Raw genomic sequence first — 144,179 nt, 5'->3', positions numbered from 1 at the left:
TGGTAATGCCATCAATCTCAAGTGCTTATTTAAAAAACAACAACAACTTAAGAAATGTGTCTTCCCTAAAGCAGTAGTCATATCTAGTCCAATTCCCCCTTTTCCGATGTCTCATGTAATTCTTGTTCTTTGTTACATATTCAAAATACGTCAGCTCTTTGTCCCCCAGGCCTTTATGTCTATATTTTTAGTGGACTTACTCAGCGTACCAGTGTTCATTAACATCTTACTTCAGAAGTCTTTCCATGTTTCCATGTGATCTGACAGACGCTGGGCATGGCAATGGGTGCTGCAGCTCCCTATCTCCGAGGAGAGGGCTCTTGAGTTGTATTCCACACTGTAGGATAAGAGAAGGGGGTGCAGTGTGGAAAGTTTAATCCCCTTTCACTGGGTGGTTTACTTCCTGGTAAAAGTGATACCTGAAGACCAGTGTGTTATACAATACTAGGAAGCCACCGGCACTTTATAAGACTATTTGAACATAGTGATTTATTGAGAATTTATACAGAGCAAGTTCATGTAATAACCTGTAATAAAATTGCTTGGCTATACATTTCACTGCTGTGGACCCTTAAGAGGGAAAGATAATTATCCTCCTCTAACTCCTCAAAAGTGAGGCCAGTTCTTATTTATATAGATTTTCCTTTGTCACATGAAGATGTCAGGGAGAAAAAGAGAATCAATAATTTTTTTGTTTTTTTTTTTCTGTGTCAGAACCGGGAAGAAGTTGCAAGTGGGTTTGAAACTCTGTTGGTAACTCTTTATGAACTTTAGAGCAAGTATAAGTATCCAGAAAGAGAAAGTTATGGAAGCTTTGCATTCAGAATTGAGAAGAGTATATGGGGAAGGGCATAAGAAGAGGGCACACCCACCTAGGGGCAGGGAATTGTGTCAGGACTGAAAGTTTTGTGAGGGGTACAGAGGCCCGAGAATGCATAATTACAGTCTCTTTCTTGGAGTTACAGTAAGACTGCAAAAACAAAAACAGCACAGCTTTCTGGGTGTCTATGAGCCTGGGGTAGGTTGGGAGGTTAAGGAAACAGCATGGCATAAGAATCCAAGCCAGAGGCTAGGACCTGAGGGATAAAGTGACAAGTAGAGCCCGGCTGGTATGGCCCAGTGGTTGAACATCAACCCATGAACCAAGAGGTCACTGGTTCAATTCCTGGTCAGGGCACATGCCTGGGTAGCAGGCTCAGTTTCCTTTAGGTGATATGCAGGAAGCAGCTAAACAATGTTCCTATCCTATCCCTCTAAAAAAATCAATAAGAACATTTTAAAAAATGGGTGACAAATGTAGCTGTTCAGTAAATGGAATCCACTGGTTTGGTCAGGAAGCTGGGGGAAAAATCTCACATTAAGTAAAACTTGAGCACTGAACAGAAACAACAGATCTTAGTCCTCCAAGATATTCTGCATCTACTAGAAACTGAGGTTGCTATGGAAACTGTGGACCTCTTTCTGAATTAAATAGGACAGGGGCTGCATGGCTGTTTGCACAAACTCAGGGATGGAGAATGAACTCCTGGAAAAATGTTATATCAATGTAGCTATATTAGGCAGCTCCAGCTGCATTACACTTGATTTGGATGATCCAAAAAACACGTTATCACCAAGATGGGTATTATTTTTATTGTTGTTGTAAGAGCACTTAACATGAGATCTACCCTCTTAACAAATTTTTAAGTGTACAATACAGTATTATTAACTACTAGAGGCCCGGTGCACGAAATTCGTGCACGGGGGGGGGGGGGGTGTCCCTTAGCGCATCCTCTCCAATCTGGGACCCCTCGAGGGATGTCTGACTGCCCGTTTAGGCCTGATCCCTGCCTTCCTGATTGCCCCTAACTTGCTTCTGCCTGCCAGCCTGATCACCCCCTAACCACTCCCCTGACAGCCTGATTGATGCCTTACTGCTCCCCTGCCAGCCTGATTGATGCCTAACTGCTCCCCTGCCAGCCTGTTTGCCCCTAACTGCCCTCCCCTGCAGGCCTGGTCACCCCTAACTGCCCTCCCCTGCAGCCCTGGTCACCCCTAACTGTCCTCCCCTGCAGCCCTGGTCCCTCCCAACTGCCTTTCCCTGCAGGCCTGGTCGCCCCCAACTTCCCTCCTCTGCCGACTTGGTCACCCCAACTGCCCTTCCCTGCAGGCCTGATTGCCCACAACTGCCCTCCCTTGGAGACCTGGTCCCTCCCAACTGCCCTCCCCTGCTGGCCATCTTGTGGTGGCCATCTTGTGTCCACATGGGGGCAGGATCTTTGACCACATGGGGGCTGCCATCTTGTGTGTTGGAGTGATGGTCAATCTGCATATTACTCTTCTATTAGATAAGATAGAGGCCTGGTGCATGGGTGGGGGCTAGCTGGTTTGCCCTGAAGGGTGTCCCAGATCAGGGTGGGGGTTCCCTTGGGGCATGGGGCGACCTGGGCGAGGGGCCTGTGGTGGTTTGCAGGCTGACCACACCCCCTGGCAACCCAAGCAGAGGCCCTGGTATCTGGGGTTTATTTATCTTCTACAATTGAAACTTTGTAGCCTGGAGTGGAGCCAAGCCTTCTGCTTGCTCCGTGGCAGCAGCCATTTCTGTTGGGATTTATGTATCTTCTATAATTGAAACTTTGTAGCCTTAAGCGGAGGCCTGGGCCGGCCAGGGTGTGTGGAAAGCTTGGCTTCCTCCATCACCAGGGGCAACCCTAGCCTCCTGCTCTTTCCAGCTCTGTGGCTGCCACCATTTCTGTTTGGATTTATGTATCTTCTATCATTGAAACTTTGTAGCCTTGAGTGGAGGCCTAGGCCAGCAAAGGCAGGCGGAAAGTTTGGCTTCCTCCATTGTCAGGGAAACCCAAGCCTCCCTCCTGCTCTCTGTGGCCGTAGCAATCTTGGTTGGGTTTATTTACATATTCGCTCCTGACTGGCTGGTGGGCGTGGCTTGTGGGTGTTGTGGAGTGATGGTTAATTTGCATATTACTCTTTTATTAGATAGTATTTAGAATTGTCTTTTCTATTTCTGTGAAAAATGCCATTTTGATAGAAATTGTTTTAGGTAGTATGGACACTTAACAATATTATCTTCTAATCTATAAACACAAGGGTGTATTTTCATTTCTTTGAATTTTCATTAATTTCACTCATCAATGTTATATAGTTTTTGTGTAAAATTTGCCACCTTGGTAAGTTTATTCCTAAATATTTTATTCTTTCTGATGCTATTGTACATGAGATTTTTTAAAAAAATTCTTTTCAGACAATTCATTGTTTGTAGAAACACACTGATATTTGTATGCCAATTTTGTATCCTGCAGCTTTAGTGAATTCATATATTAATTTTATTGGGGGGAGCTGGCCTTTGTGTTTTTTAACATATGAGACTATGTCATCTGCAAACAGAGATCATTTCACTTCCTCCTTTCTAATTTAAATGCCTTGGTGTGTTTTTTTCTTGCCCAATTTTTCTAGCAAACTAAATTCAATAGCACATTAAAAAGGATTGTACACAATGATCAATTGGCATATATCCAGATATGCAAAAATGGTTCAACCTATGAAAATCAATGTGATAAACCACATTAACAGAATGAAAGATAAAAAACACATAATTATCTCTATAGATGCAGAAAAAACATGTGGCAAAGTTCAATACTCTTTAATAATAAAAACTTTCAACCAACCAGGAAAGAAAGATACTTACTTACCTTACCATAATAAAGGCTATATATAAAAAGACCACAGGTGATATCATACTTGACAATAAAAACTTAAAGCTTTTCTTCTAAGACACCCAATTTCACCATTTTTATCCAACATCATATTGAAATCCTACCCAGAACAATTAGGCAAGGAAACGAACAAGTACACCACTTTTGTACCTTAATCATGTCATGGTGGAGGAAACTGTACCTACTGCATTAAAAATATTGCCATATTAACCACTATTTAGAACATTTCTTTTAATTATTTTGTCCAATAATGAGTGTATTAAACTTGCATTTTAAAGCATAGTTCCTAGTGAGTTGATGCATATGGTAAGTACCAATATAGATAAGTAAATTGTGATATGGAAATTGTTTGGCAATTACATTTATACCCATTGTTTTTTTTTTAAATTCATTGAAATAGGGTCCCAGAGATTTTTGTTAAACATGTTAGAAATATATTATTTAAAGTCAGATTGTAACAAAAACATTCTTATGACAATGAACTAACTTATAATTCCCTTACATGGAAATATTATGAAGTTATTGGCAATACAATGAATAGATAGAAAATATATATTCCTCATTAAATAAATATTTTTGCCAAGTTTTATTAGTCTAGGAAATATTATTAAATTCTCCTACATATTAGTCCTGATGTTGTAATATAGTTATATTTCTCCCTTTACTCCAAGCAAAGTACTGCAAAAGATTCTCTGTATTAAATACATATTTTGTATATGTATATTACATATATTTTGTATATGTAATATATATACACTGAGTGACCAGATTATTATGATCTCTGAACACATAATAATCTGGCCACTCAGTGTATATCCTATATAATAAAAGGCTAACATGGAAATTGTCCCCTTGACCAGGAGTTCTACCAGCAGGCAGGCCGGCCAACTGCCCATGTCCCCTCCCCCTGGCCAGGCTGGTCGGACCCCACCCATGCATGAATTCATGCACCGGGCCTCTCTCTCTATATATATATATACACACATACACACACACACACACACACACACACACACACACACACACACACACACACACACACTGAGTGGCCAGATTATTATGTGTTCAGAGATCATAATAATCTGGCCACTCAATATATAGTAAACATTGGTCTCTTTGCTATTAAGTTTTTGCACCACGTGTTTTCCTGAGATTAGCTGTCACTGGCTTCATTGGCACTTTGTCCCAGGAGCAGCTTTTATGCAATAGCCCAAAATCTCTTAAATTAACTATTTAGGAGTCTCAATTGCTGTAAATAACCTATGCATTGTTTCCTTTGAGAGCCCTCCACAATTTTAGCAAAGCTAGTGTGACTAATGACAGAAATATTAAAAGTTCCTTTCTCGACTTTATGATGTGGTTAGAACCGAGATCAATAAAATGTTACACAGATAAGTGAGCCCTTTCTGCATCATGTACTAGTAAAACACAAGCTAGGCTCTCTCATGCATTTTTTATGAGTTTTAGGGCTTGTGATGTTATTGATTCTATTAATAAAGCCTAGAGGTATATAATAGAGATTAAAATTCTGGTAGTTAAATAGAGTATAGTAAACACAGTCCTGAGGGTTTGCTACCACTAGTGGGCAATTTATGGCTTTTCTAATGTAGTTAATCCTTTCTGCCTTTTTCCCCTTGTAAAATTGAGCTAATAACACTCACTGCAGTTTATAGACTGTGCTTTGGGAACTTTGATGAAAGATGTTATTAGATGTATAATATATTTTACAGACACATGGTAATTAATCATTACTTCACATCTTAAGTGGAATCTAAGAAATGATGAGGTTAAGTGATGTGCTGAGAGTAATATTGTAAATTAAGAACAGTGCTTAATGAGTATAAAACTTGCTGGTATAAATCTAAATAGAGTCATAAAAGCCCCCTGGCTATTGTTTTTAGGTAGAGGTTATGACTCCTTTGGTAAGTTTAAAAAAGAATTCCACTCTAATGTAATAAGCAAGAGTATTATAAAATATTTTTCTTCTTAATTTTTTATATTTTATATTCACTGCTATTATATTTGGGCCAAATCTGTAAAATTCTAGAGTCAGAAAAGATAGTTTAACTCTGAGAATGGAGTTAAAATGAAAATGCTATAGGTGCTAATTTGAGCAGTGAATATAATATCTAACTTCAACTTTTCTGGTGAAAGATATTATACATTTTATTTCTTCTTCTCCTTCTTCTTCTTCTTCTTCTTCTTCTTCTTCTTCTTCTTCTTCTTCTTCTTCTTCTTCTTCTTCTTCTTCTTCTTCTTTTCCTGTCCCCTTCAGTCCAGTCCCTTAGTTTCCTTGATGTTCTGGCCCTTACTGCTTTTGTAGAGTCCTGGACCAGTTATTTTCTAGAATGTCCACTCAGGTTAGGTTTGTCTGTTTGCTTATTATTTTTTAATCCTCACCCAAGGATATGCTTCCATTGCTTTTTATTTTTATTTTTTAAAATAATTCTTTATTGTTGAAACATAACATATGTCACCTTTTTCCCCCCGTTGGCCCCATCGAGTGCTCCCCCTCCCCCACCCCAGGCCCTCAGCACCCCATTGACTGTAGCCATGGGCCATGCATGTATGCAGACAAGGTTCTTGGTTGATTACTTCCTACCCACCCACCCATCGCCGCCTTCCCTCCAAAATTCCACACTCTGTTCCATGCTTCCATGTCTTTGGATCCACTCCATTCATCAGTTTATTTTGTTACTTAAATTCCACATATGAGTGAGATCATGTGATACTTGTCTTTCTCTGACTGACTTATTTTACTTAGCATGATACTCTCCAGGTCCCTTTATGCTGTCTCAAAGGGTAAGAGATTCTACTTTTTTACTGCTGCATAGTGTTCCATGGTATAAATGTACCACAGCTTTTTTATCCACTCATCTACTGATGGGCACTTGTGTTGTTTCCAGATCTTAGCTATTGTACATTGTGCTGCTATAAATATAGGGGTGCATACTTCTTTTCTGATGGTGTTTTGTTTTTCTTAGGATATATTCCTAGAAGTGGGATCACTGGGTTAAATAGCAGTTCCATATTTAATTTTTTGAGGAAACTCCATACTGTTTTCCATAATGGCTGCACCAGTCTGCATTGCCACCAGCAGTGTACATCACATAAACTGAAAGACAAAAATCACATGATCATATCAATAGACACAGAAAAATCATTCGACAAAGTCCAATACCCATTTTTGTTAAAAACTCTCAGCAAAGTGGCAGTAGAAGGAGCATATCTCAACATGATAAAGGCTATGTATGACAAACCTACAGCAAAAACTAAAACCATTTTCTCTAAGAATATGAGTAAGACAGGGATGTTCACTTTCACCACTCTTAGTACTGGAAGTCCTAGCCATAGCGATCAGACAAGAAGAAGAAATAAAAGGCATCCAAATTGGAAAAGAGAAAGTAAAACTCTCATTATTCGCAGATGACATGATATTATACATAGAAAACCCTAAAGATTCCACCAAAAAATACTAGATTTAATAAATTAATTTGGGAATGTAGCAGGATACAAAATCACTCAAAAATCGGTGGCTTTTTTATACCAATAATGAATTCTCAGAAAGAGAAACTAAACAAACAATCCTATTTACCATTGCAACAAATAAATTAAGATACTTAGGAATAAACTTAACCACGGAGACAAAATACCTGTACTCAGAAAACTACAGGACATTGAAAAAAGATTTAGAGGAAGATAGAAACAAGTGGAAGAATATACAGTGTTCATGAGTTGGTAAAATCAATATCATTAAAATGTCCATACTACCCAAGGCAATCTACAGATTCAATGCAATCCCTATTAAAATACCAACAACATATTTCACAGATCTAGAACACATACTCCAAAAATGTATATGAAATAAAAAAGACCCCAAATAGCTGCAGCAATCTTGAGAAAGAAAAACAAAGTTGGAGGAATCACATTACTAGATTTCAAGTTATGCTACAAAGCCACCATAATCAAAACAGCCTGGTACTAGCACAAGAACAGGAATATAGACCAATGGAACAGAATAGAGACCCCAGAAATTGACACAAGCCAAACAATAAATTAAATCATGTAATTTTATTTAATCCACACCAGTATCAGCCAATCAGCACACATACACTGAATTTGTAAATCTGCATGGTAATAAGAACAAAAGCTCAATTGCGGAGAAATGCTTTGGAGTATTTTCAAACAGAAAACACAGCCTTATAATAATGGAGAATAGATCTTTCCTAATAAACTTTTATGAGTTTATGCTCCTCAAGGATTTTGTTCTTCTTTTTTTGCTAACCATTACATCTCTACATTCCAGTTACAGAGAGACTTTATTACAGTCAATTCTGGAATCATTTTCATTGTAGATATAATTTATGTCATATGGTTATCTAAAAATATTAATGGAAATAAATATATTTTCAAAGGAATTTGCCTACTTCCTCTTTTAAAAATAAGGGTTCTTTCCAAACTTTCTCATTTCTGAGAATACCAATATTATCCAAGTCACTCAGTATTATCACTTACATTCTTATTTCCTTTATCCAGATATCAAATTCTGTTATTCTTGTTTGAAATGATATTTTCACTGTTGCCTACTATGAACCCCTACCAGGATTACTATAATAACATATCTTAAGGATTATTCTACATTGATATTTTTATTTGAAAGCTAAGGGGAATAAATAAGCTCACATTTATTGAACAATTTGCCATGTCTTAGGCAGTATTCCAAATCCTTTACAATGTAAAACTCATTAAGTTCTCACCTTGACCCTCTGAGTTAAGTATTATTTTAACCTCATTTTCAAGATTGAAAACAAAACAAAACTGAGACATGGGGAACTTAATTTGTCCACGGCTGGGCAGATACAAATAGTAAAGTCAAGATTCAAAATCAGGTAGTCTGTACTGAGAGTTCCCATCAAGCTGCTCACCATATTGCCTGGAAATTTTTATGAGGCACAGGAACTCCATTTGTGTCTTGGAGTGTTTGTATGACCCACCATACTAATTCTAATATGTTCTCACTCTGAGGGATTCATGGGGAACTGGCGGGCACATGTGCTAGAGACAAGGAACCATTTTGCATGAGAGCCTGCATTTCCAACGGAGAAAAGAGGAGGAACAGGTCTAACCATCCTCAGACAGAAACAAGCAGAGTCTTGTTTTTTGAGTCCTGCCTTGTCATCCTTCCCTCAGCCTACCTAGACAATGCCATCAGGTGCTCTGATAGCACCTCTTACATCATGTTATTCTCCCACCCCAAAACCAAAAGTGGCTTTAAATTCCATTTGTAATGCTTACAGGAGCAAGTCTAAACTACTCCATTTGGCACTGAAGATCCTTTTCATTTGATTACATTATATCTATCTAATCTTCCACTTCTTCCAAACACAGATGTCCTAATTCCCAAACCACAGAGTCATTCTTGACTCCTCTCTTTTTCTAACATCTTTTAGCCAATCTGTCCACAAATCCCACTGATTCTAATTTCAGAACATATCCCAAATCCAACCATGTCTCAACTCCTTCACTGCCACCACCCTAGATCAGGTACCAATCACTCCTTGTTTAGACTATTGACAGAGCTGCCTAACTGGTCCAGCTGCTTCTGCCCTTACCTCTCTACAGAATCTTCCAAACAGGGTAATCAAAACATTGCTTTAATATAAATTGCTCCTCTGCTATAATCCCTGCAGTAGCAACTATCACACTGGATAAAAGCCCAAAGGTCAGAGTGTGAAACACCTTACAGAATCTGGCCCCAGCAACCTCTTTGACTTTGTCTCTGTCCACTTTCACACTTGATCACTTTGTACTAGACACATTGATACACAATGTTGTTAGTAGGCATGTATTTAGGGGTAATTTGTGAAAATATAGGATCACTGCCTGGAATATTAAGATAAAATAAGATGGAAAATGAGTTTTATATTAAAACTAGAGACCCAGTGTATGGATTCATGCACAGGTGGGGTCCTTTGGCCTGGCCTGTGGGGATTGGGCTGAAACTGGCTCTCTGACATCCCCCAAAGGTTCCCAGATTGCAAGAGGGTGCAGGCCAGGCAAAGGGTGGCCCAGGCCTCTAGTATGCATATAAGATCTTTGGTTAATCTCTTCCTGCCCTCCCCCTCTGAGATTCATCAGTTTTTTTCCATGTTTCCATGTCTGCATTGAGCATCTGCCCCCCAGTGGTCAGTGTACATCCTAGCTACCAGATGGTTGGCCAGTTGGCCGGTTGGTTAGACTTTTATATATATAAATATTGGTTGAAATTTCGGGGGGTAAAAGCAATCATTATATTTAAAGAAACATAGTGTTTAAATGTACTTCTGTGTTTGGGAAAACAAACAGGGATTAAAGGTTACTTTTAATTTCTCTCATGGGTTTTGAAAAATTCATTTTATCTAGATATAATATGCCACTAATAAAGAACATAACACCAGAGAAGTTAGTCAATGGACATTTTTCTAAAGGGAGAGACCTTATCAAAACAAAAATCTGACCCTAACTTACCTTTTAATATGCTTATCTAGTTTGAATTTTGGTGATTCCTAGTGAAAAGTGAGCCTGATGGGTAGCTTCCTCCTTTTCTCAACTTGAAGTAAAATCTGTTAGAATTAATACAAAAAGTTTTACTTTATCTTCAACTTAAATCTACATTTCAGAAAAGTCTCCATGTTTCTTGAGCATTTAAAAAATTTAATTCCATTTTAATGTTAAACAAACTAGTATAAAACTGAATAAATAAATGTCTTTCTTTAAACTTTCTTTCTATTAAAAATTGGCCTGATTCTTGCAACTGACCAATGGTCCAATATTGAATTCTATAAAATGAAACTACAAAGTATTAAATGATATAATGAGGTATTTTTTTAATTGTGGTAAAATATACATAACACAAATTTTACCACTTTAACCATTTTTAAGTAAAAATTAAATTTATTCATATTGGCGTGCAGAAACAACACTATCCATTGACAAAAGTTTTTTTTTATCATCCCAAACCAAAACTCTGTGCCCCCTAAACAAGTAACTCCACTCTTTTACTTTCTGTCTCTATGAATTTGACTACTCTAGCTACTGCATAAAAGTGGAAACATACGATATTTATCCTTTTGTGTCTGGTTTATTTGACTTAGCACAGTGTTTTCAACGTTCATCCATGTTGTATTATGTATCAAAAGTCATTCCTTTTAAATGCTGAATAATACTCTATTTTATGTATATACCATAGTTTATTTATCCATTCATCTGTTGATAGACATTTAAGTGTTTTCTACCTTTTGGCTATTGTAAGTAAAATGGCATGAATGTTGCTCAAATCTCTGTTTTCAATTCCTTTGTGTATATACCTAGAAGTGGAATTTTTGGATCATATGGTAATTCTCTGTTTAAATTTTTGAGAAACTGCAACAAGGTTTCCTATAACAACTAGACCATTTTACATTCCCATCAGCAATGCACAGTGGTTCCAATTCCCTACATCTTTTCCAATTCTTGTTACTTTTTTATTTTTTATAGGCATTCTAATTGATGTGAGGATAATTTCTTTTAGATCTCAGAATGAGAAAAAAATTTCCAAATATGATATGGAAAAAAACCAGAAGCCATGAAATAATATATTGTTCAACTTGATTACTTAAAAATGAAAATTTTAAAAGTTTCTGTATGGCTGCAATCACCATAAGAAAAAATCAATAAAAACACAAACTAGCCTGGCCAGTGTTGCTCAGTGGTTGAGCATTGACCTATGAACCGAGAGTTCATGGTTTGATTCTGTCAGAGCACATGCCCAGGTTGCAGGCTCTACCCCCAGTTAAGGGGCATGCAGGAGGCAACTGATCAATGATTCTCTCTCATCATTGATATTTCTATCTCTCCCTCTCCCTTCTTCTCTAAAATCAATAAAAATATATTTTTAAAAAGATACTAGAAAATAATTGCAACTTTCAGACAAGAGTTGATTTTCCTAATTTGTAAGAAACTTCAGATAAATAAAAAATAATCAGTAACCAATTGAAAAATGGCCAGAGGGTAAAATTAAAAAGTTAACAGAAGAGAAAATTCAAATAGATCTTAAATATATAAAAAGATAGTGTGAGTTTCTGGTTGCTCATCTTCAAAGTGGCTAATGAAATCTACTGCAGTAAGCTAATCGACAGATTAAATGGTAGGTACTCAGCGTAAAACTTTTATATCTTTTACTTTACAACTAAAGTCTTTAAGAAGTAGAGCAACACAATCTACTTGGGACTGGGACAAAAGAAAAAATAGTTCTTAACTTGGAACTCAGCTAAAAAAATAATTTCTTCATAACCAAGATTTGAGAGGTAACCAACCAATCTAAGGTATTAAAATATAAGCCAGATTGTTGAATTAGATTGTCAGGTTAGCTCTAGTATAGTTGTAACTTACAGAACAGTTGTTCCAAAAAGTCTGACAGGTCTGAGGGGTGTGGAGTAGGGAGACAGGAAGAGATTAGTCAAAGAATTTATATGCATATATGCACAGCCCATGGAAATAGACATTACTGTGGTGAAGGTCTGGTGTAGGGCAAGAGCTGGCTGGAGGGGGGCAAACAGGGGGAAAAGAGGGGACATCTGTAATATATATATATTTTAAAGAATACAGAAAAATTTTTTAATAAAATATTTATCTATGAGAAGAAATAATAAAACTTTTTTATATTAGCAATATAAAATTATGGGAAGAAGAACTATTAAAATTTATTTCAATACCCTCATCATTAGGGATTGAAGTAGAATGAAGATCTCTAAAAATATTCACCCAGCATGAGAAATCTGGCTTTAGTGAATCTTGGAACTGCTTTAGTGTGATTCTAAGAAGTCTCATTAACTTTGAGAATTATTCCTCCTTGAGCAAAACTTCTTGGTAAGAAAAATCTATTTAAATTTCATAAATATTTTGTATGGGAGGCATGTGTTTGTCATGTTTCACACCAGGATATCAGAATGATCAAGAACATTCATGTAGCAGCACTTCTAATCTTGCTCATAAAGCTATTATTAAATGAGTAATTAATACTCATCAAATACACAGAAAAGCAAAGTTAATGAGCTAAAAAATAATTTTTACACTAGATATCAACTTTTTTTATAATTCTAATTGAATGCACTATGCTAAAGCTATTTTTGGTGTTTTTGGGTAGAATAGTGAACAAATATGATGAAGTCCCTGCCATTGAAAAGGCTACATGCTAATAGGAAAAGATCACAAAAATCATGCAATATAAAAGTAAGTAAATGAAATGAAAGAAAGAAGGGTGAAAGGACCTAGAACATGACGATGGGTCTTTCTCTTGTGTAAAGTGGCAGGGAAAGCTCTCACTATGAGGTCATATCTAGTAAGCCATATGAGTATTTGAGGGAAGGATATTCTAGGCAGAAGGAATGGGGAGTGCCAAGGTGCTGCAGTCAGATTATGTGTGAAATGTATGAGAATAATGTGTACGTAGAATAGTGAGCAAGGGGGAAAGTCAATGGAAAGAAAATCAGACAAAAATTTATGTACCTTGCAGTCTATTGTACAAACACTGGGATGAAATGCCATTAGAAAGTTTTATAATGAAGAACTGTATGATCAGATGGGTTTTCAAAATTTTACACTTGTTGCTCTGTGAGAGTAGACATTATGGGCAAGGGTAGGGAGACCAGCTAAGAGGTTCTTCCAATAATTAAGTTGATAGTCTCATTCCATTCATACAATGATTAGGTGTCTGGATAGTTGTTCTTGCTGAAAATAATTGCAGATGCTGAAGAATATTATATAAGAAAGTGTGGCAGAAACTGCTAGATGCATCCTAATATTTACTTCCCTCTTATTCTCTAGTAAGAGAGCATTAGATCAACACATTGATGAAAGATTCTCATACCTCCTCACTTCTCTTATAGTTAGGCATGGCCAAGTGACAAATTTCCTGCTATTAAGTAGGGAATAGAAATGTTATATGAGGACTCCTAGAAATACTCCTTAAAGGGTAGGAGCCACCTTTTCTTTGTACTTTCTTCTCTTCTTGCTCCTCAGAATGCTGACAGGCGATTGGCTCAAGCATACATCTTAGATTGTGAGACTACTCAATTAGAACAGTGGAACAGTGAGATAGAACTCCTGGCCCCTGATGACTATGGAATCTCCTGTACATTCCTAACTTGTTCATAACACTGCTTGTGTATTTCTATTAAACATAGCAGAATTCAAGTCTAACAAACATAGGAGAAAAGGAAACATCGGTTAACAAGTTTGGAGACTTACGCAATAGTCCAAGTGAAAAATGACCAGGTTAAGACATAATGGAATAATAATGAGTATTAAGATTTAGAATATATTTTAAAGTACAATCCAACAGGAATCGTTGATGTATCAAATGTAGATTATATTATAAAAGGATAAATCAAGCATGCATCATATGTTTTGCTTAAATAAAATGAAACAGAATTACTATTTACTGATTTGAGGAAGATTACACGTGGGATAGGATTGTTTTCTTTTTTCTTCTTTTTTTTTTGGGGGGGGGGGTCATGTTGTTTTCTTTTGTTTCAGTTTTGAAGGGCAGACCTAACTGATACTTTATTTTGTATACATTGGCTTTAGATGATATTCTATATTTAAACAAATATGGTACGGGCATGTAATAAATGATATAGCAGTTCATGGGCAAGGACCATGGTGGAGATAAAATTATGGACCTACCAAACATAAATAAGAAGTATAGGTAAAGAAGAGGTAAAAGGAGGATCTGAGGTGTACCAGTGTCTATAAATCCAAAAGATGAGGACTAATTTGCAAAAAAACTCAAAGGAGCAGCCAGTAAGGTGTCTTTGAGACCGGAGGGAATGGGGTAGAGGGTTGTGTTTCAAGAAGAATAGAGTGATCAACTGAGACCAATGCTGCTAATAGATCCAATTAAATACAAATCAAGAATTGACCGTTGGATTTGTCAATGTGAATGATGTGGAGACTTTTGCCAAGAGTTGTTTTCATTGAGTGGTAGGGGGAAAGCCTCAATAGAATGAATTCTAAAAGAATGAGAAGATAGGCATTAGAGTCTCCTGGTATAAACAACTCTATTTGGAACCTTTATTGTAATGAGGAGCAGAGATATGAGGAAATAGCTTTTAAAATTATTTTTCATTTTCTTTTAGACAGGAATACTATAGCACGGTATAGTAGTTGTACATTCATGGAAAATGTTCAATAGAGAGAATTAGTGAAAAGGATGAAACATGAGAGAAACATGTCCTGCCTATGAATGGGTGACAAAGGATGGAATCCAGTGCACCTGTGGAGAGATTAACATTTTTTCAGGAATAAAGATAGCTCATCCAAAGGTTAGAGCAATATTTTATTTTTAGGCTTTCCTATTTGGTTGCTGAAATATTGGGACATTTTCTTCTAATTTCTTCAGTTTTCTCAGATGGTGCCATTAATGGTAATAGCAAGGTCCAGGATATATTCATGGGCGTGGTTACCTGAGGTAGGTTGGAGAAGAGATTAAAAAAAAAACAACCAAAAACTAACAAACAAAAAAGTGACCAGAGTATATCGGAAAGATGATTTATGTAGATATTGCACTCACCAAAAATTAGTGAGCTATACAAATGCCGGAATTTTTAAGGAATAAAGAGAGTGACTAAGAAATCATAGATGACCACAAGAAGAGATAAGTGGCCAAACTACTCATGCACTCTTTAAACTGAACTATCTCAGCTATGTGAATGCACTGGAACCTTGAGACAGTTCTGTTTGATACAGCATCAATTTATTTTCCCTATTTTTATCAAGTGCTCACATTGTCCTAGGCACCAAAGAAGCAAAGGTGAATTAGGATGCAGTCTCTGATACATCAATCTAATAGGGGAGACAAACATGAAAATAAATGGTAATGTAGAGAAAATGCATTCCAGCAATCTGTGAAATATTTGTAATAACAAGAAATTATGATAGTGGTGGATTGTTGAAATGAAAGCCTTCTGGATCATACGCAAGTCATCCCTAGATGTAGTTCAAGAATAGATCGACTTTTCATTGATTTTCTCCTAGTGAGTACTTCATAAAAGTGTACAAAGTAGAGAAGAAGATACAATGATATTTTAGATTAAAACCCTGTCTTTATATTGAATTATATTATGGGAGGTCATATCATAGGTGAGATTTCCTATGATTAGTTTTTTCCCTGACATTTTATTTAGGCAGCCACCTAAGTTATCTTCAGCTTGGGGCAAAGTTGGTTTTTCATGTTACATCAAATTGTCTGAGTCATGTAAGCATTTGTTTAAAATTTAAAGCCAAAGTTTCAGCTAAGAGAAATATCAGGGGAAAACAAAACTAGATACTGAAGACTTTATGCACCAAGTGTTATCTCTCTAAACATATTCACAAGATTTTTTATGAGAACCTAAAACAGGCTTAGTATCAGTGGGACATCTTTCTATATTTGAATCAAATAATAGTACATGTCAAAATGACTCATAATGGTATTTACCTCTTAATAACTATCATACTGTGCTACTGAATAACAAACACAAAAAAATAATTTGCTTTCTTCCTGAGATTATTATTCACCTTTTCTGTTGGAAATTTAATATATTATAGTATATTTAAAGAAATTCAATATTTATTTATGTTTAATTTATAGTAATATTTTGCTTGAGTAATTTTTTGACTAAGCATATAACAATATATGTTAACATTTATTTTATCATATTTAAATTGGGAATAATATTATCCAATGAGGTTACAGAAGATGAAATAATATATATAAAGCTATAAAAATGTTCAATAAATGTTAGCTAACATGCTTACCATTGTCATCAAATTATTATTACAACTACACAGATATATTATTTTAAAACAAAACCCAACTACTAGTAGGGCAAGCACACAATGAAGCTTAGCTGAATTCGCAGAGACAGAGGAGTGACATAAAGGGCTGGAATAGTGTTGAGCTCTAGATCATAATGGGATTAGGCCTAGGAGAACCATCAAAATCCTCTTTTTTATCTTTCTTTTTAATCTCTTCCCATAAGTATAAGTTTTCTCATCTTGGCATAATGGCGTTCTCTGCTTTCCATCTTTAGGGTAGAACCGGGTTGCAACAATCCTCATGGTTACACGTTGTAGTTCCAGCCACATGCCATGACTGACTAGCTGACTCTCAAGGTCATTTCCAAATAGGATAGAAAATGGGAGCAGTCCAACTTGGTTCAGAAATCTTCTCCTGAGCTTGTTGGGATCAAAGAGTTGATACAATTTAGAAATGGCTGCCATCTCACTCTTGTGATGCTTGGAACAGTTTCCAGTGGAAAGAGGATTAGTGTTAGCACTGCAAACAAGACATGTTTTGTCCTATTCTTAGTCCTCAGTTCATATTTGTCTTTTTTCCCATATATCCAAGGATATATCCACAATTTAACTAAATGATGCATACCAACAAACACACTTAACTATTTCATAAATGGAGGAAACCTAACATAAATGTATTTCTTTTCCCAGAGGTATCCCATAGGGCATATATTGGGACTTTTTTAGGAGAGAAACAACTCAAACATTTAAAACTAAAAGGAAAATATACTAAATCATTAATTGGGAAGTCAAAAGGTATCTCTAGATTCAGGCTCAACTAGATTCCAGAATTTGAAAAAATTTCCAATATGTGTATCTCTATGGCCTCTGCTTTTCTCTGTATGTGACCTTGATATTCTGTGCTTCAGGGGGATTTTCTCCCTGTGTCTGGGAGCACTGGGTCACTGTTAGATTCATGGTGTACTGAGCTAGTTTTCTCTCCACTATCCAATTATACAATCCAGAGGAGGACTGTTGTAATTGCTCTTGTTTTAGTCATAGGAACAATTGTTCTATTTAAGAAAAATGGAGTTCTGTCTATTGGCAGGCCAGTATCAGGTGTTTATTTCTGAGGCCTGGAGGAGAGGGACATGATCTATGATTGACAGCCACACTGGAACCTCATGAGTGGGAAGATAATAATTTCATAAAGGTAGAAGTGCTAATAAAATATTGTCTAATCCATTCGTGTATTCCAACCATGGCTGTCCAGCATCCACATTGTGACCAATTATAAATGACTTCACCTAATGTGCTATGTCATCAGATCCCTCTCCCTAGGCAACAAATCAATATCATCTCTAGATGACACATCTGCTGATGTGTACTCTCCCTTGATCAATTCTGGATATGTGGATTTCCATGACAAATTTAACCAGCCTAACACAGTCTGCAATAGGGTTGGCAGGACAAAAAGATAATAGAAGTGAACCTACTGTTTGTGAAAAGGGAAGAAGAAGAAATAATAGTTGTTACTGAACCTTAGCAAAAGTAATATTCCATAGGAAGGAAGGGTAAGGAGCCCCTCCTTGACCATGGACCAAATACTCAGTCACAATCTACCTACTTTTACTCAAAAGACTAGGAGGATTGCCAGAGCCCATTTTCCTCAAAGGCCATGCTGGAGGAAAGATTCCCTCTGTAGGACTGTAATTGCTTAATCTACCCACTTTCTGAAGATATAATGACCTGAGTGTTGAGTTGATGGGTGAGCAATAACAGATTTCTGTTTCCAGGTTTGAGGGTTCTCTGACAATTAAACATCCTAAAGCCCCCACTCTTCTCATTGTTAATTCATTTCTGAAATCTCTACAGTATAATAAGCAGCAGTAGCCATCTTGGATCAACAGCACTGGTGTTTCTCCCAGTAATTGTCCTTAATGCTTTGCTGATTTCTCGAAGCCACTGATGAACGGCTTCCACTGAGCCCTCAGCTGGTGGTGGTGAGGATGAGCCCATCTCTGCCCTATCCTGCTGCATCCCAATAGACAGTGCTTTACACTACCTACTGCCTAGGTAGAGTACTTCCTCTGTCAGTCTAGGTACAATATTAGGAGATTCCATTTGGAAGATGAGTCTATGACTTATGCCATTCATGGGTACCAACCTTATTTTCTCACCTCACTGCTTTTGCTTGTTCTAACTTTTATTTAACCAAATAATTCTTTTGTTTTAAAATTAACAAAGCACTGGGTTTAGGGCTCTCAAGCCATCTCAGATTCATGTTTATTAACAAATCTAAATATTTCCTTTCTGCTTACACATCACTGGATTGAGAATCAAAACTTATCCCCATTCTTGCAGGATCTTATAGGAAGCTGCTAGAAATGCCCAACATTTGCTAACATCCTCATCTTTTTAATAGATCCCCCAAAATTTCACCCGAGGAAGTATAAATTCCTGGATACATCAAACACATACTTCCAACTTCCTATCCAGAGACAGAAATCATTGCTGGACAGACAGTTTCCCATCTCAGGGCTTTGTTCCTACAGTATTTCTTTTCAAGACACCAATTTATATATGAGGACTCTTTGGGGTGCAAAGGACAAAAACCTAATTTAAATCAGATTAAGTTTAAAACGGGACTGGGTTGATAGTTTTATATTTGGTTGTATCCAGGACCCAATCATTTTAGGATTCTCCTCCCTCCCCACCCCCCTTCCACACACACTACTTATGGTTTGTTTTCTCTTATAAACTGGCTTGATTTTCTCCCCCTTCACATTCTTCCATGCAGTTCATGAAGGAGGCTGATACTCCAGCCTCCCTCACCTCAGATTAACTGCCTCAGCGGAAAGATGACTTCTAAATTCTCTAATTGCTTTCTGATGTACTAATATAGTTTTAAACTTTACAAAGTAATTTTCTTTTTTTTAAGATATATTTTTATTGATTCAGAGAGGAAGGGAGAGGGAGAGAATGGTAGAAACATCAGTGATGAGAGAGAATCATTGATCGGCTGCCTCCTGCACACCCCCTACTAGGGATTGAGCCCGAAACCTGGGCATGTGCCCAGACCTGAATTGACTGAACCTGGGACCCCTCCACAGGCCGATGCTCTATCCACTGAGCCAAACCAGATAGGGCTACAACGTAATTTTCTATGTCATTTAGGAATATACATGTATGTAAAGAAAAAAGTATCAGGACAGACATAAGAAAGATAAACACCAAATTGTGGAGAGTAATTACCGCTGTGAGGTCACAGGGGAATGAGCTGTGGTGTTGTACATAGAAACTTCAGCTATATGGGTGATGTTTTTTCTTGGTATATGTTTCCTTATATGTTTTAGTATGGCCAATATATTTTATACTTAAAAAAGGAAAAATAATGTTATTTATATTAAGATTTTGATTGCAGAGATAATCTCTGATAGACCCTATTTGGATAACTTGAGCAGTCTTTTCCCTCACTTTTATTTTTGCATTAAATTGTACAAGGCTAGGGTATATGCTAACCACTGTGGCTGTGGGTAGAATGAGGAGAAACTGTTGCTCTCAGCCCCATCGAATCCAAAAGGAACAAGGAAAATATGGTTTCCATAAATACATACATACATACATAGGTGTAACTCATTCTTTTTCTACTTCATTTTCAATCTGTCCAGGTATGGAATCTCACCACCTTATATACTACCAACTGAAATTATAGCATTAACTATGGCCAATATACCTGGAAAACAATGGTAGGGCGGAAACAAGATGAATCTTAAACACAATAAGTCTTCATCTTTTCCTCGTGCAATGTCATTCAAGGCCACCCCAGGGAGGAGCATGAGAAAGGCTTCTCTGTATGTGTGTATGTGTGTGCATGCTTGCACACATAGGTATGCAAATGCCACTTACTTCTTAGTGGTGCTTGAATTTGGATCTCAGGGTGACCCACGTGGATAACACTCCCCACACTATTTTTCATTACATGTGCGTCATTGTGCCTCAGAACTTCACACTGCCCTAAAACCTCCTGGACTATCATCTTTTGACTTCATTTTGGGGGACTCAATTTGTTAAAAACAAACAAACAAACAAACAAACAAACACACTTCCACAAGACATTGCCTGTTTGGTAATTCTTCAAACCTTATTTTACTAGGAAAGCTCCCTGCAGGTGATTAAAGTGTCATCAGTGCTCAAACATCCCCATTTTTCTCTGAGGATTAACCTCAGCCACAGACCATGGATGGGTAACAATGGGATGAGAAAGGAGCCTTTCTTTCCATGACCACATCCTGCTCCTTCCTCCTGAGAATGTAGTGATGGAATGAGCTTTACAATGAAATGTGGAGATTATCACTGTTGGGAACAAGTGTTTGAAGACTGCTTTCAAGACATGCAGCCAGGTGGTAGTGGTCAAGTTTGATAGATGTACCCCCAATATTTGGATTCTGTGTATTTTTTAATCAGTGCATCAGTCTTATCCACAGTACCTGGTAAAAGTACCTACTGCAGTTCCTGTAATTTATGATTAATTTTTTTTTTGTCTAGACCTCAAATATTTTAAATCATTGACCCAGTTTTTCTTTATATGCTAGAAGCTGAATGCAAAACTGAAGAACATCCTGGGCTAAATTTCAAGGTGCAAAACCACACATTTCCACATATGCTGTCATTTGCTACTATTTCCACTAATGTTTCATCATTAACACATAATTCATCATTAGGTAGGCACTCTGCTTAAGTCTTTTTTTAAAAAAATATATTTTATTGATATTTCACAGAGAGGAAGGGAGAGGGATAGAGAGCTAGAAACATCGATGAGAGAGAAACATCGATCAGCTGCCTCCTGCACACCTCCCACTGAGGATGTGCCCGCAACCAAGGTACATGCCCTTGACCGGAATCAAACCCGGGACCTTTCAGTCCGCAGGCCGACGCTCTATCCACTGAGCCAAACCGGTTTCGGCTCTGCTTAAGTCTTAAGAGTCAACAGATAATAGTATAACCAAATACTTCATTGTGGCATGGTATGGACTATCAACTTCCTCTTCTGGGGTGGGAAAAGTCCTCCTTGAACCTGACCCTTTCTGACTTGTCCGTTCAATATTCTCTGAGGGTGTGTTATTCTTAGTCCTTCACCTGGTTCTAAAGTGGGTAATTTGAGTTCTTTAAAATTCTAAGAGTAACAGAAACCAGCTTGTGTTTATAATTGTGGGATTGGGAAATATGTTATGGAAAGGGTTAAAGAGAATAAAACGGGGCAGAGAAAACTTATTGTGCTTAGCAGATATTTTGCAGAAAGCTTGCAGCCTTGAGCATGAGGTAGCCTACATAACGACTAGACATCTGGCACACGGAGGAGCCAAGGACGGTTTGCAGCCAGCAAGGATTAATAAAAATCTGCCTCCCCCTTCAGTCTCCGAAGACTCCTTTTTGTCTGACTCAGCCCACCTGCATCCAGGTGCCTGAAATAAAAATCTCTTTTGATACATTATGGCCTCATGTCATAGGTGTGTGACCCCGGCCCACTCCGGACCTTTCAGTTATGACCATGGATATACATCTCCCAGAGACCAAGGACAGGACTGCATTTAAATCCACAACAGAATATGGAGTTAGGAAGTAGAAAGCACTTAGGACTCGGTTTCAGCTTTTCTTTCGACTTCACTCTGCCCTGTTGTGTCCTGGTTCTCTTTGCGGACCAGTTTGCGTTACTGTCTACCTGACTACGCATGGCTCCACAGACTCCAGATACATGTGAACGTTGTCTCTAAATTCCAAGAGAAAATCTGATTGGCTTCATTTAAGACAAATACTTTCCCTAGTTCATAGATTGTGCTAGGTGAAAATTTAATTTGGGGGGGCAGTTATTTTGAAACATTAGATAATCTCTGTAGAACACGATCATTGAAGGTGAACCATCAGCATGGAATTCGGCCATTTAGTGAATAATATGGTATTTTGTGTCTTAATTCATCTTAGGACTTGTCTTGGCTTTGATGTTTGAAATAGGTGTACAATGTCTGCAGTAATGATAACCATAGTAATATCAGACTTTTGTACTATAATTGTAGGTTTTCTAAGCTATCCAACATCTCTTTGAGGTTTGTCAGTATTACTATAATTATGCTAGATTTAGGGATATGGATATGGAGATACAAGAATTTAAGAAGCCTTGCTAAGGGGTCATGACAAATCCCAGATATGAATGCAAATCAACTGACTCAACAACTTGGGCTCAGTAAACTTAGGCAATGGTATTGGATTCCAATTTTTGCTCTATCTGGATTTCTATTTTCTTCTCTCATTTCTCATTCCAGATACCCTAATGTCCCAATTGCTTTGCATAATATAATTTTTAAATGAAAAAGAAGTGTGTTCTTTATATAATAACAAATAGAAAACTAATCTATCTGCTGCAACAGTATCCTGTATGTTTTCTACATTTTTTTCTTTGTAAACATTCTCCTTTAATTCCTTTTTTCCAACTAATAATCATATTGATGGTGGATCTTATTTCGCCTATGTTTGTAAACAGAGTTGGAGCTTTAGGGAACATCTGCCTAAATGAAGTGTTGTGAGTTTAAATTAAATTCCTGTTTAATCCCCACTGGGGAAATATAGTTTTGGTTGGAATATGAAGAGCGGCAAAGGCAGAAAAGGATACTGTTCAAAAGTGTGTCTGCTTATGTTTAAATATGAATCATTTCACTCAATAATTAAAGCAGTGATTAAGAGCTAAATTTTAATATTGGAAGTTTGATATTGAGGAATATACAAGTCAGATCTTTGAAGATCATTGTATCTTCCATTTATCCTTTTCAACTCTACATCAACTCTCAATTCTCAGAAGGAAAAGAGGAAATAAATGTCAGTTACAGAAATTGTTAAGTGACAAAAGAGAGACTATGCAAGCATTATTTGCAAGCGTTCAATAGATGATGCTCTAGTTATAATACTCTGTGAGTTCATACACTGTATTCAATTATCATATATTGAGTTCTTATTATACTTTAGGGATACAGTAGTGGACAGAAAGAAACAGATGCATGCTGTCTGGGAACTAGTGTGAGTTCTCTTGGAACTAGAGGAGTTGGCCTTTTGCATAAAAAAAAATCTAAAATTATAATTATGACCATCTTGTTTATAAACCTAGAACTTGTCTAGTCTGAGAAGCCAGAAAGACTTTCCTGTGGAAGGAAGAGTTGCATTTAACCCTGAAGGATGAGTTCATAGTAGATTTTTTTTCTTAAATGCACAAGGGTCTTTATTGCAACACATGACTAGCAGAACAATATAATATGGACATCAAACTCTAATCAGTAGGTGAATGCTGCATACATAATAGAGTATACCTCACAAAGGGACGCTATGCACCCACTAAAAGAATCAATTAGAGCTTTGCCTTTTAACTTAAAGCTATATTGAGTGAGAAATGGGACAAATATATATATATATTTAAAGCACAGGAATAATTCCAGAGAGTGATTTCATCAAGGGGAAAAGAGGGAAAGCAGAGTGAGGAACCGGCTTTTCAGATGAAAGGAGACCAGCATTTTCCAGTTCTCTGAGGAAAATGAGAGCCTGATGAAACAGATGAACTATAAGGAGGATGATGGAGTTAGAGCTCAGAAATGCGGCCAGGGGTGCAGGACAAGGGGAGGAGGAAAGGCCAGGGTAAGCAGAGAAGTAGACAGGCGAGAGACCATGCAAGAACAGGCCAAGCTGAGGACTTTGTTGTTACCATTCAGTAAATGATTTACACCTTTGAGCTACTTGTTCTTTCTCACTTAGCCGTTAAATGCCATCACAGAGCTGATCCTGCAGAGTAGTGAGCATATAGTAGAATCTAAGGCCCCAAACCTGGTGCAAAGGCATCACTCCATAAATCCTAGCTTTTGACTTCATTTATTTCTCCCTTGCATCTCCTGCTTTTCCCATGGAAGGTATAATCTGGTTCTGCAGTTCTCAACTCTCAGACTCATGTCCCTCTATGTTTTTGAGTAACTAAGGTTAAAAAGGTTAATCTCTCCTTATAATAGCAATGAAATAAAATAAAATAAAATTTATTGATAAAATAACCCACACAGGTTTAAAAAAATAATGCTATGCTTAATTGTAATAGAAATTTATAAAAATACTATTTATTTTACTATTTATTATACTATTTAAATATTCACAGACAACTAGACTAGGAAAGATGAAGTCATCAGACTTCAGATGCTCAGGAAAGTAATGAGTTTTATTGGTAACTCTGATGCGGTTCTGTTAGTGCTGTGAGTTACAAAATAAAGAATAATTCTTAGCAAATGTCTAAATTAAGCAAGATACATTGTAATTATATTTCTGGAATTTGGTGGATGTTAAAACTGCTCAAAAATTCTTATATTTGTATATAAAATAGAGAGAAGTTCTAGTCTTAGGCAATTATAATGGATTTTCACCGTCATTACATCTGGTGGGAACTACTATTATTTGCACAAAACATGGGGTAATTTTTGTGCAGGACACATTACAGGACATATGTCATTCCTCCAGGTCCTTGCCCACCAAGTGCCATTAGAAATTAAGAAGTGCCTCAGTCATTTGTAGCATTTTCCAAATGTCTCCTACGGGCTGGCTGGTATCACTTCCACTGACTGGAAGACAAAGCACTGGGGAGGTTACATTATACTGGCAAACCTCAATCACAGCCCGTAAAATAATAAAAGGGAGGTTATATGGTCACATATTTTTGGTAGAGAAGTAGTAAAGAGATCAAGGCTTATGCATTTTAAGGAGCTCATACTAGTCAAAGCTAAACTTAGATGATGCGTGATGGCTATCGTACAGAGAGGCAGAAAGGAACAAGAAAGGAGCCACAGGCTAGAGAACCACTGAGAAGAGATGCGCAAAAGCATGGCATGCAAATAGACATGATATGTCTGGGAGACAGCAATACAGAATTACAGACATCTGTGAATTAGACCTTCCAGAAAAGGCAGTTAAAGTTGGAAGTTTACTGCTACTTTCTCTCTCTTCCTCTCTCTCTTTTTTCTTTTAATTACAGAAGTACAAATTATATCCCAGACCTCTACTGACTTCTGTGAAACCCAGTTCAGGTAATGACCGATTGATTCTGAGGACACCTAGAATGATCACTGTTGATGTGTTTCCACCTGATGCATTCAACATGGAATAACAATGGATGTCTGTAATCCTATATAATAAAAGGCTAATATGCAAATAAACTGAACAGCTGAAAGACTGGTTGCTATGATGCACACTGACCACCAGGGGGCAGACACTCAACACAGGAGCTGCCCCCTGGTGGTCAGAGCGCTCCCATAGCGGGAGTGCCACTCAGCCAGAAGCCCTGAACCGGGTTCATGGCTGGTAAGCACAGCGGTGGTGGCGGGAGCCTCTCCCACCTCCACAGCAGCGCTAAGGATGTCCAAGTCGAACATCCTAGGAGGGTTCCTGGCCTTCCTGAACTGCAAGAGGGCGCAGGCCGGGCTGAAGGGCCCCCTCCCCTCTGAGTGCAAGAATTTCATGCACCGGGCCTCTAGTTTTGTTAATAATATTGGTGATAATGACTCTTACATATTGCCATGATAAAATACCTCTGAAGAGGGCTATTCATCTTCATTCATAAAAATGATAAATAGCTAATGACTTTTCAGAAATTAGGTGACATATTTTTAAAGATATTTAAACTGGACAATATATGTCTCAGTGCACACTGGTAACGAAAGCCTAAGATATATTTAAAATTGAATAATTATAATAATTAGTATTTTATATCAAATATGTTTGTATTAGCATCACTTCACATTCTGTCGAGCCTCCTAATTGCATGATTATGCATTTTAGCAATTGATACTGGCAAGATGTTTTAGTTATTTATGTGTTATAAAAAATGTAAGCAACCTAATATTTTCATGTCTTTGATCTGCAGAAGAGAAAAAGGAGGAAATGGATTCATGAGAGAGTAGGATATGATGAGTTCAGCTTAAAAACAAAGGAACATGGTTTTCTGCTGTTTTATCATTTATTTCTTTCTCTCATTCATTCAAATAATTTGTTATAGTTATCTAATTTTTACAGATACTTACAGATTAAAAAATAATTACAGTACTACACCATAATTTTGAAAGAGTGGAGGAAGCACAAAGTGTAATAATGTTGCCTATCCTTCTAAAGGATTTAGGGATGGGGAAAAAAAAACACACAGAAAAACAATTACTAATCTACGTATCAATCTAATTTGATTTAATTACATTAATTTCCACACTGCTTTTCACAAATACTGTACAACTTTTTGAACTTTAAATTGTATTTAAGTATTTCCATATTTTCACACACATAAACACACACACAGGCACGTCAAGGATTCAGATAAATGAATCCTAGTTATACCTACTATGCTTTATTAATCTTTCCATCCTTTGCCCCAACCAGTGCCTGGAACAATGCCTTTCCTACAGAAAACTTTATGTAACTATTTAAATATGGCAGATATATGAAATGATTGCAATGTTCATTTCAATTATTTTTTCACAGTAGTCTTACATGAAATGGCATAAGACTATTAAACTAATGTTATGATTCGTCCAGCAATAGGTTTTGCCAACACTAACAAGTTTTGCTTCTTCACTTCCCCAAAGTACTTGGGGAAATGTTAGACATGACATTCTTTCTGTATCAATGGCTTTATCTGCCTGGAGGCCATTCTCTTGAAGCACATTAAAATATGAATATTTCAGAGCTCTTGAAGGGACTAGGAGCTTAATCTACAAATAATGATGTTTACTTACAAATAATGATTGAGGCCTTATAACCCAATGAAATAGCTTCTTATATTGTTAAGAATTTTTGAAGGAACATGTTTTTTAAAAGCAATATAAACAATTAGAAAAAAAGTCACAAAGAATATAATTTTTCTTTCCCAATAAACTGTACTTGCTTCTCTCTTCTGTAATTTATGCATCTTGTATTTTTATCTGTATTTTTGTGCATGTATATATTAACCTTTGTATTATTCTATTTCTCAATTAAATTATAATTACTTTGAGGAAGGAAAAAACTCCTGATACTGCTTTTGAATCCCCTGGTGTACTTGAACTCAATATGGGAGATAAATTGAGGTCTTTTGAATGTAATTTAACATGTCCACTATTTTGTTCTTGAACTTCAGACTAAATTTTATAGAATGGAATAAAGAGCCAATGAAGATTGACTTGCTATTTTATCAATAAACTAGAGGCCTGGTGCATGAAAATTCATGCACTGGAGGGGGGGTCCCTCAGCCCAGCCTGGCCCCTCTCACATCCGGGAGCCCTCAGGGGCGGGAGGTGACCCAGTGATCAGGGGAAGGTGACTCCCCATCATACCTCTGCTGCTGCCACTGCCGGCAGCACAACCCTCGGCTGGCCCTGGTTACCTGAGCCTCAGGCAGCCCTGGGCAGCTGGGGGCTGAGGGGACTGAGGGACTCTGGAGGCAGGCGTGCGGAGCGGTTGCACACCTGCTGCCCCGGAGGGGCTGAGAGGACTGGGCGCTACCATTTTGTGGCTGTGGGCACCACCATCTTTGAGGGTGTGGCAGTCAATTAGGATATTTCCTCCTTATTGGCTGTGGGCATTGCCATCTTTGAGGGTGGGGCAGTAATTAGCATATTCCCTCCTTACTGGCTGTAGGTGCAACCATTTTTGAGGGCGGGGCAGTCAATCAGCATATTCCCTCCTTATTGGCTGTGGGCACCACCATCTTTGCGACGCCATGAGGGTCAATTAGCATATTCCCTCTTTATTAGGATACTGCGTTGGGAGCCTCTGAATCATGAGTACAATCTTCTCACTCAACTAGTCAAATTTTAGTATTAATTGTAAAATTCTAATTTTAGTTTCTGTTTTTCAGTATAACCTATGTATTATAAAAATAAATCAGAGTTGAGAATTTTTAAGGTCATTTTTCATATGTAAAGCCCGAGTTTTTTGTCTCCCTGCCTACACCATCTGGACCTTATTCCTTACCCACTATTCTTTCTATTCTAAACTTCCTCTCCACTGTCTTTCTCTGTGTGCCTATATAGAGAGGACCCCAACATCTCAAAATAACCTTTGGCCCTAGCTGGTTTGACTCAGTGGATAGAGCATCAGCCTGCAGACTGAAGGGTCCCAGGTTCGATTCCAGTCAAGGGCACATGCCCAGGTTGTGGGCTTGATCCCCAGTGAGGGGCATGCAGGTGGCAGCTGATTAATGATTCTCATCATTGATCTTTCTTTCTCTCTCTCCTTTTCTCTCTAAAATCAATAAAAATGTATTTTAAAAAAATAACCTTTGACATGACTCTGTTCCTGCCTCTTTCTACCTTTTACACATTTGGCTAGTACACTCTTTCGTTCCCTCCACTGATAACTTTTAGCAATTTGAAACTCGTTATTTCTTATTTCTTTCCCTTTAAGTTTCACATTCACTCTGACCCCAAATGATATTTTTAATCTAATTGGCTCTCAAATTGGTCTCCTCTTTTTCATTTTCATTTCTTCCTCCCTTGTCACCCTTTTCATACCACAGCTGGGCCAAACTGCTCTTCCTGACTTCCTAGAATTTCTACTAAAGGTCACCAACTGTGAAATGAGTCATTATCTCACACCATCAGTAGACAAGTCCATGTTCTTCACCTTGAAATCAGGTCCCTTCACAGTCCCACCCCCAGGATAATTATAGTGGCCGCTTATTGTGCCTTACCATATATCAGGTGCTGTGATAAGGGTTCTACATAAACTATTTCTAATTCATAATTCTCATAACAATCCTAGATCCATCAATAATACTGATCTCACTCTGTCGGTGAGAAAATGACTCTAAACTTTATTCCCAAACTTACCTTCCAAACACAGCATGCCACGCCCATGGCCAAATCTGGCAATTGCTTTGTATAGTCCTGGAATTTTCTCATGTCCAGCCTTTACGCTGTACATTCAGCATCTAGTCAGATGTCAGTCTCAGACTCCTGTCAAGTCTGCTCATCTATCAGGACTCAATTCAAATTCTAGCAGTTCTGTGAAGTCTTGCCAGCATACTCCAATGATCTAAGCAGTTAATCATTTCTTCCTCTTACCTCTGAAAGGACTTGAGTCCTTTCCACTTAAAGTTCCTGACACTGGCTTGTACTAATTAGCTCCTTTTCCTTGTGCAAGTGTTTTCTCTCCTCACCTAACTTGTAGGCTCCTTAATGGGTTTGTCCAATTTATATATTCTTCTATCCCAGTAAGGATAGAAAGCCCTTCCCATAGTGCCTTTAATGAATAGTCCCTCTTCTTTTACATTGTCCTCTCTTTTATTTGCTTTGAATAATTAGCACTGTAGTAGATATCCTTCCTTGTGATTTCCCTTGATTTATGTGTGTATGTATGCATATCAATCAAATTAGAGTCCCCGTGGGCCCATTTTAACTTGCTGAGTCTAAATATTCTTGCTGTTTTTATAAATAAGTGTATATTTATGAGTGCAGCCTCAAAATGCTCATAAATATTGCTCTTTTAAGAAACATCCAGAATTATTTTTGAACACTGAAAAAGCATACCAACAAATAAAGTGCCACGCAGGGAATATACACTGAGTGAGTCATATAATGGCATGTCAAAAATGAAGACCAAAATTACAAAAAAAATATTAAAAGGTGAGACATGGAGATTAGCAGAAACAGAAAAAGAAGTTAAATTTGTAAAAATAATTCTCTATATGCTGTTGAAAAAAAAGAAACCATAGGTCACAGATGCCACAATCTGGGAGCTTAGTTTTATACTGTCCTGAAACTCACTTTTACTTTCTGCCTTTGGCCTTTGCTCTGCTTCGCTATTTAAATATGTAAATTTCATTCTCCTAAATCCCCTCATCAGTCAAGACCTAGTTCAAATCCCAATAGTTTAGTATTCTCCAAGTGTGTTTTATTCAGAACAAAATAGCTATAAAATTAATTTTAACAGTTTTTTGGTAATTTAGAAATCATGCTGGAAGCTTAACATGCCTATTATTACCCTTAGTTCCATTGTTCCCCTAGGAAGCTGCATTTTTAACATTTTCTGCTAATAGTTACATCTTGAAGACTCTATGGTTATACAATTACTAGAAACCCATAACTTATTTACTGAGTTGTAGACCAGGAAATGAAAACAAACAAATTTTGTTAACTTCTGTTTTCATATTAAAACCTAATTAGAAAGTTCCTAATGCCGTAACGTTGCTCCGTAGCTTTGACCTAGAGTGACCTGCTTATCACTCAGGTGTTTCTTTTCAAAAGTGTCTTTTCACCCTGGTCGGTGCGCTCAGTGGTTAGAGCACAGGCCCACAAACCAAAGGGTCCTGGATTTTTTTCCTGGTCAAGGGCAAGCACCTGGGCTGCAAGTTTGATCCCTGGCAATGGTCAGGGCCATGCGAGAAGCAACTGATCATGTCACACCGATGTTTCGCTTTCCCCCTTCCCCCCTGCCACTCTAAAAATCAATGGGAAAAATGTCCTTGGGTAAGGATTAACAAACAAAACAAAACAAAACAAAACAAAACAAAACAAAAAACAGTGTGTTTTCATTCCGAGTCAATAGGGCAGTCCTAAGTTGGAACCAAATCTTTAATGATACTTAAAATTATCCTTTCACATAAAAGGGTAAATGCACAAGCACTCTTCCTTCAACCTTTCCACTTCCTGTCTTTTCCAAGCCTGGAAACTCTGGGGCGGTTGGGTAGGGGTCTGCATTGCTGGCTGCTGATAGGAATGATCAACTGGGGGCTGAACCCGCCCCACTCATGAGGGTGGTGGGACCCTGGCTCTCACCCTGCAGCCCCCTGGGCCTCCCCTCCGTGCATTCCGGAGCCCAGGAAGGGCGGGGAATGGGAGCACAGCCCTGCTCAGCCGGCCCACCCTCTTCCCAGGTGCGCACCTCCGCCCTCCCAGGTCTCTGCTCGCCCGGGACCCGATGCGGGGACTTGTAGTAATTGCTGGGTAGGCTGGAGGGCGGATAGGAAAGAACAGCTTTAGACTTTGCTGGTAGAGGGCTGGGTGTTTGAGTTCAGACAGGTTCCGAGGCACTTTCTGGCTGCACGGAGTTTGGTGTGACATGACTGCGGACTTGTTGTAACTGGTCCCCAGACCCGCCCTCACTCAGCTCGGCACCTCGCCCCGGGGGTGCGGGGCGCGGGGAGGGCCGGACTGAGCCTCGCCGCGCCGACCTGACGCTGGCAGGTAACTCCTTTCCCCTCCCTCGCGCTCCCGCTTCCTGGGCGGCAAACCGGCGGCGGCGGGCGCGGCGGCGCGGCTCCGGGCTGGTGCTCCTGGGGGTAAGTGGGGCTCCCGGCTCCCCTCCAGGTATCGGCGGGCGGGAGGGGCGCGCGGCGGGGGCCCGGGACTGCGCCCACCCTGGGCCGCGGGGAGGGGAAGGGACCTCTCCCTGCGAGAGAGCGCGCGCGCGGGATCGGAAATGGACCAGGGTGCGGAGTCTGTTTCCTGTGCCTTGTCTGTTTTCTTTCCCGTCGTGGACGCGCGAGGGAGTTAGGAAGTTTGAAAAGTGAAGTCTCAGGCGGAGTGGGCTCGGGCTCCTCCGGGGACAGGCGTCGCCCGCCCTGGGCGTGGCGTTTGTTTCCTCTCTGGAGAGTCCGCTGGGGACCCGGAGAGGAAGCGTGGAGAGGGGCTGGGAAGAGCCTCCCGGGAGGAAGAAAGGGTGGAGGTGGAGGTGGAGGTGGAGGTGGAGGTGGGGGTGGGGGTGGGGGTGGGGGTGGAGGTGTGTAGGGGGGTGGGAAGTACCGGGGAAAAGGTGAGGAGCTTAGGCTGCATGGCGGGCGTGGGGTGTTCTTTAGATCTCACTTGAGGAGCAGGACTGGAAAAGGAAAAGGTTTTCTTGCGAAAAATCTCTTTTTTATTTGTATCCAATCCCGCTTCTGCCTCCAGATTAGTGGTGGACTGTGCTTTTCAAACTTGAGTTGGCCGCAGCCTGGGCCCGTGCCCTTGATTCGCTTCCAGGTGATTGTGGGATATACTGTATCGGATTTGGGGAACCACTGTTGTAGGTTGTGGGCACCTTAAAAGGAGAGTGTGACTAGCGGAGATTGCTCCTGGAAAGGTACCTGGAAACTTCACTCCTAGTCTTCGTGACATGCCGGGAGAAGTATTCCCCATAGAAGGTTGGTGAGGAGGCAGATAACGTGCACGTGTTAGTTGTTGAAATCCTGGGGCCTGTAAAGAGATGAGAGTGCTTTATAGGGTGGAGTCTGAGGTTATGGGAACACAGGATAGCATGTTGACTATCATGAAGGGATGAGGTTATAGGGTCTCTGACTTGAAAGTGTAGGTGAGAACCAAGGAGGCCAGAACACTAAAAACAAACAAACAAACAAACAAAACCACGCTGGTGGCAAGCAGACAAGGCCCGACTCATGTTCAACAGCTCACATCCAGATCCCCACATGCTGGACATCTTGCCAGGCTACTTACTGACAGGCACCTCCCTTCTTTCCCTTTCTCATCCCCAACAAGTGCCAGAGCCCCAGGGAAATCCATGACTGGCTGAATCAGTCCTGACAAGCAATAGGATAATGATGAAAGGGACTTGTGAGAGAAAGCTGGTCTTTTGGTTTTTTTCAAAGTAGTTTAAGAATGAGAATGGTGTGAAACAGGATGAAGGAGGGAGGCGTGGGTGGGTCTTTGTTTTGTTTGTTTTCCCCTTGTCTTCCCACAGTTCCCAACAGGATAGAAGCCCCACACTTTCCAGCTCCAGATTCCACCTCCCTTGCTTTTGGGCTTAGGTCACCCGTGGTGCACACACCTATTACTGGTACTGACTGCGCCCTGCAGAGCCTGCCTCAGGGGCTGGGTGGGTCCTGCCTTCACAGCTGGCACATTCTAGACTGCAGATGCTCCCAGTGTATTGTGGGAAGCATCACCAAGTGAGCAGTTGTTGAAGGGATTGCACAGATGCAGACAAACCGCACCTCTGGTGCTGACTCAGTGATGTCTCCTGTGATTACTCTCTGGAGATTATTACTTTAACTATAACTGAGTAAATGCTTTTGGGATGGATTAATTTTATTATTCCTTTTATTATAACCCCTCCTGGTACCAGAGCTCCTTCCAGTTTACAGTGGAGGTTCATACATCGAGTATTTTCTTGACCACAGTTTACCCTGCAACAACTCATATACCTGTTTTCCATTCAATTACCAGTATATTACTCAGTAATGAGTTTCCAGGACTTAACATTGTACTTTAAGTTGGCAGAATATTGTGGTGAAAATGTGACTGTAGGAAAGCAGGCTTCTTCTGTAACATAAATCTGGTTGGCAGAGCCCTTTTGACAAGGCTCCACTTAGCTTAATTTAACCAGTTATTTGTAAAATTACAGGTTGGCCTTGTTTAGCTAGTTAGGTAAGTTTACATGTCTCTCCCTCTGTAACTTGCAAAATATTGAGTGCTCCAGGGAAATTTCACAATTCTCAGTTTGTTAAACACAATGTTACTGTTAATTTTGAAGTGTACTTTTGTTCACTTAATTATTTCTAATCTGGAAATGTAATGTATTTTAGAACTTCGTTGGTGAATTTAACATTTGAAAATCAGAATACATTTTCTTCCTTGTCCCACCCTCCCACCATGGAAATACAGTTCTAAATGATGGTTATGGATTTGAAAGATACCATTTTATACAAATAACAAGTTAAATTTTGTACAAATAACACCTAAGTTCCATTAAAAAAAATAACTCCATTCATGTTTCTCTGAGAAAATGTGCTGAAGCCTTCAGGTAGTGCCTCTTTCCTACAGAGGTGGCCAGTTGGCATTGGCACTGTTTTGAGGTGTCTATCACACCCCACAAGGGTGACTAGGGTTCCCAGGGGGATTGGCACTGCCAGTCCTTGGAGACTGAGTACTGTGGGGTGGTGATACAGGAGCTGGGGAAATGGCGAACTCCAGTAGAAAGGGTATGTTTGGGGGTCAAGTAGAGTGGAAGCACATTGGCTGGAGGATTCAGGAGGAGAGTTTATCAGGAGGCTAACTTCACAGGAAATAGGGGCGGAAAATTAGAGAGGCAAAAGATGTTTTCAGCAGCTATGTATGAGTCTGTGAGGAAGGAAGATAAGCCTGGGTTGGAAAGATGTTCCAAACAGAAGGAATTTTCTCACCCATTGGGCACGTCTATGTTGGGAAGTACTTGAATAACATGATGGTTGAATGATATGAGGAATCTTTTCCTCTGGGGACATCTCTAATTACTATCTAGTTTGTATTTTTGTTTTATTTTCACAAAGTCCTTATGAGTGAGGCCAGCTGTCCCCTAAAGGCACATGTCATTGATCTTTTGAGCTATGTGTCAAGTAGTTTGTAGACTGCGCCCATCCCTTAGTCATGGTCAGCTCAGTACTGGCGCAGGGTCAGGTGTAATATCTATGTTACTGTCAGTGGCTCATTTTAAAGAGTTTATACACAAGCTCAGGAGTCATGATATCTAAAGGTCATTACTGCGCTCTTGCACTCCATCCATTCATTAAATGTGTGTATTGACAGTTGTGCACCAACAACGTGTTCCACTCTGGGGATATGAAGGTAGCATAGGAAGCTCTGCTGAATCTTAGGAAGCTCACTGTTGGGTTCCCAATAACCATTATTAAGTACAAACAGAAATTAATGGATCAGATCCATTTACTTAGTCCTGCCTTCATATTCTCTGAAGGTCTCATCAGATATTATATATGTTCATTAATTATTTGAGAAATAGAACATTAACGGACCTTTGTGAGTTGTGCTTTTGGAGAAAGTACTTACATTCAGTTGGCCTCTCTGGTTTTTTATTGGTGTGGTAAAGGGTTTGGACTACATGATCACTAGTGTGTCACAGTCTGCTCTGAAATTCTCTGCAGTCACTTCTAATCAAGGGTACCATAAAATAACGTTAACTATAAGGTCTCCCCAAAGTACCACTGGGAAGCTCAGTATTTCCGCTTCCATTGCCAAATTTTCATTTCAAAGGGTTTTCGTTTTCTATTTGTCATCAGGTTGCTTCTTTAATTATACAACCATTACACACTTGGGTAAGAAAAGGCAGTTTTCAAAGCACTAAAAAGTGGCATCTTCCACCTCATTGGCTGTAATAGAATCACTCGACATGGAAGGCCTGCCTAGGCTGTCATTTATATACATGCCCAAGCAAAGGATGGCTTTAATTCTTAACAGTACATGTCTCCAAATACTTAGTCTCATCCGACTCATTCAACAGTTGTTTCCTGATGTTTAAAAAATGTGTTTTTCTCAAATAAATTTAACTTCGAGTTATTTATTAGAGAAGAGTGAAATAAATCAGTTGTTTCTAGAGTAAGGAACTATTGACAGTGTTCCCCAGTGATTCTTCTTCTTCTTCTTTTTTTTTTTTTTTTTATTTCAACCCTTTCTTTCCTTTCTCATCTCTATTGTGTCTTTATTCCTTTTGTTCGATCTTATCTTTTCTGGCCCCTTTTTGTTCCTTCTTGTTCTTTGTCTTTCCTGTCCTTTATTTCTTAGTGTTTCTCTTCCCTTCCCTTTCTTTCTTTGCCTTTGTCTCCCCTTACCTTCTTTACTCATCTCCTCATCCTTTTGCTTTTCTTTTTTCTGCCCTGTTTTTTATCTTTCTTTTCCCTCTTCTCCCATTTTGCACTTCTACTTATTTGTTTATTTTTCCTTCTGTTCAACTATTTATTCATTTATGTTTTCTTTAATTTCTATCTGTCATCTCTTCTATTAGTATAGTTCTCTGGTACATTATACAATTTGGGGAATTGTATTCTCTAATAGCTAAAATATATTATAAATAAAGTGTCCAGTTATACTTTAAATGCTAACTGCAGTATTTTTCTATCATTTTGTACATTTAAAAAATGTATTTGCCATTAACATGGAGCATGTGTACAATGATCATCCTAATAAAACTAATGATTTACCTCTTTTGGCACATCCAGTGATTTTCCATCTTTTATAGTCAATTTATTAGCTAAACATTGTATCACTAGCATGAAGACTTTCATTTTTCCATTTTCCAAAAACTTGTAAGTTCAATTTTCAAGAAAATATTCAAATAAGAGTGCACATCATACTGTAAAAAGAAGGATAATGTTATTAAAACTCCTGAAACTGCATATTGATATGCTGATAGCCTTGCTGTGGAGTTCATTGAAACATTTGTTAATTGGTGGATTGAAGACTGGATTTATCACAAAAAAGGTACTTTGAGTATCAGTGTCCAATGCAGAAAAATTGAAGGTCAAAAGAACTAATTAGACTTTTCTTTAAAAAAAAAACAACTCAGTGTGAATATGATACTAAAGAAAATTAAAATTATAGCAAAAGTCTACATTTGCTATATCTATTAATATCAGGCAAAAAAAACCCAAAACAACACAACACACCCATCCATGTATAATAATAAAAAGCATAATATGCTAATTAGACCAGACCACCGAACGACCTTCCGGACATCATTCCGGTGGGTGCCGAGGCAGAGGCAGTTAGGGGCAATCAGGCAGGCAGGCAGGCAGGCAGGCGAGCAGTTAGGGGCGATCAAGGCAGGTAGGCAAGTGGTTAGGGATAATCAGGTGGACAGACAGAGGCGGTTAGGGGTGACCAGGCAGGCAGGCAAGCAGTTAGGGGTGACCAGGCAGGCAGACAGAGGCGGTTAGGGGCGATCAGGCAGGCATGCAGAGGCGGTTAGGGGTGATCAGGCAGGCAGGCAGAGGTGGTTAGGGGCGATCAGGCAGGCAGGCAGAGGAGTCGGGGCGATCAGGTAGGCAGGCAGAGTGGTTAGGGGTGAACAGGCAGGTAGGCAGGTGAGCGGTTAGGAGCCAGTGGTCCTGGATTGCAAGAGGGATGTCCCAGATTGTGCAAGGGTACAGGCTGGGCTGAGGGACCGCCCCGCCCCCTCCGTGAATGAATTTCGTGCATCGGGCCTTTAGTTTATATATATTGAAAGTAATATCGAAAGTGCTCTATTGCAAAAGCATTTATTTGTGCAATACTAGACGAATTCTAGTACACTCATCTACAAGTATGATCTCAGAATGCAGTCACTTCTGGAACACACTCAAAGCCTAGATTCAGAGCCCTGTTGTTGAGATAGGATCTTCAAGCTTTTTAAATTCCACATTTGTTTTTAGAGAAGATTTACTCCCTTTTAGCAGATTAAATCTTATTTGTAGAAGAGTTAGCATACAAAAAACTTAAAAATGCATAAAGTCTTTTCAAGGATATTGGATCCAAAATGTGATCCCCCAGAAAGTTGGGACAGGAGCCCTCGAGCATAAGTAGGTGTGTTGTGTATCACACATAGAGGGAATAACTGGATAAAATTATTAAATGTTTGAGTTAAGGAAATTAATTGTTTTCTTTGGTTTTAATATCACAACTTAGTGGTACCATTATTGGGGGGAGACCCCAAACAGTTCAATTTATTTGTATACATTTCATGTAATTTTCATAGAAGATGGTTAAAACTGAAGAAAGAGAGGATAGTTTAGATAGTATAATCAATGATAACACCTTCCAAAGAGTGCCAAGGTCTTTCCTCTTCAAAATGCATGTTGTAGGAATTGCTAAATATTAGCCACATTTTTGGGGGGAGCTAAGTTGAGAGACTAAAAGGTGAGTCCTGTCTTTGAAATCAGAACTCTGAACAGCCAAGGAGTGGAAAGAGCAAGATTCACACACCTGCACAAGTGTACACACATGAACGTAAATTGTGCAGAACAGAAAATCACCAGTGATAGCCACGATACCATGTGGTCAAGCCATCCCCTTCTCCTTCACATGGGCCTTAAGGACAAATGAAAATGAAACAAAAGAGCTGCCAGGTGCCTTTTCTGGTTCAGGTCTGGTTTAGGCAAAGGTGACTAGAGTTTTATAAACATCAGCTGTGTCTCAGTTATAGTCTTCCAGGTTAGAACCATTGTCAGAGGACTTAAACACAATTGTGAAGAGAGATTACAGGAAACCCAGGTTCATATGTAATTCCATCTATATTCTATACAAATCCAGCAACTTTTTACACATTTAAAGATGTATTCGCTTATATCTTGATTCATTTCAACATGTGCTAGTGTTCTATAAACAAGCAAGAGGAGCCAATACAGATTATTTTGGAAACAAAGGTCTGAACTAGTGTGGGGTAGTTTTCCAATCAGATTTTTTTTTTTAATTTCTGGGGGAAAATAAAAGATCATTTTATTTCAACTGTGATGTAAGCTATATAAACAGGCTTGATTAAAAGTGAATTCTAAGGGAAAAGACTAATAAAGGATTGCTAGGCACTGAGGTTGTTTTAGATGTTCTGATTCTGTATGTGGTTCTTTACACAAATTGAAATTAATCTTTTCTGGCTAGGTATATTGTTGACATTTAATATTTTTTGGCATTTTAATCAAATAAATTTCTTCCCACTTATACAGTTTTCACAACCTTATTACTGTTTTTAAAGCTCTACTTTTTAATAGTCCAAGATTGCTTTTTGCCACTAAACATAACAGTTGACTTTTGATAGCTGTTCCCGACATACCAAAGCAAAATACATTTTCTTAAGGCATTTCATTTGCAAACTTTCACTTTTTCGTAGATGAAGCAAACTGTTTTGTTTAATGTATTCAGAAAGCCACTTTAACAGTTTATATTGGAGCACATATATTTGTTCCATTTTCCTACATTACCTGTCCCTCTGTATATGTGAAAGTGTACCAAGATTGACTTTTTATTGTCTTAAATAGATGAGTGCATATGACATGTGTTCATCATCTCACACCATGGGGCCCCTGTTGACTGTTTTGCTTTCATACACACACACACACACACACACACACACGCACACACACACACTAGTAGCCCGGTGCACAAAATTCGTGCACATTGAAAGGGGATTAATTAGAGGAAATAATTTAATATTGCTACTTGCCCTTTCTCTATAATAGAAGTGTCAGAGATGAAAGAAAATTAGTAAAGTGTATAAGAAAACCTTCCTCCTGTCAGAGTCTGGGGCGCACCATGGAACCCAGAGTCAAGTCCCCGCCCACCCACATGCGCCTCAAAATTGCGTGAGACCCAGACCCGGCTGCCCCCCCCCCCGCCCCATTGGGCTAGATCCAGACCCGGCCAGTCCCACTCTTGTCAAGCCCTGATGGGCAGGGGGCGTAGCCTCAGGTCCCATGGCCAGGCGCCAGGATGGGGGGCGTGGCCTAAGGTCCCCCAGCCCAGACCAGGGTGGGGAGTGTGCCTTGAGGTCCCCCGTCAAGCCCTGCCAGGCGGGGGGGGGGGGAGGGGTGCAGCCTCAGGTCCCCCGTCAAGCCCCACTGGGCGGGGGGCACAGCCTGAGTTCCCCCGACCCAGCACTGTGGGTGCACCTTGAGGTCCCCTGTCAAGCCCTGCTGGGTGGGGAGCACGGCCTGAGGTCCCCTGTCAGGCCCAGCCAGGAAGGGGGCACAGCCTCAGGTCCCCTGGCCCGGTGCTGGGGTGGGGGGCATGGCCTGAGGTCCCCTAGCCTAGCACCAGGACGGGAAGCACATTTTGAGGTCCCCCGTCAAGCCCCGCTGGGCGGGGGGCATGGCCTCAGGTCCCCTGGCCTGGTGCCGGGGTGGGGGGCGCGGCCTCAGGTCTCCCAGCCTGATGCCAGGGCAGGGGGCTCAGCCTGAACTCCCCTGTCAAGCCCTGCCAGGTGGGGGATGCAGCCTGAGGTTCCCTGTCAAGCCCCAGGGGGGTGGAGGAGGGTGTAGCCTCAGGTCCCTGCTGATTGCTCCTTAAGGCTCCTTATGGGAACTTGGCCTCAGCTGTGGGTGCAGCCATCTTTGTGATGGAGTGATGGCCAATTAGTATATTCCCTCTTTATTATATAGGAGATATATATATATAAGTTTTTGTTATAAATTATACAAAGATTCAGAAACAGGTTGAATGATCCTCAACTCTACTTCCTATGGTAATCAGAGAACTGTGGATAGTTGTTGTGAAGTGGGGTAGAGTGGCAAGCAAATGAGTGAGGAATGAATGGATGGATAGATGGATAGGTAGGTAGGTACATAGTTGGATAGATAGAACCCTACTTTTTTCTCCTTTGTGATTACCCAATGAGGAAAGGATGGAACATAGATCCCAATATACTTAAAATGCAAGAAATAGGCCTTATCCAAGATAGCCTTGATACACAAAATGTGCAATAACCAATATGACAGGGGCATTGATAAATTAGAATATACCAGCTTAGTTGCCTTTGAGAAACTTCCATTCTAGTGAGTGGGATACAGGCAGTGGTAAGTAAACAGATACCTTTGTTATTTTACATAAGTGCTATAAGTTAAATAAAGCCAGTTATTTTACATAAGTGCCATAAGTTAAATATAATTAAGCATGGCAGAGAGGGTGGGTTGTTTTTAAAATGGGTAGTCTGAAAAACTTCTCTGTAAGGAGGTAACATATGAGTAAGATAGGAATGAAAACAAGGAGCATTCCAGGCAGATGGAACAACCAGCACAAAGATCCTAAGATAGGAATTAACTTGGCATGTTAAATGTAAAGAAAGAAACCTGTTATGTATCCAGGGAGGGTGTCCAGAAAGCACTTGAATATATGTCTAGAACCTAGGGGAACAGCCAGGTCTGCAGATTTGCAGTTCATCTGTGGATATAAGTTATTTCATGCAGTAAAACTTGATGAGATTACCCTGGGGAGGGCAGGATGTCCTTAAACAAATAGCCAAATATTTCTTCAGTAAAATGGGTTTATTTGAGTGCAAAGAGAATTGCAATTCGGGACATGCAATCCAATGGCCAAGTGCAAGTCCAGAGAAACAAAGGAGAGGAAGGCTCTTTTATGGACTTGGTAGAAATTGTTGTAAACCAAGAGTCCATTGGAGGAAACTGAAAGTTCGAAGGATAGTGACTTTTCATTGGCTGAATTATGGCCATCTTCCATTGGCTGAGCCATTACTGGGCAAGGAGGAATCTTCCTCCTCCTGAGGTAGTAAAGTATCTCTTCCTGTCGGGTCAGTAGTGTTGCCTTAAGTGACGCATGCATGGGAATTCTCTCTTCTCGCCTCTGGAACCCATTTTAAATGAGATATCTGCTTATTAATGTTCACAGTAGAGATGACTAAAGCTCCCAAGTCTAAGCCTGCACAACAGGAAAATAAGTAGCTGTGAAGGCATTTGAAGGAAATTCTTTCTTCCATCCTAGAACCAGGCATTGAGGATTTCTCTGCATTGGTTCTCAGAAACTGTCAGCACTGTCAATAGTCATTATTAAAAATCCTTTCCCCCAGCACTCTAGCATTCTCAAAAAGAAAAAGAAAAAAAGTTCCTGGTCCTGTTGCAAGTTTTACTTACCTTTAGAGTAGAGAGAGATACGTATTTCTTAAAACCAGAATTCGGGTTAGGACCTGGATGATTTATTGGATAAATTTAAGCCTTGTACTTCTCTGTTTTATCCTGTTGTAAACTATGCCTTCTAAACTCAGGGCTGCTCTGGAATATTTTGTTTCATCCAATTTCACCTTAATGATTAACATCTATGTTCATAATTCACTGAAACACCCACTGAATTCTTTCTGCTGATATAAATTCTTATAACAACAGAACTGATACCAAAAGCTTAGGAGAAATATGTCATGCTTTACAGCTAATTTTTATCACTGTTTATGTTGAAAAACATAAGACTAAGACTTAGAACTTTATTTATTAAAACTAATTCATATGCACAGAAACTACTTTCAGAATGGGTTTAACATAATTTAACATTTCAAAATACAAATTTTGGGGAGATTCCCCAAACAACACTTGACAATGTTATTTATTTTTCTGACAGAGTGCTCATTTGAAATCAGTATTTATATTTTTGACAGTGATCTGTGGATTTATCTAATCACTTTTATAGTACTAAGTGGGTTTCTACTTACAAATAGGTAACATTTTGTATTATCAAAAAACCTAACCTCCATTTAACATTAACCTATATGTGCTTCAATCTTGTAAAGTTCTTTTTGGTAGTATATTTTACACATTTATACTTCAGCATTTTGGGGGCCTATCATATTTTTATCAACGCTCATGCTGTTGCATTATTACAGCACTACATTATTATTTTATTTAACAATTATGTTCTGAGCATTAATAATTGTGCTAGCAGAGCCTATAGTCTAGTAAAGAAGGTGGAGAATAATGCATTTAACTAATGCATAAGAAGTGGTCACTAATGGGAATTGCTGTGGGAGCTCCCAGCAGTGGCTCTAGTCCTTGCCCTGAGATTTAGAAATGACATTGTCAGTGAGCTACTTGCTAAGACCTCATTAAGTGCATGTAGTTATTTTTTTTTTATTTTTTTCTTTCCTTCATGGTCCCTTACCCATGTAACTTTAGTTTCTGGATGTTTTCTGCTTGCTTATGTGTTTCTCTGTAAGAATTATAAAAATACTAGAGGACCGGTACACATATTCATGCACGGGTGGGATCTGGCCAGCCCGCCCTGATTGAGGCCAATCCGGCCAGCCTGGGGGAGGAGACGCAGGAGGTTGGTCGGCCAGCCCTCTCCCTGGTCGAACTCCCAGTTGAACTCCCGGTCAAGGGGACAATTTACATATTAGCCTTTTATTATATAGGATCTTATATGCAGAGTTTTGAATTACCTATTACTATCAACTTAGTACATGAATGAAAAGAAAGGAAGATATTCTAAAGTGGAAAAAAAACAATATTAGGGTACTTCTTTTAAAACTTTTCTTTTTCTCTAGTGCAAAACAATGCATAGTCATTGGTAAAACATTTGGTAAATACGTTTTTTACCAAATTTAAAGGAACCATAGAACCACCTCTCAAAGACAACCACTGTGATTTTTATGCATATGTTTTTCTTTTTTTTTTTGGATGAATTTTATATATTTATAATTCTGTTCTTAGGTAGTTTGGTAGCCTGCTTGTTATCCACAGAGCATCATAACATAAGCATTTTTTCCATGCTCTTAAAACAACTAGAGGTGGCTTTTGACTTTCTTGAGTTTTTTGTTTGTTTGTTTTGCATTTGATAATGGGTGGGCATAACATTTATGTAAATTTAAAAAGGAAAGAAAAGAAACCTGACTGTGAAGGCTAACTCAGAAGAAACAAGGAAGAAGGATAAGGGATAGTAGGCAGTTCCTTGTCCTACCAGAATAAGAAACACTTTCCAAACCATATCCCTATTTCCAAGCAAAGTTAGCAGGTGTGTGGGTATCACAAAATTTTTCAGCAGGCAAAATAAATAATCATCTTAGAAGTTTGAAATGAGGGTGCTCCAAAACCCAACTTGCTGCACATTATAGGACTCTGTCAAAAATATGTCCTCTGCTTGAATACATACAGGAAGAGGGTATTCAGTAAGAAAGGATTTTATTACCTAACTATGTTTTAGCAGTTTTTATGGCTGATATAAAGTTGAGAGCTTTTATCTCATTTAGTTCCTATTAACACACATTGATCAGAACCAGGGCAAGATGGAGCACTTTAGCAAAGTGCAAGAAACAGCCCCATCATTTGAGCTCCTGGAATGCTAATATCATGATGGAATACAATTCAGGAGTAGTTGGTTGTTGGTAAAAGAGTATTTTGCTTTAATTTCACTTGCATGCATAGAGTATTCCTCTGCATTTTGACTATTGAGTATACTGGTATGCTCTGAGTTAAGGGTTTATTGCTTTTCTCTATGAATTTCTCTACCAGAATCACATGGTGCTTCCACATGATAGTGAATGATTATGTTTAAATGTCACTAATATATATCGTAGGCCTTTTTTTTTTATATCTAAACTGTAGTTTAGACGGTGGTGGTTAAATATATTGAACAACAGCCAATATAAATAAACCCTGGAATTAATTTGGTGGGAAAGTGATATAACATCACCCCACCCCTCAATTAAAAGAAATTAAGAAAAATTAAAAAATGTTAAATATAAGAAGAGGAATTTTCATTTGAGATTTATGAAATTAATTTGAGTGTTTAGGTTTATCCTTTTCATAGGTTTGAGGGGATGGGTGATCCCAGTGATCTGCATATGGAGATGTTTGCACCCACCACTCTGGGACTGTGTGTGCTGTATGTTCATGTATTCCTTGGCCTGCCAAAAATTACCCCGTGATCTTTGCCATTGGGCCATTTTTTATGTGTTACTATGAAGCCAGCTTAGAATTTTTTAATAAGTTTGGATGCCAACTTAGATATCAAATTGTACTTGACAGCTTAAGTATTAGAGTGAATTTTTAACTTGATAGTAGCTTCTTGAATGTTTTAATTGTCATCTTAAATTTCTGACAATCAAATTCAAAGTGAACACAATTTTGGTAGCTAATATTGTGAAGATAGAAAAGATACTTGATTTCCAACTCTTGTGGACCATGGATTAAGATTTTATGAGACAGAGATGTTTCCAACATTTCTTTATGAAACATTTTCTCATATTCTGTAGGTAGAAATTTTGATAAATATAAAAAATCAATTATCCCAAAAAGATTGATTTGAGATTTTTTTGTTTAGTATTTGAAAGACTGTGAAATGATCCTTAATACAATTTGCTTAAGATAGAAATTATGTCAGAGAACTAGTTTTATGTCATCACATAAGCTAGATAGATAGAAGACTTGAAATAATTTCTGAATGGAAAATTAACTTTTTACTTATTAGATTCCTTTATTTTAAATTTTTAAGGTTTAAAAGTAAAGGCAATCTTTATGTATATTTGTATTAGCTTCCTGGACCTGCTGAAACAAAACAAAACAACAAAGTTGGACAAAAAAAAGAACACTTTATTATCTCATAGAGATTCTAGTAAATAGTCCTAAATCAGGACCATGTTTTCTTTGGAGGGTCTTGGGGAAAATCTGTTCCATGCCTTTCTCTTATCTCTGGTATTGCTGTCAATCCTTAGTGTTCCAATCTCTACCTCTGTAATCACTTGGATTTGTCCCTCTGTTTTTGTCTCTGGCAACTCTCTCCTTATACAGACTTCAATCATATTGGATTGGGTCCTACTCTAATTGAATATGTCCTCAGTGTAACTTGATTACATCTAACAGAAGACCCCATTTCCAAATAAGATTACATTCCCCGATACTTAGGATTTGTACTGCAACATATCTTGTTGGAAGACACACTTCAACCCATAACAGTATTCAATAGTTGAATAAAAATAGCCCAAGACAGAAATTGGAAAAGGGAACTCAGAGACATTAGCAGCTGTGATCCTTTGGGTCTTCTGCTTGCACACTAGTTACATACAGTAATGATAAGCTCAAACTATTTGTGATTTAACAACATTGCCATTTCTCTTGGAAACATTTTCCCATTGACTTATTATTTCAGAAGACTTCTCAGTGAATCTCAGATCAGAAACCATAAACAAATTGACACTAGGTTTGGCTGTTTATTTAATACTTCAATTGCCGAAATAGCGAGTGACAATGCTAATTAATGGTATGACAGAATCATTATCTTTATTTGAATCTTAAAAAAACAACTTTTGTGATCAAACCTTTTTATGTCTTTATGGCAATTTTACTTAAATAGGTTGTTTAAATGTAAAGTAATAAAGTTAATAGCATTTACTTTAAGTGACTTACCTCATATACTCTTTACAATGACTCAATAAGGTGAAGACTGCTGTTATTCTTTCTACACGTGACCAAGCTCAGGCTTTGGGCATAGGTGACCTGTCCAAGAGCTTCACTGTAATCAGGCAAGCTGGCTTTGAACCTGGCAGTCTCATCCTACAAATAAGCTCTCACCCTTGATTCTACACTGAGTGACCAGATAATTACGATCTCTGAATGCATAATAATCTGGCCACTCAGTGTATATCCTTTATAATAAAAGGCTAATATGCAAATTGTCCCCTCAACCAGGAGTTCGATCAACCGCCCATGTCCCCTCCCCCTGGCCAGGCTGGTCAGACCCCATCCATGAACGAATTCACACACACACACACACACACTGAGTGGCCAGATTATTATACATTCAGAGATCATCATAATCTGGCCACTCAGTGTATTGTGTGTTTTTTCTATTCGAGGTCCATGAAATTGCTCATCAGTATTTGTTTTTTAAACTTTCCTATTTTGAGATTATTGTCAATTCACAGGCAGTTGAGAGAAATATTTCAGCTGGATTCCTTGTATCTTCTTTTTTTAATATATTTTTATTGATTTCAGAGAGGAAGGGAAGAGCGATAGAAAGATAGAAACATCAATGATGAGAGAGAATCATTGATCAGCTGCCTCCTTAACGCCCCCTACTTGGGATTGAGCCCTCAACCCAGGCATGTGCCCTTGACTGGAATCGAACCTGGGACCTTTCAGTCTGCTGACCGGCTTACTACTGAGCCAAACCTTGTATCTTTTACTCAGTTTCCCCCAGTGGTAATATCTTGCAAAAGCCATAATGTTATATCTCAGCCAGTACATTGACGTTGATACTGTCAAGGTACAGACCATTTCCATCACCACAAAGATCATTCCTGTTGCCCTTTTGGAGTCACTTCCTTCTCCCTCCTCTACACACCTTTCTTAGAATGACTCAGTGAGGTAAACCCTGGCAAACGATAATCTGATCTCCATCCCTATAATTTTGTCATCTCAAGAATATTATATAAATGGAATTATGTAGCATCTAATCTTTGGGGATTGATTTTTTTTTCTTAACTCAGCACAATTCTCTGCCTATCCATGGCTATAACATGGATCGATAGCTTGTTCATGTTATTGCTGATAGTATTCCATAGAATGAGTGTACAACAGTTTGTTTCATATTCACCTGTTGAAGGACATTTGAGTTATTTCTAGGTGGGGCTATTACAAATAAAGCCATTAGAACATTAATGGACAGTTTTTGAGTGAAGGTAAATTTTTTTATTTCTCTGGGATAAATTCCAAGAGTGCAATTGCTGTATCACATGGCATTTGCATATTTAGTTTTATAAATGAAACTGCCAAACTGTTTTGAAATCTAATTTTTTATACTTTGTTTTGTATCCTTTGTATTTACATATTTAATGTTTGGAAATTATACTTTCCAAAAATGACATTAAACATTTAATATCAAGTGCAGTCTGTAATGGTTTTGAGACATGGATGTGAGCCTCTTTATACAAAACTTTTTCTGGAATGAGTCACTTAACTAGTACATTAGCCTAGCACAGGGGTGGGCAAACTTTTTGACTCGAGGGCCACAATGGGTTCTTAAACTGGACCGGAGGGCCGGAACAAAAGCATGGATGGAGTGTTTGTGTGAACTAATATAAATTCAAAGTAAACATCATTACATAAAAGGGTACGGTCTTTTTTTTTTTATTTCAATAGTTTTATTCATTTCAAACATTTTAACAAGAAGAATGTAAACACTAATTATTATAATTTGAAACTTCAAAAAATGGAGGAATCATAGCACAATAACATACCTTATATTGAAGATGGCAAAGGCAAAATAAAATTGCCTAACAAAGGAAAGGTACAAAAGCCTTTCAAATTAAACTTAAATATAATAAAATAATTTAAAACTAAAACAAATAGAAAAGAACAAAATGTGTAAACAGTAAATTAAACATTTTCTTTAGTGCAACTTCCAAATTATGCCTGGGACGTAGATGTAGATGGCAATGTAGACTGGGTTGAAAGGTTTTTGGTCTTTAAAACATCAACTTCAGTGGGAACAGTGTTGTTGGTCTCCTTTTTAGCTAATGCTCTGATACTTTGCTCTCCAGGGGCGTGTCTCCCTACATCACCAGGATAACGTGTCTACGCATTCCCAGGGTGATGTCGGGGGACGCGTCTGCGGGCATTACAAGGAGCCTCTGGAAGATTGAGAGGTTGTTCCTTCTACTGAATGGGCGGATATAAATCCGCCCACTCAGAAGAAGGAGCTGCGGCCGTGTTTCCCGACGTTGCCATGTTAACACTGCTGCTGGTGAAGGAGCGGAGGGGAGAGCAAGAGAACCCTCTGCTCTTTCAGCTCTGTGGGCCAGATAGAACAGCTGAACGGGCCGGATTCAGCCCGCGGGCCGTAGTTTGCCCATGGCTGGCCTAGCAGTTTGTTCAGCTTTTCCGTCATAGCGAGATTTTATTTTTCTCTACTCATTAACTCTATCACATATGTTCATGTACTTTCTAGGAGTGTTTAATGGTTATTAATAAAATAATGTGCTTTTATATGTCTAAAGGCATACCCAATTAATTTTTGTTCTCAATTTAAGCCCTTCATATGTTCAGAGATTGAACTTAAGAGTTCAATATTAAGTCTGCATCTAAATACAGGTGCTATTTTATTGCAGTACCCATTCATGCAAGTGCCATTACCTTGCTGTTCTCCTTTAAAATTTCTTTGTAGATTGTTCCTTCACAAAACAGCCTTTGGTATGTTTTTGGTTATTCTAGAAATGCAAATTTATGCATAACTCTAGACAGTGGTCAGAGTATTCTTTAGCAGGACAATATCAAGTGTATTCATTTCTTTTCTTAACCCTTGTACAGGCTATCTCAACTTCCATGCCCAGGGCTATTGCATTTTTTTTTATCATGTATTTTTCGGTTTTGTATCTGGCATTGCTATTTGATTAGGCCTATAATGTTTCGCTTTTTTCTCATTTTCAATTGTTTGTTCCATGATTAACTTTTCAACTATCTCTTCCCGGTTTTATTTTGTATTCATAGTTCTCTTGCCCTCTATGATTTCTTGGATTATCCATAGTTCAAGAAATAATTTTTTTACAATAGTAAAGTGTATTTTGCATAGATGAAGCTCAAAAAGAAATACAGTTTTTTAAAGTACTTTATGCATTTTAACTTCCAAATAGGTAATGGGTTTTTAATATCACATGACTTGGGAATTCAAAAGTTAAATTTTTTAAATTAAGAAATAAGTGCTGAGAAAACATAATGTGTTGTGTGTTTTTTGTGTGTTTATGTGTGTTTTTTAATAACCAGCAGTTACCTACTATTTCTAACAATTACAAGGAGGACGTGTGATTTTCATGCAATCACTGGATGCTTGTCCTGTCATGGGCTAGAATTACCAAATGAAAATCACACTCCACTAAGTATACTTTAATCAAATGGATTGATTTGTTAAGTAGATACAAATCTTTTTTCTTTGTTACAAATGGATACTACATGTAACAGAACTGTAATGAACATTGAAAGGTCATTAATTAGTAGTATGATGCCATGCTTATGAAGTGAGCAAGTTGAAGATTACCATGGCACGCTGGACATTTTGGCCCAGTTAGTTCCTTAATATGGGCAGCTGTCAGGTGCATTAAAGTGTGTTTAACAGCATCCCTGGCCTCTACACAGTACATGCCAGTAGCATGAACATATTCTGTCTTTACTCTTATATCAGGTTTAATCTTTAGGTTCTTGATATTTTTAGAGTGTCAGTGAAAATTCTGAGCCTGGAGATGGGGAGAGGATCGTCTCCTCTGAAATAGTAAAGTGGACTCTTAATTTTGCTCTTCAGCTCTGCTTAGTAGATGCTGGATCATTTTTGGTCCTTTCCTGCCCAGCGAAACTTGTGTCCCTATTGTCCATTCCTTTTCACCTTTTTGTCTGATTAGTGGCTTCTGTTACATATTGTGAGCTAAGGAATAAACAAATGGTAATGGTTCCTAGGTGACCCTCCCAAATCTGATTTGAATTTTGCTAGGCTTGAGTCTGAAAAGGCTGAGTTCAGTGGACAATTGAAAATTAGGGCCAGGCTTTCCATACGAAAACCTGTAAACCTAATGTTGCCCCACCCTGCATTCTAATAACTATGTATGGCTTCAGATGGGTACTAAACGTACCAGGTGATTACTTTGTAAGTTATATAAATGTCTAAAACTAACATAATATTGTATGTCAACTGTAATTGAAAACTTTTAAAAATTATTTTAAAAAACGAAAAATAAATGAAATTAGGGCCAGGCCACTGACAAAGATGTTTTTGGTCAAATTAGCCCTTCGGGGCTTGTAGCACATCATCGAGTTGTACTTTATTTGAATCCACACGATGGAGATCATGATTTCAAAAGCCTGGAAAGGCCCTTATTTGACTGAGATAAAGTCCACTCCAGTATCTCACACGCTGAGTGATTGAATGCTTAACATTGTGGGGCATTGTGAAGGATGAGGTGTGAGCTTGAATAGGCAGATTTTGATTCGTGGGAGAGATCCCTGAATTATCTTAATGTCTTAAATTTCTTCACTACTTCTACGCTGTCAAACTATCAAATCTCAGGAGTTCTTGCTTTGAGTCATCTCTTGAATACACTTGTCACTTCTTCACTGGGTATTTGAATGCTGAAAGACTAGATACTTGTCTCTCCTCCGTTCCCCACTGCCAGACTGATTGTTTTAAACACAAGTTTTCTGAATCACAGAACTCTCCTGTGTCCCTCCACACCTGGCTCTGTTTGTCTATTCAGCGTTATCTCCTACTCCTACTCAAAGGAACCTGCTTTCTAGCAGACCACGTTTTTTCACTAAGTCCTGAATGTACAAGCTCATACCTGTTCTGGGCTTTTTGTGTGTTTTTCAGTCTTGTGTGGGATGAAAATGTTCATTCTTACCACATAATTGTATTCTTACTTAGTACCCCAGGTTCAGCTCACGCCCACGCCCTACACAAGGATATCCATAACTCCTGTATTCCATTTAGGTTTCTACTTTCTTTTATCTGAAGGCATTGACAGAAGGCAGTACTCATTTTGGCCCTTAGCAATATACTAGTATGGCTTTGTTCAAAGTGGTAACAAACAGCTTCGTGTGTGCATTTTGCCTCTTTCGATAATTACTAAATTCCTGGAAAGCAAGTATTTTGTGCTTTTTTAATGTTTCATCAGTATGTGATTATATGCATAACAAGTACTCAGTAAAGACTTATATTAATGGCTGGCCTGGTACTGATTTCATTCTAATTCGATTTTTATATATATTAAAACCAGAATCAAATAGGCTTGTAAAAACTGATGCCACCCTGTGTAGTATCAGATTAAAGTTAACAAGGATGGACTCTCTGGATGTCAGAGAAGAAATGTGTATTTCGTTAGGTGAAAAATTGAAAGTAGAGGCCTTGCAAATGAAAAATCAAGGAATAATCTGTAAAAACACACATCTATTTGTGGTAGTTTTTGAATTATAGTGCAATTAATGCCACTTTTGATATGAAATGTATGTCATATTAACCTACAGGTCATGGAAATGAGTAAATGTAAAAACTAATAATTGACATGGGTTATAAAACATATGATTACAGAGCACTAACTGATCTTAATTTTCTCCTTTTCAAACACCCAGATACCTCTTGCTGCTGCACAAATGGACATTTGACAGTGCTATTGTCAAGCACTTGCAAGCATGGAGACTTCGTCGTTGCTGTCCTCATTGAATGATGAGTGTAAATCTGACAATTACATTGAGCCTCACTACAAGGAATGGTATCGCATAGCCATTGATACGCTGATTGAACATGGGCTAGAAGCATACCAAGAATTTCTTGCCAAGGAGCGAGTATCAGACTTTCTAGCTGAGGAAGAAATTAATTATATTTTGAAAAATGTCCAGAAAATTGCACAAAGTACAACCCATGGTACTGACAATTCCTGCGATGATACCTCATCTTCAGGGACTTATTGGCCCATTGAATCTGATGTGGAAGCTCCAGATCTTGACTTAGGCTGGCCATATGTGATGCCTGGTCTCTTAGGGGGTACCCACATAGACCTCCTCTTTCATCCACCAAGAGCACAGCTACTTACAATTAAGGAAACTATTCGGAAAATGATAAAAGAAGCCAGAAAGGTAATACTATTTCTATTTCTAAATGAAAACTCAAACTGTGGAAAAGCACCAGAATAATATACCACATATGCATGTTAAAATAATATCTATGTGTGTGAACCATGCCTATTATTTTCAGGAAATATACATATGGATACATAGGAAGATTGTACTTTTTATATCTTGCAAATATCTGAGAGAGTTGTGAGGTCCCTGCTAATGGTAGAGATTTCATTCTCTTTGTAATATAAATACACCCAGGAGACCATATGTCCGTGAAGGCTAAGATATGAGGACTGTGAATGAGATGCTTTGACATATTTATAAAGTTCAAAGCACTTAAATTTTCCTTAATGTCTGAAAGGAGATATGTTTTTAGTAAATCTGGTGAAAATTTCTTTGTTCTCAACAGGACTGTGCCTTAATTTTTGCTGTAGATATGGTTTATGCTGGTAAATAAATCATAGATTTACTTATTTATTTCCTGAGTTGTGTGGAAATGGTATAAAATCAGGCATGATAATGTAAAATTCTGAAGGAAGGTCCTGAGGTACTTCCCATTTTGGGGCCTTGGTCTTCTTAATTAAATATTTATGTTGGGTTATAAATCTCAGAAACGCTATTTTAGAGCTCATATTAAACTGTACAAATTTTCTTTAAATTAATTAAATAAAAGTTATTGAGAGTTATCTATGTACTCAGCACTGTGATAGGCACTTTGGAGACTATAACAAAATTTTCTAAAGTATTTATTGAGATCATTCTAGCATTTTTAAATGCATGGACAAAAAAGCTATGATTTTTTTAAGCTATAAAGTGTCTAGTTCTTAGTTACAAATACTATATAATAAATAAATTTAGATCTAAAAATGTCCTTAGGATGTACACATACATGGAGATGCTTTCTTCCATGTCAATAATATACAGAAATATGTGAAATGTATGCATTTATGAAGTATGTAAAACCAAGATCCCTGAAATCTACAGAACACTGTAGACTGCAGGAGAAGCAACTAAAAGTTTTGCAATCTTGTTAGGGAGACACAATGTTCTGAGGCTGATGTCAAATGTAGGTTTTGCAAAAGTAAGGTGTTTTTTCCCCAAAACTCTCAAATAACCTGGTGTTTTTGCTGTGTTAACTCCTTTAGCAAAACTACATTAAAGAAAGCACTAACTTATTTCAATTGTTAAATATTAGCTATAGAATCAGGCACACAGTAGGTGTCCAAACTTTTATTGAATAAGTTGAACTATCAGTTCAATTTCCCAAATTGAACCATGGGTATTTTTAAAACTGTACTCTCCTATGCTCTGTGAAGAAATTGTACAATTGTATTTTGTATTTTGTAAAACTACAGAGCAAAAGTCAAGGACAAATATGAGGCCTTGCAAAGGTAAAATAACAAATATCAAGTACCAACATTTGCTAATTCCTGTTTAGGGACACAATATGTTTTTGAACCACTGTTTGGTTAACTGAAAATTAAAAATACATTAGTGAAGATTAACATTATTATTAGAGTAAACTTAGTAGTTATGAATTCATCAACCTACACCACAGCTAGTTTCCTATGGGGCATTGCACTTCTGTAACACAAAATGAAATTCAGGAGGTATCATGAGTTCTTGGGCTAGCACTAACTGAAAACTGAACACTAGTCATGACCATTTTTAATGTGGCAACTATTTATTTAGAAAGACTCTAAAAGTAATATATTCTCTGCCTGGTCATTGTCTGCTGGGAACTCCGATGTGCATTAATGAGCTAAGGAACTTGAAGTAATCAAAGTGACATAAAATAAGTAAGAATTTTTTACCTTTATTCAATTTGTAGAGATAATTATGTTAACTCTGCAAATTGCATACATTGCAAATGAATGTATATCATAATAGATAACTTAGTGTTGTTTTTCCCTTCAAAGCATTGAAGAATGATTAGTTTCTACCCAGTTGCAATAAATATTGAGGTCAAATGAGCTATAATATGCATAGAATATATATTTCTGAAGTATTTTGGAAATTTCTTCATATGTCACTATGTTTATTTAAATATCTTTTGAGATCTTTGTTATTTTAAAGATTTTTGAAGTTATTGATCCTTTTTTCCAAGATTTTAGACTATTTACTAGCCCATACTGGACAAGATCCTGTGATAATTTTTAAAATAAGAGCAAATATTTTTATGAAATTAAAGCTTGTCAGAACACATTGCTTTTTAAAGATTAAACATGGTTTTCATGACTGTCATTTGCTTAGCACATAAGCTAGTTTCTTATAATCTTTCAGAGTCAATGGAAGCCTATTAGTTATCAGGATAAACTTTCTGATTTTGAATTGTTTTCTGTATTTTAATAGAAGAAAGTTCCATGCCCTCAAATTTCTTAGGGATATATTTTTTGGTAATCAACATTACACAACTGTGGAAGTCTGAGGTCAAACAAGTAGGTAGGGCTATAAACCAGCAAACAGACCAGAAAGCCATCTCAGAGAAAAATTTAAATCCATTTTCACTGTTCTGTTTGCAATTGAGATAAGGTACTCTGACTATAAATGCCATATTATTGAAAAATCTTAAAATAATAAAAAAAATCCAAAAGCAAGTTTCTTATCAATCCAAACATCTGAAGTCTGACCATAACCACCAAGTTAACATTCTAGTCCCTTGAGAAAGTAAATAAAAATAAGACTGTATCTTATGTATCTATACTGGAAATATTTTGGTTTTGAATTTCACTAATTTATATGCATTTGATGTGTTGACCTTAAATAGCCAGATTTCTCCAGCAAAAATGGGTTTATTCAGGAACAGAAATGCACAGCAATTTGGGACACATGGTCTAATGGTAAACCATGCACAAATTCAGAGAACAAAGGAGACAAATATTTTTTTTTTATAGAGGGAATGGGGGACTCAGAGTGGATGTTGTAAATAGAGTGCATTGGAGGAAAATGAGAATTTGAACTGTAGTGGCTTTTCATTGGCTGAATTATAATAGTCTGTCATTGTCTGAGTGGTTGCTGGGCCAGGAGACAATCCCTCTTCCTACTGGAGTAGTAGTGAAAAAACATCTTCCTGTTGGAGATGGGAATTGACAAGGAGAGGCAGTACATGAGAAGTCCTTCCTAACTCCAATTTAAATGAGGTTATGTTCTTAATCTTCACAATTTCTACTTTAAGTAATACAATCATTAAATTATTTGCTTTTATAAGAAGAATATAGTCTTTATAATATTTTATAAAATCATAGATTTGTTTTTATTGATTCATTTTATTTTTGTCCCTTGTCACTTAGAAGTTGTTTAGAGGGTTGCCTTTTTTCCCCTTTGCTTTTTTTTTTTCTTTTTCTTTTGTATGTTTATATTTTATTTGAGAATTTTCCTTTGGGAAAATCCAATTGCAGGTAATATCTTACCTGTTCCCTAAAAGGGCCATATTTTTATTTACTGGCCCTTTTTCTAACCTATTTCTATTTTTTACTATGTGGTTGACATATTTGGGTCAACTTTGTAAAGTTTGATAGTGTCTAGCAAGACTTTCCCAGATAATTATTTGTATCTTAAGAGGTGTTCCCAAGATGATATATGCATGTATTCCTAATTACTATGAATACCTCTTATGAAAGTATCCTCTCTAATTACTTTAAAGTCATCTTTCATGAAAGGAATTTTTCTTCTATCCGCTCAGTTTTAGATATCCATGCATTATAACTTTTGATAGTTTTGAATATGTAAATGTCTAACCAGAATGCTATTTGCCTGTCCATTTCCTAATTCTAGGCTAGCTGCTTCTATGAGATGTGAATCTTAGTCTTGTGAAATATGGAATTAAGAAGATACATAAGCAAAAGTCTAGTGAGAATTAGGGCAGAGTAATTCCTGAGGTGTCTGTACTGCCTCTCCTGAGTTCAGGTCTTATTTCCTCCCTGAGTCAGTGTTCCTGGGTGTGTCTGTTATGGCCTAGGGAGTTATTAGTAATACAGAGAAACATTAACTACCAGCTTGTCGCATGGCTGCAACTGGGAAGGTGAACAGATGATAGGGTGTTTCCTGGGATTTGACTGGTATTATAAAAATAGTACTACATTAGAGGCTTGATCACCTGGACTCTACCACTAACAAGTTATTGCATCTCCCCAGGTATCTTCATTTATTTAGTGAAATATATCAGCAAAACACTTTAATGTCTTTTAAATCTAATATTCCTATCTAAATCTCTCATAGTGCTTACCAACTTAAGCATATTTCAATATGATATACTCCTTGCTGAATTAGTCCATTGATGAATAATTTTTATTGTGTCATAGTGTGTCATTTCCGTCTGCATTAATTTGCAACTGTATCTTGCCCAACTAAATGATATTTGTGTATTCATCTTTTTTGGACTGCAATTGTCTCTTTCCTAATATTCCCAATTTTTGTTAAGAACTTCCTCTCTGCCCCCTCCCTGTTCCATCTCTCACTGTGAATACTTTTATTCATTGAATATGAGTCAAAATTAGTTTCTGCCAGGAAATATATTTGCTTAGCGAGATTTAATGACATTGTTATCTTTTGCTATTAATTTGAACATTTCTTCTCTGAATATAATGCATTATTTGTTAATATATATTTGTGTGTATATATAACATATATATACATATATACATATATACATATATACATATATACATATATACATATATACATATATATATATATATATATATATAGTCGGCGGGGAGAGAGAGAGAAGGAGAGGAAGAGGGAGAGGGAGAGAGAGAGGAGGGTATCCTGTTAAAACTGACATTGCCATGTAACTCTTGTAGCTGTGTATGGGAATACTCCTTCTATGCCAAACTTCTAGTGCTATACAGAGAGATAACATTCCATATTCTCCTCAATTCATTCATGCACTCCCTCCACTACTACCAATAGCCAAGATAACATCAAATATATACTTTTCAACACAGTTACTTAAGGGAGAGGAGAAAGGAAAGAAGATAGCATGTAAGGACTCTTTAACTTCATTGCAAGATGGAGTTTTGGGCTTGCAATGAAGTTAAAGATAACAAAGCTGATTTGATAACAAAGCTGTAGTCTCTCTCTTTTTTAAAATTGCCAAATTGAAATGACGCTTTCTTTTTTAAAATATATTTTTATTGATTTCGGAGAGGAAGGGAGAGGGAGACAGAAATAGAAACATTATTGCCCAATGATAAGAGAAAATCATTGATCGGCTTCCCCTACGCCCCATACTGGGGATAGAGCCTAAAACCCAAGCATGTGCCCTAACCTGGAATTGAACTGTGACTTCCTAGTTTATAGGTCAACGCTCAACCACTGAGTCACGCTGGCTGGGCCAAATGATGCTTTTTTAAAAAGAGGATTCATGGGATGGTATGAAGACTCTAAATCTTAGAGTCTCAAACGACCATTCATATTAGATATTATACTACAATCTCTCTGAGCTTTATTTTTCCCAGCTGTAAAATGAAGATCCTAATACTTTATACAATCCTTGCAAGAATGGAATGAAATAGATGACATGTTACATGACACCTACCACACATTAAATACCCTGTGTATGGTGTTGAGGGGACAACTCCCCCCTCCTCTTCCTCTTGCACTTCCTCCTTCTCTTACCACATCATTCTAGAGCTTTATTTTGTTAAGAAAAAAAATCCATCAGTCTATATTTTTGCATCACTGTGATTGGGAATTTGTTCTTTTAATTTTTTTAATTGAAAGAGAGAGAGAGAGAGAGAGAGAGAGAGAGAGAGAGAAAAGCGAGAAGCATCAATTTGTTTTCCCACCTTTTTATGCATTTTTGGTTGCTTCTTGTATGTGCCCTGACTGGATATCAAACTCGCAATCTTGGCACATCAGGGTGATGCTCTCACCAGCTACCTGGCCACGGCTAGGCATTTGTTCTTTAAAAGTTCAGTATTGAACAAGATAGTATGTTACTAGGAATGCCATCTAGATTATTAGCTTTTGTGAAATGACTATTCCCGAAAATACTTAAACACCTTTCTGAAGTATCATGATTATGTACACTGCATTAGCTGTAGAGCAACACAGTATTTTCCCAGTGTTATTTTGTAGAAAGTTCAAACTGGGAAAATATTGATTCAACATAAGTATATTTGAAAATAAGATCTACTGTGAAGATGGCTTAGATCTATAGTGTGCTAAAAAGGCATCCTTTTTTATGGAAAGCAGGCAGGCATGGAAGAAAACATTCTAAACCATACATTTTTACCTAAAGTTCTGACAATCTAAAAAACTGCAGGGATCTGATGAAAAGCTAAGGGAGGGAGAACATGTTCTATAGACAAAAAGAAAGCAATAATCTTTCCATTTTCATCTAGAATTTTAAAAGTGATAATTGTATTAGCTTTTTAAATAAATACATTATACAAGGGTTTTATATTTATGAAAAAGAACAAGGTTTTGAAAAATTTTAAAGTTCATATTTATTATAGACCTACTATTTGTTGTCCAAATTTGGTTTAAATAACTACAAGTTTATGAAATATTATCACTACTTACTAAATATCTTTGATATAATTCAAAAAGTGATAATATTATTTAAGGAGTACAGTAATGAGTAAGCAAAAAAACTATGATTTCTTATTAGAGGTTATATTTTATGCTTTGTTAAAGCAAAAAAATTCAAGGTTATGAAAAAATAAAAATAAAAAATTTTATTAAATTTTTATTAAATGAGACCTTTAACTTGGTTACACACTACAGTCATCTGTAATTTATGAGTTTCAGATGTTTTACCAGTGTGTTATCAGTTAAAAGCTAAAGATCACCTATGATTTTTATTTTTAACAGAATTTCATTTGAAAATTGGCAACTTGAGAAAGAATTTACCCTTAAAAAGAAAAATTATGATTGCTATTAGGAACAATAAATTTATCAGAAACCCTGCCTTGATAATATTAATCTATACCTCTATTAATTGTTGGGGGGTAAACAATTTAAAATTTGAGTTATTTTAGAGTACTTATGACTTACCTGATTAAGGGAAATGTTTTTAATACAATTTTCTCTGGTCAGTTATTATCCTTTGATACTCTTTAATTTCACAAACCCCTCCTCCCAAATAAGTTGTGAGAAACAATTCTTGTATGAATAATTTTAGATGTGTGACTTCTCAGATCTCTAAAGCAGAGAGCTTATGTTTTATGATTATTTTTGTTTACTCATTTTCCTTTCTGTCACAGGATTAAAATAAAAACCAAATATTTATTGAGCTACTTATGGAATTGTTTAATATTTTTCTGATGACATATCCTTAGTAGTTTGTTGGAATGACAATGCCAATTGTCATCATAAAACATTATGTTCATAAAACAGAGTTTTTCTAATGTCTAAATAACACCTAAATTCCATAGGGCTTGAACTGAGCAGTCTTACAAACTCAGATGTCTTTAGGGCCAAGCCAGAAAAATAATCCTGCACAGGAAAAGAGGGCAAGTGGTATTCCAGTAGAAAGCAAAAGGAACATGGAGGAAGAGAAGATAACTTGACGCTGTAGGAATTCTTGTTTAAAATGTTATAAATAAAATGTAGCTTGCAGCTGAATGTGATGATAAGCTTAGGACCTCAGGTACACCTTGAGGCATCTTATCAAAAGTTAACTTTCATAAGAATAAGGGCATTTAGCTTTCCTTATCTGTCCTCCTTATGAGATGTAAAATGTCATGGAGGTGAGCTATGGGAGCCTTTTTGAGATGACGAGGGATGTAACACTAGACTGACATTTTGTATTTTAAGGATTCTGCCTGCTCTTCTAGGGTTGCCACAGATTCATCATGTGGTATATGCTTTTACATCAATTATTCAGGTCTTTTAACCAGTCCCTCTTCAAATTATTTTGAAAATATTGGTTTGCTTTTATCATCAGCAAGGGAATTGACTTCTGATTCTGTATAGTGAATTTAATGTCTACTAAGGAGTAATAGGTGTTATCTATTGAGCACTTATATGTCATAACCTATGTTAGGCACTTTAGATATATTACCTTAAATTGACCTTCACAGCCATCTTGTGACATACATACTTTTAACATTCATATTTTACAGATGAATAATCTGCATTCTTGTGATAGATGTGACCTAGTCAGTGGTAATGATCCAAGATGGTGATAATTGCAAAGTAATAATGACTACATATTCCTAAAGAGAGATATTGGAGGACCTAGTTGAGAGGCTCTGGGATTGAGACAAATTGGTGATGTAGAAGTATTTTAGTTTCTAAAAGAGCTAGGCACAAGGATAATATGGGGTTGCTATTAGAAGTCAGAAGCAACAAACCTGGAACTGAGATAAGATTATAATTAGTAGATGAGGTATAGCACCTAGAATGCAGACTAGGAGGCACTGAAGAGGAATGGGTTTTTGGAGTTTAAATATAGGGAAGATTCAAAAAAGTAAGAGGACATTCAGACAGTGAAGTTGTCTTTTGGCCTCTGCTGGGTTCAACTATGAGGAGGGCTCGGTCAGTCTTTGGCTAGCCTTACAGGGAAAGGTATGGCAGGCTATTCATTCACTCAGCAAATATTTATTTATTGTCTTCCGTTCTAAATTCTGGGGATATATAAGAGAATAAAATACCAAAAAATCATACCTTTGAATGGAGCTTACATACAAATAGGGAGAGAGATAATAAGCATAATAAATGAGGGTTGCTATGGAGAAAAACAAATCATAAATATGGTTGGGATTGAGGCTTGAGATTGGTGTGTTGGGGCGGGTATTTTTAGATAGAGTTATCAGAGTAGCTCTCATCAAGAAAGTGACACTGGAAATCCAGATTTGAGGACAGAGAGAATGAGCCATGCATCTATTTGCCAGCAGAGCACACCAGCTTGAAAAAAAAAAAAATATACACACACACACACACACACACACACACACACTGAGTGGCCAGATTATTATGATCTCTGAACGTATAATAATCTGGCCACTCAGTGTATATTCTATATAATAAAAGGCTAATGTGCAAATTGTCCCCATGGCCAGGAGTTCGACCAGCAGGCAGGCCGGCCAACTGCCCATGTCCCCTCCCCCTGGCCAGCAGGCTGGCCGGACCCCACCCATGCACAAATTCATGCACTTAGCCTCTAATACACACACACACACACATACACACACACACGAGTGGCCAGATTATTATGCATTTAGAGATCATAATAACCTGGCCATTCAGTGTATATATAGTAAGGTTTAGGACAGGAACATGGCTTCTTGTTTGATAGAGAAACAGTATGGATGACAACTGCTAGACACCAGAAAGCAAAGGGGAGATGAGTAGGTGAGTTTAAAGAAGTAACATGGAGGTCCTCACAGGCCATTATAAGAACCTTGGCTTATGCTCTGTCTCAAATGGGAAGTCACTGGAGAACTTTGAGCAAAAGAGAGATATGATCCATTTCAAATATGCTGTTTTAAAAGGATACATCTGGCTGCAGTTTTGAAAATTGACTCAAGAAGCTTAAGAATAGCAGAAGCTATTAAGATAATTCAAGTGTGAGATGACTATGTCTCAGATGCTCAGTGATGGTTGGATTTGGGATATATTTTGAAGGCAGTAAAATGTGGATGTCAAATAAGTTGAAAAATATAAGATTGCTCCAAAATTTTTTGGCTTAAGCAATTGGAATGAAGGCATTGTCATTTGAAGTTGGTGTCAGAGTCAGCAGAGGGTTGGATTAGGAAGCAGACACAGAGACCAAGCTACAGAGGCTTTATCATTTTCACCACAGCCTTGAAATGGTTGACCAGTATTACCCCAGCCATCAAGACCAGCAGATGTGTCTAAGTAGAGATTAGGGTTCACATTAGAATCTAAACACAGAGTGCCTGGGCTTGGAGATCAGTCCTGATTCTAATGGATGGCATTAAAAATAACTTGGATATGATTCAGATACAAAGGAATGAGTAAATACAGAGTGTGAGATAAGAGGAAGACTGACTGGATGCTGACCCAGGACCTAATAAAACAGATTATATAACCTCCTGAGAAACAGAACCTCCCAAAGGCAATTATTAAGCAACTCCCATATGCTGTGTCAGGTATGTGAAAGACAGAATAAAAAACTGGGAAGGTATCACTTGGGTGATCACCTTTTTATGATTTTTCATAAATCATTTTGGTAGAATACATTTTGAGGAGTAGGAGATGTATGGTGGAGAGTTTGGCATTTTTAAAGATGGCATGAGAGGGGTGTAGAAGTGGATCAAGAAAGGAAGGTGGGGATTGGTGAGAGAGGTAGACTGAGATCAAATTGTGAAGGTTCTTCTACCCAGCTTTGTGGATATGGATGGTGGGAAGTCATGAAATGTTTTTGAGTAAGTCAGTGAGGCCATCAAACCTGGTATAGGACATATTAACATTTTGTTGGTTAGCTAAAACGTAGAGGAAAATAGAAAACAGGTTATAAGGGATAATGCTCACTGACAGGCTAACAACAGCCTGGAGTGGACTAAAATTAAATGTAAAACACAATCTCTTCTTGAGAATATACCATCAATTTCCTGCTATTGATGGTGTATTCAATAATATAATTGAAAAATATAACTACATATGTAATTCTTCATCTTAAGGAAGGTGATTTTTGGGGTCATAAAGCTATATTTGAAATGTCTTAATTATTTGATTTTAAGTAAACAAAGTTTATTTCTGTACAAAAAGTTTCAACTACATATAGAGCCCCCAAATTTATATACACACTTTGAATAATTACAATGTTTATTAAAATACATGTCATTTTCAAAATTGAGCTATCAGCTATTGCAGTGTGCATACGCATTTTGGGATATTTTGTATACATAGTTTAGTTCTATATTTACTTATTGCATCCCTACTATGTACAAAGCATGCTGTTAGGTCATACAGGTGGAAAAAGAAACACTTCAAGTGGTTTAAAGTATAATATTTGGGGGGCATGGTAAAAGATTTATGTGAGATTTGAAACATAGGGTGCAAGGAGCAGATCTTCCCCTTGTGGGTTCTTGCTCACGAAGTTTGAAGAATAAAATTCATGGACTAAAAGTACTTGTTAATAAAAGGGTGGAAATTTATTGGAAGCAAATATAGACTCCCACGTAGGAAGAGGTTCCCAAGAGGGTAACCCACTAAGCCCCTTTTTCTAAGGTTTGTAAAGGCTGGGTAGTTCTGTCTCTTCATGCTCTCTTTTAATTGGACCCCTTCCCTACTTTATGACCCTGTGCTTTTTTTAATCTGTCAGTCTTTTGCAAAATATCACCTTCAAAGGCCAAAACCCACGTGGTGCCCCACTCTTTCTCTCTCCTTTATCTTGTAACATTCTCTATCTCCTCTGAACATATGTGTCCCACTTTCCAGCATTTGTGGACATTTCTCTCTCCTCTGTGAAAGTATGTTTCCTTTTTCCCCATACTCTGTGACTTTTCTTTACCTTCTGTGAATGTATGTCTTCCTTGCCCCTTATCCTGTGGCACCTTTTCTTTTCTCTGTGAATGTACGCTCCAAGCCCTCACTTATGCATTGCTCTCCCATGGACCCTTTATTCCTAAGATTTCCTAAACCTGCCTATTTTATCCCTAAAATTCCTTTCCTTATATAGATAAAATATTGCCAATGCATTGACATTTATGTGATTAACCTATGTTTTACAAAGGGTCTGTATTTCCCCCCCACTTTTTTTAATTTTTAGGTATCAGAGTATTATAGAGACACTTCCTGAAACTTCAAAGCAGAAAAATTTTGAGATAGATAAAATAGCTTTAAAATATTTTTTGGCAAACACTACTCTGTTTTCTTACTAGTTCAACTTATTAGTTCAACAAATGTATATTGTAAAGATTTATTTATTTTTTTATTAGAATACATATATTCCTTATAGAAAATATGAAAAAATACTGGGAAGGCTTAAGAAAATACAATTTAGAAATTTTCTTCCTTGTTAGATAAATAGATGGATAGAGACGTACATGTGCATATGTTTGTGTGTATGTATAATACCTTATATAGTCCTTTGAAATAGAATATACATATGTAGTATACTGAGATCATACTTGAGCTTATGTATAAAGATGTGCCTCCTGATTTTTTTCACTTAGGACTTTTCCCATGATAAAGTAGTTGATTTCCTGTACTGGTAAGCAATGGTGTAACAAAAGAGGTGGCATTGGGAGCTACTTGCCCTGGGTGTAGGCAGTAAGAAAGCTCATCAGCTCTAAGGAATTTAAAAACAATGCTGAGACTTATCAAAATGCAATCTGCTTTTCATTACACCATGTGCTGACAGTTGTAAATAATATCAGTAATAATATGCTCCTCCTCACCAGGGCAGATCCCTGCAGCCTCCACTCATCCCTACCTCTCCTCCCACCCCTTGGTACACCTGTGCTAGTATAAGGAGGTAATCTTCCTGTAGAAATGAAGAAAGCCTTACAGCTGTTTTTGTGTGATCATTAGCCATTCAATAATTAGTTGACTCTTAAGCTTTAAAAGCATGAAAATCAGCAAGTGTACATTTTCTTTCACAAACCAGAACTTCCCTTTGGGCTGGATTAATTTCTTGTTAATAATTATATTTTGATCCCCCCCCCCCCAAGAACTCAAACAAATACTTTAAACAAGTTAATAAATGTGCGAGGCAAAAACATTGCCATCTGGCGAAATATCAATCCAGTAGATGCTACTGGAAAATCCATAATCATGAGAGTGAAAAAAAGTATCTGAGTCATAGAAGTAATAGTCAAGCCTGCAGAAATTCTGGAGCAGTTATGGAAGTAAAATAAATAAATAAATAATCTGGGGCTTGTGGCCACGTGGTCTTTTTACAGGTAAACAGTTGGAAACTGAGAAAGTCCAAAAGTCCAAAATCACCCACCTAATTAGTATCTATCAAATCAAATAGCATTCAGGCATCTCCATTTCCATCCCAAGACTCTTACATTATGTTGCTTCGCTACTTGGGAAAGGTAACTAAATTTGTTAATGTCATGAATAATATCTGACTGTTATTGAGTGGTGTGTGCCAGACAGTGTTTGGAGCTCTTTATATGTATTAAAATTTAGGCTCACAGCCTGTCTCTAAGATAGGAACCTCTATTGTCTCCTTTCAGTGGTGAAGACCAAAGAGGTTAAATAATTTATGAGTAATTAGAAGTAGGAGCTAGCAACATAGAACACTTCACCATCAGTATTACCTAAGATAGACCATTCCATGCCGGTACTGGTAAACCAACTGAATTCTCACAATTCTGTGCAGATACTGTTACATTCAGTTCCTGGTTATCCACCAGATACAGTCCAACTCAATAAGCATGTGGCTTTGTAGGCATCCTTACCTTTGTGCTTGATCTTCTTCCACCTTCTCCAGTCACCTTATACTCCGGTGTTACTGAATTCTCCGGGCCTTCCATGGCAGCTTATTCCTTCCTAAATTTGTACATGGTCATTTCCCTACTTGGAGCATCCTTTCTCATATTCTCTGCCTTCCATTCATCCTTCAAAGTCTGTCTTAAATTTTGTGTTTGGTTGAGCTCTGATCAATGCCCTAACCTGACTTAGTCACCCCCCTATGCTTTTGTCACCTTATGCTCCTGTCCTTTGATTTTAGACAAGAAGCCCAGTGCACAAAATTGCGCAGCCCCGCCCACCCACGCGTGCCTCACCGCACATGTGGTCTCCTGGTGACCAGTCTTTGGTCCTTACGGCATTAGGGCCACTGTGTTTTTATACTATAGATAAGATTTATTCTTCATTCTGTCATAGGGCCTAGAGTTCTTGCTGTGGATTTATGGTTATTTTTGTTTTTTGTTTTTAAACATATTCTATCATTTCCATTGTAAAGTCAGCTGGCTTTTTTTTGTGGCTAATTAAAAAATAATGCTTTTTTTTTCCTTTATATATATTTTTATTAAGGTATTATATGTGTACATATCTTACCATTGCCCCCCCCACCCCACTCCCATTCATGCCCTCACCCCGCAATGTTTTGCATCCCTTGGTTACTCTTATATGCATGCATATAAGTCCTTCGGTTGATCTCTTATTTCCCCTCCCCCGCCTCCCTAACCTTCCTGCTGTAATTTGACAGTCTGTTTGATGCTTTACTGCCTCTGTATCTATCTTTTGGTTCATCAGTTTATAAAGTTTTTTATTATCCACAAATGAGTGAGATCATGTGGTATTTTTCTTTCATTGACTGGCTTATTTCACTTAGCATAATGCTTTTTTTTTTAATGTCTGCTTTTAAGAGTTCCTTTTCATGAAGCCTTAATAGAATGTTAACTATGTGAGTACTTACTTTTCAAAAAATTTTTTTTCTCCTTAACTGCTTTTTGAATCTGTGTATTAAAGTCTACCTGCTATTTTGGAAATATCTCAGCTAGAATTTTTTCACATATTCCTTCTGCCTTTTATTCTATTTCTTCTCTTCTCCTAGGAACTCCAGTTATATATATGATATACTAGTACATCTTTGTTTCTTTATCTAAACACAACTCATATATATTTCATGTTCGTTTTTTTGCTTTCCATACTTTTCTCTCACCTTACTTAATTTTGGATATTTTCTATATAGCTATCTTTAAGTAAATAATTCTTTTTTCATTTGCATAGCATTTATTATTAAACTTATCTGTTGTAATCTTATTTTTGGTGTTGGTATTTTCAGTTATGTAAATCTTGGATGCCTCAATAACAGTTATTTTAAAGTCTGTTTCTGATAACACAAATCTTTGGATCATCTGTACGTCTGTTTTTGTTGTCTGTTTTGTTGTTTTTCTTGTGGTGTTTAGTGTTTTTGGTTCTGTCCTCTCACAATTTTGGAATTTTTGATTGAATGATGGATATTTAGTATGAAAAGTCTTGGAAGTAATCCCTTTTAGAGAGGATTTAGGTTTTTTTTCTTCTTGGATTGACAGTAAGAGTAGATCACCTTATTTCAGACAGGGGTTCAGATATTATGAGGCTGAGATTTAGTCTTTTAGATTACTGATCTATCTCCAGTTTTCACTTACTCCTAGTGCAACTCTACTGGGGTTTCTTTTAAACACTGGATGTTTTTACAGTAGCCTCTTTTGGAAGAATATGAACTCCAGCTTTTATCTTCCCAATATGATTGTTAAAAGCTTTCTTGAGCTTTGTATTCTCATATCAACTTCCTTTTATTTAGTTTCTCTTCCTTATGCTTATTCATCGTTTAGGACTTGGCAAATGTGTTAAGGTTAGTAACTGCATAGAATCCTGAGTTCACTCCATTTTGATTCCCTTTTCTCGGTGATTAGGGGTCTTCAAGTCGTTTTTGCCCTGGTGGTCCTGGAGTCCACTTTTTGTTTTCTTTATCCCTTTGAGATTGATGAAAGCACTTCACCACTGTTTTACTGTTTGGCCTCCTTGCTCTGTGAATTGGCAAATGTGAAAAAAAATGTTAGGTGAAAAGTGGCAAGAAAACGTTAGCTTACCTCCTTTTTTTTCTCTTTTATGATCTTGGCCCCACAAATCCTGGCTGTTTTTATTTTTGTTTTCTAGCCCTTATCATGATTTCCTTTGGGAGAGTTGGTCTATACAAGCTATCATAGTCTTATATTACAGGAGTCCCTTTCATTTTATTTTGAATAAATTAGTATGATTAAATATTACAAAATCTGCATGTGAATTTAAGAAGAATTTATACATATTAGGTATATAGTAAAGGAGTTTTAAATAGAAATGATAAGCTGTCACTTTTTTAATGTTTAGAGAAAATTGTTTAAAATTTATGTCTACAATGGTAAGATATGTACACATATAATACCTTAATAAAAAAAATAAAAAAAATAAAAAATAAATAAAATTTATGTCTAGCACTAAAATATAAATATTGCTCATTCAGTGAATCAGTTAAAGGCTTTTTTTTTTACTCTTATTTTGAGCACTTCCAACATTTTTATGGATGGAAATCATCTTGGATTTTATTTTTTCTCTCATGTCTTACTTATCTAACATTTTCCTGTGCAGTGCTTTGTCTAACTAAACTACAAAGATAAAAGATAAATTTATCTTTTATAAGTTTTCACTTACTCCTAAGTGTTTAAAATACTTCTTAAAAATAGTATATATGTAAGAATATGTTTGTGTGTTGTATTCTATGTGCTATGTTTGTGTTATATTCTCTGTAAGGATAGATGTCCATGTATACATATGAGGATATATGTACAGACTTTTCAGTTCATCAGGTTTAAAATCTTACAAGGAGACCTTTGAGTCCTTGAAACACACAAATTTTAACTCTGTGGAAAATATAATGGGGTTTAAAGGGCTCCTAGGCTTAAAGCAGGGGTAGGGAAACTTTTTTCTGCCAAGGGCCATTTGGAGATTTATAACACCATTTGAGGGCCTTACAAAATTATCAGCTTAAAACCTAGCCTGCTATATGTAGTCAAACATTTAATTTACACACCCCTAATACCTTGGGAGGGCCAGAACAAATGATTTCATGGGCCTTATAAGACCCGTGGCCGGATGATCCCCCACTCCTGGTTTAAAGCCTCAAATAATTAACTCTACGTCTTTTTAAAATGGCACTAGAATGATCATAAATATTACATATAGACAAATATAATTTAGTTCTAAAGTTTATATGTAAACATTATATATAACTTTTATATTTTAACTATTTTTGTTAATCTTTATTTTTTTTTAAACAGAAGTATATATAATGCCATAATGTACTCAAAACATGCAGATGAAAATGAACAGCTCCAAAGAAAGCAAATACAAGAATTGTATAGCAGTATAGTCCCCACATTTATATTCTAGAAAACATAAGTTTGGGAAAGTATGATGTTAATTATTTTGAGTATATGTTCATTTCATCCTTTTTAAAAATCATTTGTCACATTTAAATAATAAATGTATTCATGAGTCAAGCACACCAACATTTTTTTTCTGTTACATTTCAAATAGTTCATTTAAGTTAACAATCCAATTTGAAAACGATTCAGCTCATTCCTAAAAACAAACAAAAAAACACAAAAAAAGTTAGTCATGCCAACTGCCTTTTTATTTTTTTGTTAAGTTAGATGGATTCTGATTCAATCAACAGAGCTCTTAGGATTTATTTACATAGTTTCACAGAAGCAAAATCCCTGGAGCTCAAACTCAGAGTTCCCAGAGCTTAGTTTCACAATAATGTGTATGTCCACACTGCCTTATTTTTAAGGGTGAGACCAAAGAAATTGAGACAGCCCAAACAGTTATTTAAAAACTAGAGGCCCGGTGCACGAAATTCATGCACGGGGGAGGGGGGTGTCCCTTAGCCCAGCCTGCGCCCTCTCCAATCTGGGACCCCTCAAGGGATGTCTGACTGCCCGTTTAAGCACAATCCCGGTAGGATCAGGCCTAAACGGGCAGTTGGACATCCCTCTCACAATCCAGGACTGCTGGCTCCCAACTGCTCGCTTGCCTGCCTTCCTGATTGCCCCTAACCTAAATGCTTCTGCCTGCCAGCCTGATCACCCCCTAACCACTCCCCTGCCAGCCTGATTGATGCCTAACTGCCCTCCCCTGCAGGCCTGGTCACCCCTAACTGCCCTCCCCTGCAGGCCTGGTCCCCGCCAACTGCTCTCCCCTGCAGGCCTGGGTCTCCCCCAACTACCCTCCCCTGCAGGCCTGGTCACCCCTAACTGCCCTCCCTGCAGGCCTGGTCCCCTCTAACTGCTCTCCCCTGCAGGCCTGGGTCTCTCCCAACTGCCTTTCCCTGCAGGCCTGGTCGCCCCCAACTTCCCTCCTCTGCCAGCTTGGTCACCCCTAACTGCCCTCCCCTGCAGGCCTGGTCCCTCCCAACTGCCCTCCCCTGCTGGCCTGATCGCCCACAACTGCCCTCCCTTGCAGGCCTGGTCCTTCCCAACTGCCCTCCGTTGCTGGCCATCTTGTGGTAGCCATCTTGTGTCCACATGGGGGCAGGATCTTTGACCACATGGGGGCAGCCATCTTGTGTGTTGGAGTGATGGTTATTAGATAGGATAGAGGCCTGGTGCACGGGTAGGGGCCAGCTGGTTTGCCCTGAAGGGTGTCCCGGATCAGGGTGGGGGTTCCCTTGGGGTGTGGGGCAGCCTGGGAGAGGGGCCTGTGGTGGTTTGCAGGCCGGCCATGCCCCCTGGTGACCCAAGTGGAGGCCCTAGTATCTGGGGTTTATTTATCTCCTACAATTGAAACTTTGTAGCCTGGAGCGGAGCCAAGCCTTCTGCTTGCTCCGTGGCGGCAGCCATTTTTTTTTTTAATTTATGTATCTTCTACTAGAGGCCCATTGCACGATATTCATGCAAGAATAGGTCCCTGGCTTCACTCTCAGCCACCCAGGAGCCAGCAAGTCCCCGCTCCCTGGCCGCACGGGAGCCAGCACATCTCCGCTCCCCGGCCGCCTGGGGCCTGGCAGCCAGCACGTCCCCACTCCTGAGCTGCCTGGAGCCAGCATGTCCTTGCTTCTGTTTGGAGCACCACTCCAGTAGCTCCCTCCACCGCCCCCCTTCTCCTCATAGCAGGCTTCACACCGCTCTGTGCCTGCATATGCAAATTAACCTCCATCTTTGTTGGGTTAATTTGCATACTCTGATTGGCTGTGGGCGTAGCAGAGTTATGGTTAATTTGCATGTTTATCTTTTATTAGGTAAGATAATTGAAACTTTGTAGCCTTAAGCGGAGGCTTGGGCCGGCCAGGGTGTGCAGAAAGCTTGGCTTCCTCCATCATCGGGGGCAACCCTAGCCTCCTGCTCTTTCCAGCTCTGTGGCTGCCGCCATTTCTGTTTGGGTTTATGTATCTTCTATCACTGAAACTTTGTAGCCTTGAGTGGAGGCCTAGGCCTGCAAGGGCAGGCGGAATGCTTGGCTTCCTCCATTGCCAGGGAAACCCAAGCCTCCCTCCTGCTCTCTGTGGCCATAGCCATCTTGGTTGGGTTCATTTGCATATTTGCTCCTGATTGGCTGGTGGGCGTGGCTTGTGCGTGTAGCAGAGTGGTGGTTAATTTGCATATTACTCTTGTTATATAGAATATCACTCCAGGAAATGTGACCCAAAGAATGCATTCATCCATTTACAACTGAAATTTTCCCATCAGTCCCAGAAGTAGAAAAAGTCCTTTTTTTTCCTCTTTCTGGTAACTGCTGAAGAAACTGCTATATAGATTGTCATAACCTGTGTAACAATATATTCAACTCATGTAACCATATTAATGAGAAAAACAGTGATCAAAACAATGTTCAAAATTATACTTGTTTATCACAGGGCTTAATATTTAAAACTGGATTGAATATCTTCTCAAACGCTAAGGGCTGCTTTCCTGGATAATCCCATTGCTTTCTTCCTGGCTGGGGACTTCCCAGGTGATGTCCTTTAAACTTCAGCTTTTCCACCTCAAAAGTGGCTCAGTTTGTTGAGCATCATTCTGTGCACTGAAAGGTTGCTGGTTGGATTCCAGGTCAAGGCACATGCCTGGGTTGTGGGTTCAATCCTTGTGCCCCTGCAACTGATCAATTTTTCTCTCTGCCTTATCTCTCTCTCTCTCTCTCTCTCTCTCTCTCTCTCTCTCTCTCTCTCTTTCTCAGCATGTCCTCGGGTGAGAATTTAAAAAAAAAAAGCAAAAGAAAACCTAATTTCAGCTATCTTATCTTCTAAAAATTTCCTCAGAAGGAAAAATAGCCCTAACTGGTTTGGCTCAGTGGATAGAGTGTCGGCCTGTGGACTCAAAGGTCTCAGGTTCCATCTGGTCAAGGGCATGTACCTTGGTTGCGGGCACATCCCCAGTAGGGAGTGTGCGGGAGGCAGCTGATTGATGTTTCTCTCTCATCGATGTTTCTAACTCTCTCTCCCTCTCCTTTCCTCTCTGTAAAAAATCAATAAAATATATTTTTAAAAAAAGGAAAAATAAAAATCTCTGATTTTGACACCACCCCCCCCCACAATTAAATTACTTTGAGTTTTATAATGTTAATTTGTATTTATGGTTATTTCCTTTCTGCTTTCCTATATGACACTCCTCTATAGTGTTGCTTGCCTCCATCCACTATCATCTCTTTCTGCCATTCTTTATTTCTTACTTTTCAGCTGTTATACTTCCTTAAGAAAGTCTCCATCAAGTGTCCCTACTTCCTGATTTCTCTTTCCCCTCAACCCTGCAGTCTGGATTTCTCTTCCATTCCTCTCCTAATCTGATGCCTCATAGTCCTCTATAGTCCACATGGTCAAGACATGCCAGCGACCTTCTAATGACCCACAGTTTCTTCCACTTCTCTGTAAGTAGTGTTCACCCTCAATTCTCTTACCATTGGTTTCCATATATTTCTCTCCATTCTTTCCCTAAATTTCTATTGTTTCTTAATGTCTTTTGGTAACTCTCTTTCTATCTACTGCAAGTGAATGCTTAAAAGATTTTTTATTCTTAGATCTGTTCTCTCTCCACATTTTATTCCTGCTTTCCACTTCCACACCTTCAGCTACTCCTGCCCTTTACAGCTCTGGTCTTCTGAACATTGGCCTTTAAATCCCATGGTCCAGTGTCTTTACCTGTATGGCTCACTGGACTTTCAAAATGCAGACTGTCCAAACAGTTGCCAGAAGTTTATGAAGCTCACTAAAGTTTTTCTCCGGTCTCCTCACTGTTAAAGGCATCATCACTTTCTTAGACACCAAGGCCATAATATCTCAGAATCACATGTGATTCATCCCTCTCTCACCTTATACCTCCAGTTTTGTCATCAGGCAGAATTTTGGACCTCTGCCACGTCTACCTACTCCTAATTCTCTCCATTGCTAGTGCCCAGGTTCTGCTCTCTACTTTCAGGTTAATTGCATCAGCCCCTTTAACTCATCTTGCTACATAACAATTCTGCTTTCTCCAGTATTCCTACGGTCACTTGCCAGAATGATCAATGACCATGTCATTCTGACTATGTCATTCTTTCCTAATTATACACCTTTGTATCTTTGCATTCTGTAAGTGACACAGAATCACTGACCTCATCCAGCACCAGCTACTTTTCTAGATTTGACATGCCTTTAAACCTTTGCTTTTGCCCTCCCCTCTTCCAGAAATAGTCCTCTGTATCTCTGCCTACTAATATTGTATATATTTTTGTGCACCAGATTTTAATGTTGCATATGCTGATTTTCAAATATGTCCATAACTCTTCAAAGGTCCTCCTTCCCAAAGTTGGATCTGAATTTCCTTCTCGTTGAGTGTGGACTGGACGTAGTGACTTCCTTCTAATGAACAGAAGATGGCAGAAATGTTGGCGTGGACAGGTTATGACAGACATCTTGCTTCCTCCTACCATCAGGAACCTTGGTCTCTACTAGTGAGATGAGAGTACTCCTGAGAATTCTCTTGACTTATACCATTTACATGTTCTTTAACACAATCTATTTGTACTGTAGTTACTAACATATTTTATAATTTGGGTTATTATGACAAATTTTTACACGTCTAAACTGTTTAATAAACTATGTAAATGCACCAGAGCTTAAAATATGAACCCAATTTCTAATATCAGTTCAGTAACTTAACACTTTTATATTAAAATAGTTCTAGATATGAATGTTTAACCTGGTGGGTCTTAAAAGACATTCTCAGCATCTTAAGTTTCACATTTCCAATTATATGTTCAACAGCCATAAAAAAAATAAAATATTATGATTCTACTGAATCAAGTTACATGCAGAGCCAATCTCTCAATTAAATCTAAGGCTTAATACTTAAATAAAGTGATGTAGATGGAAAGTTATTCTTTTTGTTAAAACCTTCTAAAGTTTAGCATCAAGAATTCTCCTTTTATAATATTTATGTGCAGAGCAATATAAAAGGAATCTCTAAAGAGTACTTTATAGTGCACATGTGTATATATGTGAGGCCTCAATAATTACTATAGCCCTCATACTTCTCCATTTTGCAAATGATATGACATTCTATTGACTTTAAGTGTTATTAGTGCTAAAATATAATTGCTTTCTTGTCATCATATCTTAACCTAAATCACTATGTTTTATGGTGGTTAGAGAACAGTGCTCTTTAATTATTCCAGGAGGAAAACTGTTCTTTTTCATTTGGATGTTTACATTTTTTTGTAAAGCGTTAATTTAAGGGAAAGGGAGAAGAGTTCTCACTAGATTGATATTTAAGAGTATCTTTGCACGCACTTTAATCACAGAAATGCTGTAGGACATGTAGCCAATGAATGGCCTTCAGTGATTGTAGTGTGGTATCTGTTGATTTAAGTGGCTCTCCCAAGTGTTCCATACATAAATTCAAGAAGCAATGGACCAGCCAAGCATTTGCAAACTCCAAGTCCTAGAAACTTTTTTTTCTTTTCTGATAGAATAGTGGTCAGGTGCTACATGCAGTTCATTTGGATTCTGATAAATCTCTTGACTTTTTTTAATATGACAGTCTCATAGATAAGTTGGGAAATATAATCTACTTTCTATAACTTGACATATGTGTATGGTATTTGTCAATAAAATACAGAAATGTGCCCCAAAATGTACAAATACAATCTAGTTTACACACATGTCTTGTAGTTGAGAGAACATACTTAAAGAGATTTTAATTAAGAATATGTGGCATCTTAGAGATCCTAAGAAATGAACTCTGCATGGGTTTGTCCTCAGCCATCTGGTGTTTGATTTAACATTTTTTGGTTTTGACTGAAATAGAATACACACTTTGTTCCTTCAGTTTTCAATAGATGACATATTAGCAAGGATAATAGGCCCTTGGAATTGAATATTCTAATGAATGGCTTTGTTTGGCCAAAAGATTATTAGAAATAAGCAGGGCAAATCTGATACATACCTTGTAGAAAGAAACTTCAAGATATACAGATGTATGTGGCAGCTTAGTTCAGTCATCATGAGCAGGAACTCTGGGTCCAGACTATCTGACTATGAATCTCACTCAGCTCTACACTTAGCTTTGACTACTATGTACTAAGTATGATGCTACAGACCTAAAAGAGTATTTTATTTGATCTTTGAAAACACTGGAGTGTGCCGGCCAGCACAGCCAAGGGTTCGGCGAGCCTGAGGGAGGGCCGGCGAAGGATGAAGAAAAGACAGACAAAGAGAATAAGCTGGGTCTAGGTGGATCTTCTGTACGTGACTGAGACCACAGAACAGATCCAGACTGCAAGATGATGCTTTATTTTATAATCAGAGGTAAACAAGGTAATTTACAATGTTCTTGTAAGTTTCACTTGTTTTGGCATCACTTGCTGCACCTCCCTCAGCCCATTAGCTACCCAGGAAAGATCTAGGAAGCAGTCACAAGATCAAGCTTAATTATGCTAAGACGGCTGTGCCCTCTAAGCTGGGACTTTTTTGCGGCTTTGCCAGCAGGTCAGTCCGAGGCTTAACCCTATAACCGCTCCCTACACTGGAGGGTATATTTTATCTTACCATTTTTCAGATAAAGAAACTGAAATTCCAAAATGTTAAGTAATTAGACCAAGGTTAGCAACTCATTCTTGGTAGACCTAAGACTGAAACCTAAGTCTCTGACTCATCATTAGGGAGTTTACAAATACTTTATTGTTGTGAACTCAATAATTCAGAAGGATTGTGGGAGAACAATAACAACATTAACATCCAAAATCTGGATCAGTGAGACTAAGCATTAGAAAGAGGCATTGAAGAAATGATCACTGTTGAGCTGGAGAGATCACATTTTGTGAGATTGGAGCGCGTATTTTTTCAGAAGATAAAGGCATAGATTCAATACCATGCTAAGGTCCCTTCAGGCTATCATTGTAGCCTTGATTAAATTCTATTAAGCTTTGTTGCACTTTCTTGAGACTTGTACATTTTTAAAAAATAATATATGTATGTCTTTTTTTATCCTTAGGTAATGTGCCAGTTTGTGGTTCTGCTTTTACTTTCACAAGCAGTATGTGTTGAAACACAGTTGTTGCATCAGAGACTTTTAACACACACTCACATATCATGACATCGTATATTATGAAAATAAACATACCAGGTTCACATTTATAATTTTTACTTTGTGTTGTTTCTGTGAGATTGGCTTCAATTAGGAAAAAATGAGTTCTGAAACCAATAACCAATAGCAAGTTGTAGGTTAAAAAAGATTGTTGGTTAAAATACTTAATCGATCGCTTAAACTAGAAGTATATACCTAGTACGCTGCCTTTCCGTAGCTGGCTGCCTTGTTTATAGCATCTATCTAGTGATGCAGAGAACCAAGAGGTAAACACATCAGCCCTAGGACAACCAAAATAGACTTGACAAAAAAAAGTACAGCTTTTTGATGAAACAGGCCACTTGGTTCCACCCCAGAACCCATTTATCCTTATTTTGCACACAATTCAAATAGTCTCCCTGATCTTCTGTTCCCCAGAGCAGAGCAGATTGAAAGTCTTAAGTTAGTATATACAAGGAGCCATAAAGACAAGAGATGGACGGGTTAGCTTAACATCCTGATAGCAGGAGAAAAACAGTTGAGAAGTACATGAGTGTATATCATAAGCATAACAGTGAAGGCCCCAGAAAGTAGTGATTGCCACTGTCAACAACCGTTACAATTTTTGTTGTCTTAGAATACATTTAATTAATGCTAGATTTAAATTATTTCCAGTAATGCTTGAGAAGTCAGGGAAGACAGTCTACATTTAAGAATGTTTTTCACATAAGACTGACAGAATGAAGACAAAAAAATATTTTGGTGCTTAAAGTCACACTTCTACAACTATCAGAAAAATATGTAATTTGAGTTGATATACTATGTTAGCTAGAATCCTTAGGAGAAACTTACTTAATAAAAATAAATTCGTTAAAAAAATTAAACATCATTGAATATTATAGTCAAATCTAGATTCTTAGAGGTCATATGGGAACAATAGGAATGCAAAATAGTTTGAAAATACATTTGATTCCATCCTGACAGTATTTAGCTAAAAAACTGTCTCTGGATTGCCTTCTCTTGAGTTGTCTTTGTTGTTGTTATTATTATCATGGCTTTTGTTATTGTTTTCCTGTTCAGTGCTACTGCATGCCTTCTCATGTCCACTCTCTTAGCTCTTCTGACTACTTCCTACCTTACAACAAACTTGGGACAGATTCACCAGCTAAAATTGCTGCTGTACTGGCATGGCAGTGGCCCACCATGTGACCTCATGGAAAACAACAACATCTTAATAATATGGAAATCACAGATGGGAAACAGCTATGGGTACCATGATAAATCTAAAATAATATTTCTAATCTTGCTGATAATGAAAACCATGTCTGCCTTGTTATATATTCTGAGCAGTTAAATGTTCTAAATTGGGAAGACCTTAAACGAAGTTAATATTTCTGACATTTGCTTACCTATTATTGTATTTTCTACAAATAGAATATAGGTATGAAAGGCTAAGCAAATTTTCTTAGAACTTTTGATAGAATTTTTAATAACAATTTCTATCTGAAAAAGTGCAGATTTCTGGAAAAAGACAAAAGAACACACAAAACCGAACTGTTACATTAGCTGTCAAATTCAGGTCAAAGCTTTTGTTCAGTAGATTTATATTCTGGGACTTCTTAGTCATTCTTTTTGTTGTTTTTTTCTGGACTGGCAGGATAATGTGACAGTAAAAAAGACACATCAGTAACACTAAGCTATCTAACAGAAGAATTAAGTACCTCACATGCCAGTTCACAGCCAGTGATGTTTTTTGGCAAGCATGTGGGGCTTAGACATGTATAAAAAGGAACTAGTGCCTGTACTATTTTCCTATTGAGCCATCTTAAGGTTTAAGGAATTTCAGTGTTATAATTATAGCATAATCAAATAAAACAGTCAGTTATTTGGGCCAAAGAGAAAACCTGAATAAGGAAAATATCTGAATTATACATTTTTACTTAGCATTATCAGTGTCAGGGAGGGGGAATCCCCCCTTCTACCCTCCTGGAGTTCTTGCGTGTAGGCCATTAATAAAATTGACACCAGGCAGAACAACAGGAGAAAATCCCAAGTTTTATTACATGTATACAGCAGAATTCAAAGAATAACTCTCTGTGAGGGAGAGAAGTGGAACAAGCAGTTTATATGGAAAGAAACAATACATTTCTGGAGATTTGAAGAGGGAGGAGAACAGAGTTTAGTGTACTTTGTGAGGAATCTAAGTAGAATGTGGGTTAGGTGAGGGCAATTGATTAGTCCAAGTTATTAAGAGTTTGTTTACTGAGGTTTCTGAGCTCTGGGTTCTCTCTCTTTGGCCAGAAGGCTGTCTCTCCCTTATCTGATTGCTCCTTGGCCCTTTTAGAGCAGGGAGGCCACCTTTCAAATGACATTTCCTGCATTTGGAGAAACAGAGAAGAGTCAAGAAGCTCCTCTGACTGCTTCTTAAGTGATTTGAACTAGAAAACAATCGATAGGTTATTGTGGGATATTTGGGGACAGCCTGCCCCGGGCTCCAACATCAGACATTCCAAAAATCATGCTATCACTTATATACCTTGGCTGCATATAACTAACACATTTCTTCGTCCTTTCCTCCACTCAGGTTGACCTTTTTTAGAGTGGCTAAGTCTTATTTTCTTCCTCCCCCTTGGTGGTCAAACTTTTTTCTTAAGTAGGGTTTCCAAGGATCCAACATAACATATATCCCCAGGGAATTAGTGCCCAAGGTAAACAAGAAGCTTCTGGCATCCTTGAACCTGCCTATGGCTGCCGCTATCTGATGTTCTAGCTCAAGAAAGAATTCCCTGTGTAGCCCGAAGCAGTGCGGGAATGACCAAGTCTTGGGAGACTCATCACTAGCTCTGTTTGGTGTGAAGCAGACTCCGGTGCTCTCTACACTTTGTAGAGACTCAGACATGGCGATGCTGGTCTTTGGAGGGCATTTGCTACTTAGTGAGAATTGGGACAAAGGCCAGGAAGAATGAAGGGCTGCCTATCACCAGTTCACAGTCATTGTCTTCTGGATATTTCCACCTGAGTGTTTCACATGAGCCAATCTTAGTACATTCCTTAATGAACTCCACCCCTCTTCCAAATCAGATATATATTTTCTGCCTTGGATAATGGTATCACCATCTTACCATGTGTTCAAAATCATAATCTTGAAATCAGGTGTGTTTTTTTAACTCCTTCCTCTCCCACTTACCTTCCCATACCCCCATCCAAATTTGTAACAAGATGCTTTGATTCTATTGCCGACATAGACCACAGTGACTCTCTCTGCTCTGCCCCTATTGCCATCTGCTCCGCTGCAGGCCTGCCTGGTCTCTTGCCTGGACTGTGTTGGGAACCTCTTACCTCTCTGTTCTCCTGCAGTGCACCTTCCTATTGATTTCTTTTTAACCTTCAAGTTTTAATTAGCGTGTCTTCACTGCTGAGCATTTCCTGAACTTCCCAGGGTAGTTCTGTATTACCTGTCATGCACATCTTTGCAATAGTCGTGCTGTGATTCAAATCTTTGTTTATGCTGCTGTTTTTCCAACTAGACTCCCAAGAAGTCCTTGAGAGAGGAACGTTCTTATACATTTTAAAATTACTAGGCACATAGTCAGTGCCTTGCATATTTCCTAAATAAAAATAAATAGAAATAGAGTTCCAATTAGTCATGAAATCCAAATTAGTCTTATAAGTTGATAAAGTAGAAATTAGAAAGGCCTTATTATTATACTAGAAGCCCAATGCATGAAGATTCCTGGCAGAATGGGCCTTCTTTTCCCTGGCTGCTGGCACTGCCTTTGCTGTGGCCGGAGCTGCCTTACTACCTTCCCACGCTGCTCAGAGGCCCAGAGCGGCCGGAGGTGGTGCGGGATGCCTGCGTCGTTGATGGTGATGATGCAAGCATCCCGCCCCGCCCCTGGCCGCTTGGTGCCTGTGTATGCAAATTAACCCACCATCTTTGTTGGATTAATTTGCATACTTGCTCCTGATTGGCTGGTGGGCGTCACGAAGGTACAGTCAATTAGCATGTTACTCTTTTATTAGGTAGATTTAAACAGACATTGCATACAGCATTTGTGTGAGTGGAGAAATAGGTTTAAGGTTTTCCCAAACATTTCTTTTTTAAGCATTTTAAAAATCACAGACAAAGATCATTTTGTACTGGGATTTTAGGATGTAGTAGGAAATGCAGCAACCCTTTGCCTGGTTCAAAAACACATTTTATCTTTTGTTGGAACTTATAATCTCGGTGCTCCCTTTACGTGGTCCTTCCGTCATCAGTGATTTGTTCAAAAGCTAGTGGAAACTGCCAATTTGAATGCTGTTCAAATGTTCTCACATTTTGGTGACTGAAGGTAAGTTGAACTGTTGGGGCCAAATGACCTAGAGTACACTTTTTTAGCATAATGAAATTAAATGGTTCAGGTTAATAATGAAATTAAATGATTCATCCCATGATATACGGTATATATATTGTATGGTGGGGCTTTCCACTTTTAGCAACATCATGTAAATACAAGGCATTATCAAAATCTCTGGGGGGACTTTGCAGACTGCTCATTCTCCCTGGCCCCAGCAAGAATCACCATATGTAAAGAAAACCCTTACTTGACTGTAGTGTGGTCTGCTGGCATTCTTAATGAATATTGAGGCAGAAAAATGAGCTCACTCTTAAATAAAGAAGTCAACAGTTGATATGATTCCTGTTTCATATTTCAGAAATACCAAAAATATAATACCTCTTATATTTTACATACCTGAAATGAAGCATTTATAAAACAATGATTTGGTGCCACAGATTCTGTCTTTGCTCTTAATCAAGTAAAAGTTGATTACTGAGAGAAGGAAAAGGGACATTTCATGACAATATATACATATATATGTAACAAATATATGCAGCAAATAAAATGCTTAATTTTGGAAGGCTGAATTAACTCTGCTTGCAGTTAAATGGTGGCATGCCTCAAAAGTTCCTTTTTTAAATATATATATATATATATATATATATATATTGATTGATTGATTTCAGAGAGGAATGAAGAGGGAGAGAAAGATAGAAACATCAATGATGAGAGAGAATAATTGACCGGCTGTCTCCTGCACCAACCAGGAATTGAGCCCTCAATCTGGGCATGTGCCCGGACCGGGAATTGAACTGTGAGCAGCTTCTGTTCATAGGTCAGTGCTCAACCACTGAGCCACACCAGTCCCATCATATAAGTTCCTTTAATAAGAAAGTGAAAGATGGAGGGATATTGGGGGGAGGGGGGATGAGAGATGCCAAAACTGATGAGCATGCTAGAACACCCCATTCAACTTAGTAAGAATGGCTGGGAAATGTGGGTGTAGGACCCAAAAACTATATCCACATATGTAACCACTAAGTAATATCAGGCACTGTTATACTCAACATTCAAAGCAACCCTGTGTTTTCAGACATTAAAGGGTGATTATAGGTCAAAATTTAAATTTTTTCAATAGAACATGACTGTTCTTTGACATTAGTCAACTTTGCTGAGTTGCTCGCAACAAGAGCTATTGTTGACACAGGTAGAAAAAACTGGGAATCTTGTATATATACCTAGGGGCTTAATCACAAGGAACAGCAACAGCCTGTAATTATTGGAATCGAGAGTCTAGGTCAGTGGTTGGCAAACTCATTAGTCAACAGAGCAGCAAACCGCGGCTGAGCCGCATGTGGCTCGCGAGCCGCAGTTTGCCGACCACTGACCTAGCCAAACCTGGAATCTTGAATAGTCTAAAAACAAAAAGCCTGGAAATTAACAAATATGACAAGTGCCTCAGAATACAATTCATATTGATCCTGCTTTTTAGGCTATTATCCTTAAGTTCTTTTGTTCTCCTTTTAATAGTTAGCACATTTTTCTAAGAAACACTGCTGGGACTGGGAAATTTGAAAAATACCTAGCTCAATATAGAATCTCAGGAACTAAAATTGTGTCAGGTTTACAGTGTTGCTCACCATTATCAAAAGTGTGTATTGTTATCTTTTTTTTTTTTTTTTTAAATATATTTTATTGATTTTTTACAGAGAGGAAGGGAGAGGGATAGAGAGTTAGAAACATCGATGAGAGAGAAACATCGATCAGCTGCCTCCTGCACACCCCCCACTGGGGACGTGCCCGCAACCAAGTTACGTGCCCTTGACCGGAATCGAACCTGGGACCCTTCAGTCCGCAGGCCGACGCTCTATCCACTGAGCCAAACCGGTTTTGGCATGTGTATTGTTATCTTGAAACAAATGTGGTCAAATCCTGTTATATAGTAAGGCAAAGGGAAGATAGTCATCCCCTGAAAATATTATTGTGCATAATTTCCTGTCATATGAAAGCGTGTATAACATCACATACACACTGAAAGAAACATTTCACAATGTTGTGGTGACTCATCACTGCCATAATATAGAAATTTAATAAAATAACATATGTAGGTTCTTATAAAAATAGTATTGTTTCCTTTATTCATTCATTTAATACTAAAACATAAAGAAAAGAAACAGCAGTTGCTGAGGTACCGAGTTCTACCTTGGAATGACTTTGAAGATAAGTCAGTATTTTACATTCAGAGCATTCGCATTTAACCAGATTTACAAAGAAGTAATTGGCTGGTGTTGTTTAGTGACAGGTGTGTCATTTGTATGGAAGTAGCAGACTACATTTCCTTCCAGGAGTCCCTCTCCTGCCTCCTTTTCAAGTCGTTAGAGGTCAGCTGGTTTTCCCTATGTGTTTCTTGTTTGGGGAAGATAAAGCTGACTTTATTTTCATCATAATATGGTAATTTACCATCTTTTGCATGACTCACTTTGAGCACAGTTGTTTCTGTTTTTCATGCAACTCTTGGCAAAGATATTGCATTGTTGAGTCAAACAGTGTTTCCTATATCTTTGTGTTTGTTTCTGACATAGACATCAAACTGCATGCTGTAAAATAACAGAGTAATTTTGTTCCATGAGTTGACTCCAGAAATGGGAGATTGTGTCCCGGAAATTTTTCCATGTTCTATTTCAGAGACATTTGTGACTCTGTAAATCATGAATTCATATTTAGTCATTCTGGATTATATATTTATTATTTTGACACTATAAACTTCCAGAGGTAGAAATTTCACAAGTCCAATATCACCCATATGGAATTTCTTTGTATCTGGGGCTAAGTTAGTAGGAATTGGCTAGGTCTCTCATGATTTCAGATTTTAATTCTGTTGTGATCATAGTCTTTCTAAGAATTCTAATCACTTTGTCTTAATTATGGGGGAGGCTACCCATGCTCTCCTTAATCATTATAATTAGCTTGTGTTTGATAATTTCCAATACTCTTGTGTTTGTCCTGTCAACAGATGGCCATTTTGCCAATTCAAAGCCAACAAGAATCCCCAATTTGGGGTGGGGTGAAGAGGGAAACTTTATTCAGTGCAAACAATGATACAGCGCGCTATGAAAATAGCACGGTGGTGGAATAGCTTTGGGGCCAGGTAGCCCTGGGGCCAAGCCCCACAGTTCTGCTCCTCTCCGAGATGGTCTGTTATGCTTTGCTCCAATGAGACATCTCTCTTGTTTCAGCTCTAGCCAGGGAAAAACAGTCTTCAGTCTTTGGAGGAGAGTATGCTCTTTCTGACCCAGAAGGAAGCTGGCTGATATGGACAGAAGTCCCCGCCCCCAGTTCCTGATTGGACCTTCTTCATGCAAATGAGGATGCCAAATTCTTACAGTTTGATTGGCCCAAAAGACACTGTCCTAATTGGTCAGAATAGAGCCTCTCTGATTGGCCAGAGTTGCACAGCTCCAATTGGATGGGGAAGGCCCATGTTGGTTGAAATAGATTCCAGGAAACCTTTACTAGGGCTGCGTCAGATGGCAGAAACACAGTGCAGGCAGGCAGTTCAGTGCAAAGGGAGTGGTTCAGTGCAGAGGCAGGCAGGTTAGATCAGAGAGGTTCTCCATGAAGTGCAGTTTGTGTGAGAGGCCCTGTGTGGAAATGACTGCTAGGCTTTGCCTTTTTTATTTGAGCCCAGTTAGCCACCAGGAGCCCTTCATAGTAGGTGTCCTCCCCCCACCCCTCCACCCCCCTCAGAGTTCACAGTCCTAAGATAAAAAGGACTGTAGAATTCCAGGCAAACCTCATTATTTTGTATGAATCAGACTGGTCCTTTTATTTTATTTCTAGTATTCTACTAGTGATGTCTAAAATCTTATATACGTGTATCCTATAGCTCAGTCAGATAGAAATAAGTCTCAGTAAGACATAATTTTTTTAAGGAATGCTGGTTACTCTATTGCTCTCTCTATGCTCAAGAATCTTGAAGGGCTCCTTAGCTTTAGCCTGTTTAAAATAAAACAAAATGATTTGTTCAGAATGACTGAACTCCCAATATATAAGGTGAAATTTATATAATTTAATTTCACAAATATTTAAACAAATACATTTTGAAAATAAAAATAGAACTAATCATACTTATAATAGGAGGTAGATAGAAGACAATAAAAATAACCTGAACTAATAATTTTGGTGTGGATTTTTTCTCTGTATATATATTCTATATTTCAATAAATGGGTTTATATCTTACATTCTGCTTTGAACCTGGTTTGTTTTCACCACTTTTGCCCCCATTATATGGATGTACCATAATTGCAATGCACTATTATTTATTGAATATTTAGGTTGCTTACATATGTATATAATTATAGAGAGTGCAGTGTTGAACATGCAAATATATATCTCTCTACATCTGAGTAACATTTCCCCTTAGGGTAAGCCCAAAGAATCGGTCTACTGTGGTAAAGGATGTGGCTTAGTCACCTATTAACTGTAAAGAACATTACCGGGTTGTCATCTAGGAAAGTTGTCTCAATTTATACTACTGCTGAGATTTCATGCTAGTGCCCATTTTCTCTCACCACTTGCCAACATTGAGTGTTGTCAGTCACTTCATTTTTTTTGACACAATGGAAGTTAAAGCATGGTAGCTTAATATGTAATCCTGTCTGGTACTGAGGTCTTCGACATCTTCTCATATGTTCATTGGTCATGTTTTTTGGCTTTAATTATTTTTCTATTGGGGTATTTGTCTTTATTTTTTTTATTTCCTAACTCAATGTAATACATTGTTATTTTCTAAAATCATCTTTATCAAAATGTATCTTGAATATGTTTTTTACTCATTCCCCTTTCCTTTATTTTTTTCCATTCCTTTCCACTGCTATGTTTTTATGTGCCAGAACCATACTGTTTTATTCTATAATAATACTGCACTTTTTAATTACTCTTTTCTATGATTTTTCTGTATTACTCATATTTCATTTTCCCAGCAAATATTAGGATCATTGCTCTGAATGCTTATAGGTCATGTCTACTTAGGGTATATCATTTTCCAGCTCTTCTTCACTAAGGAATGAGTGTCAACCCTTACTCAGTGTGACAGGAGAAAACTTCTTTGTTGGGTGGAAATCTGTCCTGTGCATCCATTGTTATTGCCCCACTCCATTTGGCCAAGATATGTACTTCTTATTTTAAGGCTCCTATAATTAATTACAAATGATTTAAAATCTTTGTTTACATATTGTTCAGTGTTCAATTATTGTCATTGTTGTTTTTTAATTATAAACGAAAGACTATTTCTCTGTCTTCTAAAATACTCTACACAGTACTTGGTCTTCTCAGATATTTAATGGTGTTAGGGAATGATGATCAGTAAATATGCTGATGTGGAGGCAGTTATCAAAAAGTCTACCTGAGCAGCAAAACTTGTTTAAAAGCAGTGAGTAGAATCATCTTCCAAAAGTCCAAAGGTGCCCTGTTCAGTGAATTTACAGACATTATCATTTCTACCTAAAAGTACAATTGTCCAAAGATTAAGTATTGTTCTAACCTAAATTATTGCCTCCCTACTCCTTTCTAAGATAATTTAAGATAAACACTCCTCCACCATACCCTGCCGCCTTCCTCCAGCCTCGGTTTAATACCCCCCCCAGTGTCTGACAGAGAATGAGAGCTCAGTACATTATTTTTTAAATAAAAAATAAACAGATGGATATGACCCCACCTCTGCGCATTCCAGTATTTATTGTTTGGTTCCCATAGTGGACCAAAAAAGATTATGAGTGTTAAGACATCACACTAAGAAATTCAGAGAATGAGTTTCAGTCTGAGTAACAGATGAGATTAGCACAAGAACTGTGAGGCCAAGAAATAGTAAGAACCAGCGTCTATCTAGCTCTGGTCACGTGAAACTCACGGAAGCCAAGTTGGCAGAATGGCAGTGGGAGGCAAAAACTAACTTTGTGGAGAAGCCAAGCAGTAAGAGAAGTAAAGAAAATAAAAAGTATCCAGTAAGAGAAGTACAAAGAAGGAGGGAACAAAGAGGGTCTGAGAGAGGGGCCAGAGAGCAGGAGAGAGGAGAGGGGTTAATTACTTGTAGAGGAGAGGAAGGACCTTCTGGGAGGGCCCGGAAATGATTCCTGGCGGCAGCAGCCCTGGTGGAAGGCAGGAACGGAGGAGGCAAAGCTGAGGAGCAGCTGCAGGCCACCTGCTAATGCCATGCTGCTTCTGGGTGTAAAGTCTCCTCTGCTTCCACCTGAGGTAAGAGGGGGAGCTGGAGCAAAGGACTTAGGGGTAAGCAGTGAGCAGTTATTTGCTGCAGGGAAAATGCAAGGCTGAGGTGCAAGTTGAAATCGCTGTTGGCTCCATCTGTGCCTCTCATAGCTGCTTTCAAGCCGACCAGGTGCCAGGAATCCACTCAAGAAACAGGTTCCCTCTCATGCTCCGGTATGAGAGGCTTTCAGTGTGTGTGTGATTGTTCTGGAAGGTCTAAATTAAAAATCCAAAACTTTTGTTTCAACTGAACATCCTGTTCTATCTCAATGGGGAACCTAAATCCATTTAAGTGGAATTTTCAAAGGACCACAATTTATATCAGTAGAATGTCTGGTTCGGCTTAGGAATAAACTAGTTCATTTTTAGTATTAACAGCAGATAAAAGTACCAGAACCTGTGACAGTGACCCCACAAAGGTGGCATACATGGACTGGTATTTATTTTATCTGACTTTATCATCTACATTTAAATTTAGAAAAATCTCAAGTGTTTTCTAGACTTAGAACTCAATCTACTATATTAGATAGTCAAAGCAAAACATATTATTGACCCTGCTCACAGTTAACAGGTGATTTTTAAAATATGGTGATTTTATATAATGTTGCTAAGAATCCTATCAATAAAAGAGTAATATGCAAATTAATCACTCCGCGACAAAAATGGCGGCGCCCATAGCCACAAGATGGCGGCCCCCAGTCCTCTCAGCCCCGCCGGAGTCCCCCAGTCTCAGGGAAGGCTGCCGCTGAGAGCCGGCAGAGTAAGCGGCCTGGCGGAATGCTGCCCAGAGGCCCTCCAGACCCTTCACAAAAAAACAAATTCACTCCCCACAGCGCAATCCCCTCCCAGCAGCCGCAGCCTGGGTCTCAGCCTGGGAGGGGCGCGCACCCCCAGGGTGCGATCCCCTGGCAGCGGAGGCAGCCTGGGCTGGGGTCTCAGTCTGGGAGGGGCGCGCACCCCCAGGGTGCGATCCCCTCGCAGCAGAGGCAGCCTGGGTTGGGGTCTCAGCCTGGGAGGGGGTGCACCCCCAGGGCGCAATCCCCTCACAGTGGCAGCAGCCTGGGCTGGGGTCTCAGTCTGGGAGGGGCGCGCACCCCCAGGGTGCGATCCCCTCGCAGCAGAGGCAGCCTGGGGTCTCAACCACTGAGTCACACCAGCCAGGCAGATATGGAGGAATCTTATATTTTATTGATTTTTTACAGAGAGGAAGGGAAAGGGATAGAGAGCTAGAAACATCTATGAGAGAGAAACATTGATCAGCTGCCTCCTGCACACTCCCCAATGGGTATGTGCCCCCAACCAAGGTACATGCCCTTCACTGGAATCGAACCTGGGACCCTTGAATCTGCAGGCCGACACTCCATCCACTGAGCCAAACCAGTTAGGGCTGTCCAATATGGTAAAGAAAATACCCTCTCTAATAAAGAGGGAATATGCAGGGGAGGGCATTTGGGGGTGACTGGGTTGACAGGGGAGGGCAGTTGGGGACAATTGGGCCAGCAGGGGAGCGGTTAGGCGTCGATCAGTTTGGCAGGGGAGTGGTTAGGGGGTGATCAGGCTGGCAGGCAGAAGCGGTTAGGGGCAATCAGGCAGGCAGGCAAGCAGTTGGGAGCCAGCAGTCCCGGATTGTGAAAGGAATGTCCGACTGCCTGTTGAGGCCTGATCCTACAGGGATCGGGCCTCAACAGGCAGTCGGATATCCCCCGAGGGGTCCCAGATTGGAGAGGGTGCAGGTTGGGCTGAGGGACAACCCCCCCACCCCCCCAGTGCACGAATTTCATGCACCAGGCCTCTAGTTATCTATAAGTTATGATAAAATACTAAGACTAAATAACAACAGTGAAACATCCATTCACAGGTACAGCAGGTATTATGCAATCTCTTTCATCCATTATATATTTATGAACCTTTTTTGTTTTAACATTATTTCCTGGCTATATGATGTTATATGATGTACCCATTTCCATTTATTCTGTTATTATAATGTGTTTAGGCTAAACAGTATCATCAAACAACAAACCTCAATGAAGTTATACGAAGAAAGCCCATTTCTTAAAATGTGCATTTTCAGCCTGTACCTTTTATCAAATGCTGGTTAACTGTAAAAAAAAGAAAGGATAAACAAAAAAGACAAATGTTAGAATAATTTTCTAGCCCTTTTTGTTGTTTCTTTAGTAAAGGAAAGCTATTACCTCAATTAGTCTTATCATGTTTTTAATTAAAATAGATAAGATTATCCTATATGATTATTTCTATCATTGTTTTATTCACTCAGATGGAATATAAGAATGTATTATTCTTCTTAAATAGTATAATTTCATTTACTGATCTTAATTGTTTGGAAATGTTACCATGGGGGGTGGGGGGACAACTCCTCCAAAGCATTGTTAAATGTAGCTAAAATAGAGAAGTAAAAAATTTCAGTATGGCTGACATTTTTAAGTAATGTCAGCCATACTGATGAGCCATTGTCATAAGCCGAGTGCTATGTCTCTTGAACTCCGTACTTTCTTTGCTCTCATTTGATCTTTACTTTCAACTTTTTTATCTAACATCTCATTACGTTGCGACATAAGGAGCCTCCTGATGTCATGAGACAGAGGAGGTGGAAGAGAAAGTCTTGTTACTATTTTCGTAGGGAATGTTTCATGAAGTTCTTTTTTTTTTTTTTCATAGAAGTGTAGAATTTCAAAGCACTTCAGAGGTCAGAATTGATCAAATTGCTTTCTTTGCTCAGTGAATGGATTTTTCCATTCTATGCAGGATTCCAGTTAAACACTGCAGTGCTGACCAGTTTTCAGACAAGGTGTTAAGATTTGAAGGAACCTCAATTTCTAATGCCAATACATTTTTATAATGGCTTGAAAAGTGACCTGATGCCATAAATGTTACACATTAAGCTTGAGTAAGTTGCCATATGATTTTTATCAACGGAATGGCAGTAAAAAGATGTAATAGAGAAATTGCTATGAAAGAAAATACACTCCAGGGATTTTTTAAAGCCATTATTTATTTAAGGTTCTTGTTTACAAAAATTAGAGGAAGAAAAAGTAAATGGACTTGATGTTTGTGAGATAAAAGGCTGCTGTTGCTACCTCTTTTGTTGACCAGATCTCTGCTTTCTTGGGATTTCATGAGAAGAAAAAGCCCAGTGAATGATGACAAACATGCTATGTAAAAGATATTCTACTAACAGAAGCTATATTCAGTGATTTCCTTCATTGTGGAGAGCGGCTACAGTGTTTGGACAGGTTCAAGCCTCGGACTAATGAGAGGGCACAGTCCTCTCATTGCCACGTGCAAATCCCAGCTTGGAGGGCAGAGCCCTCCCAGCACAATTATAGCCAGAGGCTATACTTGTAAGCTTGAACCTGTCCAAACACAGTAGCCGCTCTCCACACTTCATCCTCAAATTCCTTATTCCCTTATACCACTTTCTTCTTTCCTCCATTTATTTTTTGGAAATTAAGTAATTTCTTTAATGGGTCATTCTGTTTACACTGTTGGGGTGCTGTCTCCTTAATAGGTAAGGTTCTATCATTGTGAGAAATATTCCTAATGTATAGTTCTACACCAAGGACGAATAACTTTTTAAAATATCCTGAAACCTGTCTTACTTAAAAATTCTGTGCATTTAACATGGATGAGCATATGATTTATTCTCATCACTTGATTTTTCACTTTAAAATTAATGAGATGGCCCAGCAAGAAACGCTTAGTTGGTTGAGCGGCATCTTGTGCACCAAAAAACTGCTGGTTCAATTCCCAGTCAGGGTATATACCTAGATTGTGGGTTCGGTCATAAGTTGGGGCATATACAGAAAGCAACCAATCAATGTCTCTCTCTCCCTCTCTCTCTCCCCCTCCCTCTTCCCCTGTAACCTCTCCCTCTTTCCCTTCCTCAGTGCAAGTATTATTATTCCCAGACTTCTACATTTTATTATCTGCAGCATTTAGAATATATATTTCAGGACACACTTTCATTTGAATAGCAGGCAGATGACTTTGATCTTTAGGAGTATTTTACTTCTTATGCGTATACATGCATAAAATATTTCCAAGAACCAGAAGGTCAGTACACAAAGCTATAGCAATAGTCCCTGTGCTCCAACCTACTTCCTTCCCAGAACTGTTAAGTTTCAAATAAAAAGTACCATTCATTTCTAAGACAGTGCTTTATTTAGTAAATCACTAGAATTTTGAGGAATCCAAAAGAACAAATATAAATATTTGCTTGTTTACTACTTGAAATTTACAATGCTTTGGGAGAAAAACACTAAATAATTTAATACATTTTATTGAAGTTGAATGGGGATAACTGAGTCACAAAAATGACCAAGGTTCTCCCCACCCTTAGTGTCTTATTACTCTCTTGAAAGTAATAAGTAAGCAACAATGGATGAAATAAATGAACAAATAATGAAAATGCTGTGGTAAAAGTATAGATGGAGCATAAATTAGGATGCAATTAATATAGACTAAGGGAATTGGCAAAGGTTTTGTGAAAGGGGCCTGCAGGTAGGCTGGGCCTAGAAACATGAATTGGATTTTCATAGAGAAAGAAGATGAAGGTTTTAGATAAAAGGAAATGCAAGGACGATATGAAAGCTGGTGAAATGACATAGCCTTCAGAGCTGGATTCATGGAATATGTAGTATGAATGAAACTAAGAAGAAAAGTTATTTAGACTCTGATAGACATTCAATGTCATTGTAAAGAATTTACATTTGATTCTATGAATTCTTTTTAAATGGTTAGTCTGAAAGATAGAATGGAAATCTGTGAAATTGGAGGCCAGAAACTTTCCCCCAAGCCCCAGACCCTGATAACCAGTGGCCAGTAAGGGTTTCCACATAGCTGCATCATAAATGGCTGAAATAGACCCAAACAGAACAGACCCAAAGCCAGACTCAAACTCCCATATGCCTATGTCTGTCATTGATAACACCAACCACTCAATCACTCAATTATCCCAAGTACGTTCTCCTCATATAACCATCATATATTGACTGTCACATTTTCTTTTTGCCACCTCATCCCTAAATATCTTTGAAATCTGGCCTCTTCCATATTCCTCTGCACATTCTTTTCTATTCCCACTCCTACCAGATCTGTTTTCCACCCTTCTCTGCCCTTCTTTCCATTTTCATGGCTGTTGCAATAGACTGCAACACCTGCCCTTTCCTGCTGCCCTCCTTCCTGATGGGAGATTCCCAACAGGAGGCACCAGCAGGGGAGTGAACACAAGAAGAAGTTTATATTCTGTGTATTTGTTTGTTTCCTTGCTTAAATAACAGGCCTCTGTCTCCCTTACAGGGCCCATTAACTATGCTCACACTTCCATAAATAGTCATTATCATAAATTTTTCAACATTGAAAACTCTTAAGGAAATTCTTTTTCCTGCCAGAACACTGAATGATATAATCCCCTTTGTTAATTATGTTTGTGGACTTCAGTAGCAGATTTTTAGTTGGTCTTTCTTTGTTATTTTTTTTAATTATCTTTTTTTAAATTTATCTTTATTGTTGAAAGTATTACAAATGTTTCTCCCTTTCTATCCCATTGATCCTCTCCACTCCCACTCCCGCCTCTCTGGAGGCCGTCACCACACTATTGTCTGTGTCCATGGGTTATACATTGACACATGTAAGTTCTTTGGTTAATCTCTGAGATTTGTTATTCCGTTCCATGCTTACATGTCTCTGAATCTATTTTGTTCATCAGTTTATTTTGTTCATTGGATTCCACATATGAATGAGATCATGTGATACTTGCAGGTCTTTCTGTGTTCAGATTTCATTCTTCACACTGCTTTGGAGAACTACCTTTTCCAAACATGTGATGTGATGATAGTTTTTATAATAGGAAAATATCTTCTATATATAAAAGCCTAAGCGACTGAAAGACCAAACTGCCAGTCGACCGGTTGCTGTGATGCACACTGACCACCAGGGGGCAGACGCTCAATGCGGGAGACCCTGGCTGACAGCCGGCAGCCAGAAGGCCCCGATTGGTCCTGATCGCCAGCCAGGCCTAAGGACTCTATGCACTGGGCCTCTAGTTTATTCTATAATGGTAAATGCACAGCATATAACATCATGTAAATATGATGATCTCAGTTAAAAATATACATATACAAGATTAAAGGAAAATGCCATTGTTCCTGGTTGTGACATTATTGCTGTTTTTCTTTTTTTGTAAATTTTCCTTTGGGTATAGAAGGAACGAGACAGACATAGAAAGACAGACGAACATTGTGTGTCTTTATAATAGAAAAATACTTTGTAAATTTTTTTATGTCATGAGTGTTTTAACTATTAGTTTATTTATTTTTTGATTCAGATGCTAGAATTAAAATATCTCCAAATTTTACTTATGAAGTTTGAGTTTAATGTAAAAAAAGGCAAACATAAAGTCTAAAAAAGCAAAACAGTAAGATGATTTTTTAGCTGGATAATTAGCCTATCTGAAGAAGTAGGTTTGGAAATCTTTTCTAGATGCCTAGAATTGTAGCTTAATTTAAAACTAAATAGGTTATTGAAAATGTTAATTAAACAAGAAAGTGAAAAGATTAAAAAAAAACGGAAAGTTAATTTTACCAGATATTTAAATTCACAAGAGTATTTTGCATAACCCTTTTTTACTCTCCTCTCACAGGGCAAATTTTTTTGGACCCTTATCATGTAGCATACTTATGGCTGCATTTGATCAGCTCAATAATAAAAGCTTAGGTTAGCTTTCTTATGGAACTACTTTATGTTTTTATGATTTGGATAATTTTTTCTTCTGCTGTGGTTATCTGAATGTTATAATACCTATCTGATGTAATTTGGGCATTTGATCTATTTCTAGCGATGAAGTCTCATAAAACCTAAATCATAGGCATATTTAAATTACTTTTTAAATATTCATGTGTCCAAATTGAAACTCAAACTTGAATTTTGTTAGAATGGAAGTACCTACTTAATACTATTTGTGTCCTTATACATAAACGATGACATTATTTGGCCTTTGGAAATACATCAAGATTAAATTAGTTTTTAATGCCATTTTATTAATTTGGTATACTTACCAAACTTAATGTATTTAAGAGAATTTTTGTATAGTTTTTCTACTTTTAATCTGTTTCTCTTCTCTAATCATTAACTTAAATTTTTCCTACACTTACTGGCTGCTTGAGGATATTTCTATGGGACATATTTCATTTTCCAAATAACATTTATGAAGAATATCAAGCAGCTGATGTATAAGGAGATAGAACTTCCTTAATTTTACTGATAAAACAATTTGGTTGTACCTAATAAAAACAGTTTATTAAATGTGGTTATTTTAGCTTTGATAAAAGCAATCTCAATTTTGATAAAACCTCTATTTTCAGATGTAAAATATGTAATAATCAGAAACAGACTTTCTACCCAGAATACTGATAAGTTCCTTTTTATGAACATACTTTAGGAGAGTAAGTAAATTATATTATATAATTTTTTTCAGCAGAGAAAATAAAGATTTTAATGAGACTTTTTAATCATATAATTAAGACCTTAAAATAAAATAGCTGCTCTTAAAATATGAAATCTGCGTCTTAACTACTGTGGCACAACTGGAAGACACTTATTTTATGCTCTTGTATTTTTATCTATATAAAACAACTATCAATGGGTGTTTAAAAACTAAAAAACAAGTGTGTTGGCGGAGGGATTATTCAGGAAATATTCTAAGTAATGTGGTTAAAGTTTTTCCACTCAGCTTAATGGTCCACTGAAAATTCTTTCTCCTATCTCTTAGCTTTTAGAATGATTGCACCCTACCACCAAAACTATACTCTCTTTCAACTTTCAGGCATCAAAGTGAAAAAAATAATGCACAATTTACAGAAACTATTAGTGTGAAAGTTATCCAAAAGAGAAAAGAAGAGTAGTAGAGTTAAATAAACAGGAGATTAAATCTGTATAATTTGACTGTAGGGTAAAGACATAGGAACACATTACATTAAATACAAAATGCTGCTGTAATTCTTCATGACTTTAATATAACTCCTTTATATTTACATTTCTTAATCAAATAGAAATTACTGTTGAATAAATAGGATTTGTGGTATTTTTGCCATGAATTATGTTTGATTTTTGTATGTCAGGTTAATCCATTGTTTATAGTTGACATTAAAATGAAAGAATTATTACCCAATTAAAGAATGCAGCCTTTGAAGCAGGAATTCTAAGGCCAACTCTTTCTCCTGTGTTCACTCAATTCCTTTCTGACACCATTGAGATATGCCATCAACAGAATCATTTCTTTCCCATTTTATTCTGTTGGTGTCCTGCCAGCTTTCCCTGTATGCTTAAAAGTGCTCAAGAGTCAATGGTTAAAAAAACAGCCTGGGTGGATGGGTGGATGGGTGGATGGGTGGATGGGTGGATGGGTGGATGGGTGGATGGATGGATGGATAGAAAAAATAAAGAACACAACTTTTTAGCACATCATTTAACACATTGTTTTGGGCTTCCTTTTATATAAAAATGAAATTTTCTTTATAATGGTACAATAATTACCCATGTAATTTAGGTCTCTCACACCTAACGATTCCTGGCTAGCCCCTCTTGATTTCCATAAGCTCTCAGCGATTGAGTCTTGTGCAGTCATTCTTTACAGCTTTACCTCTCTACCTTCCTTTTATCCCTGCTACCAACATTGCACTTAGCATCTTACACATTTATGCTACATAAGGACTGAAACTCCCTTCACTACCTACTAGTAGATATTCCAACTTCTACCTTACCCCATATATACTAATGTATTAATTCTTGGTCATAATTTTATAAGAGCAAGTGTCACACTGATGTATGTATAGTTCTGTAAACAAATCTCATAAAGCTATGAGCTCTTTGAGAACAGGCGCCATCTAGCCACTTCATTTCAACAAAAATTTAATGAAACCTAATATATTTCAGTTATACCTACCTTGGAAGCAAGGTATAAAAGAGTAAATATGCTCAAGTTATGTGGCATTAATTATAGAGAGTTCTAACTAACCTAATAATTATAAAACACTTATTCATAAAGCACAAATATATTTTAGTCTAACTTAGAGGTTTTACTTATAATTAAAGTTTTCACAGACATTTTCATAAAATGATTTAAATTTTTTCATTCCTAATTATTTCCTTCCCAATGGCTTATCCCAAATTTAAAATAATTTTAAACAATTATTTAATGCCATTTTAATGCTCATGATTAGTAAAAATTAAAAAGTCAAGGAAGTTTCTAAAGTATAATAGCAATCTATCCTTCGTTATATTTTTACCTTCTTTTCACAATTTTGAGTAGTTTTGCTTTGTTAATTAAATTAATGATTTAACATCATACTTACTATAATAATATTCTCCATAATAGGTTTTCTTTTAAATATTACCAATGAAACCCTGCTTGTGTGGTTCAGTGGTTGAGCATCAACCCATGAACAAGGAGGTCACTTTTCTTTTTTTTTTTTAAATATATATTTTATTGATTTTTTACAGAGAGGAAGGAAGAGGGATAGATAGTCAGAAACATCGATCAGCTGCCTCCTGCACACCTCCCACTGGGGATGTGCCCGCAACCAAGCTACATGCCCTTGACCGGAATCGAACCTGGGACCCTTTAGTCCGCAGGCTGACGCTCTATCCACTGAGCCAAACCGGTTTTGGCAAGGAGGTCATTTTTCAATTCCTGGTCAGGGCACATGCCTGGATTGCTGGCTCAATCCCCAGTAGGGGATGTGCAAGAGACAGCCGAAGGATGATTCTCTATCATTGTTGATGTTTCTGTTTCTCTCTCCCTCTACCTCCCTCTCTCTGAAATCAATAAAAATATATTTAAAAAATATTACCAGTGAAAATAACCAATTGCACAAAGAATTTTAGTGCAAAATTGAAAGGTTAACAGCAAGCTATAAAGGAATTAAATATGAAATGTGTAACTTTTAATGAATGGCTTGAGGAACGTTGGGGTGGATATATAAGGCAACTTGCTTAAATAAATATTTCAGCAAGTTGCCTTATATATCCACCCCAGCCTTCTTCCTAACCCTGGGTAAAAATTATAGCCATCAATAAATTTATTTCAGTTTTTACTCTGAATTTTGATCCCAAATCTCTTAATATATTTATGTAAAATTAAATCAAATACAAGAAAAATTTAAAATATTAGTAGTAAGTATAAATATTCATTGTATTATTTTTAACTTTTCTGTATGTTTGATAATTTTAATGATAAAAGTTAAGGATGCGATAAAGAAAAGTCACATGTAAATATTACATTTTGGTACACGCTTAAGTTCTTTCCTAGTGAGGTAATGCTACTACATACCTATACTATTACACTACATACATTGGTATATTAGAATACTATATAACAAATACTCATGTACTTTGTCTTTGAAAATTTCATAGTTTCCTAGTAGAGTATTATTACTTTAAAGTAAATATATACATTTTAACTCTTCTTTTTTTACAAATATTGTCAGAATTTGGTTAAACTGTTGCTCTGATTCTTCAGTAGCAGCCGAATAGACCAGCATTTCTAGTGCTGTGATAATGTCACAAATCTTTATTTTAAAGAACATCCATTTAAAAGACAAACCAAGAGTTAGGTTTTGCACACAGTTAGTGGTATTGTAACTGCTTGCTGGTTGAACAGAATGGCTCTGGTGCTCCCTCTTTGTCTCTCTCCCAGCCTCTCAAGGTAACTCCCACAGAACTCCTCCTTAGGCTCTGTGAGGTGGGCTGTTTCTGAGATCACTTAGGCTGGGAAGTCCTGAGCTTCTTTTTCCACAGCTCACTGCTCTGTCTAGACCCCCTGACACTTTGACTTTAGGGGCCCATGCTAGAAACCTTTTCCAGGCCAAGTTTCAGGAAAAGTCTTTTTTTTTTTAGAAGTGCTTGGGAAATGAGAGCATGCAAGAGGACTGAATTGTGAAATCAGTTAAAGGACTATGGCTCGTCTTTGTAATTTCTTTCAGGCCTGCCTGCTCCTGTTCTTTCTTTCCTTCTTGAGGTATTAGAGTAAAAGCTATTTTAAAAAGCAAGGATGCCTACAGATGCAAACCAAATATAAGATTTTCCTTAAATATGACAAAGATAAAAGCATAATTTATTCTTACGGTGTCTCATTCTGGGCTACTGTAACAAAAATACCATGGATTGGGTAGCTTACACAGCACATATTTGTTTCTCACAGTCCTGGAGTCCAAGATCGAGACACTGTCAGAGTTAGTATCAGGTGGGGAGCCCCTTCCTGGTTCATAGGCAGCTGTCTTCTCACACGGGTGCAGGGGTAGAAGAGGTGAGAACTCTCTGGGGTCTCCTTTATAAGGGTACTAATCCTATTCATGAGGGCTCCACCCTCATGACCTAATCATTCCCAAAAGTTCCTACTTCCCAATAGGATCACAATGAGTGTTAGGATGTCAACCTATGAATTTTGAGAGAATACAAACATTTAGTTTGTAAAGTGCTGTATGAGTACTTTCAATCATATAATTCAATATATAACACAACACTAATATTCAAATAGACCGAACGGCAGAATGACCGGTCGCTATGATGAGCACTGACCACCAGGGGGCAGACACTCAATGCAGGAGCTGCCCCCTGGTGGTCAGTGCACTGCCACAAGGGGATCGCTGCTCAGCCAGAAGCCGGGCTCACAGCTGGTGAGCGCAGTGGCGGTGGTAGGAGCCTCTCCCGCCTCTGCTGCAGGCGTGCGGTATGGAGCAAGTAGTCCTGGACTGCAAGAGGGATCGATCTCTGACTGCCAAGTTAGGCCCGATCCCTGGGGAGATCGGGACTAAGCCGGCAGGCGGACATCACCTAAGGGGTCCCAGACTGCGAGAGGGTGCAGGCCAGCCTGAGGAACCCCCCACCTCCAGTGCACAAATTTTGTGCACTGGGCCTTTAGTTCAAAATAAAAAATCTGGGAAATAATTTATGCAGTTTCCCTTCTGAGTAGTTGTGAAACATAGGAATTGATTCAACAAATGTATATTGTAGACATAACAGAGCCCATTTCCCTTTACACATCTTGTTCACTTTATTACAATATCCAGTTGTTTTTTTTCCACTTTCACCAAGTCCTGTTTGGTGCGATTTTTACAAGCTAAGTGCAGTGCATACATTTTAATCCAATAGTTGGAGAATTGGAAATAAAACATCAAATTTCAGAACTTGATGTATGCAAGATCTCTGGTTTATTTAATACTAGAGGCCCAGTGCATGAATTCATGCACAGGAGGGGGCCCCTTGGCCTGACCAGCAATTGGGGCCGATCGGGGCCATCTTGCCCAGTCTCAATCGGGGCTGATCGGGGCCAGCTGGCTGGGGGAGGGACCACGGGAGGTTTGCCAGCCAGCGGCTGTGGGAGGTTGGCTGTGGGAGTGCATTGACCACCAGGGGGCAGCTCCTGCATTGAGCACCTGCACGCTGGTTGTCAGTGAGCATCATAGCGACCTGTCAACCAGTCATTCATCAACTAGTTGTAATGGTTGCTTAGGCTTTTATATATATAGATAGATGTAATAGATGGCATTGAGACTCACATCAACAGACCAAACCAGTTGATATATCGAAACAGCTACTAGTCTACACTGATAGATACTTAAATATCTGCAAAAATTAAAGTATTTATAATGTAAATTTGTAACTTACTATATAATATTTTAATGGAAATATTATATATGAAATTTCACACAAAATGGAGATTTTTACTTAGGCTGCAAAAGAAGGGCGAAGAGCACTTATTTGTAATAACAACCTGTCTTTTTTCTGAAATCCATTTAGCACATTGCTTTTGACAGGCTTTGCAGACTCAGAAATATATGTTTCCTAAGGGATCATTTCCCTTGATTTCTATTACTCAATTCTTAAAGTTTTCTAGTTGTGTGGAATTTTCTTATAAATACAGTCATTATAGAGCTCCATTCATTCTTTTTAATTTGAACTCCTTATTAGCTTTTCTGCTGTGGGAAAAAGTAAATCCGCCAGTATCTTTGCAGGCAATTATCAAAAAAGCCTGAGTCCTTTTGAATGGTGCTTAGTATTTTGAAGCAGAAAATGTATAATATTCAATTTTGAGGATGATAATGACCATTCTGTGACTGCAGAACATTAACCTAAGGTACACTTACATTTTGTTAAGTAGGTCATATAGAAGCATATCACTAATGGCTTTCTATCCTAATAGCTTTCAAAGGAATAAACAATACAGGGTTCTAAATTAAAATACTGTAGATAGTGAAGCATATTTCTAAGGAAATGTATGTATTCAATGTCAACATTGTGATGAACAGTTTTTATCAAAACTGTCATTAATTTTCAGTTCTATCCCTGGTTTCTACCTCACATTGTTTTTAGTATTTCAGTGCATTTATAAATATGAAAAGTTCAATAAAATGATAAAGGAGGGCTTTTATGATATTTATCAGTCAAAATGACTCAATAGAATTTAGATATTTTTAATATGAATATTGCTACAAGACACATTTTTCCAAGGTACTATTTTGACCAGATATTTCCATTTTTAGGCTTTATATTGAAATCTAGATCAAATCTAAACGTGTGTCACAGTTTAAAGATCCTTCATAATCTGTATAAATCTTTACTAAACGTATTCTTATATTCATAAGCATGAATTAGTGTTTAACTTTAGGTTAGTTCAGTAAATGTATTAAAATATTACTGTCATTTTCAGTGCTATAGTGTTTTAGCTTGGATGGCTAAAAATAGTCTTTATTCATTATTTAAGGTTTTCCATGAAACCCTGTTAGTTTGTTTCATTCTACCACCCCTAACACCCATGTACATATAGAGCAATATTTTTCTGAATTATTATTACAGTATGTTACTTACCAAATGATTATGTAATCTTGTGACTGGCCTTAAATTATGTCATGAATATGAACTTATTGTGAATTTATTGTCCATATTTATATTATTTTAATTCAGTGTGGCCTCTACTGTCATGGTAATTTAGGAAAATTTACTACTGTGAGAAAGATAAGTGAAAACCAACTTCCTTGAGTGAGATTCTCTGAAACTACTGAAAAATGTGAAGTTTCACTCAAATCTTAATAACAACTTGGAATCTCTTTCTAAAAATGTTTAAGTCTCATGTTGCTGATGGATGCATTTATTTACTTTTTCAACTTAAAAAGCAAGAATAAAATAAGAATTAATGAAGAAGCAAGATAAGAACTTAAATATTATATAATATCATGGTAGTTTGTTGAATACCATTTACGGTAACCAGCTTCTGTACTGACTTATAAAATCAATTGATATATCTTTTCAAAAGCCTTTATCCTAATAACATAGGTATAATTTCTTTGATTATATATAACCATTGTGGTAATTTCTAAAGCACAGTGTGATTTTGATAGCTGAGAATATAATACCTTCTGATTAGGTTTGGCATTCCTCATTTCTAATTATTCCTTTCCAGGAATGTAATCCACTATTAAAAAGAAAGAAAAGTCAACATTTCATTTTACCTCTCTTGCACAACTGAACTTTTCTGTAGACTTCATATTATTTTTCAACATCAAGTGATAGTACAGCGCACCAGAAGTCCTGATAAGCTACCAGACTCAATTGCCATCAGATAAGCTTGTCAAAGATATATAATCTAGTCTCCTGAATTCTGATCCAGTGTATTATTTGTCAGGCAAGAGGGACTGGCATTTGTTCTCCCTTAGCTGTGCTAGAATCATCCATTGGATGAGTGACTTCAATTACTTTTTGCAAACAAAAACCTTTATTTATCCTGGTACTGTGTATTTGTTCCTTTCCAGAGTTTCCAGTAATTTGTTACATGAAACTATCTGGCAAATTAAAAATAAATTCTTTAGATAATGCTAATAATGTCTTAAAGAATACCATGTTGTATAATTATTTTAAAAATTCCTTTCTATCAAAACAACAACACGGTACCATCTCACACCTGTCAGAATGGCTATCATCAACAAATCAACAAATGACAAGTGCTGGCGAGGATGCATAGAAAAAGGAACCCTCATGCACTGCTGGTGGGAATGCAGACTGGTGCAGCCACTGTGGAGAACAGTATGGAGTTTCCTCAAAAAACTAAAAAGTGGAACTCCCATTTGACCCAGTGATCCCACTTCTAGGAATATATCCCAAGAAATTAGAAACACCAATCAGAAAGGATATATGCACCCCTGTGTTCATAGCAGCACAATTTACAATAGCTACGATTTGGAAACAGTCTAAGTGCCCATCAGCAGATGAGTGTATTAAAAACCTCTGGCACATCTACACAATGGAATACTATGCTGCTATAAAAAGGAAGGAACTCCTACCATTTGCAACAATATTGGTGGAGCTAGAGAGCATTATGCTAAGTGAAATAAGCCAGTCAGAGAAAGATGAATATCACATGATCTCACTCATTTGTGGATTATAATGAACAACACAAACTGATGAACAAAAACCGATCCAGAGACAGAGAAGCATTGATCAGATGCTCAAGCCTCAGAGGGAAGGTAGGGGAGGGTGGAGGTAAGGTGGAGAGATCAACCAAAGGACATGTATGCATGCATATAAGCCTAACCAATGGACACAGACACCAGGGGGGTGAGGGCATAAATGGGAGTGGGGTGGAGGGATAATGGGGGGATAAGGACACATATGTAATATCTTAATCAATAAAGAAAAAAAAATTCTTTCAAGTTAAAAAAGAAATTGGTACCAGACTACTCTACGCATACGTTTCTAAGAGTTATTTTGTAAAATCTATATAAAAGCCTAAGTGACCGAATGACCGAACAATTGAATGACTGGTCGACCAGTTGCTATGAGGTGCACTGACCACCAGGTGCAGATGCTCAATGCAGGAGCTGCCCCCTGGTGGTCAGTGCACTCGCACAGTGGGACCGCTGCTTAGCTGACCAATGGGTGCCAGACGCCGGGTTCACGGCTGGCAAGTGCATCTGCGGTGGGGCGAGCCTCTCCTGCCCCATGGCAGTGCTACCTAGCAGCGGTGGTGACAGGCGCAACAGGGCCAGGATGAGTGGGAGTGGCACAGCACCTGGGCCAGGCTCGGGCTTCTCCCCAGTCACCTGCCGCTTTGTGCACTCTTACATCCTTGGGGGGATGTCAGACTGCCGGTTTCGGCCCAATCTCCGTAGGAGTCCTGGATTGCGAGAGGGTGTAGGCCAGGCTGAGGGACCCCACCAGTGCACAAATCCATGCATCCGGCCTCTAGTAAGTTTATAATATGGGCATTTTCTTGTCTTCATCTCAGTGCCCATACATTGTCACACCACTTATTAATGCAGCGTAATCACAGAGAGCAGTGTGGTGAAGGCCAGGGAATGTGGGTGAGGACAGGGTCTGGGTGGAGCTGGTCAAAGAGGGGAAAAATGGGGACATGTGTAATAGTATCAACAAAAAAAATAATTATGAATGTAATTTGAGAGTTTGTCACATATTTGATTAAAGAATATTCACAAGACATGAGTGATGTTGTTAACCCTAGCATCTCCCTTCTTCTAGCACCTTATTCCATTTATAAATAAGAAAAGGATCATGAGAGGCCACTAGAATGATTGAAATTGTTCTACTTGGAGAAAATCTAATTTAAATATATTTCACAGTTAGTTTAGAGAATGTCATCAACTTGTATAATTTATGCATGGTCCAGTATTTCATTTTAACGTCTTATTAGAGTAAATAAAATGATTTAATATACTAACCATGATTTTATTTATCTTCTAACATATTCACCGTGTATGCATTACATGATCCTGGCTGTTGTTGCCATGTGTCTATTCCCAGGTCATTCCATTTTCTCTAATTTCTTATTTATTTTTGTTTATTTTCAACATATTCTTTTTATCCTTTACCTTCTATTTTAGAAAACACAAATACTTGTTTATACATGTATATGTTTCATGTGTTTAATTTTCTATTTTATCCAATTTTTATTGAAAGCACCAATTTCTAGATATTTCCTAGTGGGTATCTAACATTGTTTGATATTCTTATCTTTAATAGGTCATTGCTTTAGTGATGGACATGTTTACAGATGTGGACATTTTCAAAGAAATAGTGGAGGCATCAACTCGAGGGGTATCTGTATACATTCTGCTTGATGAATCCAACTTTAATCATTTCCTAAATATGACTGAGAAGCAAGGTTGCCAAGTTCAACGTCTCAGGGTAAGAATTCCATGTTTTTTTCCTCAGGTACCATTTTGATAGTTTGTGTACTATTTTTGTCTCAATCAAAATTAAGACATGTTAAGCTATATTATTCCAAAAGTAAAATAGAAAAAAATACATACATATACAGTATAGTTTAAGATAGAATGATGGTTGATCCCAAAAGGGTCCCTTTGTACTTTTTTTAATGTAACTGAAAGCACACATTTTTATGACAAATGTATATGGTGCTTTTCTTGATAGTGAGGCACTTGAGCTTCTGAGATTTTTTTGCTATCAGTCATAATTAATGCTTCTGTTTTGCATATACAACCTTGAAACTACTGACTCCAGTGATTCTTTCCAGTGATGCAGCAGATGTTGCTTATCACAGTCATAGTGATTTCAGTTCCATTTGACTTTTTAAAAGGCGGGTGTATTTTAATTTTAGTTGTTTGGACATTATGAATTTAAAACTTGAAAGGATCTTGCAATAGGACCCTTAAGTGATTTATGAAATCATCCCATATAAATGTAATGTAGTATCTTAAATTACTCGTTTCCTAGTGTATTTCTTTTTTGGGTGGTGTTTTAAAATTTGCTTTTCACTATTTGTCTTTTGGTTATGTGTTTAAAAATTATTTCAAATATACTGTTTTTGGTTCTAAGGTTTTATATTAGCATATATTTTATACTAATGTAATAAAATAAATTAGCATATATTTTCAAAATATTCCCTTTCTAGCCTTAATTTTTACGTTATATTTATGTATAATTCCAGAATATTCGAGTGAGGACAGTAAAAGGCCAAGATTATCTTTCAAAAACAGGAGCCAAATTTCATGGAAAATTGGAACAGAAATTTTTGTTAATTGACTGCCAGAAAGTTATGTATGGTTCTTACAGGTAAGATCATTGTGTTCATCTCCCACATTAATAATAATTTATAGAATTTATTAGTTTCAAATTTTAGTATAATCTGCTTAGTTCTTTTTTTAATTGTTATAATTCACATGTAGCATTATATTAGTTTCAGGCATAATGGTTTAATATTTGTATATAATGCTAAATGATCATCACGATAAGGGTAGTTAACATCCATCACCATACATAGTTACAAAAAAACTTTTTTATCTTTGTGATGAGGATAATCTTTCAAGATTACTTTCTTAGCAATTTTTAAATATGCAATGTATTAGAGGCCCGGTGCACGAGTTCATGCACAGGTGGGGTCTGGCTGGCCAGCTCTGATGGGGGCGAATTGAGCCAGGCTGTTGTGGGGGAGGACATGTGGGAGGTTGGCCGCTGGCCCTGACCCTGATCAGGGTGGTTGGCTGCCGCAGTGCACATCACTATAACCAGTCATTCCATCCTTCCTTTCGCTTGGTTTTTATATAGATAGATAGTCACCATACTGTACATTTCATTCCCAGGACTTATTTATTTTATAATTGGAAGTTTGTACATTTTGACACATTTACCCTTTTTACCCATCCCATACCTCCCTGCCTCTAGCAACCACCAATCTGTTCTCTGTATCTATAATTTTTTGGGGAGATGGGGAGACAGGGTTTTTACATATAAGTGAGATAATACTGTATTTTTCTATCTCGATCTGATTTATTTCACTTGGCGTAATGACCTCAAGTCCATCCATGTTGTTGCAAATGGCAAGATTTCATTCTTTTCTACTAGAGGCCCAGTACATGAAATTGGTGCACGGGGGTGTGTGTCTCTCAACCCAGCCTGCACCCTCTTCAATCTGGGACCCTTCGAGGCAGTCGGACATCCCTCTCACAATCCAGGACTGCTGGCTCCCAACTGCTCGCCTGCCTACCTTCCTGATTGCCCCTAACTGCTCCTGCCTGCCAGCCTGATCACCCCCTAACCACTCCCCTGCCAGCCTGTGTTCTCCTAACTGCCCTTCTCTGCAGTCCTGGTCACCCCTAACTGCCCACCTCTGCAGGCCTGGTCACCCCTAACTGCCCTCCCCTACAGATCTGGTCCCCCTCAACTGCTCTCCCCTGCAGGCCTCGGTCCCCCCAATTGCCCTTCCCTGCATGCCCGGTCACCCCCAGCTTCCCTCCTCTGCCGGCCTGGTCACCCCTACCTGCCCTTCCCTGCTGGCCTGATCACCCACAACTGTCCTCCCTTGCAGACCTGGTCCCTCCCAACTGCCCTCTCCTGCTAGCCATCTTGTGGCAGCCATCTTGTGTCCACATGGGGGCAGTCATCTTTGACCACATGGGGGCAGACATCTTGTGTGTTGGAGTGATGGTCAATTTACATATTATCATTTTATTAGATAGGGTTAGATAGGATAGAGGCCTGGTGCACGGGTGCAGGCCAGCTAGTTTGCCCTGAAGGGTGTCCCGTATCAGGGTGGGAGTTCCCTTGGGGCATGGGGCAGCCTGGGCGAGGGGCCTGTGGTGGTTTGCAGGCTGGCCACGCCCCCCGGTGACCTAAGCGGAGGCCCTGGTATCTGGGATTTATTTATCTTCTATAATTGAAACTTTGTAGCCTTGAGCGGAGCCAAGCCTCCTGCTTGCTTCATGGCCACCGCCATTTTTGTTGGGATTTAGTTATCTTCTATAATTGAAACTTTGTAGCCTTGAGTGGAGGCCTTGGCCAGCCAGGGTTTATGGAAAGCTTGGCTTCCTCCATTTCCGGGGGCAACTCAAGCTTCCTGCTCTCTCCAGCTCTGTGGCTGCCACCATTTTTGTTGGGATTTATTTATCTTCTATAATTGAAACTTTGTAGCCCTGAGCGGAGGCCTGGGCATGCCAGGAGCAGGTGGAAAGCTTGGCTTCCTCCATTGCTGGGGGCAACCCAAGCCTCCTGCTCTCTCCATGGCTGCAGCCATCTTGGTTGGGTTAATTTGATACTTGCTCCTGATTGGCTGGTGGGTGTAGCGGAGGTATAGCTAATTTGCATATTACTCTTTTATTAGATAGGATGGTTGAATAGTTTTCTGTTGTATACACTGAGTGGCCAGATTATTATGATCTCTGAATGCATAATAATCTGGCCACTCAGTGTGTGTGTGTGTGTGTGTGTGTGTGTGTGTGTGTGTGTGTGTGTATGTGTGTGTGTGTATTAGAGGCCCGGTGCATGAATTCGTTCATGGGTAGGGTCTGTCCAGCTTGGCCAGGGGGAGGGGACATGGGCAGTTGGCCAGCCTGCCTGCTGGTCGAACTCCTGGTCTAGGGGACAATTTGCATATGAGCCTTTTATTATATAGGATATACACTGAGTGGCCAGATTATTATGCGTTTAGAGATCATAATAATCTGGCCACTCAGTGTATATGTACCACACCTTTTTTGTCCATTTATCTGTGGAGGGACACTTAGGTTGCTTCCATATCTTGGCTATCCTATATAATAAAAGCCCAGCAACTGAATGGCGGAACAACCAGAACGAGCGGTCAACCAGTAGCTATGACACACACTGATGGCCACAGGGCAGACAACTCAATACAGGAGCTGCCCCCTGGTGGTCTGTGCACTCCCATAGTGAAAGCGCTGCTTGGCTGACTAGATTGAGTGGCTGCTCTCCGCAGCAGGAACAGCCACTCAGAGGGTGGGTCCACAGCTGCTCGGCTGACTGGGATGAGCGGCTGCTCCTTGCTGCAGCAGCTCAGCTGACCAGAATGAGTGGCACTCCCACAGCAGGCCTATCCCTGCAGGTCATGCCCCCTACCAGTGCATGAATCCCGTGCACTGGGCCTCAAGTTGTAAATAATAACCAATGCAGTGAACATGGGCATTCAGATATCTTTTTTGAGTTAGTGTTTTTGTTTTCTAAAGATAAATATTCAGAAGTGGAATTCCTGGGTCGTATGGTAATTGTGTTTTTAAATTTTTTGAGGAGCCTTTATACTGTTTTCCACAGTGGCTGCACCTATTTATATTCCCACCAACAGTCCACAACACGTATCTCTTGTCTTTATAATAACAGCCTAGTTTGTGTTTACCTGCGTTGTTATCAGTCATTTACAGAAACTATTAGTTTCTAATGTTAATGTAATCTATTTAGTTATTTCTTAAAAATAAAAAATAAAAACAATCTTGGAGACTTGGGTTTAAGTTCTGACTATACCTCTAAAGAACATTAAGACATTGGGCAAATCCCATAACTTCTTTGGCTTCAAGTTCTTCATCCCCAAAATGAGAGGGTTAACTGAGATCTCAGGTTCTCTATGGCTCTACAATGGTAAATGTGTTTTTGTTCCTTATGAAAGCAGTACATAGTATGGACTTAATAATAATTGCTCATAAAAAATAGAAGGCATGACTCAGTGGTTGAGCGTCAACCTATGAACCAGGAGATCACGTTTCGATTCCCAGTCAAGCTATATGCCCAGGTTGTGGGCTCGATCCCCAGTGTGGGGTGTGCTGGAGGCAGCTGATCAGTGATTCTCTCTCATCATTGATGTTTCTAACTCTTCCTCTCCCTCCTCTCTGAAATCAATAAAAATATATTTTTAAATGGAAGCAGTTTATCATATTTGAAGAACCTGTTGAACAGATTTTTCTTATTTCATCACTATTGAGAAGCTGATAATTATGTAGTCACTAATGCTACCAAAAAGTACTTTTAAGAATCTGGCTGTCATAGTAGACACTAGACAGGTGACTCAGATTCTACTCTCTGGCATCTTTAGAGGCTTTCCCTGGTGGTATATCTACTCTGTTACAGCTTAGTTCGTTTATATATTTCAACCCCATCCTTACAACTGTTGTTTTCATCTACATTTTATAAATGATGAAGTTCCAGGAGTTTAAGCGACTTGTCTAAAACCCCATAGCTAAGGACCACAGGCAGTCCAGGACTGGAAGCACAGACCAGATCCCACTGGCTCTACAGTGTGAGTGCTGCCCTAATAATCTCTTACAAATTTCAGGCATTGGTCCTGAATGGGATACAGAGCGAGGCTATATTAACAGGCCGAGGAAAGAACCAACAAGCATGTATGCACTGCCAGGTCACCAGGGCAGAGTGGACTCCTTACTAAAGACTGTGGCAAGAAGCCAGGAGACCTGTGGATGTAAGCAGGGCAGTGTGAGAGGAAACCTTAGGAACTTAAAAAGTCCGCAAGAATGAGGCAACAAGTTAAAGTGGAAGGCTGTGGGCAAGTTACTTAATGTGGTTGCACTTGAGCTTGCTCCTCTCTAAAGGGAAGATAATCATAGAACTACCTCATGCCATTGTTATGAGAATTAGAGTTAATGCATCCAAAACCTCTAATGTAAGCTGTTATTTTAGGCCTTTAAAAAAATTGTTATTTGCCAATTTCCCTTTCTAGGGGATCCTTTTTGGAAAATGTAGTTTGGAGTTCTAAAGGAAAATGTGTGAAGAGCAGAAATTACAACCAGTGCTTAAAATTAATGAGTCCTTTTAAAAACTCATTATATGTGTATATATTTGTTCAGATCCACTTGATTTTAATTGAAATTTTAATTAAAATTGGGCGTTCGCTTGACTTATAGAATGGTGTTTACTCATTAATTTCATAATAATGAATGCTTTCCATTTTTATTATTTAACTTGACTTTTAAGATGATCTTTCAATAATAAATCCACCTGAACTTCGTTTTGCTACCATTTGGTGTTAATAGGTGCTATATGTTGAGATGACTATAGTTGAGCTACTTTATTTTTTTAAATAATTTTTTATTGTTGAAAGTATTACACATGTCCCCTTCTTTCCCCCATTGACCCCCCTCCAGCCCACCCCCACCCCCTGCCCCAGGCCTTCAGCTAATTGAGCTAGTTTAGAGGTGATTTTGGGAAAAACAACAGCAACAAAAACTTTTATCTTTCTATCTATATCATAAGCCAGAGCATAATTAAAATTATCATTTATGGAAGTGGATATGAAATGCCTAGGACCACAGATTATAAAAATTCATCAAAACTCTTATCTAACAACTCTATCTCTTTATGATGTTATGTTAATTTTAAATATATTTCTTTTAAAAATTAATGGTTATCGGCCCTTGTCACTTTTGTTTTTTTCTGACTAATTATCATGAAACTTTCCTACTGTTAACAGGATCTGGTGGAATAGTTATGAACCAGTCTTCATAGAAACTGACCAAAATTTTTAGTTCCTTTCAGTTAAAACCATCCTTTGTCTCTTACATTCTGTAATTGTCACTGTTTTTCTCATAGCAAACTCAAAATGGCTTCTTTATTTCAAAATTCTTTGCCACAAAATGTCTCCATATTTTATTTTATTTTTATACAATATTTGTCTTTTTTATTTTAAATATGTTTTTATTGATTTCAAAGAGAGGAAGGAAGAGGAAGAGAGAGATAGAAACATCATTGATGAGAGAAAATCATCAATTGGATGCCTCCTGCTGCATGCCCCCTACTAGGGATTGAGCCCTGCAACCTGGACATGTGCCCTGACCGGGAATCAAACTGTGACCTCCTGGTTCATGGGCCAATGCTCAACCACTGAGCCACACCAGCCGGGCAGTCTTCATATTTTAAACTCCCAGCATTTTTAGACAGGTCTGGTGTCTGTACTAACCACAGTCACACATTGTGTGACAGCTCACTCACCATGGTGATGGTTTTATCAGGAAAACATAAGTGTTTGTCTATCATGATCCTAACATTAATGAGATAAAACAGTTATATACTTTTTAACCAATGTGTATAAATAAAATTTTTTAATTGGATACTCTCATTTGAAATTATATGAAAATCTGGAAGATATTTAGTATTATCCACAACATTGACTGACAGAATTTGATAAGCTCTTTTTAAATCTTATGATCTTTCTAAAAGTTTCATTAAAGTGAAGTAAGTTTCACTGAAGTTATTGGCTCCAAGATGCCATCTTTGATCAGACTTGCCGATCATCATGTTTAGAAATCCATGCCACAACCTGTCACTATTTTCACTCCATGGACATCACTTATTACCCTCAATCAGGAACTCAGAGTTCTTGAACCACTTTTTGTAAAAAATATGTTTTTATTGCTTTTAGAGATAGAGGAAGAGAGAGAAAGAGAAACATCAATGTGAGAGAGAAACATCGGATCAGCTGCCTCCTGCACACCCTCCACTGGGGAATGAGCTTGCAACTGGGGCATGTGCCCTGACCTGGAATCTAACCGTGACCCCCTGGTTCATAGGTCAGCACTCAACCACCAAGCCATGCCAGCTGGGCAATTATTTAATTACTAGAGGCCTGGTGCATGAAATTCGTGCATGGGTGGAGGGGTGTCCCTCAGCCCAGCCTGCACCCTCTTCAATCTGGGATCCCTCTCACAATCCAGGACTGCTGGCTCCCAACTGCTCACCTGCCTGCCTTCCTGATTGCCCCTAACCGCTCTGACTGCCAGCCTGATCACCCCCTAACCACTCCCCTGCCAGCCTGATTGATGCCTAACTACTCCCCTGCCAGCTTTTTGCCCCTAACTGCCCTCCCCTGCAGGCCTGGTGACCCCTAACTGCCCTCCCCTGCAGGCCTGGTCCCCCCCAACTGCTCTCCCCTGCAGGCCTGGGTCCCCCCAACTGCCCTTCCCTGCATGCCCGGTCACCCCCAACTTCCCTCCTCTGCCGGCCTGGTCACCCCTACCTGCCCTCCCTTGCAGGCTTGATCACCCCAACTGCCCTCCCTTGCAGGCCTGGTCCCTCCCAACTGCCCTCCCCTGCTGGCCATCTTGTGGTGGCCATCTTGTGTCCACATGGGGGCAGCCATTTTTGACCACATGGGGGCAGCCATCTTGTGTGTTGGAGTGATGGTCAATTTGCATATTGCTCTTTTATTAGATAGGATAGAGGCCTGGTGCACGGGTGGGGGTCAGCTGGTTTGCCCTGAAGGGTGTCCCGGTGGGGGTTCCCTTGGGGCGTGGGGTGGCCTGTGGTGATTTGCAGGCCAGCCACACACCCCCCCTGCCCCCCCCCCCCCCCGGCGACCCAAGCAGCGGCCCTAGTATCTGGGATTTATTTATCTTTTATTTATCTTCTATAATTGAAACTTTGTAGCCTTGAGCAAAGCCAAGCCTCCTGCTTGCTCCGTGGCCACAGCCATTTTTTGGGGGATTTATTTATCTTCTATAATTGAAACTTTGTAGCCTTGAGTGGAGGCCTAGGCTGGCCAGGGTGTGTGGAAAGCTTGGCTTCCTCCATTGCCGGGGAAACCCAAGCCTCCTGCTCTCTCTGTGGCTGCAGACATCTTGGTTGGGTTAATTTGCATACTTGCTCCTGATTGGCTTGTGGGTGTAGCAGTGTGATGGTTAATTTGCATATTACTCTTTTATTAGATAGGATTTTAGCTAGTTCTCCTGATATGTATTTCATTCTCTAAAATAATATGATTATACTGCTATTTCTAGATTTACCTATTTTATTTTATCATTATTTTTTAATCCTCACTGGAGGACATGCTTGGAGAGAGAAGGAGGGGGAGAAAATGAGAGAGAAAGAGAGAGAGAAAAGGAAAGGGAGAGAGAGAGAAACATCTATTAGTTGCCTTCCTTTTGTGACCCACAGGGAATAGAATCCACAAACCAGGTATGTCCCTGACCAGGAATTGAACCAGCAAACTTTTGATGCACAGGACAGTGCTCAACTAACTGAGCCACCCTGGCCAGGCTAAACTGATCACTTTTAGATATGATCTTTTGACTTTATATTATGGCAATTGAAGAGTTATATTTTGTACCCACTCATATCCACTTGCTCTCCTGATTCCCATTCACTCTATACAGTTTATCATTATTTTTTGAAGTATCTGGGTTTACATTACTAAAGTTGTGTCAGAATTTATTTTTGATAAGTGATGAAGTGATTTATGTTATGTTTTCTCCTTCATAACAATGTTAATAATGACCATTTTGTTTTGGTTTTATTCATTGTCTTTGTTTTCTATTAGTTGTTGTTTTTTTTGTTGTTTTTTGTTTTTCCCAGTTGACTATAGAATTCTTAGCACAAACTTTTCCAGATGCTCAATTACTACCAACAGTCTGTGATGTCCAGTCTGGTCTAACAGGTCTTTAATGAGCTCAGCTGGGGTTCTGGTATTTTCTATATTCTCCAGTAGTTTGAGCTACAGTTTTTAAAATCCTACTTTTAATCCCATTTTTAACTCATTTTTTGTTTCCAGTCATGGTTTCTCTCAAATTTGCTCAAGAACATTTTCTATCAGCATAGGAATTTTTTAAGTCCAAAAATTCAGAATTCCAGATGATTTATGTTTTAACTGGCGATAAAACTCTAAGTTAAATCATTTTTTTCCTCTGAATTTGGAAGGCATTGCCTTGCATTCAAAATTGCTATTTAAGAATTCTCAAACAATTGTACTTCAAATTCTCTTCATGTAATTTTATATTTTTTTTTCTTTCTGGGAGTGTCTAGGATTACTCTCTCTTTTTCAATTTATTGATTTTAAGAGAGAGCTTAGAAAGGGGGAGAGAGAGAGAGAGAGAGAGAGAAAGAAACATTGATTTGTTGTTCCATGTATTTATACATTCATTAGTTGATTTCTGTATTTGTCCTGGCAGGAGATCGAAACCACAGACTTAATATTTCAGGACGCTCTAACCAACCGAGCTACCCAGCCAGGGCCTAGGATTTCCCTTTGATTAAATGCTATTCTCAAATTTATTAAGATGTTTCTAGATTTAGGTCTGTTTTTCTTTTGTTGTTCTGGGCAATCCAAATAGTTGTGTCTTTGGATTCTGAGAAGTTTTCTCATTTATTCTTTGACAATGTCTTCTCCTCAATTGTCTCTATTTTCTGTCTCTGGCATTCTTAACTAGATTTCTGTTCCCATTGTATTTTTCCCCCTGTAATTTTCCATCCAGTAGTGGTGGCATTATTACCAACAGGCGCATTTCCTCCTACTTAATATCTATTTTTTTAAATTTTGCTATCAAATATTTTTAATATCTGCTACTTGAAATATTTTCCTAACATCCTATGTGTGTTTTATGTACTTATTTCTCTCTTTATTTCTTTGAAAATATTAATTGTGTATGTGCATATTTATTCTTATTTGTGCAGTTTCTCTTTTCCTCCAAGTACCTTTTTTGTGTTTATTTGGTTTGTTTTCTATAATGAATCTAAGCTTTTAAGCATTATAAGCTATCTTCTAAACTTTATTCTAATGTCTGTCTATCTTTTACACTGTCTTTATATGTAAGAATAAGAGACTGCAGAACTTAGTGGAAATTGTGTAGGAAATGTTTATCAATAGGTGAATCCACAGAACAGTGATTGGCTGGGGTCCTGGAAATTTTACAGGAAGTTGCCTAAATGTCAGTATAAGTATATCTTTTATCTCTAGGAGTGTTCAGTGTTTCCAGAGAATAATCCCTAAATTAAATGTCTCCAATTGAATATCTTTCCATTACCTGAAATTATATTACAATCATATTTTCTGATTTACCAAATCCTAGAACATTTTCCAACTGCCACACATTCATTAGTACCATTATCTTTCAGATTCCTAAGCTCCACACCTGCAGGTAATTCTTTTATATCCTCTGCACAGCCTTTTTATGACCTGCAGATATTCTTATTCTTTCTGCTTGTTAGTGGCTCACCATTTTGACTCATTCCAATTTCTGCTCTGGTTTTGTCTCTTATCACCTCATTGCAACTACTTTACTCTTCATAGTGAATGCAGTCCCTCATCTTTCAAGTCTATACAACAATTAGCTAAAGAAAAAAATCATTCTTCAAACATCTCTTTTTATTATAATTTATTCAAACCTGGGAACAGATTCCACACAATCCAACTCTGCTTTGCTTTCAAGGTTCATGCATCTCTTATATAGCTTCTTTCTTCAGGTAAATGTAATTTGTTTCCTGTGTCCAATCAATACATGACCATTATTACTTCTTTTTCTATGTTTCTTCTTCCACACAAATTGTCCTCCCACACCTTTTGTATGTGAACTTCAGGGTTGTCTAGTTTCTATCAAAATATCGCTAAACTTCCACTTCCTCCAGGGATTTTTCTTGCATTTGATTGCTGACTATTCATTCCTTTACTTGCTGTTTCTAACACACTTCAGTGTTAGATTGAAATTTCAGTTGGGTTGAAATTTTAGTTGGATTGAAATTTCTTTAATGATTCACTTTTGCACCATTTCTTTTAAGTCAGCCTGGTGGCCAACACATCTATAATAATAAAAGCGGGGGCTGCGAGGGAAGCCCGTGTCCCGGGGGCTGCGAGGGAAGCCCGTGTCCCGGGGGCTGCGAGGGAAGCCTGTGTCCTGGGGGCTGCTGTGTCCCGGGGGCTGCGAGGGAAGCCCGTGTCCCGGGGGCTGCGAGGGAAGCCCGTGTCCCGGGGGCTGCGAGGGAAGCCCGTGTCCCGGGGGCTGCGAGGGAAGCCTGTGTCCTGGGGGCTGCTGTGTCCCGGGGGCTGCGAGGGAAGCCCGTGTCCCGGGGGCTGCGAGGGAAGCCCGTGTCCCGGGGGCTGCGAGGGAAGCCCGTGTCCCGGGGGCTGCGAGGGAAGCCTGAAGCCGGTGCCGGCAGCCAGGAAAAGAAAGGCCTACTCTTGTACAAATTTCGTGCATTGGGCCTCAGGTGTGTAAATAAAGAACACGTAGTAAATGTTGTACTCATACCATCATTCAATAAGTATTCTAGATAACATTAAGCATATCAGAATAATTAAGTTGCACACTACTGTTTATAGTATTTAGTATATTTTAAATTATTACTCTGCACATTCTTTTAATAATTTAATCTGCCTTCGTTATTGTACCCCCTGTATAAACACTAAAGTCCTTTATTGCGGAGAATGTCTCATAGTTTTTTCCGTGTATTAACCCCTATTGCATCATGTAATTATTTGATACATAACATATTAGTGATTTCCTTTTTAGCTCAGTGACTCTGCATGTTAATTATTTAGATTTTCAAACACCAGATTTAACATTTTACATGAAGCTTCAAGGTAACTATTTGCTCTAAACTCTGAAAAAGAGACCGGAAGTTCCCCAAAATACTATAAAGTAGTCACAAATTTATTTTCCTAGAAATTGTACCTGTATTAGAAGATCTGAATTGGCATTCTGACTGGCATGGTTTGTGAGGATTAAATTTATCAATCCTGAGAACACTGAGTATACTGTTTAATAACTACTGCCCACCAATCCTCTCTTGGTTTACAACTCCCCACATCCTATTGGCATAGGCCTATCGGGCATTATAACATGTTCAAAGTATAAAGAATTTTAGCGATTATGCTGTTCTTGTTCTGATTTTGGATAAGAGTAGACTGAGGCTCCACCTCATGGGACTAGAGAGATCAGCAGAAACCAGTTCTCTCAACTTTTCCTGTGGCACTAGCTTGCCTGGACCTTGCCCGGATGCTATATGTGAAAAATCATATCATTTTTTATTCCATAAAATCTTAGCAGGCAGAGATCAAAAATGCATAGCAGACTTTTCTTTGGACTCCTTGTATAAAGAATTGTGGGTGGATTCAAACCCAGAACTTGAGTTGATTTATTATTTAAAATATGAATATGGGAGTGGGGTGCCTTATGTATTACAAGCATGTAATGATTGGAGATGTTCTAAATTATGGTAGTCAAGGAAAACAAATGAAAAATACTCTTTTGTCGGCATTAAGCCACACATTTTTCTTAGTAGAGCTATATATATTGTCATTAATCTTTTAACTTAGCCCATGTAAAATTTTCTAATTTTGATTTTTTTTTTCCAGCTACATGTGGTCATTTGAAAAAGCTCACCTCAGCATGGTTCAGGTAATCACAGGACAACTTGTTGAGTCCTTTGATGAAGAATTCAGGACACTCTATGCCAGGTCCTGTGTCCCCAGTCCGTTCGCTCAGGAAGAGTCAGCCAGGGTGAAGCACAGCAAAGCTCTGTGGGAGAACGGCACTTATCAGCGTTCACTCTCTTCACTGGCTTCTGCTTCCAGCCAGAGAAACTTTCTTGCTAGACAAGACCAAATCCATAAACTAGATGCTAGTTACTTCAAAAACAGAGGGCTATACACTCGGAATGAACATGACAAATATAGCATAAGGAATCCTGGATACAAACCTCATTTTGTTCCCAACTTTAATGGTCCAAATACAATCCGTCAGTATCAGCCCAGTCAGAATGAAAATTGGAAGAGGCACAGTTATGCTGGGGAACAGCCAGAAATGGCGTCATACCTGTTGCTGAACAGGACCGTGAATCGAACCATCAATCCTCCTGGTAACTGGAAAAAGCCTTCGGATAGTCTGAGTGTGGCATCCTCGTCCCGGGGAAGCTATGCGAGCCACCAAGTCACCCCTGCCCAGAGTTTTGGCAATTGGCTTGCCCAGAGGAAAACAACACATCTTGCAGAGAGGAATTCAAATGTGCGGAGGTCTTTTAATGGGACAGATAATCATGTTCGCTTTTTGCAACAACGAATGCCAACCCTTGAAAATACCACAAAGTCATTCTTGCGTAACTGGAGGATCGAATCCTACTTAAATGATCATTCAGAAGCTGCACCTGATTCTAATGGATCGGCACTAGGTGACCGGTTTGAGAACTATGGTAGCTGTGAGAACTTGAAAGCCAGTGCCCTTTATACACATTCGCGGCTTCGCCCCTCTTTAGTGTTTAAACCAACTTTACCTGAGCAGCAAGAAGTTAATAGTTGTACAACTGGCTCTTCAAATTCAACTATCATTGGTTCCCAGGGAAGTGACACACCCAAGGAGGTCCCAGATACCCCTACAAGTGCAGAGCATTTGACAGATGAACTCTTGCCAGAATCCATCCCCAAGCTACCATTGCAGGCAGAGTCGCCAAAAATGCACCACTTGCAGACTCCTGAAAACCACTCAGCAGTCTTAAACCAAACTACAGATGGCCATCCAGAGTCAAACAACTATTTATATACAAACTTGTGTGCAAATAAGCAGACAGAAAACCTAAAGAATGAACAACAAAACGAGAATCTGCTTAAAAGGCGAAGTTTCCCATTCTTTGACCACTCAAAAGTCAATTTAGATCATGGAAATAGTAAGCATTATGTTTATAGTACGCTTACCAGGAATCGAATTAGACAGCCTGTAAAACCCAAAGAGGATTTGCTGAAAAGCTCTAAAAGCATGCACAATGTGACCAATAGTGTGGAAGAGGAGGAGGAGGTGATCAAGGGAGACCCTCCTAGTGGCGCAGCTACCAAGTCCATTTCCATTGCTGCTTTGCTTGATGTGAATAAAGAGGAATCTAACAAAGACCTCACTTCAAAGAAAGAAGTTAAGGGTTCCCCAAGCTTTTTGAAAAAGGGATCTCAGAAGTTAAGGTCATTACTTAGCCTTAGCCCAGAAAAGAAAGAAAATTTATCCAAAAATAAAGCATCTCCCTTTTATAGAATGTGTAGCAGTTCTGACACTTTGGCTTCTGAGGCTGAAGTGAATCAAAACCCCAAAAAGTCAGAACCGAAAGTTGAGTCGTCTCCTAGAAGAAAGCGTGCTTCCTCGTCAAACTCTCAAGGCAGTATCCACAAGAGTAAGGAAGATGTAACGGTTAGCTCCTCTCAGGGGATACATTCTCCACCCGATGAAAGTAATGAAATGATGCCTTCTCCAAGTCCAGTGGAAAAGTTCTTAGAAAGGGCGGGGGATGCCTCTGCCCCAAGATTTAACACAGAACAGATCCAATACCGAGATTCAAGGGAGATTAATAGAGTTGTTGCTCCTGTAAGAAAACCAGCTCCTCCTGCAAGGTCACAGCCCAATGAGCTTCTAAGAACTCAGTCAACTGACCGGCGCATTTACAGTCGTTTTGAGCCATTTTGTAAGATTGAGAATTCTATTCAGCCAACAAACTGCATGTCAAATAGCAGTATACACCGCCCAGAAATAAAACCCACAACTGTGGGCAATAGCTATGGTAGGTCCAGTCCAAGGCTTAATTACAACACTAATGTTTACCACACATATCAGCCAAATGAAAACAAGTTTCGAGGATTTATGCAAAAGTTTGGAAACTTCATAAACAAAAATAAATGAAATACTGTAATTGCAAGTAGATATTAAAATACAAAATGAATGTGGCTATAATTATTTGTCCCAAGAACATTGTGGACAGTTTTTGTAAATGCCAATAGATTTCTGTGAGGCAGGATTTGGGGTATGATATATATTTTTACCAACATACTGTGTACAGTAAAGTTATTGTTTATGATAAAGTTAGTTGTGCTTAATTATGCTACCAATGGAATGTCTCTATAAACGTGTAATTTTTAAATGGTAATGGTAAAAAATGTAATTGTTTTCTTCAGAATGAAGATCTTCTTAAGTCCTAACTAGAAGCTTTAGTGGAGAGATGGTGTATGGGTTGTAACCATTTATTGCAAAGTCATTCCTTTTATAAAAGGATCCTAATACTCTCAGTGGCTCACATCTTTGTGGGGTTTTCATAACTTCAGATTATGAGAAAATAAGACAAAGCCTTTTTGTTTTAATTGCCTTTGAATTTTACAGGATAACTTGTTATATTTTATTAATGTTGTATTAGTTTTTCTGTGGCGCATATACCACTGGTAGGTAGCACAATAATATTTAAACTTTATAGATCAGCATATTTTTTATGTTGCCTGAGGGTGTTTGCAAAGTATCAGCCTCATGTAGTACAAGTACATCTTAGGAATGTGTCTTCCTTCCAGATGTGCTTCTCTGCACCCTTTCCAGGGAGCCTGTACTTCACGTATCCATCAGCTGCTGAGCTTTTATAGTCATTTCTTCTTTCAAACTAATAGCAAGGCAGCAGGAATTGAAAAATCTGAATTATTCCTCCCCTTTACATACTTTAAAATAACCTTTTAGAAATGTAAATTTCTACATAAATTTTTATCTTAAGTGTATGACAGTACTTAAGTGTCTTGCTTCCAGAAGTCTTTGCTCTTTTTTTATGCTGTGCCAAATACCGGGTGATTTGGCAGTGTTTTCATAGGAGTGCTGTGATGAATATGGAAAGCGGTACTGTTCTTCCATGACCTTGGGACCTGGTTGAAGGTTTTAAGGCTTCCTGTGTCAAACTCTCAAGGCAGCATCCACAAGAGAAAGGAAGATGTAACAGCTAGCTCCTCTCAGGGGATGGGGCTGGATGGGGCAATATTTTACTGTTTTAGAAATTCAAGCTTCAGTCAAATATTAATATATGTTATGAGATAATTAAAATAATGGCATTAAAATATCTATGCCATTTAAATAACTTTCCCCAGTATTTTCAAACCATGATAAGAAATACAATGGGAGAAATAATAACAGTCAGGAAAAGAAAACATTTAACGAGTGCTTACTTAGACCAGGTCTTGAGCCTGAATCTAAAGTCACCACAACAACATTTTGTGGGTTAGCATTACCCTCTTTATTTATAGTTGATGACTGAGGTGATAATTGAGACATTGAGGTACAAAGAGATAATGCCCCAAGTCATATAATTAATAAGTAATGGTACTAAAGTATCTATCACATACAGTCTCATCACATTACCTCCAAAATATGTTCAACTTCTGCCTCACCCAAACTATTAGGGATTAAATGAGAAAAATGTTTATATTTCCTGTCAAGAGCAATCAACCAAAAAGGATTTAGTTGAATGCCACCAGACAACAGGACACATGGGGCTTAAAATAGTCATAGTAGTTGAGATTAAGGAATTAAATTGAAATTGATGTATGAATGTAACCCAGCAGGCCAGTTTTAATTGCTGGGTAGTCATTTTGATCTCTTTCCAGTTGACCTGTGACAATGAGAGGAAGGGAAGAGGAACCATTGGTGAGCTTCAACCTGCTTCTGTACTGGAGAAAGAAGCCCATTAGGGTAGGAAGCTAGGCAGGGAATGGAACTCAGGGTTAATTAAATACATGATCTAGTTGTATATTCACAATAACCCTGGGAGGTACCTCCTTTTTGCAAATAAGAAAACTAAGCCTCAAAGAAGTTACATAATTTGGCAAGAGTTACACAGATCTTAATTGGTAGAACGGGTTTAAACACAAAAGCTTATATTTTTAATACTATACTACAACATACCCTACTGGCTTCTTATTCCTCTACTAGTAGTCCTGCGCACGAATCCATGCACTAGCAGCTCGCCAGTAGCTCGCTGCCACCCTCCAGTAGCTCTCTGCCCACTGCCCCACCCTTCGTTAGCTCCCCCCACCCCCTCCCTCTGCCCTCCTTCACAGCTTGCTGCCCTTCCCCCTCCTGTAGCTCTCCGTCCCCTGCTTGTAGCCAGTAGCTCACTGCTGCCCTCCTGTAGCTCCCTCTGCCCCTGTCCCCCCTCATAGTTTGCTGCCCTGCCCCCTCCTGTAGCTCTCCGCCACCCACTTGTAGCTCACTGCCTCACCCTCCTGCTGATCTGTGATCTGGTCGTTACGTGGTTGGTCTTTACACTTCACGGCGTAACAACCATTTGCATGTTACCTCTTTATTATATAGGATGCTTGAGGAACCTCCTTTGAAAGGAGTCCCTGTCTTTTGCCCTCTTTACAAATTGCAAAACTATAACAGTAACTCTATAGCAGTAGCATTTTATAAACAAATTCAGAATATAATATTCAGTTTAGCATCATTCACAAAAGCAGATTTTAAAACTCTCATTATAACCTAGGGAATTCCCAAGTACTACAACATAGAATTTTATTATTTTGGTAAGTTAAATGTAATAGAAAGTTTTGTACATTTTGTCATAAATTAATAGCATAAAAATAAAACTTTGAGACAGAAGAGCCATTTTCACAGAAGAGACAGCCAAGTATATTTATAAAAAATGAATTAAAACAAAACTGATGTGCATTTCCTTGTAATCAGAAAAGGAATTCAGCTGCAATAAAGCTGTTTCTAATTGTTAGTGGGTTAATTTTTAGAGTCAACTGGAAATTGTGTGCTCTGCAGGTTATTTAAAAACATTAGCAGTGAGTAAAAGAGATTTGTAATTTTGCTCTTAGAAAAATTGACTTCGGTAATTCTGGACCCACAGTTAACCAAACCAGATTGACTTTACTATCTGACCCATTCTAAGTTACTATTAGATGGGGCACGTTTCAGAGATAAGGGGATAGTGGGCTAATTGTCTTTAGGCAGCTCTGAAATGGCAAATCCTGAAAATTTAGAGCAATGTAATTTTAAAGCTGAAATTACAAAAAGACTAGTGTGTAGATCATGTTTAATTACAAGCAAGAGCTGGTTGCCTTTCTGTACAGCCACTGCCATCACTTCTGGAAGCAGTTTTTACACAGAGTCTTGAGTTCCTCCTCTCCCTAGTGAAACTGGAAGTACAGGATGCTTCATTTTATCCACTCGTGATGGGTAGCTTAGACTTTTGCACAGCAGATTTATTCTCTGCCTTTTTTTCCTTTGGTTGTTTTCCTTCTATATTTTTTTCCTTCAGAAATATCTATATGTCAGAATCTGTGCAGAGTAACTTTCCAAAGTTTCTGTGGCCGAGAAACTCCTCAAGGTTAAAACTGAGCAAGCACACAGTACTTCAAATAATTTACAGGCACTCCACACTCCATGGATATATTTATTTCAAGTAATATAATTCATTTTGCTCCCAAATGAGTATTGGTAGAAAGATAATGTCACATAAGAGTATTTTCATATTAAAATTTGGTAAGGTCATTTTTACTCTCTACATACTACATTGATTTCTGTAAATAGGAACTCAAGAAAATTGATGTGATTTCAAAGTAGTTCTTGGCAGGTAGTTTCAGAATAGTTTAAGTGCCTGTATTCTGAGCACATTGATGTCTCTCTATCATAAAGATCAGGTTAACCTCAGTTCTGATGTGCTGTGTTACGGTATGGGTATATGTTACTATTCTCACTTGTGGAACCAAATACCTTGTTTAATCAAGATGACATCCAATGTGATCCAGAAAAGCAGGAAGAAGATTGAACTCTGCATTAACTTTAACTTTTCTCAGGATTATCTATTTATTCAACTCTTATTCCACAGATATTTGTCTTTTGTGAATATCTGTCATTCTTAATGTGCCTATGGATAAGGGATGTAAAGTAGAATAACTTTTTATGTAAACTATGTGTGATGCTGTTTGTTTTTATAAAGTTTATCATAATATTGAGTTTGGTTCTAGAATATTTAAAATAAAAAGGATGAAATTATAAACCAAAAAGTCAATTTTTAATATAAATACAATGTTAGCAAAGAAATATTCTTCCAAATTAACTTTGTTTTTAGATCTAATAAATGAATATTAAATAATTTTGTACAAACATCAATATATTGTAAGTTGTTTATTTTTTCTCTTCATACCCTGGATTTTTCTATATAAGCTTATACTTCACTTAGTTATTTTATTATGAATTTAGATTTTTATACATTTTTATTGTTTTTCTATAAATTTTAAAACCATACTTAAACACTTTTAGATTTTGATTAGCAATATTTTATATAATCTATCCATATTTGATATCCAGTAACAATATTCTTCCCTGAACAATATTATATACACCTGTTTATTTCTATTTCTAATGCACTATAGTAGCTATTTTAAATAACTTGGGACTTTGAAAAATCAAATTTGATAGCTGATTTGTATAACTATAGCATTTAGTTTGAGTAAAATATGCTAAAGGAACATTTCATTAGATGAATTAGTGACATTAAGTAATTTAAAGTCTGAAAGTTATTTAAAACTTCAAATGTGTTTTTCTTAGAAAAAAACAATTTCTGATATCGCAGATTAAGATACAGTTAAAATACTGTGTTTTGGAAATTAGTGACTTTATAAAGGCAAATGTGATTTTAAGTAGGTAAGTATAATTTTAAGTAGTTAAATAAAAATGTTTATTTTTTATTTACCATAAAAACTGATGTTTAAGAAAAGCCTGGTTCAATGGAATGGTAAGAGAAATAGATAAGGGTTTACTTTTTGTGACCATCCTAAAGGAAACTTTAGAAGAGGCTCAGTTGATTTAACTAATCAAAGACCATCCTGTGGTAATGGGACTATATAAATGTGTGTGTGTGTGTGTGTGTGTGTGTGTGTGTGTGTGTGTGTCCTGTCCTGCCTGGGGAAAGAATCTCATGAGGTGGAATTACCTGAGCTGAAAGCGGTAGAAAACAGAAGCCAGTGATACAAAAGAAAACTCTTGATTTAACAAAGAAAAATATAACATGTCAAATTGGACACTTTTTCTCATAGTAATCTTTTTCAACAATCTGGCTTATTTATTTAACACATACTGGGAACCTACTTTATTCCAAGTGTGTAGGTTATAGTAGATGTTTGATGTAAGAAAAAAGAGAATGTCTTGAATAATCAGAAGCTATAGCAAGTTCTCATGTGTTTTAAGACTAGCCCAAACTAACAGCAAAATGTGTATGCTACTTGTCCAAATTGTGCTTTGATGAACTCCTCGTGCCTAGCAAAGGGTGCACAGAGAGGTGCCTGGGAAGTATTCTATGTGTGAGTCCAGTCATTTCCTGAACTGTAATTGGTAAATATATATTCCATTAATATCCTTGTATTAACATCTGCATTTTATAACTATTTGAATAGCCATTTTTATCAAAGGCATTGATGGGTTAATGAAGCAGGGATTTCTAGTTTAAATTTCAGCCACATTTACCCTAGGATTTAAGCATCTTTAGAGCCCCAACAGGGCTGATCTTCTGAGTGTGTGTGTGTGTGTGTGTGTGTGTGTGTGTGTGTATTATATATATATATTTGAAGGAATGGAAACCCCTGATGAAGAATTCATCCTAAAGAAAACTGTAGAGCTGTTCAAATTGAGCTCAAAGGCAATTGGCACACAAGGGAAGGAAGTGGTGTTTTGTGTTAGACATTTAGATTGTCAACCAACGTAGGCAGAATATTGAACTATAAGGAAAGAATGGCTCCTCTAAAGTCTCCCTGGATGGTGCTTAGAAAGACTCAGGTGTCAGGGGCTAGGCCATCACCATGAAATTCAGTACACAGCCTTGGGTTTTCAACAGCAACCTTTCAATGTTGAAAGGCTGCAGCAATAACTGCAGACTCTGCTGGGCAACATTTAGGTACATGGACCACTTTTGGTGTGGAAGGTAATTGGTAATATTACCACAATGGGCCAGAGCAGGAAAGAATATTGCCAAGAGGGATGGGAACTTAATGTTCCTTCATTCTTACTGCGTTAGAATGACCTAGGAAATACACGTTAGAAAGAGGTAACTGGAGTGAGAGAGGGAACCAACAACCCCCAAAATAAAACAAAAATAAACTTTAATCAGGGCTTTATTTTAGAAAAATTTCAGGGCATACCCTGATACTAGCACATTGTGTCTCCAAATTTCTTTTTTGCTATAGGTATAGGAATAAAGATTGTTAATGATCTTTGTGTGTGTTCGTCATCAGGCAGATTCCATTAGATTTATTTATTTTTGTCATTTTTTCTTTTTTAATTTATCTTTATTGTTGAAAGTATTACAGATGTCCCTCTTGTCCCCCCAAAGACCCCCTCCACTCCATACAGCCCTCCCAGGCTTTCACTGCACTATTTGCACTACTGTCTGTGTCCATGGGTTATGCATATAAGCATAAAAGTTATTTGGTTAATCTCTTCCTAATCCCCATCACCACCACCACCACCATCCCCACCTTCCCTCTGGAATTCATCAGTCTATTCCATGCTTCTATATCTCTGGATCTATTTTATTCATCAGTTTATTTTGTTCATTAGATTCTACATATGAGTGAGATCATGTGATATGTGATATTATCTTTCTCTGTTTATTTCCCTTAGCATAATACTCTCCCGGTCCATCCATGCTGCCTCAAAGAATAAGATCCTTTTTTTTAACTGCTGCATAATATTCCATTGTGTAAGTGTACTTTTATCCACTCATCTACTGATGGGCTTTTGAGCTGTTTCAAGATCTTAGCTATTATAAATAGCTAAGAATATAGGGGTGCATATATTATTTCTGATTGGTGTTTTGGGATTCTTAGGATATATTCCTGGGAATGGGATCACTGGGTCAAATGGCAGCTTCTTTTTTAATATTTTGAGGAAAAACTCCATACTGTTTTCTATAGTGACTGCATAGTACTGGAAGTTATAGCCACAGTGATCAGACAAGAAGAAAAAATAAAAAGGCACCCAGATTGTAAAGAAGGAAGTAAAATTCACTATTTGCAGATGACATGATATTGTACATAGAAAACCCTAAAGACTCCACCAAAAAGCTACTGTATTTACTAAATGAATTCAGCAATGTAGCAGAATACAAAATTAACACCCAGAAATTGATGGCACTTTTATTCACCAATAATGAGCTCTCAGAGAAACTAAAAATAAAATCCCATTTATCACTGCAACAAAAAAAAAAAATAAGATACTTAGGAATAAACTTAACGAAAGAGGTAAAAGACCTGTACTTGGAAAACTACAGGACATTGTAGATTCCATTAGATTTAAGGCTATAATTTAGAAAAAACATTCCTTTGTTTTTGTTTGTGTACTTATTTGGATGTTTTACAAACCATAAAAATTTTATTTTAGTCAACTGTTAAGGCTAAATAAGATATTCATTAAATTAGAATGAGTTTTCTAGTTAGTGAGGGTTGACCATAAAGCTCAGAATTAGATGTAATTCCATAAATGAGGAGTCTAAAATACTTAAAGTTTGATTTATTTTTCTTCCCCAAGCAGATTATAACATTGCTCTTTTAAAGACAAAAGTATGTTATATATTTTGCTAATTCAAATCAAAAATAAATTCATTGACCTTTGCAAAATGTTCTTTTAAATATGTTTTATGTGATTCAAAATTAAACAGTATTTGTGATATCAAGTGCTTTCACAGTGCTTGGCACAGGGATAGGACTATGAGTAAGTACTAATTTCATTTTACTTCCAAAGGAAAAATGTGAGAGATATATTTTGCATTCTAATAATGATAAGGTAGAAGACATTGTTTGGAAATACAATTAAATAAAAATAGATGGAAGGGCAAAGAGCAAGTGGCAAGCACTTCCATCTTCTGACAAACCACTCTTTGAAACTGAACTTCTTTGTGCATGTTTTCTTTAATGAAAAGGCTATTTTGTACTTAACGGGAGTAGTGCATATTAAAGACATCCCTTATCATTTGCGCCCCTTGAAAGAAGGGTACAAGGTAAATTTTAGCATAGTAGAATTATCGTCTCCAAAGCATTGCTTTGTGTGTTTGTGTGGTTGTGTGTGTGTGTGTGTGTGTGTGTGTGTGTGTGTGTGTTTGTGTTTAACTTGGCTAATGGCAGTAATAGCTTTTAAATTCTTACTCATCTCCAGTGAACTCAAAGTTTGACAAAGAGGTTGCTTTCCAGATGCTGGGAATTAAAATTGTAAGTATGGAAGGATTAAATATATTTTTAAATGTCATCTAGCTTAAAATGTTTTTGCATGAGTTCCAAGAAATATGAGACCAGACATCAGAGATTGGCCAGAACTGGGTGATGGAGAGCATGTGGGTACATGATCCAGCACAACCTCCAATGACATGCATAGAGTACCAGCTGCTCCATCAGTCAAAAATGACAGGATCTCATTGCTGCCCTTGGAATACTAAAAACAATGGTTTAAGAGACTGCAAGATTTCTGGAAAGTTAGTTTTAAGTTGTCTATCTCATGTTTGGGATTCTGAGAGACCATCTATCCCAAGAGCAGCACACCTCAGTTTGGTTAATGACAAAAAGTGTGTTTAGCATGAGGTGACCAGGCCTGATTCTTATACACAGTAAATTATAAATTTTAGATTAATTACAAACTTTTCTACATCGGGTTCCATACTGACTTATCCAAATTTATGGAAGTTTTTTTTTTCTTATACTCAATATATACTAAGCAAAAACTATTTATGGGTCCATTTTTCAAATACTTAACAAATTATTTTCTTTTCTACACCTGGATATTATTTGTCTTATATCTCCCTATGTCAGAGTAATAAACATATAGGATGGGTTGGGATTTTAATTCAATATGCATACTGTTAAATTACCTAGCGACATCAACACTGTCCTCTACATTATCGAGCATGGGCCTCAAGGGTTACAGGATACATTTGTGGAAATTATGTAAACACGTAAGTACAAGTTCAGAAATAGAGGCTTTAACACAAGTGTAAGTTTACATAGTCACTTTTGTCAAGCCTTTTGGTTCTTAAATATAGCATTATAGATGAATGTCTACTAAATCATCCAAAAAACTGTTAAATTTGTCACTTTTTAGATGTCTAAATGATCTGTTCATTTCAAAAACTTAATAGTACCCAGATGTTCATTACTTAATACATTTATTTGATCAGTTTAAATTTGAGACTTGAAATAAAGTGTTACTATGTCATAGATGACAGTAAAAAAGGTAGGTCTGTGGGACTACAGAGAATAAACTTTATTACTAAGCTGAATTCTGCAATATAAATAGTATTTATTTTGTTTGTGTACATAGTACCAACTCAGGAGGCCTAGCTTGTGTCATAAAAATAACATTGAAACTGACCTTGGTAATACAAAAAAATTTCAAAACACACAATGGCATTCAATTTTTTAAAAAAATCCGAAAACCAAGCTGCACCAATATAAACTAAGGAGTGACTTTGGTTACCTGGATGGTCTATGAAACTGGACATTTCTTTGTGGTTGAAAAGCTAAAGAATAATCAGAATGTAATACCAGAAAGGCCAGTACAATGAGAGTACAGATGTTTATACTCAGAATATATGCTCAGGAGGACTCGTTTTATACAAGGGTCAAGTAGGGACTTAACTACTAGAACTCTATTTTAAAAACATTATTGATATATATTCTATTCAGATTTAATTTAAATAATGAATTATAAGATGTGCTTGAATACATCTTACAATTTGTAAATAAATGATGAATTATAAGGTATACTTGAATACATCTTACTATTTTGAACTAGTTAAAAATTTGAAGTAAAAAAGGGGAAGGCCTTCAAGATTGATGATTCTGTGCTTTGTTAAGTATGGAGAGAGAAAACTAAGGACTCACAGGCTTGGGAGAGTTATTTTTATATAAAGCATTCTGAATGGACAAATACTATCTTATTGAAGTCCAATTAATAAATTCAAACTTTATCAGCATTAATTATTCATTTAAAAATACCCCAGGAGTCAAGAGAGCATAGTAGGGACAGCTGCACAACACATCAGCACTGATTATAATAGTACTAGAGGCCTGGTGCACGAAATTCGTGCACGGGCAGGTGTGTCCCTCAGCCCAGCATGCACCCTCTCCAAACTGGGACCCCTCGGACATCCCTCTCACAATCCAGGACTGCTGGCTCCCAACTGCTCGCCTGCCTGCCTTCCTGATTGCCCCTAACCACTTCTGCCTACCAGCCTGATCACCCCCTAACCACTCCCCTGCCAGCCTGATTGATGTCTAACTGCTCCCCTGCCAGCCTGTTTGCCCCCAACTGCCCTCCCCTGCTGGCCTGGTAACCCCTAATTGCCCTCCCCTGCAGGCTTGATCGCCCACAACTGCCCTCCCTTGCAGGCCTGGTTCCTCCCAACTGCCCTCCCCTGCTGGCCATCTTGTGGTGGCCATCTTGTGTCCACATGGGGGTAGGATCTTTGACCACATGGGGACAGCCATCTCATGTGTTGGAGTGATGGTCAATCTGCATATTACTCTTTTATTAGATAGGCTAGAGGCCTGGTGCATGGGTGGGGGCCAGCTGGTTTGCCCTGAAGGGTGTCCTGGATCAGAGTGGGGGTTCCCTTGGGGCATGGGGCAGCCTGGGTGAGGGGCCTGTGGTGGTTTGCAGGCCGGCCACACCCCCCGGCGACCCAAGCAGAGGCCCTGGTATATGGGATTTATTTATCTTCTACAATTGAAACTTTGTAGCCTTGAGTGGAGCCAAGCCTTCTGCTCGCTCTGTGGCTGCAGCCATTTCTGTTGGGATTTATTTATCTTCTATAATTGAAACTTTGTAGCCTTAAGCGGAGGCCTGGGCCGGCCAGAGTGTGCGGAAAGCTTGGCTTCCTCCATCGCTGGGGAAACCCAAGCCTCCCTCCTGCTCTCTCCGTGGCCGCAGCCATCTTGGTTGGGTCATTTGCATACCCACTCCTGATTGGCTGGTGGGCGTGGCTGGTGGGGTGTAGTGGAGTGATGGTCTATTTGCATATTACTCTTTTATTAGATAGGATTTATTGAGGGATTATGGTATAAGTTGCAATGTATTTTAAATACATTGTTTCAAATGACCTCACAGAAATTATATGGGCTAAGTTTTATTATCCCCATTTACCCAATGACAAAACTGAAGCTTACAGAAATTCCTTAATAGTCTCAAAGGATAAGGAGAGAGTAAATAGTAAAATCAGAATTAAGATTAAGATGGTTAGATTTCAAAGCTCGTAAAAAATATGTTTAGAACTGATTGATATTTCATGGATAAATTAATTAATTTCATGGTTCAAAGCTCATTGTGTGCCCATTAGTGCCTGAACCACAAAGTCTGTTCAGAACAGATTCATTATCACAGATTAGAATAAAGAATCAGATTTATCTATTCACCTCAGCAAAATTAATTTGAGGCACTTAGAATACAAAATATTATGGTTCCTAGAACAGTACTTGGCAATACTGAATGCTCCATGAGTATTAGAGATGGGAAAAGAGAGGAACATTCTTGGATGTTGTGATTGTACCTACAAGGAAGATGATGCTGAAAGATATGTTCAAAGTGGACAATCTCTCCAATGCCCTTAATATTTTATCTTGTACCTTCCTTCCCTTGGGATTGCAAGTCCTTTTCAGGTTTAATCTCCTTACATCTCTCTGAAGTTCTTCTTCTCCTTATCTACTTTCTCCTTAAAAAAGTAAATTTGCCTCTCCACTTCCTGCTTATTTACTCTGTCTTTGCAAAAGATCAAAGCAAATCATACATTCACAGTGAACACATTTTCATTAGTTTACACAGCAAATTTTGTGGCTCCTAGCAGTTTCCCTGTGTCTGTCCAGCAAAAGTACACCTTTCCTTATAATGTGCATTTCCACAATTAAATGTTTCATTAAATTTGAGTCAATGATTTTTCATTAATCTCTTATATTAGGAAATGGAAATTTTTTTTTTAAGATTTAGCATCTGCCTTCAAAGAGTTTACAAAATGTTGAATCCAGCAGAACAGCTCAAGTAAATCAACAATAAGAAAACACCAAAAGTTCAAGAAGAGGCATGCAGACAAAATACTAAGATGGCTCAGAAGATGAAAGAAACATAACCAGGTGAAGATTCACACACTTTGCTTACTATGTGTATGAAAATAGCTTAAGTATGAAGCAAGCTTTGTCCAGAAAATTAGTCAAAGACACAGTTTTGGAATACCTTAATTTATTTTTTATTTTAATATTAATTTTAGAGCAGTTTTAGGTTTATTCACAAAATTAAGGGGAGAGTACAGAGACTTTCCTTATATCTCTCTCCCCGTCACTGCATATGCATACTCTCCTTATGGACATGACTCACCAGAATGGTGGCACTTCCTTTGGTTCTTTCTTAGGATTTCCATCTGCCTGTTTACCTTGCCCATGTGTTCTTGCATACTGTGTACTTTATCCATTAGCTCCCTTAGCTTATTAATCAGAGATGTTTTGTATGCTCAGTCTGATGATTCTAATATTCCTGCCATATCTAGTAATCATGCTTGCTCTTTTGTGTTGTGTTTTGTTTTGTCTTCTGGTATGCATTGTATTTTTATTTTTTATAGGGAACGTGATTTACTGGGTAAAAGAAACTGTTGTAAACAAGCCTTTAGTAAAAGTGGTGTTGGGGTATGGATGGGAGAGAGAGCATTCCACAGACTTTTAGGAGCCTTCACAAGTGTTTCTCAGCACACCACCCCCCCCAACCTTCACCATGATAGAACAGGATGGCTAGAGTGGGCTGAATTTGGGTATTTCCCTTATCCAAATTGCTTTAGGCTCTTATAAAACCTCAGCAGGTTAGGCTCTGGTCAAATTGTTAAGAAACTGGTTTCTTTCCCACTCTCCCCTGGGAATCTGGCTGAGTTCCTCGTGAATCCCTATATATGGAGACTCCATCTGACTGGGTCCCCCTGCAGTTTTTAACTCTTGGAGTTGTTCATACTGAGACTCCAGCAATTCTTCAATTTCAGTGCATTGTTCCTACTCTGGCACTTGTTTACAAGGCAATTTTTCCTTGTGATCGCTGCTCCAATAAGCCCTCACTCCCTGTATTCACTTGTGTGTCTCTCCAGTCTTCAAGGTGCTGGTTTTCCCCGTGTCTTCTTCCCATCTCTTACAGATTCCAAAGAGTTATTGATCTTTCAGTCTGTACAGCTTTTTGCCTTTTGTCATTATGGAAGGACTACTTCTAAACTCCTTACAAATGGAAATGGAAATTGGAAAGACAGATTTAATTTTTATCAAGTATTTCACCCTTTAAAATTTTCTAAAACTTATGTCCATTTTTCTTACCTATAGTTTTAAAAAATAACAACTTACCTCTTTTACTTCTCAACTAAGGTAAACAACAGTTCTACAAAAACAGTGTTCTCCCAAGATGTGACATTTACCTTTAGAGCCGAGGCACAAAAGCAGGTTTTCTAAGATCCAACGTAGCAATAATTGGAGGACGAGGCCTTCCAGAATGGACAGCATGTCACAAATTCAGATTAAGAGTTTCAGTCCAAAGATCCTAATACCATCCACAATGAAGATAGCATGTGATAATGCCATTATGGCTTTGTTAAATCATAAGTCACTTTCGCATCACAATACTATTAATTTGCCACTTGCCACAGTCTATGCAGAGGTAGTCTATGCAATCTATGCAGCTCTGAAAATATTTTAAAACAGATTTCCTTAATCCTTCATGGTCCTAGTTGTATGCTCTAACGTATAAAATAATAGCATCCTTGGAAATTAGCATTACCACTAATTGAAAATGTAATCACTTCTGTGGTGAAAAAGAACAAAAACAGAATGTACAATTATTTTAAATCATTAGATCTAAAATTTAACAGTTACAATACAAATAAAATATCATAAATATATTTTTAATATTTATATTATAAACTGATCTTAAAATGAATGTTGGTTATAAAATGTTATCCTGAGATAATGATTATTATGATGCAATTATTTTTTATTTATTTGTTTTTTCTTTTTTTAAAGATTTTTTGGGTATAAAGTTTCTTTTTTTTTTAGATGTATTTTTATTGATTTCAGAGAGGAAGGAAAGGGAGAGAGAAATAGAAACATCAATGATGAGAGAGAATCACTAATTGGCTGCCTCCTGCACCCCCCTACTGGGGATCGAGCCCCCAACCCAGGCATGTGCCTTGACCAGAAATTGAACTGTGACCTCCTGGTTCATGTGACGCTCAACCACTGAGCCACATCAACCTGGCATCTTTTAATTTATGTAATGGACTGAATCATTTTCCACTATTTCCGGCTTCTGAAACCAGGAAAGGATTATTTTTTCACTTTACTGGCAATTAAGTGAATGCATAATTTGAATAATCATTTGCAATTATTTCTTGGGCATGGTCCCATAACTTTCATCCAATTCTAAAAGCCTAGCATATGTGCTGTGCTTTTGACATTAGGTGAGAAGTAGACATGTTATAATATGGGGCTTGGCAATCATTCCACTTGAAATAGGACCAGAATTTCACTGCACCATGCAGACGTCAGCTAAGCCAAATGTTCTCCTTATAAATTCAGCTGTACACCATTTTACAGAAGTGGTAGCAGGCACCTTCTGCCAAACCTATCTACAATGGTCAAGAGAGAAAATATGACTACAGTCATTAAAATGTGATTACTTTCTCTGTGTGAGATTCACTGACTTTTGTAACAACCAGAACTGTAGCCACAGTATATACTAGGAGTTATTCAAGTATGATCTCTTGAATCAATCAACCCATTTTATCTTAGTTTCACCACCTATTTTTTAGGGGAGGCTAGGGCAAGTTACTGAGTTCTCAGACCTTTAGCTTCATTATCTGTAAATGGGGTCAGCAAAGTTACTCAATTAAGGCTCAGCTAGTAAATGTTTTTGGCTTTGCCACCCATAGGGTCTCTGTTGCAACCACTCCCCTCTGCCTTGGAGAGCAAATGCACCTACAGACAGAATGTAAATGAATGGCTGTGGCTATGTTCTAATAGGACGTCACCTATGGATATGCAATTTAAATTTTATATAACTTCCCTATGTCAAAAAAGATTATTCTTTCTCTGATTATGGTTCAACCACTTAAAAAGTTGATTGGCCACACACAAATAGGTGGCAGCCCAGACACATAGTGTGACAAACCCTGATTTGTATAATGGGCATAATCTTAGTAGGTCCCTTATGGTGTCCTAATGAATAAGAGAAAGAATTAAAGTTCTTAGCATTATTTTGATCTTTACAATTTTTATTCACATAAATGTTTTTATACACTAGTCATCCTGGGAGTTAGTATATATTTTTCAGCCATAGTGTTACTCAGTATGGTTTTGTGTACCTCTTGGGGAAGTGGCCTAAGAGACTGGATTAGACTCTCCTACTTGCTGAGAATTTGACCAGCAGGAAAGAGAAGCATGAAAGCACTAGATCAGTGGTCAGCAAACTCATTAGTCAACAGAGCCAAATATCAACAGTACAACAATTGAAATTTCTTTTGAGAGCCAAATTTTTTAAACTTAAACTTCTTCTAACGCCACTTCTTCAAAATAGACTCGCCCAGGCCATGGTATTTTGTGGAAGAGCCACACTCAAGGGGCCAAAGAGCCGCACGTGGCTCGCGAGCCGCAGTTTGCCGACCACTGCACTAGATGAAATCAAATGACTTAGCTTTGTAGCCAGCCCCTCAGTGTCACAGGGCTTGGGTAATTCTAGGTTTCAGACAGGCCAGCAACAATGCTAAAGGAAATCCAATTTAGTGGGTTGAACAAGATAGAAGGGGTCACTCCCATCAAGAAGAGTTCACATAATTAAGTCATCAATGCAAAGTATCTTCATTATGAATACACTCAGAATTAGTCCACTGAGCAGAGATTTACAGCAAGGATTCAATCCAGTGTGTTCTGACATGCTAAACTAAAAAAGGCAATATTCTACAGAGAACAGAGATTGACGTTGGCTATGACTTAATGTATATTTACTTACTGGGGCTCAATAAGACCTCCTGCCTGCCCAGTTTGCAATAGTAAAACTCACACCACTGGTAAAGAATATTGGTCTTGATTGGTTCAGGAGAGATTGTAGGATTTTAACATTAAGTGGGTATAGGCTGAGTAGCTCACTCTCATTTATACATATAATAAAAAAAATTAATCTCTACTCAATGGTTGGCAGTATGTATTATTCCCATTTATAGAAATAGTAAGTGGAAGAGTCCAACACAGTCTAACTGGATTTAAAGTCCATTCTCTTTTTTGAAGAGAGATTAATTTTTCTCTCCCAATTGCCCCTGTCAACTCTCCCTTTCTTCAAGTTTTAATAACTTAGCTGCTAGCTGAAGTTGGCTAGCCCACTGAGCTGATTCAAAGGAAGAACCCAAGGTTTCCAGGTAAATGAAATGCTGCTTATTCAGGCTCACCTGGACTTTTTACATTTTCTAACAAGGCATTTCCCTGGTTTCAAAACTTTCATAGTTGTATAATCCGTGGAATGTCACTTGCCATCTCCTACTTCTCTATAAATATGTAAAGTATTATAGTCAGAAAGCTAATGAAGCATGGCTTGGTGCCCTCTCCATAGGAGATGTGGAGTGTTGCTGAGAGCATGATGTGCTTCCCAGCTTGGATAACACCCTCTATCCCATGATGGTGGCTCTGAGGCTGAGGGCAGGACAATAGGCTACCATATTTGCTTCTAATAGTTAGATCTGTGCTAGGTAGACCTCATTAGGCATCGGACCCCATCTGTGACTTAAAAAAACAGGAATAGATTCAGAGTCTGCTTCATTGCTCCCTGCTCGAGATCACCATGACCAGGCTTCGGGGCTCTGCCACGCTCTGCACACCCAGGGCCCCATGAAGGCTAGAATGGGGAGGAGTCATGGTACAGGGAGAGCGTGGCCAAGCTGGACCAGGAATTGACATTCTCTGATGACTTGCCTCCAGGCAAGAAACACTTTCTAAACAGATGTCGCATTATCAGTAAAAACAAAAAAAGTGAATCACTAGTTTTTGAAAACACACTCAACTTTCCATCAGCCATGCTAGAGGTGCAGTTGAAATTACTTTCCTACACTCTTTTTAGAAAGTTATATTTTAAAATCATTATCATTGGAAGAAGCAAAGAACATGCACTGAAAATTATAGAAATAAAATATTGACAGGTATATCAGGTAGCAAATACTAATACTATTTTTTTGCATTATATAATAGATGTGGTACTTTGTGGTTTAAGTTTTTAAATTATTTACGATTTCTATTCTCATTCTTATTAAATATGTACTTTTATATTTTTATTCATACTTTTATAACATTTTCCTTAAAGAGGATTCCCAAAATTAAATGTGCTTCAGGCATCACAAAGCCTGAATCCGCCTGCATCCAAGGGTGAGGCATGCAGTGCTGTCTGCCTCTCTGACAACTATTGCACATTTTTAAATTTTTAGACCATAAATCTTTCTTTCTCACTTCATGTATTGCTAGAGGTCATGTTTGTGTCAGTTGTCCATGTATTCCTTGCCTTGGTCATAAATGACTTGAAAACGGGCAATTTGAATATGCATATGGGAGCATTTGAGTAGCTATGGCCATAGGCAAATTATGCATTCTCTCAATATCTCTTTTTAAAAGTCTATTTATATAGCTTGTGCTGAGCATTAAATGAAATTATGCAAATAAAGGGCCTAGAATAGTTTCTGGCTTTTAGGAAATTGTTAGTAAGTGTTAGCTAATATGTTTATCAACATCATTTTTATTGACCTGATCTATGAAAGGCAGGGATTAGTTTTTAGTGTCTCATTCATTGGATATTTACAATGGGCACCAAATCTTAATCATGGGGGTAAGTTCATGGATGGAAACAATAAGAGAAACAATAAAAATAAGTTGCAGCTGTGTTTAATGGAGATGGAATGTGCTCGGAGTGCCATGTGGCACTAAAGGGCCCATTACCTGGCTCCAAAGGCAACGCCACCCTTTTCCCAAATATATCTGATACAGTAGCAACTTCGTGGACTGTTTATCTTTCCAAGGTGACTACTTTGACAAGGTTCATACAAACACAATTCTGTCCGTGGATGTATGAGGTTTGTTGTGCCTAAAACTAAACCAGACTCAGAACCGATGTAGAGAGACTTGGTTCTGCCCAGCTCCCTTGATTAGAAGGCAGGAGGAGTTGGTGTTCATTCAGCCTGGCACATCTCAGTGCATAAGAAAGCACAATAAAGACCGGCAGATGGACACACATGGTGTGAGAAGAAATGCAAGCTATTTTGAGTTCCTGGGAAAAACACCGCTTTATAAATTCAAGGCAGCCTTCTATATGACTTCCTTCCTGATGCTTTGTCAAAATCGACTTTGAAATATAAAAGACCAAAGAAGCCCAGGCTTGGACTGTATTCAAAGGAAGGCATATTCAATTATATTTTGTTTAAAATTATATGTCTGAATTCAGAGTTAGTGAGAAAAATACATTCTTTTCAAATGATTAGATAAAACTCCCACACTTGCATTAATATGAAATAAGCAAGGATCTCAGTACTGGTGATGATGTGCATATCATTTATTTGACTGCTTTTTTCTATGAGGCTTAACTAATTGTTAGAAACATACCTCAGAAAATTGAATGAACATATCTCTCTCTTTTAGAAGTAATGAGCCTTTCAGCAGTTACATATTTACCAAACAATTTTTCCAGGAAATTTAAAAAAATATATAGAAACTTAGTTTTCATATTTTTAATGACACAGGTGAATTTACACACACACACACACACACAAACCCAAAGCAAACAAATCAATATTCCATTACTAAAAACAATGAAAACATTTTACTCATCGGGCAATTTTATATTCATTTTTACAAAAAGCAATTCAGTTTCCAAAAATAGAGATAATTGTTTCTTTGAAATAGAGAATAATTAAAATTATAATGCACCATTTAAAATAATGTTTATAATGTTTTCAGAATATAGTTTGTGTTTGGTATTCATAATTAAGTCTCTAGAAGCAATCTGGAAAACTCCCCCACTTACGGTAATTTTCTAAATTGAATAGATCTGCAATTCTCAAACTGTTACATGGATGACTCAACAGAGATCCCCAGGTGAGGCTCATGCAACTAAATTTTAAGAAACACTTGTCCTAACATTTGCCAAATTTGAGCAGTTACCCCCCCATAATTGTTTCTTTTCTCTCATAATTTACTTTTCAGGTTTATTGAAGTGTAATTGGCAAATAAAGTAGGAAGATATTTAAAACGTACAAGATGATTTGATATATGAATATATATTGAAAAGATTCCCCCATCCGGTTAGTTAACATATCCATCCCCTCACATATTTACCTTTTGGATGTGTGTGAGAACACTAAGTTCTACTGCCTTTTACCTCTTTGGTTAAATTTATTCCTAAGGATTTTATTCTTGTTGATGCTATTGCCAATGGGCTTGTTTTCTTAATTCCTCTCTCTGAGTTTGTTGTTGGTGTAATAAACACAGCCTACCCTTGTACAGTTTTGATTGCAGGTTGATTAGCAGCCACCCTCTCAGGCAGCAACTGGGAAAGTATGCAGTTCATCCCCTTTCAGCGAGAAACTGGGCGATGGTGTGTTTGGCTCTTTTCTCTGTCCTGGGCCCAGGTGTAGGGGGATAGGTGGGGAGGTGGGCAGGTCATCTGGGGGCCCCCATCCATCAGGTGGGAGCCACTAAAGCTGGGCTGCAGGATGTGTGTACAAACTCCTGCCAGGTGACTTGACTTGGTTTAATCATTGGAGCAGTCGGTAGGAGGAATCTGGGAGTGGTGGCCACTGGTTTCCAGTCACAGGGGAGGACAGCCACCAGCCCAGAGATGCTTGCTAAATAGAAACCTCAGGCAGCAGCTTTTAAAGTATGCAGATGAGCCTTTCAGGGGAAGACTGGGAGTTTTTTACCACTCCCTCTGTGCTGAGCCCTGGGAGGACAGCTGTGGAGAGTGCTGTGCCCTTAAGTACTGCTTCTTTGTTTGCTGCAGTCCTGTGTGATTTGGGGAATAAAGCCTGTTGGTTATTGGAACCAGGCAATTGGGGACCTGTGTCTTTAGGCAGCAGCCCTTAGAGCAGGGATGCAGTTGTTTGGACAAGCTCCTTCCTTCCAGGCAGGTATTGGCAGCTTAGAGAGGTGGGGAGAGGCCGCCTTTGGCTTTCCCTGGTCTCTGGGGAGAATCATGGCCAGCCCCCAAATGCCCTCTAAGTTAGAAGCCAGGCCTTCCGGAGCAGTTTGCAAAGTACACAGAAAAACCCTTTTCCAGGAAGGACACGGAGTGGGTGGTTTTGCCTGTTCCCTGAGCTCTGAGCTCTGAGGGGATAGCTGTGTGTGGGGGAGGGGGGGTGGGGGGAAGGTGTGCTTGTGTACCCATTGAGAATTGCTTCTTGCCCTGGCTTGTGTGGCTCAGTTGGTTGGAGTTTTGTCCCCTGCAGTGAAAGGTGGCAGGTCAGGACATATACCCAGGTGGTGGGTTTGATTCCCAGTCAGGTTGGGTACAGAAGGCAACTGATCGATGTTTCATTCCCATATCCATATTTTCTCTCTTTCTTCCTCTCTCTCAATTAAAAAAAGAAAGCTACTACTTAAACAAATTTTAAAAAATTGCTTTTCTATTTGCTGTAATCGTGTGGGTCCATAAATACACTCCTCATTGGCCTTCAGAGCTAGGGGAGCCCATGTCTCCAGTGGGAGTCTTAAAAGTTGGGATTGGGACACTTAGATGTGGAATCCAAACCCTTTGCTCCTCAGAAAGAATCTGGGAGTTGAGTCCCCCCACCCCCCGCCATTGTATGGCACTGAGATGGGGTGGGCTGTACGGCCAGAGTATGTCCCAGCCTTTCCTACCCTTTTGGTGTGGTTAATTCTCATGTGTTTGATGTGTAGGAGTTGCTTGGCTAGTTTTGGTTCCTTTAGGAGAGTGTTGCTCTGCGTGTGGCTGTGCATTCAGTGTGCCTGTGCGAGCGCAGCCCAGGACCCTCCTATGTGGCCCTGCTGGTCGATGCTCCACTCCCCCGCTCCGCGCCCGCTCTTATATCTCATTTGACAGAAAAGTATATTTACTTTTCCTTTAGAGATTAACATGCACATTACATCACTTATTTCATGGGCATCGTTCCAATAGTGTTGGAAACAAACTACAAGACAGGCACAATCTTCTAAGAAATAGATACATGAAAATTATTTCAACAAATATGTTCAAAGCCCTCTTTCTCATAAAATGTGTTCCACAACATTTGGCTGTTTCTTGTATTGGATCCGTTGTGTATAAACTGCTCTCTTTAAAATCATACTTAACGGAAAATTAAAAAAGTCAAAATGATTTGGGTAAGGATAATTATATATTGGCATGGGTAGGAGATGTTGTACTGAGTGGCATGAAATATGGAGGCAAGATGTTTATTTTGAACCTCATCTACTATGGTTAGAAGTGAAGAGTCTGTCAAAACACTCCACGTTTAAGTCCATGACAGTCGCATCCCGTGGTCAGCTAAGAAAAAATATGTCCTCTCAATGTTGCCAACATGCAGCTCTCAGGGGCTCACACTGACCTTCTGGAGCCCAAGGTAGGGTCCTCAACCCTGGAACCCACATGAGGCAGGAGATAGAGAGTTGCGGGGAGATAGCCTGGGACTGTGCTGAGTGTGTCTTGGGGCAGGTGTCTTTAGCGTAACCATGATTGGTGGGCTCAGTTCACTGGACTGCAAACAGTCTCTGCCTGGCCCCAGTTTCCTAATCTCTGATTTTCCCTTTTAATCTCAATTTTTTAATCCTGACTTAACTGACCATTTATGCTACCCAAGCACCATGTCCTGTTCCCTATGTATAATTCACTTCTAGGGGGTATAAAAACAAGGTCAATCAACCAGATGCTCAGCGAGGTCATTTGCTTAGATTTAAGTAATTTGCTGTGTGGGGTTTTGACTTGCGGGGCTGTAGTTGCCAAATCAGGCCTGGGAGAATGGACCTGATGAAGTGTCAGTCCCCTTTTAGCCCCTTACATACTGCAGTTGAATTCGTGAGCACCTGCTAAGCCAGGAGCAGCTGTCAGCTTTATATGAGGGCTAATCAGGCCCTTAACCTTTGTTTCTTATTGAGATTCCAACAAGCCTGAGTCATAGCCATCTGAGATAAACACGTGTTCCCTATTGATGATAGGTTATCAGAGTGACCATGGCAAATACCTGGCCCTCCCATCTTCATTTCTCTGTGAAGCCTGGAGGAAAGACCACAAAGTAATCTCAAAATTCATTCTGAGCCCAACATAGACTCATAGCTCTTCCTAACTATCCACTATAGCATACTACTACCAATATATTAGAAAAGGGAAAAAATCTTAACCTATTTTCCACTTGAAGTACATTTTATCCAAAGACCTCTTTAAGGGACTTATAGACCCTTCTCACCAGGTCTTGGAAAATGCCATAGGAACTTGAGAAGTTGGGTGAGGATAAGAGGGTAGACTTTTAATTTAAAAAGTTATGTCATTTTAGACAATTCAATGATTAAAAGGCCCTCAGTATGAATCAGAACATTAATCCTCTTTTAAGATATGACAAGATTCAGGATGATTCCCTTTTCTGAGATTGAGTTTTATGTGATTCGTTTAAGAGCATAAAGAGAGGGAAAATGTCAGGGAAATTAGAGATACAGAATTGCCAAAAGGAATTGTCCTTTAATTCCCTATTAAGTATGATGCTAAACAATATCATTCTATCATAGCAGTGCTTCCAAATTGCATCTGAATTGAGATTCGTTACTTGTGCAGTAAATTCTGAACCTGGGGCTCATGGTGTTCTTACAGTAATTGGGGATGGGGACACAGAAAAGTGCTTGGACAGGCCACTGCAAGGTGTGACCTGTGGGGCCAGTTGAATCTCTTTCTGAAGTGTTAATTATTTTTAAAAAATATGTTTTTATTGATTTCAGAGAGAGGAAGGGAGAGGGAGAGAGAAATAGAAACATCAATAATGAGAGAGATTCATTGATGGGGATTGAGCCTGCAACCCGGGCATGTGCCCTGACTGGGAATGGAACTGTGATCTCCTGGTTCATGGGTTGATGCTCAACCACTGAGCCACGCCGGCCGGGCTCTAAAGTGAATTTGTTCTGACTGCTTCCATTACCATCATGTGGTAGATTCTGTGGATCCTTGGTGATTTTCAGTTATCACTTTTGATTTATGTCATCGAAGAGCAAGTTACCTCCAAATTCCTAATAAACATAATTAACCAAGCAAATACAACTTATTTTTAGAAGCAGAGAGAAATTTGTAAGAGTAGAACTGTAGACTTACATTATTATTTCCATTGTTTTATATGCTGCCTCTGTTTTGAAAAGGTGTATTAAGAGACTTTTCATTTGTTTAAAAACAAAACTCATCATCTGTAATTCCTTTGCATTCTATAAGAAGGAAAGATCATGGCAAGACAGAGGTCTTAGCCCTCACAAAGGTTTTATGAGGATCTCCCATAACAAATGTCTTTCTCAGTAGTTCTTTGTTCTTTCAGGTTCTCTTTCTGCTACTTTACTTCCTTTTAGCTTTTAATGAATTCTCTTTTAAGGAAAATCCCAAAGCTTGTATGGAAGCTTTCCATGTTGCCTGGTTTATGATGAAGTTTAGGATATCAAGTCCTTAAGTGCCAGACAAGAAGCTTAAGTTACTGAGGGGCACCAGTTGTCATTCAACCCTGGTGGTCAATGTGGTCAACTGGAGAAAGAGTCATCTACTAGTGAATCAAGAGGAAAAAGAAATCTGTGACTGAAACTTGGTTTAAGGGCCATCAGATTGCCACCAGTGGTAGTCTCTGGAATAGTAATATATTTAGATTTTGTAAGTTTAGATTTGAATTTTGGTTCTCCCAATTATTAGCTATGAGACTTTATCCATAAACAAATCCCTTATTTCCCCAAGTTTCAAGGAAACAATTTTATTTGGCACAATTGACACTCTGTGAGGTTGATAGATACTTGTATGTGTGTGTGTGAGAGAGAGAGAGAGGGAGAGAGAAAACATACCACGAACCACAAAGTTATATAAAAATGAAGTATCATTTAGCCAAAAATATATATCAGGTATTTAATATACATAAATTACTACAAGTTATGCTATCATAAGACACAAACATATGTAGAAGATATGGTTCATATTATCAGGGAGACAATACCTTTTTGAAGAAATAAAACTGCTCTAGAGAAATCATCTATAAAAAATGCAAAAAAATATTAAGTATAACTGGAGTGCTGCATTTTTCACTGGAGTAGAAAACAGATTGTATTTATTTTCATATCAAATAATCAGAGCTCTAAGAAGAAATACTTCTGGCTCCTGGGTTTGGCTCAGTCCTTATAGCAACTCTTTTATTCATCTCCACAGCCTCTTATCCTACACACCCACTCATGCCAAGTAAATGGCTTGGCAGGAAGAACCCCAGCATCTATTGCAGTGCAGAGATCGAAGCCAACACCACACCTAAGCCAAAGTCTTTAAGAAAAAACAGACATAGTGATTTACTTGCTTTATTTTGAGATAATAGCTGGAGAGTGAATTCTGGTGTAACTTCCAAAATTTAGAATTTGATATTTCTGCCACAAGAAAGATATACTGCCAACAACTTTTAAATAGTCTTTGTCTTAGATGAAAAGAAAATGAAAATTTGCATTCTTAAAATTTACCAATAATGATCAAGTACTGAGAAATTCAAGATAGGGGAGTAATGTATACCAGAAAAATAATCTTGCAGGAAGTTGGGACTGTGGACTAGCAGGTGCCTAGCTGATTTGCTAAGAAACCATTTAGGCAGTAAGACAAATTCATGCCTGCAGGTCATGTGTTTGGAATTTTGTAGCATTTCTCTGGATTCAGTATCATAGAATAAGGCATATATTGAACGGGGTGGGGGGCACAAAACAAAACAAAACAATTTATTTGAAGGAAGCACAGCACTAATGTTTGCCTTACACCTTTAATAATTGCCTGCCAATACATTTCAGAG

General features: G+C 38.2%; 1 protein-coding gene across 1 annotated transcript; it reads left to right on the top strand.

Moving 5' to 3' along the window:
- Window positions 1-51,822: 51,822 nt before the first annotated feature.
- Window positions 51,823-119,023, top strand: FAM83B (family with sequence similarity 83 member B; the record flags this gene model as incomplete). The annotated part of the gene is made up of 4 exons (XM_080664613.1): window positions 51,823-52,326; window positions 103,872-104,036; window positions 104,800-104,924; window positions 116,725-119,023. Exons 1-4 carry the CDS (start codon window positions 51,883-51,885, stop codon window positions 119,021-119,023), a joined length of 3,033 nt encoding a protein of 1,010 aa, XP_080520739.1. The 5' UTR covers window positions 51,823-51,882.
- Window positions 119,024-144,179: the final 25,156 nt, after the last annotated feature.

Source organism: Plecotus auritus (assembly GCF_963455305.1).
Source record: "Plecotus auritus genome assembly, chromosome: 4".
Taxonomy (NCBI): Eukaryota; Metazoa; Chordata; class Mammalia; order Chiroptera; family Vespertilionidae; genus Plecotus; species Plecotus auritus.
This window is presented reverse-complemented; position numbering and strand designations above follow the sequence as displayed.